The sequence below is a fragment of the Eleginops maclovinus genome, chromosome 16, assembly GCF_036324505.1.
Source record: "Eleginops maclovinus isolate JMC-PN-2008 ecotype Puerto Natales chromosome 16, JC_Emac_rtc_rv5, whole genome shotgun sequence".
Classification (NCBI taxonomy): Eukaryota; Metazoa; Chordata; class Actinopteri; order Perciformes; family Eleginopidae; genus Eleginops; species Eleginops maclovinus.
The window spans coordinates 9,090,108-9,227,339 of record NC_086364.1 but is presented as its reverse complement, the minus strand read 5'-3'; the positions used below and the strand labels follow the sequence as shown (position 1 = coordinate 9,227,339).

Sequence of the window (137,232 nt, the reverse complement as noted above, 5' to 3'; positions counted from 1 at the left end):
GAAACGCGAGTGTTAGTGACGTAACTATGACACGGAAGTAAACAAAGGAGTCCAATCGAGGTGTTTCAGGAAGTGGGTGCGAAACTCTGTCTGGCTTTAACTTTGTGATTTTAGCCTTTGCAGACCATTTACATGAACAAAAACCTTTACAGCATACTACTGAAAACCCTAAAAAGGATAAAGGGCCCCTTCAAAAAGCTTGTTTTTAAGGGGAATTTATTAGGACAGACACTACATCTCATCCAGCTAAAATATACAGGCTAATTAAATAAATGATCTATTCTAACAAACGGAATACTTGTAACTTCAGTATTTACAGACTCAATATGGACAAGTAAACTATTTATCATGTCAAGGAATACTGTGGAAATATTAAAATATAGCAACAACAATATGCAGCAGCCATCCTGGAATGGAATGCTTATTCCACTTTCCAGGAACGCACAAAAGAGCAGAAATGGATTTATTAACGCAACCACTTTGTATTCTCCAACCTGAAACAGCCTGTTCGTGCATTCATTATAATTCATCCACACAAGAAGCAATATGGGAAAGTGTGTGTTCATCGACAGACTGAGAGAAAGCACTTACGATGTTGAGGTGAATGACAGAGAAAGGAAGGTTCTCAGAGAGCCATTAAAACTTCCCTCTTAACACTCCAGGGACAAACGTTCATTTTTACGGCTGTTCGAGTGTGTTTTGTGTAATTCTCCCAAGGTTTAGCTTTCGCTGAATTAAAAAAATAACATGTACTTGTAAGAGCCTGCGTGGGTTTGGAAGGATGCTACAGAAATATTAACTCTGCCAGGTATATCTATATCACTTGGAGAGCACCCTCCAGGAGGTCATGCAAGGTTTGGTCATTTCTGTGTGCAATGTCCTAGAAAACCCTGTCGTCCCGCGTGCCACTCCCGTCCTCCACCTCTTCTCCACTTCACTAACACTCCCCTGATCTTCCCTTTCAATTTCCTGCAGCTCCGCAAGACAATGGAGAGCTACATCAAAGGCCCGCATGAGGGGTTTGATAGCTAACATCAGCAACAAAAAAAAAAGACAAAGGAAAGAAAAATCATTCATACACAATTCTCGTTCCACAGTATTTGGACAACTCATCATCTTTCACTGCAGTTGCGACAGTTTATATTTTTCCGTTTGGGAAAGTCAAAGAAAAGCTTGAGACTGAAGAGCGGAAAGCTGTTCAAGAGTGCTTGATCCGTTTCTACAGTCGACAAAATATAAAGTATATGGTACAGACACCTGGAAAAAGACAAACTGCTCTCTACACATACCATATCTCAGGTGCCAAGGACACGCTATAGACTGAAAAACAACATTTCTCATAGTCTCTGATGTGCTCACATTGACAGGACATATTGATTTGTGCCAAAGACTAAACCCGAGTTTCACACTGAATGTGACTGCCAAAGTACACATATTCACACACGCATTGTGTGAAGAATAACAGGGAAATAATGCACTCAGAAAGATAATTGAATGGTCGAGATATAAAATGACTTCTGGCTCCATTCAGGCTAATTTACCTCCGTTTACTCTGTTGTTCGTCTCATAACAATGGATACAGTGAGTCAACGCTGTCAGTCTCGCACTGCACTCCCGCTGCGGCTGAAAATGACTTTCAACAGCTTGATCGAATTAATTGGCTTGACTGTTGGGCAAAGGGGGATAGATAGACCATTAGCTATTAAAAAAGAGAAAAGATTGACAAGTGCGTTGTTTCCCAGGAATAATTGAGAGGGAGGACTGCGGCTGGAGAAAGAGTGAGGGGTACACAAAAGAAAACAGGCCACAGAAGAGGACAAAATAATAGATTTTGCAAAAATGAGCCTGCTTTGTTTCCTCTCCTTGGAAGGAGTCGGATGTTTTGCTGTGCTCCATCTTGTGAAGCATATCCCTTTTCTCCTTAGACAGAAAACCTATCATTTGGACATTTTTTGGATAGACGAAAGAAAGGCAGCTTTACCAAAGACAGAAATAGACATTTGAGGGCTGTGGAAAAGGGGGAGGGGTGTGGTAGGAGCCTGAAAGTATCCAGTGGGGAACCATTACTTTTCTAGTAACGTACTTGTAGTCAGTGTATGAAGTTTAATGAGAACATTCAATACCAAGAATAACAGACACAAAAAACAAGAATATGGAATGTTGCTCAATGCTAATGCATCTACCTACAAAAGCAAAATAAAAGAGGCTAAAGAGACTGTGGAGGAGCCGGAGAATGGATGCCATACAGTTGCTTGTGTGAGGCTAGCTTGGAGGGCAGGGCAGTGGCAGAGGTATGGAGCTCATTCTAATTGGATCTGTCAGAACTTGCCACCAGTTAATATAGTACCTCTATTAAGGAAAGCTGCAGCCCATGACCTGCAGCTCTCAAAATGTGATTGATGGCTCCATTTGTTATTTTGCTGCTGGTTTTTTTGTTGGTGGTGATGATGCCGATGACCACATGGATAATAGAATTTTCTCGAAGCAATTGGTTCAAAATTGGTTCAGTCAGCAGTAGTCAAAAACAGGCTTCTGATTGGACTGAAGTTGAAAAATTGTAGCAAGCACATTTTGACATTTTGGCAAGTTGGTTGAAAAATAATTGTATATGGTCGTTTATCCAGTACTCTAAAGGGCTATTCTCGTTTGAAGAGATAAAAGGCACAGGTCTTCAAGCTCATATTATTTTTATTTTATGAATTATATATTATGCTTTGGCTGGGGGTGTTATCTTGACTTAATTATTTTGTATTGTACTTTGGAAAGACACAGAATAAACACACCACCTTTCAAATAATTTATATGCCAAGCATGTGAATAAAATGTACTGTTGCTATGCTATGATTAGACAACAGCTGTCCAAAAAAGGGGTTTTATACACAAATCGTTTTTAAAGGATATAATACACTCACTTCCAGGGATGTCTGTAAGAGTCCTGTAACAAATAATAGGTAAAAATGAACTAAATTCTAGGGCTGAGAACAAGAATATGTTTTGTTTTTTTCCCCATGTAAAAATAAAATAATAAGCACTTCAAAGGAAGGGTTGTGAAGCCTATTTTTCACGGGAAATACACTAAGGGATCAGGTACTAATTGGACTAAAAGATATTTGTGGGTAAAGGGTTTGTTCCGGTTCATGTTGGCAAGACCCGTGTTGCACTATGATATATAAACATTTGTTGACCCAAAGACAGAATAAAGATGAATGGAATATTGCGTATGTCTCTTGATTGAGTGAAAAACACACAGAAAAGAAGCAACAAATCTTACAAAGTCGAGATATTATTCAACATCATCGACAGAAACTGATGCTAACGCTTCAGAATCCATATTTTTGACTTCCCTATGCCCCGTAGAGTATCTCTGGTAATCTCATATTCTCAAGTCACTTGAGCACAACCTAAACCCAAAAAATAAAATGGAAACAAACCATAGTGAGGTTTGCAGTAGCCTCCACTTTCGTTTAACTGGCTTTGGATGGGGGAGAGGGATCAATACCTTGCTGTGCCAGAGCCTCATAAATCTGTTGAAATCTTTTTATGCTATATGAGCCCTCTACTTATCTCTGGCTCCAACTGGAACACGGAAGCACAGCTTTTTCTAGGCTGCTTGGGGTGCTTGTAACAGTTTAAATCAACCAGTCCATTCACATCCTTGTGTTGTTGTCTCTGTCTGTTTACATCAGCTTTCTGAGTCTGTCATGTGTCCTGGCAAGGTTACAGATGATGAACGGCTTGACTTTCGTATGTTTCCTCTTTAAGACATTTGCGGCTGTTCCTCCTCTCTAATCCAACCTCCCTCTTTATATCCTCAATGCATGTATTCATAGCTCTCCATACTATCCCTTCTATAATCAACATTTCTTTCCTTTTTGTGCCTCATCATGTTCTCTCTTATGTAGGCTGCTTTGCTCTTTTTTTCAATTGACCAGTTTTTTTTATTTCTAAAGTTGGTGTTGGAAATAACAGACTTTGCATGCCTATGCTTCGCCTGCTTCATGTTAGTGAGGTTTGCATGACATATGTGATACCCTCAGCACCTACCTCAGGGATAGCCAAGTGCTTTTGGGTTCCTCTTGTGTGTGCAATTGTTTCAGCCAATGAAAAGTGCTCGTGGCCTTGCCTTGAGAATAAGGACTCTCTCAGCTGTCTCACATACTGCAATGCTCACTTATAAACTGAAAACACAAATGTACAGTTCATACAGAGTTGTGTCTTCACCACTTGTTTCCAGTATTTATCAATCTGACATATACAGCCGCGGAAGAAATAGAGAGACCACTTCACTTATCATTTTCTTTTGTTTTATTATTTATAGACATGTCTTTGAGTTGAATGATTTTTTAAAATGTTTTTGTTATGTCTGGTCAAATCTGTTAGTTATGTTTATTTATTATGTCTGTCATTTCATGTTTAATCTACTATTTATGTCATACCAAGTGAGGTGTTCATGTATTCACGTAATATCATGTCTAGTCAAGCCCCTGTGTTTCATGTTGTGTCTCGTTTTCCATTTCCTGTTTTATTTTGTACTTGCCTTGTTTCTCATTGCAGGCCCTGTTACTTTCTGTCTTTGTGTGTTTTCCCGCCATTGTCAGTGTCTGCCTCGCCCCTGATTGTTGTCACCTGTTGCCCTCGTGTTTCTGCCTCCCCTCCCCAGCTGTGGCTTGTGTCTTGATTAGTGTCTTTGTATTTAGTCCTGCTTTCCCTTGTGTTCTGTCAGTTCGTTGTCGTCTTTCATGTATAAAGTCAAGCGTTTTTCATGTCTTGGATTTCCCTATCGTCTTCATGTGTTCAAGTCAAGTGTTTTTCATGTCCTGGATTTTTCCTAACTTTGTATTTTTGTAAAACAGCTTTTGGAATAAAGCTCGCCTTTTGTTTGTACCCATACCTGCCTCCCTTTGTTGCTGCACTTGGGTCCTATTTCCCCAAACCCTGACAGTATTATTGTATTCAATGAACTACTGACAATTGTTCTGTGTTGGAATTCAACAGACACTGGAATGGCTGCCTTACATGTAGAGATAAACATTTAAGAAAAATGTGCACTGGTGTCCACGGCTGGTAGAGAATAAGTATTTGGTTCCCTGCCCATTTAGTTAGTTTACCCACTTACAAAGACATGAACAGTCTATAATTTTTATAATAGGTTTATTTTAACAGTGGGAGACAGAATATCCCCAAAAAATAATCCAGAAATGTACATTTAAAAAACCGTATAAATTAATTTGCATTTAATTGGGGGAAATAAGTATTTGATCCCCTTGCAAAACAGGCCTTAGTTCTTGGTGGAGAAAGCCTTGTTGGACAGCACAGAGGTCAGATGTTTCTTGTAGTTAGTCATCAGGTTCGCTCACATCTCAGGAGGGATTTTAGTCCACTCTTCTCTGCAGAGTCTCTCAAAATCCTTAAGGTTTGGAGGCTGATGCTTGGCAGCTCGAAACTTCAGCTCCCTCCATAGATTTTCTATGGGATGGAGGTCCGGAGACTGGCTGAGCCCCTCCATCAACTTAATGGGTTTCTTCTGTAGCCACTCCTTAGTTGCTTGGTCGTATGTTTCGGGTCATTGTCGTGCTGGAAGACCTATCCATGTCCCATTTTCAGTTTCCTCACTGACGTAAGGAGGTTATCAGCCAAGATTGTACAATACATGGCCCCCTCCATCCTCCCCTCGATGCGGTGAATCGTCCTGTCTCCTTATCAGAGAAACACCCCCAAAGCATCATGTTTCCACCTCTGTGCTTGACGCTGGGGATGGTGTTCTTGGGGTAATAGTAAGCATTTCTCTTCCTTCACACATGACATGTCGAGTTGATGAAAATGTTAAAATAAATCTACCAAAAAGTAAACAGAAAATATTTACCCATCGTTTGGTCAAAATGTCACAAAAGTCAAATTTTCCATAAACAAAGGCATCACTTCATATTGGGAAGCTGTAAACTGATACTGACTAAAATACATATTTTTTGTACTGAGGCCAGTACACAGAATTTTTGGGATCATTTTAATTGATTGAGGTAACCCTTAAAATCTGTCACACATACCCACACATGCAAATAAGTCTGCACTCTAGTGATCCGCGTGAAGAAGAGTAAATCAAAAACTGTGATCCGTCATACAAGTCCACAATAATCCCCACCAGCCTGAATGACTCAACATGGATTAATAACAGGGATTAGAGTGACACAAACTGCAGTCAATGGCAGGGATAGAGGGAGGACAGACATTTATTTTAGTCCAAACCAAAAAAGCCTACACACAGCACATGGACACACTTCCAATAAATACCCAAAGCACTATGATTATTTCAGAACATGAATCTGTCAACGGTGTCTCTTTCTCCCAGACATTTCAACATGAGAGTTAATGGTTATACTGCTAATTTAGTATAATGAATTGTGGAATAAAACCACAGATAACTGCACTTGTTTTGGGTTTTTAGAGTGAATTATTTTCCAGTGAAACAGCTGTATCTGCAAGGGAGTTCAAGATCCTGATAGAGAGTTTATTGGGAGATCACCCTTGAGCTTCTAGACTCTAAAAATCAGCAGGCAGTTCTGCTGAGAGGAAGACAGAAAGGGGGACAAGACAGAGAGGAGCAGAATAAAGCCTAGCCACAAAGTGCCAGACAGCAAAGACAAGCGTCTCTTTTATCTGCTCTATAATAAAGCATGAAATAGGCTGGGGTAACTTTGACTCTGGCACCAACACCAGAGTACCAGTCCACTTCACAGAGCGACATCCTCAATCAAAGGAGATGTGCGACACCAAAGATGCCCTCTTTGCGTGCTATAATTGCTTTTACGCTGCTCTGATGATAAACACAAACTTGTTTTCAAGCAAGTAAAAATGTAGAAAGGAATGCTGTGTGTAACATTTAAAGAGCTCTGCCAAGACAAACCCAAATGGTTACATAGCATATAAAACAAAGATGCCAAAGATACCCACGCTCCATCCACTCCACACAGGGTTGGCGGCAGCTTGATAACCACTTTGAACTACAAATAAGGCACAGATGACATACATAACAACATACAGTAGGACACTGCAAATGTCAACACCTATGTTGTCACTGAAAGAAAACCTAATCCACTTCTATTGCCATGAGAATAGAGCGTGTGAAGTCCCATCTCCTCGACAAGAGGGCCGACAAGTAACACTGCAAGCTCTCAGACAGCACGAGCAGCTGGCTGACAAGCAGACCGGTCCCAAAGGAAATGCCCGTTCTAGTGACCGGCTCACTGGACTGTACGAGATATTTGTGTCTGTCATTGTCTTTGTCCTGGGGAGACTATGTGTGCTTCGACTACACAAGCAGAAAGCAACTGTGTGGTTTAAACCAGTTGACAGTGTGTTGCTGCTTCATATGCGACCCTGGCCCAACAGGTGTGACTTCTGTCCGCAGCCAGGAAATAAAGTGATGGGCTATGTAGTCCACTCCTATGAATGAAGCTTTCCACATTCATTGCACAGAGTATTTATTTATGTTCTTCCCTGATTTATATGAATGAATCTATCATTATTACAGTACTGTACAAGGCCTACGATACAATATAGATCAAGTAATGTGTCACAAGATATGTTATGGGTGGAAAGGTGGATTTGTTTGTCGGTCGACAACAAGCAGAGACATCCGAGTGCCTGGAGAATAAAGCCAATGCAAAAGTGCTACAAACTTGCAATCTCTCTAATATCAAGCTAGGGGAGCCTCCACAGGTTGCACTAAGAAGTCAAGTTGAAGTCCTAGAGAAAATTACCATACTTATTACTTGATTTACTACCTCAGTAAACCTTGTCCCTAGACAAAGCCATCTTTTGATTTTACATATTGTCTTACGTTTTTTATAATGGAAATATTAGACATTGTGTCAATACAGTAGATGGATCCTCAGCGTAACACTTGCTTCTCCTAACCAAATCAAGGAATTCATAAACAGACTTTTCATATGACATTTATGCAGTAGACCCATAGACGTTTATGTTCCAGATACCAATGACGAAATGCATTTCCTGCAGAAAATGTGTGACTGCTGAAAGCTAAAATAAATTGCAAAGCGTTGCTTAAAATGCAAAAATTGTGAAATGACTTAGTAACTGTTGAACCACATTTCACTGCACTGCTGAAAACCAAAACCTGGAAACTGAAATGAAAAACTGCAGAGTTGAAAGCTGTACTGCATAACCTACAAATGTTCAAAGCTTAAATAAATTGCTACAAAAGCTGTAAACAAAATTGTTGTACTGAGAGAAGCAGAAGTAGTTATAGTAGTAGCAGAAGTAAAGAATACAAAAAAGGACTCACCCTGTTAACAGATATATATGTATGGCCTAGATTCCAATAAATAAAAGCAATATAAATGTGAACACATCATGTTATAACCCTCTGCTCAAGTACTCCAAGCTGCTTTAATTTCAGAAGAGAGCTAATTGCAATTAAGATGCATGGGGTGTTGAGCTGAGAAGTAAAAGGAAGTAATCAGCGTTGATTACTGAGCCTGAGTCTGATCAGAGTAAATCATACACTGTACGGCTCTCCGCCCTCCTGAATCTGAATCAGTCATTGAACGGGAACAGAGCCTTTTCTTAGTGTGATTACGTCCATGGCGGCACTACTGAATCCAGCTCTCAGATTTGAAAGGCCTATGATACATGTGATACAGTGTGGTCGACCTAATCATACCCAGAGAATCACATGAAGAGGTGTTGTGGGTCAAAAGTAAAACTTTCTAAAACAGCTGTCAGCCTGAAATGAATGGTTTCCTCGACCAGTTGCTGTAATTTCATATTCTGGATTTTTTATTCTCCAAAACTGCTCAATTAAGGTATGTAAACACAGAAGAAAAATAAAGCTGTTAATAGGGACATTTTTCTGTGTTTAGCTGGCTAAATCTGTCTTTTGGAAGTGAAATTATTATCCAGTAACTGTATCTTGTCTCAATGAACTATTTGCATAGAATAGTGATAAAGCTGTTCCTCTTTTCCTCACTTTGTAATAATACGAAATGATCCAATAAGAACTACATGAAATACATAGACCTGTATTAATACATTGATGTAGTTCAAGCAGCACAGTGAGATTAAGTGGTTTAGTCTGTAAGGGCTTGGACTTGGGTCCAAAGGGTCGCAAATTCACGTCCCAGTTGGACCAAAAAGTGAGTGAGCTGGTAGCTGGAGAGGTGCCAGTGGACCTCCTGAGCCACTGCAGAGGAGCCCTTGAGCAAGGCACCAAACCCTGAAACTGCTCCCTGGCGCCAGGTACCTGGCAGCCTCCCTGCTCTGCCACCTCTCCTGCATGTGTGGTTGTGTTTGTGCATGTATATCATCTGTGTTTGGGCATGTATATCCTCCCTGTGTGGGTAAACACAACAGAGTGGGGCAAGACATTTCCCTGTAAGGGATAAATAAAGCTCTTCCTCTTCAAAAGCAACATTTAGTAACTACCTGATTTGCCTGACATGATTGGTTAACCAGCACTGACACCTAGTGGTTAATAAATGCAAACATAATTTCAAAAGATCTGTGGTCATTTCAAGAAGGTTTATTAAAATGTCATCGCTAATGTAATTTTACTTCACAAAAAATGATCATAATTTGTTGTTATTCAATAAATAGAATACAGAAACACAACCAAATCAACCAATATAAATGTTATCTTTCAAATCAGTAATTATTTGAGATAATCAGTACACCACAATATCTTTATACAACAAACTTACATATATATTCTACAGCAACAGCTGTGAACAAATAGCTGTCATTTAAAAAGGTTTTGAATTTCAAAAAGAGAATTCATAAGGAATCCTCTTTGACATGTCAAGTGCTCTGGATGGTTAACGTTTATGTTACAGCAGAGTTCATTGTGTGCTTTTTCTGTACTTGACTTGAGACAAAGCAGAGGAAATTCATGCAAAGGGGGTAAGGACCCTGGGCATAAACAAAGCTTTCATGCTAATTTCAAGCATGATCGATGCATAATGGGTTTTAGCACACTGCTGCCTCACTCGCCTGGCAGCATAAGTTAATGCAATGTGAGAAGCGAGTCTTAAGAAAAAGCCAGTGTCCATGTAAAGGCACCTCCAACAATACAATGATGCTCACTCTAACTGAGCACAGCCCATCTAACACCAAAAGATGGTAATTAAAAACTGATAAAAAAATAACATGTTTAGTAGAGCACTCTCCTGTTGTTGTCTCAATCATCTAACATGTCAGGGCAGTTCTCATTGCAGTATTCTACTAAGCTGAAGTCCTCCACAGTGAAAGGGATATCCTTCCACTTTTTCAAAGTGAGCCTGCCCTCCTCGGGGGTATCCAGGGCTAAATTCTTAATGCTTAGATTGGGCAGCAGGGCATCCCCCTTGTACTTCATCTCAAATCCCCAGTCCTGTGAATTCAAAGAATAAAACTCACACCACAAAACGATCCAAAACCACTGAGGAACTTCGTTGAGCAGGGTAATCTTCAAAAGTAATATTTGGTAGAGGGCCCACTTTACCTTGTCGCATTTTCTGCAACTGATCTTACGCCCAGGCTCCCAGTCCTCAAACGTCTTTTCTAGCACCACCTGCCCACCGACTTTGTAGTTTTTCCTGAGAACAAAGATTAGCCATTAAAAGCAGTAAAGACTAAGGAATATGGCCTTTAATGTTTTTCTCATTTACTCATAAATCTTCAGCATTCAACTCACTCAAAGTCTGGGTTGACGTTGACATAGTGCACACCCTCAAGGAGTCTGAGGTCACTGGCTGGGGCCACAGAGGTGAAACAGCTTCGACACACGAGGTTGACACTAGCAGCAGTGTAGCGACTCCTCTTCTCCATTTTGCGTTTCTCTGCAACTTTTCTGGAAGTAGCTGCCTCCTTTTGTAGTGCAGCTATCTGAAGACATAAAATATTTCAAAGGTGATGGCAGAATCACAAAGCAGCAAGATTAAATGATGGAGATGGACAGAGAGCCACACCCTCACCTTTTTGTAAAATTCTTGGGGGCTCATCTCTTGGACCTTAGCAATAGCTTTTGAAGTCAGCTCTTCCAGATATTCATTGGTGTGCTCTCGCCGCTCTTCCCGCCCCCCTTTCTTGGCGACCACTGAATACAGGCTGTCTTTTGCCCGGGCACGTCCCCTGGCCTGCTGCTGGGCAATCTCATTTGTTAGCAGTCCGTAGCGTACCACCAGGTTGCATTCAGGGATGTCGAGGCCTTCTTCAGCCACACTGGTGGAGATCAGGAGGTTGACAGCACCTAGGCGAAAATTGCGGATTGTTTCTGACTGCTCGTTCTGCAAGGAAAGCATGGAAGGAAGGCTTGGTCAGATACTACAGAAACACATCTATGGATAAGTTGTGAATTTAAATGACTTTAAGATCATAGATTGTATATAAACACACCAATGTCATGTAAGTGATACCATTGCCAGCACCAGTGAGGATGGCTGGCTTGATACCCGCTTCCTTAAAGTTTTTATCGTTGAGGATCCAGTCGTTCAGGCAGTGGGTGCTTTTACGGGTTTGGCTGAAAAGGATCCCCTTTGAATTTTCACTTGGACCAAACTGCTCTAGCAGAGTGCTCTTTAATTTGTCCATCTTTGGGTTCGCATAGCAAGAATCTTCAGCCAATATCTTCAGAGTCACCTTATTCTCTGTTTTAAAGGACAGTATTAATCAATGCTTGCATAGTAGAATATGATGAGCTTCCCATAGTAAAAAAAAAGTGCATTCAAATAGACACTGTTTGTGTTCCTACCTTGGAAAAGCCCCACCAGGAAGACATCTGTTCCATCAATCTCTCTGGTGAATTTGCTGTAGAACTCCTCCAGGGAGCGATAAGCATCTATCATCCGCAGCGTGTCGTTGATGAGAAGGGCATCGTTGTACCGTCGGAGGTGAAGTGCACATTGTGCTAGTAGTCTGTTCTCATTTTTGACTCCTGATCCAAATGTAAACAAATTATGTATGGGCGTCAACAGGCTTGCTTTAAATTTCATTTTCATCAAATGTGTTCTTCTTGCAATCACAAGTGATGACTACATTCAAGTAAAGAATCTGTCAAAAGAAACTCTTACCTATCTTCTCGAGTTCCACCACATCTGATTCATACTCTTGAGTGCCCAACTGTCTCAATCTGAAGTTCGGAGGAAGGATCATGTACTCATGGATCATCTGCATCATGGACTTCAGGTGATCACCGAATGGATCCTAAAGGAAAAAAAGTATTGTGTTGAGTATACATTGAACTTATATGGGATTTTAACGTCTTTTAACTAAGTGACAATTGAGATATAAATGAGTGGCCCCAGGTCAGGTCAGTTGGGGTGGTAATTATCGGGGTGCGTTACAGTCTACTACAGCATATGTTTTTGAATTAAAAAAAAGGGGGTTCTATGATTTAAAAGATGAGAGGACTAGCGCAATTTTTTAAAAAGCCCTATCCATCCACATGTCATGCAACGACACACAACAAACCCCACCATCACTTGACCTCCATGCCAAATTTCAGCCTCCTAGTTCACACTGATGCTGCCAAATGGTGGGGAACATTTCTTTCAGCAGAGCGGGCTATAGAGCTGCAGGTGGCAGCTAAAAAAATCAGGATTACCTCAGGTCTTTCGTCCACAATGGCAAACTTCTTGATGGGCTTTGGTACTTTCTCTTTCAGCTCGGAGAGATAGTTTTTAGTTGAAACTATGGCTGAGTCAAGGTTGGCACAAATCTGTAGGGGAGAGAAGGGAAAATCATGAAGAGACTAATGGGGAATCAGACAGCCCAGCTCATGTTGTCCGACATTCAGTACTCCAATGCAAATAGGCAAAAATCTGACCTGCAGTACGTGCTCCACAGCTTTTTCAAAGTCCTTTGCGCCCCCTGTCCCCGGTGATGCAGTGAGACCCAGGATCTGTGGCAAAGGTTTCTCTCCTTTTAGTTTTTTCTCCAAGTAGCATGTCATCACTTTGTTGTAGACTGCTTCCTTGTGGGTGTGATGACACTCATCGATTATCAGTAGAGTAATATCTGTAAGGAAACATTATTATCATCAGGGGTACAATCTCTATATGTGACTCGATTCTACATAACAGCACTATAGTCATGGATGTTTAAGGTCTCTTTTACTTACCTGAGAGCTCAACATGTTTGCCCTCCTCCTTGTTTATTAGAGCATTATACAAAATCTGTGCTGTGCAGATGACCACGTCCTTTTCTTGCACCACTATCCCAAAGAAGTCCTTCTCCGCTGTCTCTCCACTGACCGGCAACACGGTGTAATCGTGGCCAAGGTGAGGTTTGAACTCGTTTTTATAATGTTGATCTACAAGGGGAACCTACAGCATAAAGTACATTACATTTAGCCACACTGAATGATAAACATCATGTCTGTCATTCTTTTTTAAGCTGTGATAATGTCCTATTGGTTGAGTGTACCGTGTTCACCAGGACCACCACCTTTGCCTTTGGCGTGGTCTCCAGGTGTCTTTTAGCAACATAGACAGCAGCTCGTGTCTTTCCACCTCCTGTCGGCAACCAAATGATGATGTTTTCCTTGTGAAAAGCCCTCTCAGCCACTTCCTTCTGGTATGCATGCAGTTCAAGAGCTGCCATGTTACAGTTTCTACCTATTAGATCACACGTCAAAAATAAACAGAAATAAAATGTAATGGTAGAAAAGAAAGGCATTAGTTCGTAGCAATACATCAAAGCTGTGATCACTAGCACCATAAAGTCTGGCTATATCACAGTGAGGTTGCTAAAAAAAAACATTGTGAGAGACATTTTGAATCATTGCGTCATTTTTTAAAACCTTTAATAGAGTCTGGTCATTAACTCACCAGTCAGCTGTGTGGTGCTTCCTGCTTCTCCTTGTCCACTAAGATAAACACAGTGTGGGTGTAGGGTTTTAAACTGCGTTCAGATCAGCTGTGTGACGCGGAGATGCGAAAACGAAAGTAAAAACCCTTTGAACTCAGACTAATGGCCCTGTTGAGGGAGGCTCTGGAGGAACGACAAGGGAAGCCTGACGAAAACGGACTTAAAACAGATCAATTACAACCCTGTTTTAAATGCAGCCGTGCCTACGTGAATATATTGGTTGAGTCAATATTTTACTTATCATTGCACATTATGTATTTACTGTATTAGTGGCTCAGAGCGGAGGGTTTTTTGCAGCACGGAAAACGTCCTGAGCGTTTGCATACCCCCTGGACTGGGCCCCATCCGTTTCTTCATTCCATCAGGAAAACAAAACTTACTTGAGATGAGGGAAATCCCCACAGCTGTTTCACAGTAACTCGTGTAACTGAGTCTTCTCTGTCCATCGATTGGTCAGCAACTTTTTGATTTCAGTTTCAAGTCATTGTTTGGAAAGACTTAGTTAAGACAATCATAAATCAAGCACACATTTGAGTAAAGCTGTTAATGTACAAATATGCTGCATTGTATGTTTAACTGTCCATGTTGCAATACGGCCTTTTACAGAGCAAAACAGTCATAAAGAATAACATCTTGTAAACAGCTTCTAAATCAACCACATGCATGCAACTCAACAATAATATTCAAAACCTGACTATTTCAGAAGTTCTGTACACATACACAGAACATATTGGATGATTATCTCCACGAAGATTCACATGATAATTATGAAAAAGTACAAGGTTATATAAATGTCAGGTTCTGGGATTTCTACTACCCAGGCTGAAGAGGAATCATAGGACCTATTGAAACATACACATATAGTACAGTAGATACACATTAACCAGAAGAAGTAATTTACTGACATGTAGACAGCATTCAATGTTCACCTGCTCCTTTTGATCAGTTGTTGAGACAGTAACAGAAAGAAGGTGTGGTCTTTTTGTTACCGGAAAATGAAACTTACACCCTATAGCTACAGCTTCAAACAAGTAAAGGAGAAGTACTTTTTGGAACTTATACAAATATTATACACAGGTTAACCATAATAGGCAAACTATTTTGCCACAATATGCACAAACAAAGGACACATTTGTGCCAATTAGGTAAATGAATTCAATTAAAGCAGTACTGGAAGGACACTAATGAAAATAATAAAAAGGTAACCCATTTGTGAACAGCTGATACAATAGAGCTGGATGAATTGTATATAATGTGATTGTGATAACATTGTGATGCTGATACTGAAGTAGCAAAATGACTCAGGCAATTGGAGGGAATTATCACTTTTAGCATTATTAGTCTCATGTTATGTCTGTAGCACCACAATCCTTAATTCAGAATATTCTGTCATCTTTTTGCATCTATTGCTTCTTCTAGGATTTGCAATATTGCACTGGTCCATATTACTATTGCAATACAATTCTACTAAGCACTTTGGCATACAACACAGTTGTACTATTATTAGACCTTGACATAGAAGTTGTCTGTATCGAAATACCAATTGTTATTTTGTGTAATGTGTGACATCTATTGGATATGGTGGCAGTATCATCTGTAGTCACGAGTCAAAAGCTATATTGCAGGATTTTTATTTTTGCCATGTCTAAAATCGTGTTACATTCTCATTGCAGTACAGGTCAAGTGACTCAAGTCCACACACTGTTTATTAAAAAAACAAACCTTTATTGTCATGAACAGTATTACAGATACAGTAAATGGCATTCATCATAACTAGACACGATAGCCATCCTCAAACAGGTGGAAAGTTAACTCAGACCTACCTGTGTAAGGAAATCTGAAATGCAGCATAGGTAGATCGTGGGAGAAGTACGCAATAGACAACCCTGAATAATGCAACAGACATCACTTCAGAAACTCAAAGCTAGTCATGATTCAAGTACAAAATAAACACACACACAAATCAATGTCACATGAAACATTCAACAAGCAGGCTCAACCAGCATAAAAGAAGTGGATGCATCTCAGGAAACACTCCGTTTGAAACTGACCGCCATAACATATCACTGTTTGTAACTGTCAAAGAAAATAAAAAGAGTTCGATGTTTTTCTATGAATTCAAATGTGTAAACTGTCAACCATGCATCAACACCAACTGCAGCTTGTGTGAGGTGTGATAAATAAGCCCAAAGTCCATGAGGAGTGCTGGTTAGCCTCCCAGCACTGTGTAAAGATCGTATGAACTATCCAGTCAACACGTGGCTGTACACTAAATCCTTAGCGTGTGTGTGCAGAAGTAAATGAACTAGAGTCTAGCAACGCAACAAATAAATGACAACTACAGAATCACCTGCAAGCATGGTAAAGCTATACTAACGTGTGACCACATCCTGCCAGTGGAAAACGGATGTATAAACAGTATGTCTCATAATTTCACTATAAATAAGAATGTCTATGTTGGTGTCAACATATGTTGAAGGCAACAATTGGGGAAATTATTATGTTCAGCACTAAAGTGCTAGAAATAATTCACACCCAGTCCATCGTTAGCAGTGTCTCACACTACTCCAGTAGGGCTGAAACAAACCCTTTATTATCCGTTAATCTGCAAGGTTTTCCATTTTTAGTTTAGAGTAAATAACATTGTTGAAATGAATGTAGTTATAGCCTAAATGATAAATAATTTGCCTGTTTTTTTTAACCAACCTTCCATAGATATCCAGATATTTAAGTATTAACTTTAGTATTTGCACTCCATTACCAATTGTATTTCATTCATTTTGCATTTGAAGTTTTCACTGATCAACTTATCAAGTTGTTTTAACAATACTTAAGGGTCAAATGTTTCAGGGACTTTACTCTTCATCGAACGTTTATCTTTTTACCCATGAAGATGGCTGGGAGGTTCAAGTGTCTGTCAGTAGCGGAAGGCATCGCGGCTTTAGGTCCCGAGGTCCAGTTTTCTGTGAAAGACTTCTACATTACACGTTTCTGCTAGAGTGAAGTTTTAAGCAAATTGGAATGATCCAACGTCAATAAATGTGACAAAAACGGCTCAATCATACTATAAATAACGGTAAAAAGTGTGGCATTGTTATAACTTGGACCTATAACTTTGGTACACTTAATGAACATGTATATGCAGAGTATTGACTGAGGAGATGACAACTTAAAGGGGAAAGGAAATGCCATTTTGACACTTTGTAATGCTTTACTTGATCTGGTGTTTCCAAAAAAACCCTCCTTTATGTTTGTCTATCTATTCTCTTGCAAAACGTCAGTCATATAGATACCCTTTTAATAATTCATATATGACAACAGCTAGCGTTGTTTTTTCGTCATCTTGGTGTGTGAATATAGTCCCCGTCTGTTGAGAGTTTGGAGAGTAACTCCAGAGGCCGAGTTCATTTCTCGATCAAGCCACCATCTTTTAATTTGAAGTAGAAGAACTTCTCCAGGGTGTTGGCACTCTTGCAGTACTCGCTGTCCGGAGGGTTGTACTCACGACAGTTGGTGATGATTCGCTGCAGGTCGGCAATGAAAAGCTTCTTGGTCACATAGTATCTGTTCTTCAGTCTCTCCGTCATGGTTTTCAGGTCTGTGGGGCAAAGCCATCATCCATGTGAATAATAAGCATTGAATGAGGGACGTATGATATGAACAGGACCTAAACAACAGAATCATGAAGAATTTAAAGGACTTCTGTATAATTTAACCAGATTCTCGCTCACCGATGGGAAAACGGATGATCTCGTAGTAATCCGGAGCCTCCGATTTTTTCACTGGTTCCATGAAGGGCCAGGCATCAGGATGAGTCTGATCAGGAAATAAAGAGCTGCTTATTCCATAGCCGTGCTGTCATAAATATATATATTAATGCGCATTTATGATTTATGAACAGAAAAGCTGTATGAAAAAAAAGGCACAGTTTGATAAAACCTGATAAATTTAGCAAAAAAACTAAACATTTTCGGGTAAAAGATTCTGACGGAAGTACGATTTGCTCCTAGCCAGGAGACGGGAACTCAAAATGTGCATTTCTTTTTTGCATACTTTCCAAAGTTGGCCTTAAATTTGGATGACACAACTTCAGTTCTTGTCAATTGTGCATGTGTTTTCCTCTTACCTTTATCTGGGCCAGGAGGTTCTTCAACATGTTGTACAACATGTCCGGGTCCTTCACCTCTTTCCTGTTAAGTGTGCAATGATAAGTGCAATATTGACCCAACCAAAATAAGACGGTGGAGAAGGAGGAAAAACACTCTGGTTTCTAAATGAGTGGTTTGTATTTGGGGCAAAACGTGGATTTTAGTGTTAAACGATTTAGTGTTAAGTTAACTGCGACACAGGAACATAAAAGTAATGCGTTCATGAATTTGTGATTCTTTGGCGCTCGCCAGTGGCAATAATAAAACGGTGAAGTCCACATAACCATAATCAAACAACAGCATTTATAGAATTATTGCTGAAGGTTTACCCTTTGTCCTTGTTGCTGGGTTTCCAGCCGGTCTCTCCTGGAAGAAAGAAACTTGTAAGAAATATGAAAATCATTTTTTAAAATATTTTTTATTGTGAAAAAAAACCAAGACTCACTTATGCCTGGAATGCTCTCCACCGGGATCTGTCGCACGCCTTCTTTGAAGCAGGTGAGACCCGGGTAAACCTTCCTGATCTGGCTCTGTTTCCTCTCAATCAGCTTCTTAATGATCTGTTTGACAAATTAAGATGTGTGTGGTTATTAAAAGCACATCGATTCAGAGCAGAAACATGATCCAGCTTTAATATAGTCTCACATACCTCCTTCTGTCTTTTAATGATATGAGAGAGCTCAGTGTAAGGGATCCTGGGGTTCAGCTCACACTCCATGAGGGTGGCTCCCTCGTAGTCTTTGATGTATCCCAGATAACGAGTCTTCGGCACTTTGATGTCTTTGGAAAAGCCCTGCGAGGAAAGAGCCAATTACTAAAAAAAGGAGGAGGAGGAGCAGGAAGATGGGATCAGAGCTGATGCACAGGTCCTTCCTGCAGTACCTGCTTCTTGAAGTAGCCGATGGCGTACTCGTCGGCGTAAGTGAGGAAATAGAGGATGTTGTGTTTGATGTGGTACTCTTTCAGGTGGTTCATCAGGTGGGTACCGTAGCCCTTACATTAAAGAAAGGACAAGCGATTTTAAACATTAAAGCATCTCCGTACCATTTTAAACTTTCCTTACGCAACTGTTTAGCATTTAGGGGTACGGTGGATGAAAATAAATAACGGGCGAACGATTGGTCGTTATATACCTTGACTTGCTCATTGGATGTGACGGCACAGAAGACGATCTCTGTGAAGCCCTGAGTGGGAAACATCCTAAAACAGATGCCTCCGATGACGCGGCCATCTTTGATAAGGGCGAGGGTCTTGTGCTTCCTGTGGACATTGGGAGGACATCAGAACGGAGCGCAGCGATCCGATGGGGGCATGTGGAGTGAGAGCATCTACTTACGGGTCGAACACCAGCCGTGTGATGTACTCTTTGGGCATGCGAGGTAACTGATGGGAGAACACATTCTGCAGGCCGACAAGCCACATCAGGATCTTTTTGTTGGACTTCTGGGAAAGTGAGTTTCCGATGACGTGGAACTCGATGATCCCCCGTCTCTCTTCCAGCCTGGCCGTCTCATCACGGGCAGCATTTGGGGTCAGCAGATTAGTCTGGAGATATAAACAAACACTGAGTAATACAGTCAAACATTTATAGATGTGACGCTTTAATAAACTAAACGTCTCACCTCTGGTCCGAGCATTGCAGCAGGGTCAGTGATGGTCATCATGACTTCGTTGACCAGCTCCATAGGAATGTCTCCCATCACACGGATCCGCTTAGCATCCTCCAGGGTCAACGCCTCCGGAAGTTTCCGTTTCTCTCCTGAACAGATGTGACAAAACCACAACTTTAAAAGGTCTCCTATTATGCTATATTTTAACAACATATCGTAGGGCAACATCTATACAAAACATGTCTGTGAAGTGTTTTGCTCAAAATACCAAACAGATTGTACCTGAAGTTCTGATTCTGTGACCGTCGCTTTAAATTTGAAGCTAACCCTAACAACTCTAAGACCCCCCGCAGGCATCCTGCTGAATACACAGACACACAGAGGTGCTGCGGAGGGGATTCAGCTTGCGACTGTAGATTGGGGACGATAGGTTGGGATGTGTCACGTGGGCGGGACGTTGCCAGGACTTCAATTTAAAGCCAGCCCACATTTCGGTTATGACGTCATCGAACCGAACCGAAGCAGTTCGTTTGTACCCCCGTTTTTAGAGATGTGGGTAAGGAGGAAAAGAGAGGGTTGTATTTTCTGACACTTTGTGAGTCTCCTTATACACCGGGGACACATATTTATGTATCAAAGACAGTAAAAAGTGATAGGGGACCTTTAAGCAATGGGAGGAGTCAGCTACCAATGAATTTAGAATACTTAACTTAATAATTAATTTCACTGTTTAACAAAACATGAAATACATTCATCTTCTTTGAGTTGTATCCACTACTGGCCCTCCTTACTTCTTACTGAATAACATCCACTTGATAGTAATTGACGTTTTTTTTTTAGTCCTGTGCTCGATCATCTTCGGGTATCTTTAGAGCAGGGGTGCCCAACCAGTCGATCGCGGTCTACCAGTCGATCGCGGGCTGAGTTCCAGTCGATCACGAGAAAATGTTGTGTGTAGGCCAGGGGTGGCCAACCTGCGGCTCTCGAGCCACATGCGGCTCTTTGCCCAGTCTCATGCGGCTCCTCAGTACATATGGAATTTTAATTGTGTGGGGTTTTTTGTGCATATGTATCCAGGTTCAAAAAGGGTTAACGACACACAAGTTCCAGGCCAATCGTTACACAGAGTTTTCGACACAGAAGTGCTTTAGCCAATCAGAATGCAGATCCTGCAGTACAGGAGGCGGGTTCTACTGCACTCGCGATGTGACAGGGAAGGGAGAGATCTGCTTCTGAACGGCGAAAAATAAAACTCAGATAAAATACAATACAAAGTTGTCAAATCAAAACGGTAACACTTTGCAGTTGTAGTTGTGTGAGAGGGCCTGTTCACGGAAAGCTGGCCACCGACACAGAAGGACTCCTGAGTTGCTGAATCGCCTTAACGAAATAAATAAGAGAGAAAGTGCATCTCTGTCAGCAGAGCTTCTGCCAGTCTTAGGGTTAGGTAAAAGTTGAGATAGTTATCATGAGAGGATAATTAACTAAAATACACTTAATTTATTTTTAAATAACTGTCATGAAGCAGTATTTGAACCAACCTTAGTCATGGGTTTGTTTTAAATACAAACATTTAAATATTGTAAGCCAGATTTGTAAAGGAGTGTTCAACGCAATGAATGCCAACTTAGTTCAAAAAACCAACATGCATAGTAATACAAAAATAGTTTTCACATGATTAAGTGAGAGTGTGTGTGAGGCAGTGCACACAATCTTAATGGCTGAAAATAACTGGCCTCTAGTCTTAATACTGATTTCTGTCAATATCAAGGTGTGTGACATTTAAAGGAAGTCTGGCTGAGCAGAGGTATGTGTGTCTGTCTGTGTGACAGAGTGTCTATCTATTGGAGTGTGTGTCTTTGAGTGTGTGTGTCTGTGTCAATTATTGTACATTTTTAGATTTTCATTTTCTATGTGTGAGAGATAGAGGGGCACAGAGGAATAGAGTGAGGGAGCACACCAGTGGCGTAGCTATACCTATTTTAGGTGAACTTCAGCCCACCTAAAAAAAATAAATCCCACCCAAATGAACATTTTGAAATTGAAGAGAAAAATGTATATATATATATATATATATATATATATATATATATATATATTTTATGTCTCACATTAGTGTTGAGAGTTGTGCCCCCTCCCCTTACCAAGACCACACAGTTCTATTGTGTAGCCTCTTAATTTTGCTCTCAAAGTGCACCAGAAGCATGCAATTCACTTTAAAATGTTTTTAAAAATCTGCCCGGGGAAGCATGCCCCCGGACCCCCCTAGAGGATGTGAAGTCCACCCCACTCAAACTTCAAAACTAGCTATGCCCCTGGAGCACACAGAAAGGGTGAGAGCAAAAGAGAAAGGGCAAGAGAGAAGTGGGCTGACATACATCCACGATGTGTGTACGATGTGGCTCTTTGCAGTAACACAGTCAAATAATTGTCTCTTCGTCTCTGACTGGTTGGCCACCCCTGGTGTACGATATCCTCCTACTGTTGTGTAAAATAGGCCTACATTAAAACTTCCAACCTAAAACATCTTAAATAGGCACAATGAACTGCTGATTGCAGCTATAGTAAAGTAGATCAGGCATAATCAAAGAATCTCACGCGCTTCTTTCTATCTGCGTGTGCATGGTATGGTTGCTAGGTTCTAACTAAGGACTCGGAAGGGCGTGAGAATCTTGACTAGAGGTAGTGGATACTACCATGGCGGCAGAAGCTAAAAAATCTAAAACTTATCATTTTCATTCAGAGGGAGGAGGATTAGTTTTTCGTGTATTCGAATGCCAAGTCCATCTGTCTTATCTGCAATGCAAATGTGGCTTTACCAAAGAAAGGAAATTTGGAGCGGCATTTCAAGACGGTCCACAAGAGCTACGATACAAACTTCCCAGCTAAATCACCACTGCGCGCCCGAAAAGTCAAGGAATTGAAAAGTCAGCTAGCAGCACAACAGTCCATTTTTACCAGGCCCAATACCACGAGGAAGGCTGCAACCATAGCTTCTTATCGTGTCTGTCGTGTTCTTGCAAAAGGAAAGAAATCTTTCAAGGAGGGTGAGATTGTGAAAGAAGCGATTTTAAAAATCGAAAGGAGATGTCTGCTATTCAGGATGTGCAGCTATCAAGAAATTCTGCTACACAGAGATGCGAGAGAATGGCGGAGGATGTTGAACAGCAATTGAGGAATGATATTGACACGCGAGTGTTTTTCTCTGCAATTCGATGAATCCACTGATGCTGTGGATGTGGCTCAGCTATGTGTGCTCATTAGAATGGTTTTCGACAATATGAGTGTAAAAGAAGAGCTGCTGACCATTTTACCTTTGAAAGGGCACACAAGAGGCACAGATATGTTTCAGGTTTTTATGGAATTTGTTAGTAAGAGCAAGTTGCCCCTCTTCAAACTCATCTCCATTACAACCGATGGGGCTCCAGCAATGATTGGACGTACTGCTGGGTTTACTGGATTGTGCAAACAGTCTGAATCTTTCCCGGATTTCCTGAATTACCATTGTATAATTCACCAGCAAGGGTTGTGCGGGAAGATTTTAAATATGAAAGACGTGATGGATGTGGCTAACAAGTTTGCGTGTTCTGTTCCGACCAGGAGTCTGCAGAGGTGATTATTCCGTGCGCAACTGGAGGAGACCCGTGCAGAACACACAGATCTGCTGCTGCACACAGACATAAGGTGGCTCAGCAGAGGTACATTTCTTAAATTTAAGAAATTAAGAATTTCTGAAACGTTCAAACCATGCTGAATATGCACAGCTAGAAGACAGTCAGTGGCTCCTGGATTTAGCCTTTCTTACTGATCTGACTGACAAGCTCAATAACTTGAATCTAGAGCTGCAGGGTAAGAGCAAACACATCATCAACATGATCAGCCCCGTGAACACCTTTAAAAGCAAGTTACAGCTGCTATCAAGCAGGTTGCAACAGTGTGATCTGCGGAACTTTCCACACATGGACACAGAACTTAAGCGTCAGGGCAAAGACTGTGCGGAGCCTGAGAGTGCACGTTATGATGATCAAGTGCAAAGCATCTTTAGCAGCAGTTTACTGACTTTGCATCCATTGAGCCTGTTGTCAGTTTTCTCAGTTTTCCATTTGGGGAAAATATAGATGTGGATTGTATAACGTCCAAAGTGGCATCACTCTTCAACCTGGATAGCGGTGCTATTGAGAATGAGATCCTCACACTAAATAATGACATTGAGCTCAAATCAAGAGCTACACCTGACACAAATGTCCAATTCTGGAATCTAATGCAGAAAGAGAAGTACCCCAACCTCAGACAAACAGCAAAGAATTTGACTGCACTTTTTGGATCAACATATTTGTGTGAGTCTGCCTTTTCACATATGAAAATCATTAAGTCAAAATACAGATCCACCATGACTGATGACCACCTTGCGGCCTGCTTACGGATGGCACTCAGCTCCTACTGTCCGGACTTTGAGAGACTAGCTTCCTCCTCTCAGTGCCAGAAGTCCCACTAAGGTAGAGAACCACTTTTCCAACTTGAATTAGGCATTGTATTAATTCGGTTGTATGTTGTTGTGTTGTTACGGGCCAGTCCTAGGCCTACTTGTGCTTATTCTTTGCACAACGTACATTTACTTCAATACATGTATTATCATTTTAAAAACTTGATCTGTGTCAGAAAATTGTGTTATTATATAGGTGCACAATTAATTGTGGCTACGCTATGGCTTTCGATATGGCTTGGTAGATCTCGACACACTATCAACTTTAAAAGTAGATCTTGGTTCAAAGAAGGTTGGGCACCCCTGCTTTAGAGTATTCTTGACCTAATTCTTTTTCTACGCAAGAACAACCTCTACGCACACTCAAGAGAACATTTGAGAGCTGCCCATTTTTTTGCACAGTAACGACAGTTTTGAGCTTTGAGAACGAGCCATGAATCTGCGCTGCACTCCCAGGGTTAGTGAGGGTTTAATGAATCATCATCCATTAAGGTGGGTTAGCTGCCTTACAGGATATTAATGTTGCACAATACTCCTACAGTCTTCTAACTTTTCTCTAAGGGTTCTGCTGTAGCTACTGAGGGACTGGCAGGAGGGTGATGGAGGATCAGAGAAGCCAAGCTGCCCACCTGTGATTGCCTCTGCTCCTCCGGGGTCTGAGCTGCCCAGAGAGGAGATGCTGCTCAGACCTTTGGACAGAGCGGGGGAGCCGGAGACTGCAGCCGGACTGATCACTGCAACGGAGACAAACCAAGGTACAGGTAAATAATTACAAAACAGGAGCTGTTTCACGAGTGCAGCTCTTATTTTCATTCATAACATGATTACGGTTTTAACTATGCTTTCTTTATAGGTACATTTATACTGTGTCCATTAAATAAACTATAGTTACCTAGCTAACGATTTGTGCTCTTAGCAAGTTTTAATACCTCCATGTTTCGACTTTTGCAGTTGCACTACTCGGGCAAATTGCTTCTGTGCACATGCATGTTTGCTCAATGCACAAATAATGTATATTACCGATGGTATTATAATGTATATAGCTTATTGAATTTCATTTGTCTGATTTAGTATTTGTGTTATTTGTTCTTAATCTGTTTTATAACCATTTACCGTGCTGCTTTGCATGCTGTAAAGTGTGAATTCCTCTAGAGTTTTAAACCCTAGAAGAGTGAATATTTAAATTGAGAACAGAACTTTTATGAACAATCCAAAGGCTGAATCATAAGCCGTTGGTTTTATAAACTGTGACCTACTTGTCTCATCCAAATAAATAAGATTGTAGTTAAAGAGCTATCATGGTATGAAGTCTCCCCCCCACCTGTCTGATGTCCCAGCTGTGTGCCGTCAGAGGCGGGCATAGTGAAGTCAGCCTCCCAGATGGGGGAATTATCGCCATAGATTTCCTCCTCCAGCATGGACAGGAACCTGAAGACATTCAGTATAAAATGTTATAGCAGAAAGGTAAATAAGGCAGCTGGGGAGGCTGAACAAAGCTGTGGACCCCGGCTGTGAGCTACACAACTAAACCCTACATATGGTTTCAGAAAGAAATCAGAACCACTCTGTCCCTTCTGTTTACAGTTCAAGGCGAGACACTACAGGTGAACTTTTTTAACTTAAAGATATCAGCTTGAAATGTATCCAGTTAATTACTTACATTAAGACAGTTGTTTTTTTATTACAGGTTTTCTGAAATAGCATGTTTAAATATGCAAATGAGCCCTTAACTATTGGAAATTACCATATTTTGGATATTGGATAAGTCAGGTTCAAAATTCTTGTTTCATTTTGTAGTCATATTAGAATCTAAAGTTTTTACAGAAGGGATTTTGGATATCTCTTTTTATCACTACATAAGTACAAGCCCCCTTTGTACTTTCATGATTGGTTGCTGATACAATGGAAATGACCATATTTGGAGCCGTGACATTGTGCAGGAGAGACGGAGCTTTACAACGATAGCTGTGACTACAAGGTGCAAACAACGGTCGCAGTACTATATGTTGCGTTAGAATGCTAACTTTTGGTAAATTTAGGAGAAACCTACAGACGCAAATAGACAAATTATAGTAAAATAAACACCTAAATGTGTGTTTAGTACATTTTCCTTCCAAAAGATTGAAAGAAAACATGTTATGGAATGAAAATAGCACAAAATCTCAAAATGTACCAGTGCATTAAAAACGTTGTCTCGCCTTAAAGTTAGAAATAAAGTCCTGTGCCTTGACCCTGATTATAGCAGGCATCATGGTGACCTTTTATATTAATGAGATTTATACTGCTTGATTATTGCTCCTTATGCTCATGTGTTACCTAGTATAGCAGTGCACTGTTTAGTTTGCATCAGCATCTCTACAAATTTCAGATGCAAGACAAGTAAATGACTATTATATTTAGATATCCCCCCCCCCCCAATATACTGAGGAATACATTAAAATATAAAAAAAGGGAAGCTTTTTGGATCAAGCCATCATTGAAGCTCTCACTTGATTTCAAGGATCTGCTTACTTGGGAAAGTGTGTAAGGATGAGTGTGCGTTTCTCTGGGAGCAGTTTATCCTTCTCCACTCGGAACTTCTCCAGGAGCTGCCGCCGGGTCACAGTGAAGATGGACTTGAGCAAGCTGCGGCCAAACACGTGGGTGGTCTCATAGCGCGGCAGGCTGTCGTTACTCTGGGGGACGTGGCAGTAGCACAGCCACCTAGGAGTCATAAAGAAAGAACACTGCTAATGTACAGACTGATAAACATCCGAAACACAGATCTAAAAGGTGAACATATGTACCTGCTTTCTAAAACAACAACACACCCACACACCTGGTGTAGTCCACTTTATATGCCGTCCCATCGTCTTTCTGGGTGCGCTGGCGGTACTGCGTAGGTGTCTCCAGCTTCCAGTAATTGAGGCACAAGAGGAACATCTTTGACAGCTCAAACATGGTCTGCCTTTCCTTTGGTGCCAGGTGGCTGAACTTGTACTGAACAAAGTTCAAAACCCCCTTTATGAGAAAAAAAGGATAGATCAGGAAAAAGAGGCAGAAGAGGAAAAAGAGAGTAAGATATTTGTGACATTAAACAACCTGTAGTTTCTTAAAGTGTAACAGTATGTCACCTGCTCAATGTTGGGCTTTTCAAAGGGAGGACTTCCGAGGGATCCCTCTACGACTGGCTGGCTCATCTGCAGGATGCATTTCCTCAGCAGCTAAGGGACAGTTGTGCATGTTGTTAAACTGGGTAAGATATTTAATAAACATGGGAATCAGTTATAGGTTGGTCTGGTTTACCTGTCACACTGCTTACCTTGAATAGGTAGAAGTAGACCTGTTTGGTGTCAGTGTCCTCCTCTTTGTGTACAGACATAAAAAGGTTCTCTACATCCACCACCATCCCCAACAGCCTGTTTATCTCCTCCTCAGACACATTCTCCAAGTGGGACACATGGTCAGCTGTAAGCAAGGCATTACATAAAATATAAGTCCAAACAGTAAGATTTCAAACAATACTGTGAAACAAGAAGTTGCTGTAATATAGCTGCATTTGCTGTTTGTGGATAAGCCGATGTGTATGTGGAGGATGGTTTGTACCCAGAGCATGTCCACAACTGCGGCAGGGCTCGCTCAGGCTGGCGGCTTGCTGCTGCAGGTCCATCCGTGTGGCTGATGGTGGATTTGGGTTTTTCCATCCATTGCACTTGCATGTGTCATTGGCCTGACAACAATCGCAAAAAATGGTCAACACCAAATAAAGGGACTTAAACAGCCTATGAATGACAGTGAGGTTAGGCTAGCTGACAATGCATTCATTTCCAAGACTTAACGTTAATGTGAATGGTAAAGGTGTACGGGAAACTCGCTACATAGCTTGCTAGTTAGCTTCAAAAGTTAACAATCACCTCAAATCATTACGCTATTCGTTTATACTTTTGCTTGCAGTGTCTTGACTGTGCTACCATTTGCTATCCCACATACACTGATGCTAATACTACCCGGGGAGTGCTTTGTTGTGGTGAACTTTGGCTAGCCAAGCTAGCTACCTTGCATGCGGAGAATACGCCAAGTTTCTCAAGCTTTTTCGCCCGTGGGAAAGCTCGGACTTGGGCTTTCTTCTGGCTTGCACGTTGTTGCTGACTAAGTCCCGGTCTGGCCGGGTCACTACTCGCTGACCCAGAGCCTGTCGCGGCAGTACTGGACCCAGCTGAGCCAACAGACTGGGCTTGGAGAAGCCGGGGTTGCAAGGCCTGCGCCGCCGGGTCCGACATGTCCACGCGCTGCTATTCCTCTGCTCCCGTTTACCTCATATGCTGCCTTCAAGTGCTGTCGGCAACATGCGTGTTAAGAGGACCGACGCAATGTTGAGATGTGTGAATTGTTTTTTCCCCCCATGAAAACTGACGTGTTGACGACATACATTAACGATGCAATTAATATCACTGACTTCACGCTTTAAGAAGACTTTTAATCTTTCAAAGTAAAATTGTGTAGGTTTGTCACTTCAACATTCCCAACATATGTGACCACAGAGAAAGAGGCCTCATTACATCTAGTTCAAACTTATATAATCATATACATGTATCTATATTACGACCCTTACCGACACCTCTTCGCAATTGTAATGTTTTATTTTGAATGTCTTCACCGGAAGTTTTGTTAGGCCAACTCTTGAAATAGGCTTTCTTCATTGAGCTCGGAGCCCTCTAGTGGTTACAGTGCGAATCTACACCTTGGGCCATAAAAACCGAACTGAAGTATCAATCAAATCAGACCACAGTCCGATTTGATTGATTTACATATTTCAGTTACTTACTGTTTACCTCTCTAATATATGTTTATGTTAGCATGACGAGAGAGTATCACGTCTCCAAGTTGAAGTCATTTAATTTCCTGTATATTTATTTTGTATTGTCTATGTATTGCTTAATTTTAACATTTGCAAATAGTCTTCCAATAAGTCTTGTGGGTGTTCTGCCTTAAGTTTTTCAAATTACCTTTAATTATGTAGTCAACTTTTTAATCTTTTTTTCTAAGAAAGATCTTTTATGCTTAAACACACATTTTTAGGATCAAAACTTTCTTTTCTAATTTAATTTAACAATTTCTGTTCATTATAAAATGATTGCGTTAGTATTATTTTGGCAGTTAGTTTTTTTTTCAAACTAAAATGATATAATTGCAAGTAGAAATTATATTGATATTAAGGCAGATTATAATATCGCTCTTCAATCATTTTTTGTATGTAAATCAGTCAGTACACCTGCCTTGGTTGATAATGACATATTCCTCGTGGTTGGATACGCAGGTCAAGTGCACCTGAAAGCAACACATTCGCTCGCATCCCTAACCCTTTTCAAATGTCATTCAGTGTTTTCAGTCTGAAAGTCTAAACACAAGTACAAATGATCATATTCATTAAATCTGAAGTCAGAACCAAGACCAACGTTTAAAAATGAACATAAATAATGTCCCACTGGACGTTGGCATTGATTGGTCATGTGGAAATGATTAAACAGGCATACAGAAATGATACCTCCCCCTTGTTTATTGGTAAAATTACATCTTTTTTTCTTGTTTCACTACCCATTATCCCCCCCCAACCTAACAGCAGTGCTGCTGTGCAGGTACTGTTGTGCTAGTTGTTGGTGCCATAACAGGATGACACTACAGTTGAAAGCAACCCCTCCCTTGATATGGAGAGTAAAAACAAAGAGAGAAAAGAAAAGAAAAAGGAAATAAAGCTGACCATAACATCTCAATACACAAAGATGATGAGACAGAACCAGTGCATTTAATACCATAGATTTCAGAAGAAAAAAAAATGAACACATAAAAAAATCCATCACTAAATAATTAAGGTTGACAAAACATCATGTAGAGATTGGGAAAATATTGTTTTTGACAATAACTACTGATTGATTATAAACTTGAAAATTCTGATACAAATACAGCAATGTTGTCAACACACAGTTTTGATTTTGGTCAAGAAAACAAATCTTGCTTTATGTATTTGTCATTGTACACTCATGATTCAAATACATTACATTAATGCTAACATTACTTATGGGTGACAATGTTAATAACCTACTATTTACTGTATATGGTTTGAGAACATAGATGGATGTAAAACCTTAAAGGCTTTAAAATCAAACTGAACAGCCTGTGTCAAAAGAAGTGGACGTAATAATAATAATAGTGATAACAATACAATGTCATTATTCAATCTACACAGCTTTATCAAGAAGGAATTATCCGTCCATTCCTGTTCTCCACCTTCTCTCTTCGTCTTTTCCAGGAAGCTGACCCGGAACAAGACAGAAAAGTGAAGGGCTGCTGCATGCAACTGGAGGTTTGAGCAGTGTCATAAGACCATGATGGAAACACTTAAGAACTTTATGGAGCATGGGGAAGCAGGGGGGCAGAAGAGAAAGGACGGGGCCATTGAGCCTCTTTATATTCATTCCTGTTGCTTTCTTTTTTTTCTCTTCTACACAAATACAGAAACAAAAAGGTGAGCAAGATGGCCCTATTACGTGTCATCTGTGTCAATGACAATTTTTTTTTCCTTCTTCCATGAATGGGATGTTTTGTTTTTTTCCCCTTAAAGGTGACGTCAAGTGTCCATCATCAATAGAGAGGTCATGGATTGGCAAGTCCTGGGGTTAAAACATGATTCTGTAAATAGGTTGATTTCTCGCTTCAACCGTCAGATGGGTCTGGCAGTTTACTGGCCAGTGGACTCGTTTGCCAAACAGTTAATTGGTGCCGTGTTGCTCATTGGGTGGTTGGTCCGACTGTGGAGTGGTTTGACCATGGGGACATTGTTTGACAGCTGGCTAATCTCTGGTCTGGTTGATCGAAGCTGTTGATTGGTTGTGTTTGTTAGTTCCCGCCCCCACAGCACTGGCCACTCCTGCCCTGCGGTGCAGCTTCCTGCAGGTCCACGCCGCCTCTGGCTCGGCCGCCGGCCGCCGCTCCGCCCTGAGGCTCGTTCTTAGGAAGCTTCTTGGCTGTTTTGGAGTACAATAAATTAGGTTTTGCCTTAAGGCAAGATGGCGGAAGGGGAACAAATGTTAACAAATTGTTAGTTCTGAGGAGCACTTACCGATAGCCATAAAAATCTCATTGACATTCATAGCAGTCTTGGCTGAAGTTTCCATGAACAGCAAACTGTTGTCATCTGCATATGCTTGTGCTTCCTAAAATATAAATGCAACACATACAAATTGAAAGCATTTATTCATTTATTTAAGTATTAAATAAATGAATTGTAAACTTTATTATCAGACTGTAAAATCCTTCTTTACCTGGAAATCTATGGCTCTCTTATTGGCCAGGTCTGCTTTGTTTCCTGCCAGTGCAATCACTATGTTCGGGCTGGCTTGTCGCTGGAGCTCCTTCACCCAGTTCTTTGCACGTGTGAATGTGTCCTTTAAAAAACAACAAGCATAAACATTTGACATTGTTCCTTTAAAATGGATATCCCTGATGTTTTCAAAAGTCACATTTGAGTGTAAGAGTTAAAAAACAAAAAAGGTCTGTGGCCATCTTTACTCGAGCAATCATCAACCCGCACTGGAAGACGAGGGTCTGCAAACAAAAGACATGAGACGATCGAGGCTGGTGTCACTTACTGTGTTGGTGATATCGTAGACCACGATGGCGGCCTGGGCTCCCCTGTAGTACATGGGCGCCAAGCTATGATATCGCTCCTGTCCTGCAGTGTCCCAGATCTCAAACTTGACTGTTGTGTCATCCAAACATACTGTCTGTGTGAGGAAGGCAGCTGGAAACAGAGTAATAATACAGAATATAAAGAGCAAAAAATCACAAGTTCAAATGTTTGTCTTTTCGATGCAGGGATTGAGACCATGATGAAGGATCAGTTCTCACTGGACTTAAAGACAGTAAAAATATAAAAGTTAAAAAAGGAAACATAACTCTTCTCTCCCTTCTGCTTTCAAGTGTTATTACTGTTGGTCTTTTTCTGTTTCCTCTGAGCTTCCAACAACATAACATAACATTTCATTTGGCTTACGCTTTTTATCCAAAGCGACTTACAATAAGTGCAAAAAACCTAGAGAATAAAACTCCTAAGTGCAGAAATATTCACTTAAAGCAAGTCATACCATTGTTAGAGCTGGTGAATGGCCTAAGCTAACTCTTAAAAGTGCTTTTGAGACACTTGACAAACTGCATTTTTTCCAAAAGCCTGCGCAACAGAGAGGATGACCTGATCTCAGTGCTATGATAAAAGCGCAGTAAAACACCTATATTATTAGCAGGCAGGTTTTGCAACTTATTGATCCAGCTTAGTAGAAAGAATATTTGTTATGGCTCTCCCCCTGCACCTTCTCCGCCTCCATTAAGGAGGGTTTTTAGCATGGTAGAGTTTCCACAATTTATTTTACTCTAGTAAACTCTTACTCTAGGCCAGTTACCTTGGGATAGCTACTGTAAGCTATTTTGTTTGTTGAAAGCTTTTTGTTGAGTTGTCTTTCAGCGAAATGGTCTCTGGTAGGCAGTGATGCATTGTTGTCTAGGAATTTTATAATTTTATAAAACACAAATAATTTGGGTAGTTATTGTACTAGAGTACATCTACCATATACAAATGGGCTTTAAAGACCTACTTTAAAGAGAAGTAACTAAGTAGACTTACTCAATTACCTTCAACCCCCCTAAATGAGACTTTAGTTACACCTGGAGTAAATTCAAAAGCTAAAGTAAAGTGAACACATACTGTGTCACAACAGGCTGGCACGACTGCATACACCTCGCTGAGTCAGGCGACTGTCACATGACGGAGGAAACCTGAGCACTGACTTGTACATACTTTAAAGCTTTGTAAATCTTTGACCATGCATTCAGCTGACCACAAGATTCAGTACAAAACATGCTGACTCGCTGTAAGTCTTTGGTGTGTGTAAGCACTGAGCATCCTGTCCCCACATCCTACTGCCATATTACTCATAGCCATAGGATGTAGGAAACATGGGAAAGAAAGGCTGTTTGAACGTAAAATAAAACAAGAGATGTCACTAAACGAAGTTCCAGATGACATAACAGACCTTACAGCCTTACAGATAGTGAACGTCACATGTTCCCAGATAAAGTTTAATCGATTTATACACAGAAAATAAGTCAATTTCTCTCCTTTTTTAAGAACAAATAAGTTCCTGCTCGTCCACTTGCTGCTTTTCTGTTTTACATCAATATAAAGCTTAAGACTGTTGTTCCTTCTAAACAAGCACACTGAAGACGTCATATTGGGCTCTGTAATCAGCCGTTTGATTGATAATGAAAATGTGTTTTTTGCAACCTTACAAATGCAATATCTAAGCAATTTCTTTATGTGACAGTTATGATCAATAAATGTATCATGTTTATCAGTGTGGGTAAAGGTTGTTTTCAGACCTGTTAGAGTGTTAAGGCCTGTGGGAAATAATCAAAGATGAGAGTAAAGATAAAGCTGGCTTTATTGTTCCATAATAACCTTTCAGTTTATCGTAATTGCAGATATTTGTTTGGTTTTCAGTCTTAAGAAAGTCTAGCCTGTGACAGGAGGCCAATCACAGGCCGTTTCGGGAAGAACACGCAAAAGCAGCTGCACCAGCACAACGTTCTAATGGGGAAAGCCTGAATCACTGCAGAGAAGCTACTATTCATGCATGAGCAACCACTGCCCACACAGAAAGCAACTCAAAAAAAGGGGGAAGCTTTAAGAAATAAAGTCGGAAAATATCGGCAAAGCATTTCAGAGAGGGAGAGAAAATGTTTTTGCCCAATGACGGCAAAATTAAAGCACCTTCCCTGGCTTTAAAAAAATAATGAACAGCAAGCCCAATTTCAGAAGTCAGCCGCTCCAGTGGAAACCTGTCCCTGTGGTTTTTCCAGCTGGAGGATTTGGGCTTAACATCAGAGTGAAGAGTTTCCCTCTGTAGCCCTCAGGCTGTTCCTGTAATTTAACTCCCTAACTTTGCAAAATGTCAACAATACGGATATATAATTTTTTTAGTTTGAAACTTTAACACAAGTGTTTCACCAGCTCTTCCCCTGCCCTACAGGAGGTCCAGGAAATCCCCATTGTTCTCTCAAATCCTTCCTGTTTAAAGTAGCCTCACTCCTCTGCTACCTAAGAACAGGGGTTTCCAGGAGACTATCTAAGGACTTTTTTCTGTTCAATTCATGCTTCTATAATCAAGAAATGTAATACGTCTCTGCTCAATCAATATGAATGTCTGCCATGTGTGAGGAGCAGTGCGGCTCATGGGGAAAGTCAGGTGATCTGTTCCACATAACTGGTTCGGCCACTCCTGCAGTGCTCTGACAACAGAACACAGAGCAGCGGCTCTGAGCTGGCAGCGACATGTTTTCACTGCTTCAGCATTCATTATGGATAAAAATGTCTTAACATAAGAAAAATAGAGCTTCTGTTCAGCCACATGATCATTTATGACAATGGTAGTTTAAATAAACTCATTGATTTGGTGTCAAAATGCACATGCAGCTCCTGCAACATAATTGATTTAATTGATGGATATATTTACTCCCTCTGATACATGCAAGGTCCAGTTGCGTTGTCATTAAAGCCTTAGACGGCAGAGATTATTATGGGAACCAAAAGCCTCACCTCCGATGGTGCTCTCCTGGTACTCGTGGAACTGGCCCTTGACAAAGCGCAGCACCAAGCTGGACTTCCCCACCGCTGACTCCCCCAGCAGCACCAGCTTAAACTGGCAGATCTTGTTGCTCGCTGCCGTGCCGTTGGTCCGTGCTGGTCCACCTCGCCCTGCCATAGCGCAGTTATTTTAAATCAGGAGAAAAGGAGGAGAAGTCGGGAGAAGAGGGAGGAGGTCTGGCTGACTTGAGGCCTGGGTTGGTGCAGGGGGTAGATGAGGCTGAGACAGACGGGGTGGGGGGGGGGCAAATTCGGTCAGGCAGGTAGATGAGCCAGAGGAAGAGGAGACCTCACCAGTGGGAGCTGGAAAACATATTCAGTATGTTAAGGTTTACTCTAAACAGAACAAAGGCTTTCCATGGAAACAAATACAGGATGTTTATTATCATCAGTGATTCATAAAACAATTCAACAGAGGAATTCCTTCGGAGACAATTCATATACAATTGGATTTACCTTTTTTATTTTTTATAAATACTTTGTTTAGCCAAGATCACAATCTGACAATTATTGAGTTTAAGTTGTTGACACAGAAACACAGTGGGCGGGGCCTCCGGATAAAGAGTTTGTCATTGAACCGTGTTTAGGGTAAACAAGAGCTGGAGGAGAAAACATATTTTCTCTTTGGATTTGTCCCCTCATGCTCCCTCCCACATGTATATGGCACACTTTACAACATAGTATTACAATAATTATATGCTTTACTTTAGAAATTACTGCTTGAAAGAAATACAGAAATGATTTGAGAAATAAATGTATACACTTAAAATATTGATATTTGATTAAGTAAGTATTTTTTTAATTCAAATAACAGAAGGTGCCGTTTTCAGCCTCTCAAATACGGATATTTCTCATTTATTTCGGTTACATTTCATACATCTTTCATTTTTTGGATTATCACAAGACATTTAATGACATCACCTTTGTCAGAGTGACACCAACGAGTTATAGGAGAGAATAATCTGCCCAGCATACTGATAAAAAAACTTCCAGTGAGTCATCTCTTAAAGCTATGTCTTTATAGTGTGAACATCTTTGTGGCTGTTTCCATGTAACGATACCAAAACTAGATATATTGACTGGTAGGTCAAAAATAGAATACTTTTAACGCTGCATACTTCGCTGACCACATTTACTTTCGCATGGATCAAGCTGTACTTATAGATGGTAACTTATTTTGACTGTCTGGTAGAGTTTACCAACAGTAAAATACAGACCTATAGCCTAACACAGAGGTTAACTTTAAAGTATTTCATCATTTAGCCCAACCTATTCACACACAGTACGTGATAACAGCATTCAGAGACGGTAGAAATGAGTCAATGATTTCTCCCTTTGCTTGAGCCTACTTTGCATTTATGAAACCTTGCCTAATCTTTTTTTTCAGTGGAGTGACACACATGAGGTCAGCCAGCTTCTGCTTGGTCAAAGGACAGGAAACACAACTCAGCTCAAAGCAGGAAGTGAAGATTGCAGAAGACATTTTACTGCTGAGCATGTTAAAACTTGGGATAGCCTGAGCTTTGTCACTGACCCAACTCCTCGCAGACCAGCATACTGAAGAAAAGTGGGTTGGACTCTTGCTGAATGGAAAGGGAAATGTGGAGATCTAAAGTAAGGCGTCAGTGCTGACAGTGTTTAGAGTGTGGTTGTGCTAGGCCTTTTCTCAGCTCGCAGACTTAAGCTTCAACATGTGACAGATCATGACTGTCAAATGAAGCATGCCACTTCTGAATATTTTAGGGACAGTGTACCAACCGTGCTACGATCTTTATTATAGGAAGACATTTCTGTCATTGTTTGCAGCATTAGTTTCATTTTAGAAACCACTGTCACAGATCAGTTATTTTACCCCTTTTAATCAGATGGAAACAATTGGCTTTAAACGTTAAATATATAGTCTGTAATGTCATCACCAAATCTGTTTACTTTTGATGTCGATTTTAAAGCGGCTGCATGGAAGTAAACCTGCAAACACATCAGACATCAGCAGTGCACTTGAGGTCACACTGGACGCTAACCGACAGACTGACACCACCACACAAGGCCTGAAAGAGCAGAGGGAATCCTTCAGCGGCAGCAGAATAAAGACGCTCTGTTCACCGGCTCAAACCGACCGTCTGAAATAATTTGATTGCAAGCAGCAGAGATGAGCCGTCACCTGTTCACATTCCTGACTGGAGAAAGAAAAGATGTACTGATGGGCGGACTGAGTTTGAGAAAAAGGACTGACAAGCTAAAGTGTAACATGTAGCCTAATCAATTTTCCTCGGATTATCTTGAACAGAGTATGTGCGGAAAAACTTGAGGAAATTAGCTGGAATTCAGCTTTAGATCAACTCTAATGTGTTCCAGGCATGCATGTTTCTTCAGCAAAAATAGAATGCCTTCATTACACTGAATAATGTATTAAATTACTCATTTTGAAGACTGAGAAAACTACTTACTTTTGGATAAGACAGGTGGGTCAAATAGTCTATAACAGGCAACAGACTGCCCTCCCTAACCCTAAACCAGTAACAGTAAATACGATTAGAAGTGGCCGTGTAGCTCGCCATCAAAAGGCTCTTTGTTGCTCCGAGACAGACCTGCACACATCTTAAGCAGTCTGCGATGACGGATGCCTTGATGGCATCCCTATTGGGCTCTGAAGTCCTCGGCTGCAAAGTGGGTCACAGAAAGACTGTGGCACATGGGTCAGCGTAAGGGGGAAGAGGACGGAGCGAACAAGAAGGAGAATCTGAAATATTCATTGTGACCTCCTGTACGCTCTGCCGCCAACATGATATGCAAGCGTTTAGCAGGCATGGCAGTGCTTTCACCACCTAAATATATGAACATGTGTGCACCAATTAAATACCTGAATCAATCCACACAAAATATGTATCATTTAAATGCAAACCCGGTACAAAACAAAGACTACCAATAAAATTCCTATGAATAATGGCTGTTCACTGCTCAGTCAAAACAACTGAAAAATGCTGGAATGACTCATTAACGCCAGTAATAAAGCAAATAAATCATTCTCAGAAGCAGATAAAAGTCTATAAAACAATATAATTCTGTGTACAGTTTCTTTCAATTGTCTTATGATTCCCTGTTTGTAAGAAAAGAGGAATGTTTGTATTGTATTTTCTGTAGTTTTAGATATTTATACACAGATTGGATTCTTCTCTTTACCCTTAGCATTTTTGTTTTGAAATAAACAAACATACCCTGTTTTTTTTCCGAATGCGAGCCATGTAATTAAAACAATAACATATATATTACATTTGAAGTAACATCACAGCATGCTGACATGTATTGTCAAAAACTTCACTCAGTGACACGTCTATTTAAATAGTAGTTAAACAACCTCTGCGGCTATGGCCACTATACCAGTTTTAAGAATTCAAGTAGGGACTTGTGCTGTGCTTCTCACCTAACTTGGAGGGTGGGGTCCTGGAAGAACTGTTGGTGTCTGATATAAGGGGCAGCATCACCATCCCCTTGTCTATTATGCCTAATAGTCAGACTAGAAGCAGCCACTTTCTATGTACATTGAAACTGTATATTCAAGACCTACATGTTATTGGCAAAAAGCCTTCCTATAAACTTTGCTTAAAGACAACGAAGACACAAAAGCAGAACTGTCTCTAATGAAACAGGAAATGCTCTTGATCCAAGGTAAGCCATTCAACCGTTCAGGTTTCTAATAAAGAACGGCTTTGGAAACAGTCACTGGGAACTGGGGATGTAACACAGGAAAAGAAAAGCACTAGCATTTAGCAAGGCCAGTATGAAATCACAGCAAACACTTCCTTTTCTTATGACTTTTTTGGAAAACCACTGTACCAAAAAAAACAAAAACATGTCCAAAGCCACTTAAAGGGCAAGCAAAAACCTGCACCTCCTTGTGAAATCACTATAAAATATTCAAAAGTGACTAACTAATGAGTGACAGAATGAGCAAGAGTAGTTTGCAAAGTACCAAGTAACATAAATGTAAAATACATGAGGTTTATATATATTTATTCACGAGTATAGTCAGAGAGAAATTACCTCACATCAAGTTACCCAAGAAGCCCTTGTCCCCATCATGTTGTAGGTAATCATACAAAATGGTGCATCCAAATTTGTTCTGCAAATATTAAGAAAATGTAAGTTGGGTTTCTAGTAGGTTATCACCACTCGCTTCAAACACATACTGAGGCCATAAGGTCAAGGTAAATGAAAACACATAACTAGGTTTAAAGTGCTGACCTACAACAAACAACAGTGATCAACCATTGCGTAGCTGTCCTTAATAAACTATAGCCCAAACATTATACAGATGGTGGACAAATTATCTGCCTTTCTTTTAGTCAAGATGTGTCTCTACTTTAAGAGAACAAGGTCCATACGCAATAAACGAAACAAGAGCTCAAGCAAATACCTGTAAATCCCCTCTGTCTCAAAGGTCTAAACGTTGTTTCCCTTATTCGGCCATCGGAGCTTCAGATATAGGCATTTTTACATGCATTTGCTGTTAAATGCTAGGAGGCACAACTGCACACACATCATAATCTCAACAATGTGAACGGGCAGAATAACAAAACAAATGGTGTCAGCAGTAATGAAGTGTGAAAGTAAACGTTTTGAGGTATTGACTGACCTGAGTGTGAGGAACTGTGAACCCTATTTACCTCCCAAGACAAGTCCCTGAGTTAAAACTGCAAAGCTTATTTTGCATGCTATAAACCCATCAGACATTTCAACCATAACAACATTTCAAATTACGGTTAAAGGCAGTTTAATAATGTTTTTAGTAGATCTACTTGAATAAAAAAAGTACTTTGACAGTTAATTGTGACGATCTTAGAGTAATCATAGCATTATTGCATGCTAAAAAAGATGTCATTCATAGTTAAAATTCAATAACATGTCAAATAAAATTAAAAAAGTAAGTGGGTTGAAAATGTTTACTGTTGGTGGCCAAAACTAGCTAGCAGAATGATAAGCTAATATAGCTCGTAGTTTGTATGCTGTTTTGTGTTATAAAAACATTTAACAAATGTGTTTGTCCAACTAGCTTATTGTTAGCTATGACAGCTGGTCAAAATAAAGTGTCCCTCAATAACTTGGATAGCATAAACCTGACTAGCATGTATAACGTCAGTTATGCTAAGCAGTTTGCCAACAAGTTACTGACTAACGTCGACGAGCTAACGTCAGTATTGACATTATCAGTTTCTTAGCATTAGCACTAGCTTACTAGCGTGAATTGTCGACAAAACAATTATGCTTAACTCCGTGAAACGAATACTGGCTCCTGATGGTGTTAGCTAGGTTAGCAGCGCAAACGTCATTAGACAACTTTCCTTTTTCTCGGCCCCACGTCGTCTGCTTTTTGACATTGGACAAACGGGAGGACTCACACTTGTAATTGTCTCTGCGTGTGGCAGAGACATAAGTCTTATGCTTCTCAGTAGTGTATGCCAATGATTATTTGACATATGAAGTGGTCTCACAGGGATGGACACTCGTAGTCTATCCTGTCTGATGGACATTTCGGGTGAACCCGGACTTGGCTGATCGGTTGACCAAAATGAGACAAAGCGTGTCCAAATGCGGTTAAGAGCTCTTCGACAAGAAAGTCCAACATGCGTTAAATGTCCCTCTTCACAGCCATAATATATATTTTGAAGTTGTTTGACTTACAGTACTTTTTCTTCTTTCGCTGGTCTCATCTGAGACTGCTGTGTTCTTCTTCTGAGGCTCTGGCCTTTCTTTCCGATTAGCGATTTTTCCGGGAACGTCCCACTTTTTGTCAGCGTCTGTTTGACCAATGAGAGCAGCGGCAACACGAAGCACAGCTCTCTGCCGCACAGAGAGGCGTTCAGGGCCCTCCTGACAGTGTCCTGATTTTAGAGACGTTTAAATATATAATACTCCAAATCATCATTATGTCGTAAAGTAACCCAATCTGGTTTATAGCTGTAGCAAATAACTGAACCTTTCTATGTGACTTGAATGCAGAAATTATGTAATAAAGTACATGTACTCATGTACTGTACTTAATTACTCATTTACGTACGTGTACGTGTATTTACAGTAACATATATTTTTGTTATGTTACTGCACATGCATTTCCTTTTTGGTGTTGTTAATTGTTTATCTGGATTATACAAATTAAAACGTATTTGTCTGTAAATCCCCCATTAAACAGGGAACTCCACTCAAGTTAAAGGAATTAATGTGCTAAATTGAGAGCTACTGTATATAGACATATTGTATAAATAAAACATTTAAATAAATATTTATAAACAATTTAAAAAAAACATATACTGTATGTCGGCTATATATTAATACTGTATATGATGACAGTAACAGAGTATTATCTAAGACAACATTTGAGTACTACATCCAAATGCTTTAATAAAAGAATGGTAGTTTTTTGTCTTTCAAAAGCCTTTTCTAGAACATGTTCATTCATCTACCAGTTTCATTAGTTAAGTACTATTCCTCACTCCTGGGTGCATGCACTCACGCACTCACCTTGTGTTCATTTGACATTTTTTGCTGCTGCTCGATTACAGACCTGATGAACATGCACAAACAAAGAAAAAAGATGAGTCTGAAGGTGGAATCTATGACTCCCTTTAATGAATCTATCACAGAAAAAGAGTGACAACTCCCATCATGTAGTCTGATAAACATTTACAATGGCAAGTTGACACAATGATGCATGCAGCCTTAAATTATGTAGATAATTAGTGATAATGTAATTAATCAGACTTCATGTTTATCAGCATGTTTCTATTGAACATTATGATCCAGGGGATGTTCTCGTCTGATGAGCTTATGCAACAGCTGATTTGAGGAAGAGAGCTAGTCAGACGTTGTGGAAGGTTAGATCTTATAAACTGTTATTTGTCTCCTGTACAAAAAGATGCATTCCCTTCTTCGACATTGGCCTGTCTGTTTTTATACCTAACACTACTGTTCATCAGAATTACAGCTAACACCTGTTATACACCAATGAAGTCAGGATTTCATGTAAAATGCTTCAGGGTTACATAAGGGCTTGTATGCAGTGCTTTACCCTATCAAGAACACATGCTCTTGTTGGTGAGGACTAGTAGTGTGAGGTTAACAAATGACACCTAGGGAGGGATTACAGTGTGTGTAAAATGTTCCTATTATCACCAAAAGTTGTAGTTGCCTAAATTGTTCATCAGGATAAAAATGTCACACCCTCAGGAATGGAATACTGGAGCACTAAAATCCAATATATATTTAGGTATATTGCCCCCTCCTTGATATGTAGGCTACTATAAAGGGAGTATTTCATTCCCTATAAAAAGTCCTGCTGAGTATGTTTTAATTTTGAAGAAGTGCTGTGAAACAACACTGGTATTGTTTAAGAAAATACATTACTGCATTACTTGTTTTTAAGATAAATAAATATAACTTTAAAATAAAAAATATTTTAAAGCACATACAGCAAAGCCCATAATCGAGCTCTGGTCTGATAAGTGCGCATGTATGTTTCTATAAAGGCAAAACAGAATGAAACAAAACATATTATCAAAATAACACACTGTACATATGTATAGTGCAAACTGTTGTGATTCTCTTCATTAAATGTACAGTTGTGCTCCTTTCTTCAGTTCATCAGTTTCAGAAAGAGTATCATGTTCATGTTATTTCCTCTGTGTTGTGTGATAAAAGATCCGCCTTTTGTTACACACTGTCTCCACTGTGTGGCGCCTCATCCCTGTGGATCATAACTTACAATTCAAACCTGAGCAACATATTATCCTATAATGAAAAATGTACAATAATTCTACCTCCTGCTAATCCTTATCTAGTGTACCTGATAACATAAATATCTAAATACTTTTGAACCCTGAAGAGAGTGTGTAGTACATGTCTTGGTGGAGGGAGCAGGGAGCATTTTATTTGATGGTAACTTTGCCCCAAAAGTTTTAAATGAACAATTAAGTCATCATTATAACACATATACAAGATACTAAAGCCACCAGTATGGGCTTTATATGTCTTCTACATCCAAGAGAGATGATTGAACTTCTACAGGTGGAGTACTGCAGCTCATATCCTGAGATTCAATACTGTTCGTCCTCTCATGATACAGTGAAGCTCTGCAGTCTCTGTCTGTTGCTGGCCCCGTTAGAGAACAAGGAGGGTCCTGTGGGAGGTGGGTAGGGCTGGATCCAACTAGGTCATTTTGCCTTGGGCCATTGACAGAGCCCTGGTGGTACTGGCTGTGCCCTGTGCATGTTGAAGGGTGGACTACTGACGGAGTGAGAGTGCTGAAGGTAGTGTGATACTGCAGCGGGCCAGTGTAAGACATGGAAGAATGTATGGGTGTCTGATTATATGTGGGGCCAGAGTTGGTTTGAACACCCAGAGATGGATGGGAGAAGCCAGAATTTACAGAGGAACATAGAGGGTGTGTGTAGCTCATTGTTGCCATAGAGGCATTGTATTGGACTTGTGGGGCCTGACAAACCACCGGGAAGCTACTGAAGGAAGGGCTGGGGCCTAGGAGGGATGGACCGCCCCGGGCATGTGGGTGGGTCATGTACGGAGAGTTTGGAGTTGTTCTCGACGTTTGAAAGGGTCCACACTGGCTTTGGAACCTATGGGCTGTGGCCCCTTTCCTGTCAGAGCAGCACAGGTGTAGACAGGATGACACAGGGCTGGAAGAGTGCAGCAAGGTTGGGCTAATACCCTGAGAGGGGATACCACTGCAGCCCCACACATTTCTGGCAGGGTAGGCTAATAGCTTCATGATGGAGGTGCAGACCGGTGGCAATATTTAAAGGGATGTGGGGCTGCCAGTTGCTGGAAGCACTCACACTAGGACTGGGAACCCTTTGCATGCCATAGGAGACAGGAGGGGCATGGTGCATGGACATTTGAGACTGTAGGAAATGCATTATGTCGTGGAGCTCCTTGGCCAGGTTGGTCACTTCCTGGTTCAGGGTGCTCACCTGAGAAAAAGAGAAAAAGTTTGCTGTTGGGCATATCTGTTTTGAATGATTTTATATATATAGCAACAATTGCAATATTCGCTATCATATGTTTGCTACCCTATAGCACTGTAAGCACATTTGGCAGAGGAATGTATTGATAATTCTGCATAGCCAGATAATTTATATTTCCTATATTTTAACCTTTTTAAAAAAATGATTTTCAATCAATAATTGGTACTTGTATTTTGCTTGAGTATTTCCATTCTTTATAGCTACACTTCAGTACATCTATGAGGCAAATAGTATACTTTTTACTCCACATTTATCTGAAAACTGTACCTCTTTGTTCAATTTGCTGATGTTCTGTCTCACTTCCTCTGTCTCCAGAAGCAGGTGAGCACTCACTTGGAACTGGTCTAAAAAAGGATGTAAACAAAGCTATATAGTACAGCTGAACTGAAAATTAGCTGATCATTGGTTCAGGGAAAGTGATTTGAATCAAATTGAGCTATTTCATATTTCTTCAAGACAGTTCACTTTACCTGGTACGTTAGTCTTTGTCTCCCTGTGCTCTACATTAAATTGAAATGCATGACCATTGTCCTCAATTCCATCCACGACCCTAACAGAGACACAAATAGGTGTTACAAAATCATAAATATAAATAAATGCAAAAGTGATTGCTTATTTATATTTGGGTTATCAACAGGTTACCTGGGGCTAAGGCTAGGTGGGCTAAGACAATTCAAGGATGGCATTAGTAGATTGGCGGGCCGCTGGTTCATGGTCTGGTCGCTGCTTAGACTGGGCACAGGAGAAGGAGAGAGCTCCTGATTGGTGAATGACAGATGAAAGGGGCTGTGGCTTCTACCGCCCTGAACAGGGGACCCACAGTTGCGGAGTGCACTGATGTGGTGGAGCTCCTCTCCTAACATGGTGCTGAGGCAGGGCTGATGCACAGGGCTGCCCACTCCATGTAACAGAGGCACTTTCCTCTGCTGATGGTGTCTCACGTCTTCACCACGTTCACCATCATCTGCCTCAACGATATAGGGCAGCTTATGGTCCATAGAAGTATGACCCTGAGGAGACAAAAGATGGAAAATTAGATGTAGACTTTTCTAGGCCCATCATTTTAAATGAACACTAAAAACTTAAACATACTGTAAAAGAAATCATGAGATTTAGGAAATTAGTTTTCCCTGACTAAATAATATTGTTCCTGTCTATACCTAGAAGAAATCTAGTATGAATGAATAGACACAAAAGAGGAGCTTCTCATTTAATGTGAGAAATCCTTCGATGAGTCCAATTAACATTTCTGTTGAAGAATATAGCAAAATGGTTAATCTACAAATCAAATCGAAGCTTCTCCTCTGTAACTGACCATAAACCAAAAAATGGAATAGAAACAGGTACAGTCTTTTTACATTTGTAAATGGTCACACTGTTTTATTGGCTTATTTTTGGCTCCTCTTTTTTCAGAATCCTTTAGTTAACTTGTACACTTATTTCAGCTTTAAGAGGAATCTATTCAACATCTAAATGGTCTCATCTGTGTCCACCATAAAGCAGCTGTTTTCCTCACTGTATTTTACAGCATCATATCCATCTTTATCTCAGCTTTGTGTTCAAGTTCATGCGGTTAATGTTCCATTCTCAACTTTAACCATTACCGGTTTTCAGGATAGCACAGTATAGACTTTTAATTGGGCTGTAACTGACTGTCAAATGATCCAGCAGATGAAGGCTGAAGTCATTGCTTGCGCACATACCTGAGAAAGCCTTGAAGACCATGCAAGCTTCGTTACTCCCTAGAGTTATGAAAGCCAAAATAAGCAAGGTATTAAACACGCATTCGTTATTTGGTGGCAAAACATAGGTATCTTGTTGTCAATGAGCAGGAGCAAAGAAATTAAACACTGGCACATCGAAATATCTGCCTGTCTCTGCAGTGTTGTGTTAGCAAATGTGTTCTTACGTCAGCTTCACTGCCCTCTCTCAGGTTGTAGGTGAGGTTGTGGTTGATGTCAGAGCTGAACCGGCTGCCGTACTCCGGATAGAGCCGGAGGACTTCCCACAAAGCCTTAACACTGATGTACTGGAGGTCGCAGTAGGTCAGCGCCTTCACGTCTGCATTGGTCTTGATCACCTGGTCAAGATCCGGCAGGTCAGCGCCAATGAGATCACCTTTTCCTGTAGATATTAAAACGGAGATGTAACTACTTTGTCTAAAAGGTGCAAAATGAGTAAGAGAGGAAATGTTTGACACTTGATGCATACTAACCCAGAATGGCCAGAACCATGCCATCTTTCAGAACCTCCAGGGAGCCAGAACAGACAAAATAATTAGCTTGCAGGGCATCTCCATGGCGTATAAGGTATTCCCCAGGTGCACAGAAAGAAGTCTTGACGTGCAGGGAGAGGGAGCGCAAGCACCCTCTGCTGGCTCGCTCAAACACAGGCAGCTGCAGGATGTCCTTGTTCAGATGCATGGCAATGTCAGCTCGCAGCTCATCTGGGAAGTCATGCAGCAGCTAAGAAAAAGGTCAGCAAAAAAAAAGTCTTCAGTCACCACTGAAATGCATTTGATGCTGAAGCGTATATGCTTCAGTGCTTCAGGACATACCGCCACCTCACTATTTCTTTTCAATGGTGTGCTTCCCTACACTGTCCCACTGACTGAATGCCTTTATGCAGCTATTGAACACAAATGTCCATGAAAAAGATAAAAAGGATCATTACAAAACTTTAAAGAGCACTGCATGCTGTCTATTTCAAGAAATTTGATTTGGTAATGTTTTGTACACTGTAAGGCTCTGTATTTTTTTCTTAGTTCTATTGGGAAGAACCTTAATTTAAACACTGAATCAAATGACTCCATGAAATGGGAAAGTGGCACTAGTTGATTCAAACACACTAACTTCTTGTCTACATTGGCTGCATAGCGAAAGCAGCACAACTGCAGCAGCAGCTGGTCGTCCGTCTGTCTAACACTGGATCTGTTTATGTATGTTCACAAAAATATGTTGCACTCTCTCTTCCTCTTTTGGTAAAAAACAAAACATTTGGTGTACCCAGAGAGAAGATTTCTATATGAATTAGAGATTTTCATCTGCTGCTTCTTATTAAGGATTTAAATACTTCTTTCACCTCGTGGAAATGCAAAAGGAAAAAAAAGGGGGCACAGATTGTGGTATTGAAGGTTGATGCACTCACATGATGTGCCAAGCTGCTCAGTAAAAACAGACACGAGGTGTTAACGCCAACAAGTTCTCAGAAATCGTTGGCTGTGTCTGTTACCTTCGACAGTGAATAAATTAACTACAGATGGTGGCGGCAAGGGTGTTAATAAGTATCGTCACTATATTTCAACTCCTACTCCTATCATTAAAGGAATCTTTCCCTGGATCAGCTCTGGTATTGGTACTGCAGTTCTTAATGTGTGCCATCTACTTAAGGAAATGGAATCAAAAAACATAGAATTTCAGGTGACCTATTTTAAAATTCTAAATCTACAATCAAGCGCAACCACCAAATGTATATTTTTTTTCATGAAAAGGACATTTTTACAGCCCACAGGTCACATATTTAACACTGAAATAAACTCACTTTAACAGGAAAACTTCTCACTTTAATAATAAATTAGTAATATTCAGATTCTACGCCCACCTCATTGGCATTGATGCCATTGTTGACGGACCAAGTTGCCTGAAAGTACTCCAGCATCCTCTGCTTCAGCAGTTGAGGCAGCCGATGCACACGGTTGAAGTCCTTGAGATCTTTCATTCGGGTGTGGTAGAGAGAGCGCCGTGAGTACATGCGCTGGATGATGGCTGTCACATTGCCGAAGACCACTGCATGCATCAGGGCTGGGGGTGGGAGAGGGGTGTGACATAAGGATATTGCTACATATGTATCATAACTCTTGGAATCTTGTTTTGGCTACTAGTTAAACTCACCACCCATGAGCATAATGCAGATGGAGAAGATCTTCTCAGCATCCGTATTGGCACACACGTTGCCAAATCCGACGCTGGTGAGGCTACTCAGGGTGAAGTAGAGAGAGGCGATGTAGGCGCTAGGGATAGAGGGACCACCCACGGTGCGGTTGATGTATGGTGTCTCCAAACGCTTTCCCAACTCCTGAAGCCAGCCTGGGACAAAAAGGCCAGAAGGTGGTTGTATAAGATTCATTTTAGGTGACTAATCAAACGACTCTGCTTCAAGGGATGACCCCTTCTTCTTTGATTGGTTTTATGATGGCTGATATAATGTAGAATGATATAATACATCACTGGTGATATAATGGCATTAGTCTGTGACCTAAAGTCCCTCCGCGCCTAGAGGAGGACACAACCTAGAGGTTGAAATGATGCAGAGGCATTCGAGCATGATGAGGATGTGCAGTCCTGGCCCTTTAGGATTGCCACGAGAGACAAAGAAATGTCTCCTTAAAGCTTAATGAGCGAGGGAGGACATTATACTTTCAATACAGGGGTTTTGAAGCTGTCAAACACATGGCCACACACACGCAATGTGCTCACCTATTTCCCAGGTCACAGGGTTACTGCTTTCTATCTCCTTACGTCCGATGATGTACCAGACACAAGCCATCCAGTGAGCCAGCAGAGCAAACACAGACATGAGCAGGGTCAGGACCACAGCGCTGTACTGGGAGTAGCGATCCAGCTTCTGTAACAGGCGCAGCAGACGCAGCAGACGAACCGTCTTCAACAAGTGCACCAGCGAGGTCTGGGAGAACAGATAGGAAAAAAAGAACATACAAGATTTATCCACCAAGTTAAACATTTATTTTAGAGATGTAATAATTTGGCTTAGTCAATTAATCGATTAGTGTATCAGTGGAAAAATAATTGGGCACATTTTTGGTAATCTGTTAATGATTGATGTTATTTTTTGAGTAAAAATGGCTGTTTTCCTCTTTCAAATGCAAGGATTCCCCACCTTCCTATGTTATATATTACATTTATATATTAGAATAAAAAATGTTGCGTTCTGAATAGACAAAACAACACATTTTTAACAATTTACTAATCATTAGTTGCAGCTTCGTTAGATAAATGTAAGCCATCATCTTTTGTCCTCTAACTTTAAGTTAATGTCTTTTCTTCTGTAGCACTTGCTCTAAATTTCAACAAAACCTAGGATATGGTTGAAGGCAAGGTAGGTTTTAATTTTTTTTAAGTAACACAAATGCATAATACATATATAAAAAGTAATTAAAAAAGATTCTAACAAGAATAAATAGAGCATTACAATTAGCTATGTACAATCAAGGTTAATCAAACAGTAGAATAAAACTACAGTGAAGAATCAGAGCAGTGTCACGTGCGAATAAAGACGATATAAATAAAGACAAAGTAAATAAAAGATTAACTTAACAAAATGTAGAAACCAAATTGAGTTTTAAACCCTGATAGAGAGATGTCCTTTTAAGTCATCTGAGGCCTGAGGCAAAGCAAAACTAATCCATGAGAAGTACTAGTGTTTAACTGGAGGATAAAACCGAAGCGAGCGAACAAACGACGATGCTCAGTGAAGTGTTTGAATGTAGAGGGATAATCATCTCCAGTCCAGTGCTCTGGGGGAACAGCACAACTAAAACATTAGTGGCTGTCTCAAAGTTGGTGCACTTAAAGAGACAGAAACGTGTAAAACCTGGGGGCACACTGTGCTCAGAGATATGTAACAATCTTACCACTGTGATGTTGAAAGCATAGAGAAGGTCAAAGGGCAACGCCGCGATCAGATCCACAAAGAACCAAGTGGTGCAGTAATGGAGGAAGATGGAGCGGGCGTCGTACACTACCTGACCTGACTGACTCACATAGGTTGTACGAAAATTTAGGATTATGTCTGAAAAGAAGAGAAGTAAAGGAAATGTATCAAGAAACACACATTTAAAGAAAAACATTTCATGATTGGATGATACATTTAGGTCTAAGAGTTTAGGAGAGGACTGTTTAAGCTATTTCATTTCAACTTGTCTTTGCTTTTAATAACTGTTTCTTAACCTATTTAAATGTAATTTGATCAGAATCTGAATACCTTTGTTCGTCCCAGAGGAAGGAAATGTACATTGTTTAAGGAAAAGTAAAGATAGAGACAAAAAATAAAGCACTATTAAAGCACTAAGTCATTTAAAATTAAACGTTATTACAAAGTACACATTTGTAATAAAAACTGTTCCGATTTATAATTTATAACGTGTTTCTGTTGCACAATATCTTAACGCTTTTAATATTTATTTTGTATTTCCTGCAAAGCACTTTTAATTGCCTTGTGTTCAAATGTATATAAATATATTAGCCTTGCCTTGCCTTTATCCGAGGTACATACAATAATTAGAAAGTAAATTAGTCAATAATAAATACTTCAGAATTATAAAATTGGCTATTCCTTTGAAGCTGGCAAGGCAAAAAAGTTAAATATATGTGTTCAACTTTTTATACATTTAAGATAATTAAATTGATGGTAAAATAATAGCTGCAGTAGAGTCATAGAGTTACGCAGTGTACACATGGTACCGTTGCGTTGACGCTTGCTGGTGGGCATGTCTGGCGCTTGGGGTTAACGCGACCAACAACCAATCACATTCATCTCCCGCCCGGACACACATACACGCAGTTTGATTGGCTAGCGCTTGTACCAGCATATTTGCATAGGCGGGATTTGATTGGCTGGCGCTTCCGTCAACGCTTGAAACGTCGAACTTTTCTAAACTTTCACCCAAGCAACGCAGCCAAAGCGAAGCAACGGAACCACAATGCAGTTCGGCAACGCTTGATGTCACCCCATTCAAAGTGAATGGGAAGGTGCGTCAAGCGTCAACGCAGCGGAACCGTTTGGACGGGCAGTTTAGTCTGAAAAATAAAACATTACAAGGCAAAATAGAGGAGCTGAAAGATGAAGTTATATGTTCAATATTTTAAAGAAATGCCGATTGTAAATTATTTGAAAGCAATTACTCAAAAAAAAAAGAAAAAGAAACAAGCTGGATCAGAAAACACATGAAATATCCGGTTGAAAATTAACAGTAGCCTATTTCAAACTAACCATCTTGTTATTGTTTTAAATCCCTGGCAATATATTTAACTTTTCACTTCACACAAGCTCTTCTTTTGTTTATTGGAGTTGGACTGAACAGAGAGTGCATGCAAGTTAAAAAGAAGTTCTTTCAGGGACAAGCTTTTGTTGCTATACTCCACTGTCAATGCTGAAACTTGCCATATAAGATTTACTTTCACAAAAAAGAAAAGACATAAAAACAGCAGTGTGAGCTTATTTTGTCCCCAGAAACACCTTGAGAGAGAGAGGAAGTCTGAGCTTTTTGACAGATGTGCTATAACACCTCGTTTGGAGGAAAAGTGGGACGAAGTGAGATAAATCTAATTATGATTCGTAACCTGGGGCAACAGAGACACCCTGAGTGGGAGGAAAGGTAGGAGGTGTAGTCCTGTCAACTATCGCCAGGGAAACCAATGTGACTGCACTGGGGAATATAGTTGTTTAAACTGAACATAGTTATCTTTTTACAACTCTGCCCAAGACGCCTCAACATAAAAGGTCAGCTGTGCAGCATGAAATCAGCGTCGGAGATGTTACTTTAAGATTAAAGTGGTGCAAACTACCAAGTATGTGACAGAAAGAAGTTAGAATACAAAAGAGTACTATGTGGAGAAAGACCTGGTTGACTGCAAACATACAAAGCAAACAGAAATGTTTGAATCAAATATGAACATACCAAGAATAAAGAGCATCTCCACTGCTATGTCACTGCCCATAGTGCTGCGGCTGACAAGCGAGTGGTAGTCGCTGCCCTCATCGTGGCTCACAAAGCAGATGTCGTAAGGCACAGCCACAGCCACGTAGAAGGTGGCCAGCAGAATGAGCCAGTCCCACAAGGCCTTGGACACGCTGTAGTGCAGCAGGATGAAACGGGACTTCTTCACAGCTGCCACCTTGTACTCGGGCAGAGACGGTTTCTGAAACACACTCTGAAAATAAGGACACAGATTGTTAAGTTTTACTTTGTGATGCGCCCTTACTCCATGTATTATGGTACGTAATATGTGACGTCACCACACGGCGCACGTAAATTCTGTCTGTTCAATCACCTGTGATGATCCGTGCGTGAGACACGAGGGATGTAGTTGAAACTAGTGTTGATATTCCTAAAATAAATATGCCTGGATGAAGGCTAAAGAGAGAAGGAATGACTCTTTGCTTAATCTCCACTAACGTGAGTGAAGGAAGACTGCGCCTCCATGCTCAACAAACACACTCTGAAAACAAGGACACAGATAAATCAAAAAGTCTAACCCCTGGGAGCTTTTTGCAGAAATTGAACTCTGTGAAAAATTGAGGTATGAGATTTTAATTTGCAGTGCTCTCATTGACATCCTCGTTGACAATGAGAGCGTTCAACAAAGTGGGACAGAAACCTATTATAAATGTACAAATATGAAGGGCTTGGATTATATGTTTACGGCCACCTTAAACCCATATGAGTTCTGTGGATAAATAAAACCAGACTTAAAGATGAAAAAAGACAAATAATGTACATTCTTTTATACTTTATAATAACTTTCATTTATAAGTTGTAAATTGTAAATTAACTACCTTTTAGTAAATAGTCAATTTAACAATGACAGTTATTAATGTCATGCATTATCAGTTATGCATTAACCTCATATTATCACACGTTTGTGTTTCTTACTTTGGTCAGTTTCCTATTGCCCCTCTTAGAGAACAGGTTGGTAAGGTGCTGCAGAATAGTCCTCCCCCTCTCTCGAGCTTGGGAAAAGTGCGATCGATTGCTTTTCCTACTCTGCTGAGCTTCCTCTGACATACCTGTGAAGAAAACCATTGGATTATTGTAGTACATCCTCCCATAAATTCAATATATGAATGTGATAAAATGACATTTTAAGAATATAATTAAAATGGCTTCTAGCAAGGCCTCACCGTCTCCTTGGCTGTAGTGATGTCTTTTCCCGTAGGATTCACTGACATCTTTGAAGGATAAGAGGAACAGCACCATCTCACCTTTCTCATTTTTAATTGGCACAATATCCAGGAGGCACCAAAATTGATTTCCTGAGGATATCACACAGAGTATTAAACTGAGGTAACCAGCAATACTGCCTGACAGTTCTTCCCCCTAAAATGGATTTATATTAATGCTTGAATAACAATATCTTTTCGTAAAAGAACACCAACATGATGATTATGATAGACGCATCACCACGCAACACACATCTACCTACTGAATAAACTAAAGACTTGATTTACAATATTGATTTAAATTAATTGTGTTAATTTAGAAGTTATCGTATTGCTTCTGCTAAAAAAAATGGTCCGTTCCAGTGTTTACGAACGACTGGAAGTGTAATGACAGCCACTTAACTTAAAATGACTTAAGCACTGATCAAGTTTTTTATGTAAGTCTGTCACAACCTCCTTTCTAATGGTCTTTAAACTATGCCAGAGGCCATATGATGTTCCCATTCCTGTCTGCTGTTGATTTATCTAACATCAAATGCTTGTTTTCTTTAACTTCTTTCATTCTCTTGCTCTCTTTTGCTTTTCTTTACTGGGGAAAGTTTAGCGCTCACAAATCTAAAGTGTCATGCTCTCCACAAATACAAAAAGGAATATTCAAAATGTATTCCATGGAGATTTCTGATAGAGAAAACTTATATTTGTTTTCCAGACTGCACCTAGCCCCTCCTGAGCTACGGTGTGATCTCCTCAGCAGCGGTCTAGTAGTAAGAATTAACAAACTCTGAAATGTCCAAATTTGGCTCATCTCCCTCCCTTCTAAGTGCTTTCTTTAAAAGGAATAACTGTAGTTGCAATGACAGAAATGGCAGGAAAATTCCTGATATTGAAGAAATTGGCATCAATTGTTACATTGTTAAATATTTGAGATGAGTTTTCAAAATCCCCTATTATACTCTTTTTCAACATTATCGTATAGGTCTCAGATATATACACAACATGTCTCTGAAGTGTTTGACTCGAAATACCAAACAGATCATGCCCTTCAAAAGTTCTGTGTCTTTAGCTTTAAATGTTAGTGAGCTGCTGCTGGCCACGCTCCAAGACGATTGGTTTAAAAAAACACAGTGGTGCTCCAGGAGGAGATTCAGATGATAAGGAGTGCAGGTTTTAGCTTGTTCATTGGTTAGTTGCACAACCCAAAAATACATTGGGACATTACAAAAAGGCCAACATCTGATCAGTTCATTTTCAGACAGGTTTTTATAGAGATCAGCACAAAAAGAGAGAATGTATTTTCCTGAAACAATCCGAATCTCTTAACACAGAGGGGACACATATTTATGTATAAAAGACAAGAAATAGTCGTTTTTGCATAATAGATGACCTTTAAATACAATATCAAAACAGTTGTGTTTCAGGGTGCATGACCAACTCAACATCTGGGTGATCATGTGATCCTCACCGTTTTTCCTATAGAAGCAGACCTCTCCCTGGTACTCCTGCTGGCCCTCCAGAGCTTTATCTACCTGTTGGATCACACTCTCATTGGTCTCTGCTCCATGAAGGAAGCGGCAGGTGCAAGTTTTCTGCATCACCTCAGTCCGAACAAAGCCGGTCAGCTCACAAAACCCGTCAGAGCAGTACACGATGGGGTGACCATGACGACCCTGAGCATTCCCCAGTAGGAAGTTACTGTCTGCAAGGGAAATAAAAGTTGGAGGAAAATCTACAGAGGTACCCTGATGAATAAAAAGGACTGATGAACACCAGGGGATATTTCATGATTTTTTCTTAATGCTTCAGATAGCTGCAGCTCTGAAAGGAAATGTTTTTCAGCAACATAGAAATATAGCAACCAGGTTCTCCTTTTGTTCTCCGCACTCTCTTGTGACATTGATTCAGATTTGGTTTGTTTGTTGCTGCACCAACAGCAAACTACTTTTTTCTGAGTCCTTCCGTGTGCTTTCAGCTCAGAGCCCTGAAATAGTCGAGTGTACATCAGAGAGAGCTTTGAAGTAAGCCAGTGATGTGCATGAAGTCTGAGGATATATGCAGGGCTCCAGCTGGCTCCATGCGGGACAAGGGCCTCACTGGTGCTTTTTGCTCTTAATTAGAATGGGTGGTGCGTTTTCATCCGGACACCGGGTGCGCAATGAATTTTAGTATTTAAACAATTACATATACAAACAAATACACAGACCCACGCAATAACCCACTATCTTTATAAATACATATCCATATATTTTTGGCTCTTTGGGATTGCATTAGGATAAACACGGTATTGAACGACCTCAACCTTTTCCAGCTCTACATTGGAGATCCTGATACCTTCCCAGCCATTTGAAATATATAAAAAGCATTGAACTCCCACATTGTTTTAGAGTTTAGATGATTATTTTGGAGGGTTTGCATTTTTTAATGCAATTTATTGTGGTATGCTGAGGTCTTTCAAATCTGTTGTCCATTTCGGCCCTGATATAACTCTCTGCATAATGCCACACAGTCCAACCGCACATCCTCAAAAATGGCCGTAATGTTGAAGCAGCCTTGTTGTATCAGACTGCAGTCGTTTCAGTTTACCTATTAAATCTGCAGTTGCCAAGCAACCAGCAGACACTCCAGGAAGTTACTGGTCCTGTGTGTCACATCACTCCCTTTAAAACACCAGTCTGTTTGTTTTAAAATATATAAGTGAGTAAGCCTTATACATTTACTTATATAGTCAGATTTGATGCCTTCATGCAGAGATGTTCCAGATTAGAATCCTTGTGCTCATTAAATGGCTACCATTGGACGAAGATGTGAACCAAGTACTAAGAAAATACTACACTAAGAAAATAGACAAATCTATTAGCATCAAATACCTGAAGTACCAAACATTGAAGCCATCATTCTGGTCTGTTTAAAATATATATACTGTTTGATTTGATTATAAATATAAATAAGTATGTTCAGCATTTTAAATTGCTGGTAAAGGAGGAACTTTTTTTGTGTCTACTGCCAGGGAGGTTGTGGATTTGACCAAGAAATCAATCATGTTTATCTTGTATTACATAATCATTTATTTTCTTGATTGAATATATTTTAATTTAAAAGGAATCTAAGCTTACAAGAAACTAAAGATGTCAAACAAACATTTGTTGAGTAAAACATAGGCTACAATGTTCTGCTGGTTGCTGCTAAATTAACAATTCTTTGTTTTAAAAATATTCTCCATAGATTAATTCCTTATTCTGGCAATGCCTGTTAAAAAACGAAACAAAAAAAGCATCACATAAACGCACCAGGTAACATTTTTTTTGTTACTCAGCTGAGAAGTATATTGAAAATTAATCTCATGGTTATCATATAACAGTATGTTTCCATAAGGCTAAAAAAAAAAACGCTTCTCTGTAAATGATGCTTTTAGCCATTAAACAAAATTGTGGAGATGAAGAACTTTGTCAATTCCAGACCAAAAAAAATATATTTTTTCTAACTGCTGGAACATTGAATAGTCATTTTAGGCAGTACGCGTGGGTGGTGAAGCCGAACAAAATGTAAATGCATCTGCAACTACACAAATGACTGAATGGAATCTGCAAGATGCTGTATGTCTCATTTTTAATAAAAATAAAGAATAGTAAATTACCAAAGTGCTTTTTTCACATTCATCCGGATAAGCTGTGACAAACTAGATATACGTTTTAATCAGATAGCATGATGTCATAGTTAATGTACTTTATTACCTATAAATCTACACAAACAACAGATTGATATACATGTTTTGTAGAAAACCACACAAATATAACTTTCTGGTGTGTGAGTAATCATCCTCTTCACTAGCTGCTAATAAAAAATAAGACATTTGGAAATAAAGTACCGTTTTCATTTGATCTACTTTATAAGCTTCATATTGATTTGTAAGAATAAACAAGGTTTGAAGCCCTTCAGGGTTTTTGTGTAAAGAAACAAAAGCAAAATCGTGTCCTCATTCTCTCTGACTAATGTGTGCCTGCTTTCATTTGTTTTCACATAACTCTAAATATCCTTTCAGCATTTCAGACGCATGGACCGAGTCCACTGAATGGTGTCGTCTTTTCACTTCAGTCCCTCTGGGTGCAAAATGATTCAATTTCAAACAGACGTCTTTGTTCAGCTGCTACAAAACTCTATAATGGCGATACAGCTGCAAACACAACACTGTTCTTCATCCTGTTTTAATGAGCGTGATGCTTTCTTTTCTCTTAAAGAAAGGGAGATAACCACAGGCTGATAATGCCACATGCAGCTGTAGATACACCTGATTCAGTTCATACTATTCCAATTTAAAAAAAATAATTACAGAGCTGGCAGCAGGGGGTGTTAACAAGTGTTCTAGAGAGAAACACATGTAATTAGTGATGTGTGGATATTCTCTACCTGATAAGTATACAGTTTATCTCCCAAGATTGTTCCATGCTCGTGTTGCCATAGTGATTTGTATCGAAAAAATACATAAATAACATATGCCAATGCTGAAATTTGCATTAAGGTTATTAGGACAATGTTCCAACAAGAGATCTTCAATATTGGCCTCGTTCTGTTTCTCATGCTACACAATTCCAATCGCATTTGAATAACTCAAACTGCTGAGGTGTGTGCAGCATAAATGAGTAAGGATTAACTGTTATTTTAACTAGCAAAGGTAAATATTGATTGGATCCTGTAACGCCAGATGACTCAAATCAAACTCTTTCCCTTTCCTCTGCCAGTCTTTCTTCATTCTGTTTCTATGGTTTCATGTTTTTCAGGCGTACAACAGTATGGCTCGCACTGACAGCCATCAGCGCCTGACCGGCCAAACAATTGTTCATCTGTGATTCTTACTCACAGTGATCCCTTGTCAATAACTACTCATACGCTTAGATAGAGGATCAGTGCATGTTGTGAATCATTATGTAACAAAACATTTTTAGGGATTTTTTATTCATTGTTACTTATCCAGTTCTAGTTGGCACTCACCTAAGTCCCTTGCTTATTTTCGTTTTAATTGCAGGCACTCAAACTCAATGATTTTCATTACTCATTTTCCATTTCAGCACTTATGAGGAGGGAGTATATGTATATCACACCTACCGAGGCAATTAGCTGAAGACAGTCGACAAGGAGGAATGAAAAACACTAACTGATTAGGTCCATATCTATGATACTCTGGAAACTGCAGTCCCTAAAGTAAAAAATAGATTCAATATTATAAATATTACTTTAAGCCATCACTTTATTTATGTTTGAAGCTGACAACAATTTTGACGCAGCAATTATATATTAATAATTCAGCCGCGGGAAAAAAAAAGAGACCACTTCAGCTTTATCATTTTCTCTTGTTTTATTATTTATAGACATGTCTTTGAGTTAAATTATTATTATTTATTTTTATTGTATTCTATAAACTACTGACAATTTTTTCTCTGTGTTGTAATTAAACTGACACTGGAATGGCTGCCATACATGTAGAGATAAAGATTTAAGAAACATTTGGAGTGGTCTCCAAGGTTTTTTCCAGAGCTGTATAAGTATTTTTTCTGCATTCAAATGACCAAGCAAGACCTTTCATGATATTTGAATTGCCTCTGCAAAATTGATTTCAATTAATTTCCTGTTAGTGCCTGTGAACAACACTTTCATTCCCCTGAGCCCATTCTCAAGTCACACTCACATTGTGGAAATGTACTTATTTTTCATCGAGATATTAATTCAAGTTTCCCTCTTGCCTTCAACGATACGTACTCAGACAGAAAGGCTTTCAATAGAAACCGAGACATGTTCAATGCGTGTCTTCAGATTGGAAAGTGCTCTGCTCTGAAGAAATCTCTTGTCAGCTTCCCCTTTCACCTCCCACTCAGATATTTGGTCAATCCGCCCACATACACATCTGATACAGAGGTATTATGGCAGCTTAGACTGAAATAATGTCTGCACTGCTGATATGTGTCTGTAAGTGTATGTTTATGTGTCATGCAGAAAGCAAGGGCGAGACAACGTGAAAAAGGCACGGAGGATTAGTGTGTGTGTGACATGAGATTGTGTCCTCGCACTGAATTTGTGAAATTGTGAATATGTAAAGGACACAGACCGTCTGACCCCTACACACTCACACCTTTCATCGTGTTCTAGAAAGAGCTGACAAGTGCCTCCTTATGACTTTCTACTCTTCTGAGGCATGGTTCAGGCTTACAAACATAAAATAACCAGGGTAAAAAATAATGAACAAAGGGTGAACATCATTACTGTTCAAGCGTGGAAATTAACAACCTCAGTCTGATCGTTAGTCTCTTTAAAGAAAATGCAAAAGCACAGTCTGTGATCCCTGCTATTTTATATATATTGATGAGTAACAAGGTTTTGTGGAGTAAAACACTGTTTAAAAGAGGGCTGTTCTTTAATACAGTCAACTACAGAACCCATTCGCAGAAATGTTTTTATAAAAGCTTAATTTACATTTGGTAAAATAGTCAAAGTCCCATCAAGATTTTTGAAGATCAACCTTGCAATATTGGTGGAATTTAAATTAGAAAAGCAGAAAATAAAATACAAATGTGTAATATTTATTAAGTAAAGTATTGTGGTGCAGAATATTTGCTTAAGGTAATATTTGCTTCACATTTCCATTGTTTTATGTCAAAATCACATAGATAATAAATGTGCTGATAAAGACATTTTTATTTTCAGCAACTTCAAAAAAACAATGTTCATTTCAATATTAACCTCAGAGTTGCTTCCTTTGCACAGCCCTCCGTTTTGTTTTGCCTCTCCTGCTAACCTCACACCAATACGCAGATATAAAGATCAATGAAATGCCAATATATCTTGCCCCAAAAAAGAGTCTTACATTTTTTTAATATAAAGGTTGAAGAAGAACATTAGCTGAACATATGCAGGCAAGTGTGTGGTTAGGGTTATTTGTGGGAAAGATGACAAACATAAGGATAAACCTTTAGTATTTCTTGGTTTTAAGGTAAGACCTTGAGTAAAAATGTCACAAATCTCAACAGTGAAACATCCTTAGGAGCAGCTCTGTGGCTCAACAAGCGGCACTTCAGTTCAGCTCAATTTGTATTTATGGTTTACTGTCACAACTTGCAGTCTAATAATTGGACTTCACTTCCGTTGGCCACATTTGTCGTCAGCAGTGTTTTTCGGTGCCCGTCACAGACCTAAAGTAGGTTACAAAAATGCCAAAGGCACAACTCCTAAAAGCTTAACTGTTACAGTTGAAGCCTCAACAACTGAGAAGGATCTATATTCAGGCGTCATAATTCAGATTTGATGATGTGTGGAGCAAAAAGTTTCAAGAAATAGCACAACTAGCCTTAAGATGTAGCCACACAATAAAAACATTTGAATGCCTTGTTTGTCCCACAAATTACATTTTAACTTCAAGCTTTGGATATTTTGAATAAGGGACACTTGTAGAGAATTATAGAATATACTTACGAGTGCCGTCGAAGTGGTTTGCGATGGTGTCCAAGAAGGTGTTTTGTGGAGCAAGGAGGCCCTTCATCACAGGCATGATGAACTAGAGGAGGGGAAGCCGGCAGACTCTCAGACAGAAGTTTCCAGTAGTTTCTCAGCCTTCCCCAAAGACAACCTGAAATAATAACAGGGTAGCTCTCCTTGGGCTCGCTTCAAACTCTTTAAAAATGTTCTGATGGAGTGAAGGTTGTTTTTCTATTCTATGTTGTTGGGAGGAAAGCCTTGACTTGCAGCATTGCTTGTTTTGTTCTTCAAGGTTTCAGTTGCGCACCACCCTGCCTCTCAGCGCTTTATCACTGTATCACAGCGGAGCCTCAGCTTCTACTCAGTCAGTCTGACTCCACTAACCATGGTTCCTGCCATCTCCGAGTCCCCTGCCTCTCTCCCTCCCTCCCTCTGTCTCTCACACTAATGCCTGAACCACCCCCCTTTACAACACACAGAGAATGTATCAGTTATGCCTCTCTTCTTCTCTCTTCCTTTCTCTCACAAAAACTACATACAATCCCCAGATAAGTTATTGGAAATCACTTCATCCCTGTCCATCTTTGTGATTTTTCTGAAACTAAAAGATGCTGTGCTGTTGCTCAGGCTGCTCATTTTGAAACGATGATCATTGGGAACTATAAGAGAACCTCGGCACGTGTTGGTTGCTATGGATATTCTTCACACAGAGAAAAAGATAATGGTTAGACTTCCTTTGTGTTTGTAGTGTCGGACCTTTCTTCTGCTTTTCCATGGACGCATGATGACCAGGATTCAGGTTAAATAAAGAGCATGCTGTCTGGCTCAATGACACTACATTACATCTGCTGCCAAGCGTAATGCCGGTGAGCAGCTTGAAGGATCAATCAGCCCGCTGTCTGTGTCACCATATCACATTTCTTTTTCTACCCATACTGTACATCAACAAACACCCCCCACACACACACACACACACACACACACACACACACACACACACACACACACACACACACACACACACACACACACACACACACACACACACACACACACACACACACACACACACACACACACACACACACACACACACACACACACACATAATTGCTGTATAAGCCTTCATGCACACACAAACACACACTCACTGATGGCATTTTTAAACTACTGCACACACTGGTTCTTTGTACAGTATCCCTACCAATTGTCACTTTCTTCTAGGTTTCATGCAGTGAAGCTGCCGTGCACACACACTCTGCACACACCACAATAAGACCTGACACATCATTAACGCACAGGTTATTAAAATCAACGCTTATGAATGAAAAGGTCAAAACCACAGTCCATGAATGTTAGTATTCTAATCAAAGGTATTTTAGTTTGCAAAAAGCTTTTGTTTTTCATCGACTCATACAGTTGTTTTCTCAGATTCTACAAACTTTTGAACCAGCAGCAATGGCTATGTTGGATGAACGACTTGTTGCTAAGCAGCAGACCTTCTGAAATAGGTCTGTCTATATGTAAGCATAGGTTATTATTAGCCAAAGACTATTATAGAGTAACTAGCAAACAATGACATCATCTCTGTCTGCACATTGAGCGCAGTTCAAGAATCCTCAACAATTAAATCCTAATTTCTACATCTATAGAAGAAGGAACCCTTAATCGTCCCACAGAGGGGAAATTTAAATTTACGCCCAGCGAGCAGTGTAGGCAACAGAGCCTTGCTCAGGGACACCTCGGTAGCACTTGGTCTTTCAGGGACTTAAACCACTGACCTTCTGGTTCCCAAGCCAAGTCCCTACGGACTTTGCCACTACTGCCACTATATATCTATACATTAATTAATTATTAAACCATCAACCCTGGTTGAGTGCTGCAAAATGATCAGAAAATAATTGACCTTATATTGTGAATATAAAACCCAAGTAACATTCTGCATCGTAGAGCATCTCAAAAAAAGCCTGAAGCACAAGTAGTCAGAACGAGTCTGAGGGGCAGGACTTCGAGTCTCAGTAAAAGCAGATACAGTATATGCAGATATTGAAAAAAGGTGCCACACCCTCCCCAATATAGACTCAAGAGAGTTATTGTCTCCATGAGTTAAAAAGCACCATTATGGTGTCCGATGGACATAAAAGATGTAACTGTTTGGACATAACGCTTCAGTCTTTTTTCAGTACATTTTGCAATTACTACATTTAAAGACTCTCCCTTGATCTACAGAAGGTATCAGAGTACTGTTGTCTTTCTGTTTTCATACACTCCCTAATGTTGTTAAGAATAATGAAGATAATGTAGGTAATATAAACTGTGTTTGTTGTTTTAAAAGATCTGTATAGCTTTGATTAGATTGCAGATTGCATTAAGTTTTGTATGACCAAAAGATTGTATATACAGTAGGAACAAATGACTAAATAAGTTGGTTAATACCTAATGTCTTTTTTCTGCATTAGAATTGAATAAATTCTGTCTTTTAATGATATCAGGCAGCCGGACGGATTTTGAGCACCTTCTTGGTAGAACAAGTAAGATATATTTAATTCTTACCCCATACAATCCACACAAGAATAATTAAAGATATGTTGCCACCTTTGTATTTTTTTATTGCACCCACCACAAGTCCATATTTATTCTATTTAAGTATTTTATATTTTCCATTATAAGCATTTATGTAAGTATTTAGCTCAGGGCAGGCAGGAGCGTTGTGATAGTTCCTGACTGAGCCATCCAATCCATGAACTGCTCTCCGGCCCTCTCCTCCGTCCTCTTCCCCATCGTTAGGATCCCTGCTGCCTGGTTTCTGGAGTCCTGAAGGAGCTGGTGGAGTCGGCTCTGCAAGCGATCTCCATCCTCTCTCCGTTTACCAAGAGTGAGGATACCAGCAGAAGCATCTCCTGTGAGAGGTCCCCCAAAGTTATTGGTGCCGGGGCGACACAGCAACATATGGAGGCGACAGGAGCGAGCCGGCTGTCTGCAGCACTCAGATATGCTGTGAGCTTCACAGGCCAGCTGAGACAGCAGCAACATCACCACCAGTACCAGGACCTTCTGCAGGGCAAACAAGATTCGTTACAGTAACACCCAATGAACTAATACAAGAATACAGTATGAGGGCAGGAAAAGATACACAAATATTTCTATATATGCAAGTCATTGAAATGTTACATATTTAAATGACTTACATAATGCTTAAAATGTTGCTGGTTAAATCTGAAGTGATGGATAGACTCTTGAATCACTGAATTTCAAATAAAAAGGTCCTGAAATGTATTCTTAATATAAAAATAAAACCGTTATCTTAATTGAAATATATACAGAGTATCACAAGGGGTGAGTGGTACCGTACCAAACACTTTTTGAATTCCTTTCCTTTAGGATATGTACCTCCAATATCTCACTGACCTTTATAGCACATACGCTAAAACCTTAATCTCTGGTCATACATATACATGATATCAAGCTGACAGATTTTTGTTTTGTAAAGTTAACATCATTCCCATGTGGGCCTAATCATGGCTTTGCCTAAAACATTAGAGACATAAGAATGTTTAGCCTATGCACATGTGTAACCCTTGTCATCATACATAAGGACGCTACCAATAGATTCTACACCGCGGTGATGTCTAGACTTATGACTACATGCCCGTTCAGCCTTGTGGTTTTTAAAATGATCCAGTTATGATCCATTCCTTTTATATAGAGAAATATATTTTTAAGATACGCGCCCTGCAAAAACCAGTCGATGCAACCCAAGCCCTGTGGTTTCAGCAAGTGACTTAACATAAAATGCTCAATTGTAAAGGTTGTAACACATCCAACTTAAGGACACACAACATATTTGATGAGGATATAAAAGGGAAGCATCAGAAAATGCATCGTAAAGACCCTAAACAAACTCATTAATGTAAGCAATGTAAGGCTGGTTAAAACATCAAACATACATTTGTGATATCAAACAAATCACCAACTTATTTTTTAATAAAAAAATCGAACTCTTACCCTGTTAGACGTCTGCATCCCAGCAGCTTTGTAGAAGTTGGAGGGGAACCAAGGCATCTTCTGGCTTGTGCAGAGGGGAGTCATCTAATCTTCTCTTCTCCTGGGCCTTTTTATGGTTCAGCAGTGTTGGAGCCAAAAGACGTCATCCAGGCCAACCAGAAACATGACATATGATCACTAATTGTGCGCTTTGCTCATTTGAAGGATAGATGTCCCGTTTGATGCCATAATTAGTCTTTTGCAGCCGACGGTCTCCAAGACATTTCTCTGGACCTTTAATGAACTACAGGTATTTCCTTCTGGCTGCATGCCAAAATTTTATGAAGACATACCTTTGTGATGGCTGGTGAGAGATGGGTCAATTAGCTAATGTGTACTTCAAGTTCTAAAAATACAAACATAAGAACAGCCCAGATGCCCTTTCTCAATGCTAATAACAAGCTCATTCAGAAGTCATGCTAATGAGCTTCCATTGGCTTTATTCCCACATACAAAAGGTGTCATACTGACACATCCAGTACTGCTTTGTCTTGTTCCTACACTCAAAAACTGTGGAAACGTTGACGTAAATAAGTATACTATGTATTTTTGAATCGTCCCTCATCCAATTCAAAAGTATAATGGAATGTGAACGAATTGTGTTTTCCTATATTGTACTTCTTAAATATATATGTAACAATTTATTACACAGTAGTATTCATGTGTTAATAAGCCCACTTTTCAAATACATTCAGTCAAAGTTGAAAAAAAAATTCTAACAAATCTTAGTTGAAAAAAACAACTTATTAGCAGTACAAGCTTGAAATATACCCTTCATATTTCCCCTTATTATAAGCAATCTGAGGCTTCTGTTTTAAGGGATGAGCTGCCAGCAAAACAAATGAAACCCTATGGAGAGCTGGGATGTAGGCTATTGGTTTTATTAAAGCATATTCAAGTATCAAGCATAATTTCCTTCATTTGATTGATTTTTGCCAACTTATAACTTAAGTTATGAGGCAATATACATCACCTCTAGTGAGTGGCCCAGGCTTTCGTATGTTTTTCTGGCCCACGGTGAAAAAAGTTTGGACACCCCTGATGTAAACACATAACACTACTGTATTAGGTTAGTGGAAAGCAATAATATTAAGTTTAAATAAAAAACCAATAGATTCAACTTAACACAATTGCTTTCAACTAACCTCATACAATTATGTGACTCCTGTTGAAATAATACATTTAATTAAAGTCACTGTTTCAATTTTTCAGTGTATAGAGATTTCACCAGTGAAGTGAATGCTGTTAATAAACCTACCAACAAATCAAAAAGACCCTAAAACTTCAAGTAGAAGTATTTGTTGTTAAAAAAGCCTTTAACTCTTTACTACACCACCCTACACACCGTAGACTACCTGCACTTATATGTAAATGTAACAGGATAACCAAAAACAACAAGAAAACCATAAATACAGTTTTGACTTTCAGATTGTTGTCTTTCATCAGATCCTCATTTTCTTATTATCTGTTGCCATCTTATGGACAACAGGAAGCATTGCTCTACATAGAGCACAGAAAGAACTCATTCATTACGAAAATTCTGACCATCCTTATTGTTTATCGATAATAAAATCCTTTTAGACAAAGAGAGTGAACAGTGTATCACAGTGCGTCAGAAGCAATCAATACTAGCTTTTGGAAAGCTTTATTGATTGCTTTAGATACGCTGTGAACGCTGCTTTGAAAGTGTTTTAAAGCACTGCTGACGTTTGTCTGAATGCAATCAAAAAGTGACTTACCTACCTGAAATTATTTTCAGAAAAATATAATTCCAGGCACTTATTAAAATATTGTTAAAATTCAAGTCAAATTCCCGGGAATGCATACACATGAAGAGGAATACATTAAAATTGGCAGTTAGTGCCAATAAAAAAAAAATGAACAACAGGAGACAGGATAAACAATGAAGCCAGTTTTAATGGGCCACTTTAAGGAGCTCTCACAGAATCCACACTCACTTTTCAGTGAAACACACATCAGGTTATTGTTGGACCCTGGAGCTGTGGCGCTGACCAGTTAACCCTCGCTCTGCCCCAGCATGCACTGGTTGTCCTTATCTGCACCACAGAACAACAGGAGTCAAATCACTGTATATGTGGAAGTAATGTTAAAAAAGAATAAGAATATCAATAGAACTAACAACAATTATTATAATATCAATCATTAATGTCTGTGTCTGCAAGAATTAATATAGCAATATATGTTCCCTTCGTACATTTTACATACATTTTACATCTAGATTCACTTTATTTTGTGTTTTTATTGACAGCAGTACCATGTTTTAGTTGACCTCCGACTTCTAACAGGCAGGGGTCAGATATTCCAGTTGAGATTGGCTGGTGAGCTGTGCCACTTGCGGACGTGGGCAAGCTCCACCCTGGGGACCAAAACACCGACTCACGTAACGTCACACACACAGCCCCTGGGGAGGAGACAAGGAGACCCTGTGGGGAGAGTTCAGGAATGCTGCAGAACTGAAATCCCATGGAATGACATCAGAGATGTGTGGGACTCGATGGAGATCAACAACAGCATTGGAGGCAAGAAGAGCATCAATGTGACTGAACACTTCAACAGCTGCAGTTTGTTTTCTATTTTGGCTCTACAGCTTCCTGGTTTGTGCTAAAATGGACATCTGTGACGCCTACAGAGCTTAGCTTACTGAAGCTGCTCTATGTTGTGCACTTAAAATGAACATGGTATCCCCTTTGTCAAAAGGAGGGTTTTCACTTAGCATGACGTCTACGATCGAGGAGAAGGAGTGTGAGCATTAAAAAAATAAAAGCTCAAAGACATGCCGAGGAGTCTCTGGAAATGAAAAGGCAAATTTGTGGCAGAAAATGCCAATGTGAGGTAAAGCCTGTACCAACAGAGCTAGAGTACATAATGAAGGGGCATGTCACTAGCAGTGCCCAGAGAGAGACAGGGATATCTAACTGATCATACTTCAAAACGCATTCCTTTGTATGAACACACGACAGGTTTGCCATCAGCTGTTACCCTTTAGTATAGAAGCCCTGAGAGGATAGGAGAAAATCTGGTAGTCCATTTTCTAATAATGATCTGAACAATTTATTCGCCTTTGTTTATGAGTTAAGAACAGGTTATTGTAAGAAGTGGGAACAAAGGGTTATCAGGAATACTTTCCTAAATTACATTTATTTATTTGTGAAGCAGGTGGGAAAAAAAGGTTTTGGCATGTCAAAACGTTTTTGGTCAGGATAATTTCTGCTGTGTTTTTGTTGTCATACTCATTTGACTACAGGAGTGTAGGACAAACACATGTTATAAATAATACCTAAAGCATTCATGTCTTCCAGGTGATTTTTTTTTTTTTTGTCCTGCGCTCTAAACAAAAAATGTCAATAGGATTGAATTACATTTCTAGCCAAAAGAAAGAAATGAGAGTTATGTTACACAACTTGTTAATTACTGTGTTAAAATTGCATGGATACAACTTCCCTGTAGAGAACATGAATGCTTTTAGTGCTATTTAAAATATAAGGTAGTGGAGCAGTTCAACCTCTTGTGGGTTAAATGAGTATTACAAGAGCAATGACATAAGAAATGGTCCTGATCAAAATAAAACAAAAAGTTTAAGTGTCATCTAAATGAAGTCTAAAAATGTTGATGAAGCATTTAGTTTTACCTGCATTTCAAAGATCTAAAATTAGTAACTTGGAAAACTATTTTGTATAATAATAATAATAATAATAATAATAATAATAATAATAATAATAATAATAATAATAATAATAATAATAATAATAATAATGTAAACTATTATCATTATGTATATTTATGACCAGAACTTATGTAGATTTTGCTTACAACATTTCACCAGATCATTAGAAATGTTTTTTGCCTCCCAGGGCTTCCGTACATTTGGCTTTTCACAAGAGAGAAAACAGAGGAGACCTCAACTTCCTGGCTCAGATAAAATATTATTTTCCACATCCATGACAGTGAGTAGTAAAAATGTCTTTCCAGTTTTCCATCCTGTTTAGAGATGTGTGATTGCAGTGCGAGGTCTTTCTTTCTTTTCTCTTTCAGCCCTATTGCCAACTGAAACCGGCTCAGACTTGTGTCTCGCTTCTAACACGCCGAGTCTTCCTCCCCAGCATCATCTCTTTAATTCTCTCAGCCAATTCCTCCATATCCTTTTCATTAATGCCCCCCTTCTTTTCTACTACACCCTTCTGCTTCACCATCTCTTTCTTGCCCTCCCTGTCTCTTTTTGGGTAAGATTCTCTGCTGGCACAGGCTGCGGGTCAGCAGGATCCCACGGGGTCGTCTCTGACCAGCTCTTTGTCAGAGACGGCGTCCGGAGTTGCTGCTGCCCTCTGTTGCTGGCTCTGAAACTGAAACTGGAGTGGGGTTAGGGGCGGTGGTTGGGTGTAGGCCGGTGGTTTTGAAAGAGTTTGAACCAAAGGGAGAGCTGGCAGCTGGGGGTGTTGCTGGGGATGTTCCTGGGGAACGGGATGGTGATAAGCCTGAGGTGCTGTCGGCGGTTGGGGCTGAGTTTGGGACGGGTGCGGTGGAGGAGGCTGCTGCTGTGTCTTGGCCTGTGGCTGTTGCTGTATCTGCACCTGCTGCTGCGGCTGGTGGAGAGGATGGTGCTGGAGCTGTGGGGAAGCTGCTCCATTCTTACTGAGACCACAGGACTGAGCAGCACAGTGAATCTGACGCAGGTTGTCCAGTGCCTCGCTCTTAGCGTGCTTCAGCAGGTCTGCCTGGCCCTGAGGTTGAGGCAGAGAGAGGGAAGGGAGACACAGAGAGACGCTGCTTGGTTATCAACACATATCAGATTTTAAGGTGACAAAAAAACGCAGGAAACATCTTTAGTATACAGTATCTCATGTGGCTTGCAGTATGCAAGTAAGATAGCTAGAGCTAGTTCTGTGCAACCATATTGGCCAGGTCTGTTTTAGAAAAAATACATTTTAATCCCTAAAGGACATTTACCCTGTTTATTAAAAAAAACATAAAGGAAAATATCAGTGATACATTTTTAAAGTTCCTGTCTACAAGTTCATTCTTTTCAGCTAAAGATTTATACAGACGATAATTGGGACAAACTCATTTTTTTGTTGGACATTCAATATCAACAAATATTAAAACTAAAAATACTTGTTTCTTATACTGCCTGTAGCTGCCTTTCACGTGGCGGTAGTAGATCAGCCTTAAGGAACTTGGCTTAGGAACCGGAGGGTTGCCAGTTCAAGTCCGGATCAGATAAAAAGATACTGAGTGTGGACTGGTAGCTGGAGAGGGGCCAGTTCACAAAACCCCCGTGGCTCCCTGGCACTGGTATGATACAATTGATGAAATCTTTGTCATAATTATGAATCAGCTTCTCTATAAAGTTCCAGGAATGACTATTGCAGGGAATTTGTTATTTTTCATTAATTTATTTGTATGTATTTATTTTTATCTAAAATGGACAACACTTGATATTCTATAACAACAAAATATCTAATATTCTTTAAAGTTTTTATGACTTTTTGAACTGCTGATACAATCCCAAATAAAGGTAAACATGGTTTATAAACATTTCTTCCTTAACTCATGTGATGCAGTAGGGGGCAGTATCGCACCACAGAATGAAGGCCTTTGGTTGTCTGCCAGCCCGTCCTACTTCTTCTCAGCTGGTGGATAGTGCTGTCATATGGTGATAATGTTATACTACATTTTTCTGGTCTTTATTTGGGAGCACCTCTAGATGAATCCCTGCCATATGTGGAGGAAGTGGTCAGGGCAGGCACCCTGCTTTACAGCACTGTCAAGTCAATCTGGGCCGCTGCCATGGCTGCCTGCCACCTTAAGCTAGCTGTCTCTGCCATGTGGAAATGTGGTCGAGGCTTCTCCACAGGCAGGATATTTATGTGTGTGAGATGTGCTTATATTATAAGAACTGGCCAAAACAAAAAAAGAAAGGAAATCTGACCACATTCCTCTTTCTGTTCCGACACTGTCCTTACCCCAACATCCCTTTAACATCTGTTCACAAGCAAGTTCTGTGAATCTGAATACTCCCTACCTCCCTCCCTCCCACTGAACCTTACTCTGGACTCTCTGGACTGGTTTGACCTGCTGTGACATCCACATGAAGAGGCAGAGGTTGACCGTTCTGCACCAGACTGTACTGAAAATGGTAAAAGAGATAACATCCTCTCATTGAGGCACAACAGTCTGACATATTGTAGAAAGAGTAAAGGTGCTGCCCTGCACTCAGCGCTTTATTCCCAGGTGATGCTAATATGCTGCAAGTGGCCTTTTACCTGAGCCACTCCGGCACGCAACACAAGAGCAAGAATAAGTCAAATGCTTTAAAAAAGGAAAAAACTTGAATTATGTAAGTCATGACTCACTAGGCATAAAATAAGACAGAGAAAAGCTGGTTCTGTGCTGCCAGAGCCAAATCACGATGGCACTTGTATTTGAGTACATTCACCCTTACAGCTGGCATCAAGCTCACCACGTGGGGCTAAGCATGAGCAAGGGCAAATCCCCCCAATATATCCTCTTTAAAATCTCTGCTTATCGCCTACTTGTTTTATCTAAATAAGTACATCCCCTTGATAGAAGCCTTTATTGTAGATTATTTTAGGTTTTTATATCTGGATAAAGTGGAATGGTAGCGAACATGAGAGTGACAGCCATGATTCACAATTTATGGACTCTATAAGTTCCCACTTGAACAGATATTTCAAAGTGAAACAGAATAAAGCGTTTCTTGTCAGAAATAAAGGCACCAGAGTCATGGTGGAAAAATCTCAGCTACTTTAGCAGATTAGTTATATAACAAAATGCCTCAAACTGTTAATTACAGTAGAAACTGACAATAGGGAGTGATGTGGGAGACAACAAGAGTCCATGTTTTTTGGAGCCTGTTATTCTTCCTAAAATCTAAGTCAGTAAGCTTCACAGCCTCTCTTTCTGTTGCTCTGTTGTTGCTTTTCTCTTTGCAGCAGGTAAGATGAGTGGCAGGTATGGCTAGTAGAAATGGGCAAATACCCTTATTCTCCATGACAGCTTTGATCTGACTGTAACTGTCAAATTCATGGTGTTAAGGTGGTTTGGGAAACAGACATAATACACAAATGATTCTCTCGCTCTATCTTCCTACCATCGAATGTTTCCAGGATCTGGAAAGGATGACAGGTGAAATAATTCTGCATGGCTGCCAGCCTTGGCATAACACGCACCAGGCTCTCACCAAATGTTTAGTATGAGACACAGCTTACAACTGAAGAAGGGGAGGAGGAGGAAGGGGGGGGGTAATGTGCTCGCCAAGATGCCTTCATGTTGAGAATGTGGATCATCGGAAGATGGACGAATGAGGGAAGTCTTTGTTTGGATTGTCAGTGCAGTGATGGGAGGAGACCTGAGCTTAGGGGTGATGGGTATACATGGGGGTGGGGGTAGTAAAGGGGATTATGATCGGGGGTCCACCTGTTATTCTACTTAAGCACATGGTTTCCCAATTCTAGAGTGTGCAATGAGGCTTAATTAAGATAAACCGTGCTGCTTCACAACGTTACTCACTGTATGGGTGAAGGAAAAGAGCTAAAAACCAAAGTAAAAACTGATTTATTAGAGCTATAGCTATTTCCTTCACTACTCTTCGATACTTTTAAGGTTTTTATCATCAAATACTTCATTTATCAACCTTTATTTTCGTAGGATTGGCAGCTTTTAATAATTCACTCTTTCATATTACTTTAATTAAATGTATTCAGATATGGACACACTTGGAATAAAACTAAAAGGGTTGCATTGCTTATATTTTGAAACACATTTCTGACATATAAATCAGTGGAGCAGTAACAATGAGTCGGCTAATCCATTCATTAATTGAAAGAAAAATAATCATTGTATAACTATTTTGATAAGCAACTTAAGTACTTGTATTTGATATATTGGGATGGACATTTATAATATCTTTTGACATTTTTAAACAAAACTATTCATCGAAAAAATATTCTGCAGATTATTTGATAAGGAAACCAATCATTAAATAGAGTCCTATTAATCAGGTCATCCATAAATGACTGATGGATTTATTCTCACTTAAACTTATTGTTACTTTCAGCCTTAATCTGTGTTACTGTCTGAAAGGGCAGACATGAAAAGGCAAAGAGGAATCAAGCAATCAAACATCTACCTAACCTGACACCGACGCAGAAAGCTCAGCCAAGGGAGCTTCTTCACTCAATACTAAATGATTTCATGGTGTTGAGATGAGATAAAAATATCCTGGCTGCTTTGTCCGTACTAAGAAAAACAGGCCTACTGTGCAGAGAGCAGTCTGAGCAGCATGTTCTGTTTTATCAGTGCTGCTATCACCACCAGTGTTCAACGGGGCAGTGAGATGAGGGCGTTGGGCAACCTTATCTCACCGGGTCGTGGGGGCAGAGTAAGTGTATGTCTACAAAAAAGTGTGAACAATCCTATCATGTGCTGTCAACATGGTTGGATGAGCAAATAAATAAGCCACTGTCTGAAATCGGCAGAATTTAATTAAGAGATAAAGGGATTAGAGGAGAGGCATATACAATTAGCCCAGAGAGCATTCTTAAGACATAGTTTAATCTCGGTGACAGGAACTGGGATTTCTGATCCGTCTGCTTACAGTCTCCAAAATAATCTCACATGTTGACATCAATTAAACATATAAGCCAGCACTGGAGGTGTATACAGTACAGTGAAAGGGCCTCTGTGGCTGAAGGTCACACTCAGTGTTTCTCACCTTGAGGACAGTGATGTTCCAGGCGTAGCTCTCCATTGCCTTCTGCAGTTTGCGGCCTTTCAGACCCTCCTTCACCCCGATGCGATGCAGGTCCTCATGGAAGTCCAGACCTGGGAACAGGCACACCATATCATCAGACATGTGTGTGAAATGGTCATTATCAGCATATGAATTCTTGAGTTACAGCCAAAACACATGTTCTGATTTGTGTTGAGTGGTCACTGTGACATTATTCTTTTACTGACACATCTAATCAGTGCTTTAAAGGCGGGAATTGGACAGGACCTTGTTGTTCTTTGGCATGTGCTGTAACCATTTGGATACCATGGTGCTCCTAGATTTGTTTTTTTGTAAGATATGATTCGCCCAGACATTTTCTCCAAGTTTAATTGAAAACAACTAACTAAAAATCAAATAAACAGAACTGAAAACAGGAAATCTTTAATGAAGGTATTAATAGGGAATGTGCATGCTCTTTAGGTCACCTTTTCACTTTTGCAGTGTGCAAAGTCTGCAGAACAAAAGACTGCTAGCCAGCTCCTCATGGGCACCTATAATGGCTTCAATTACAGTTTACCACACAGTGTGCTGCATTGCTAATGGGGGTACAATTGAGGTAGTGCAACGCAGGCTAACCTTTAATTAATATATCAGAGAGTCCAGCTTCAAACACAGGCCACAGCTAATCCTCTGGGCTTCAAGAGCAAACGCTTGCTTGTCAGTCTATCCCTGACAACTGACCTAGTCTAAGTCCAGCTTTGATTTACTTCTAAGACTTTGGAGACACATACTGCCCAATAGTTTGTAAAAAATATCATCACAAGTTAATATTTGACTTATTAATTAAGCTACATTCACAAAATACACTAGTTGTGCTGCAGCTTTGTCTCCCTCTACACACAAATATGACCTTTACAAGTTTATTCATGTACTGTAAATACATATACAAATAAAAATGCATCTGATTTAATGTTGAAAGGCAAAGTCAGTGTAGACAACAAAATTATAACTTTTAAACTTACCTGAATGCTTTGACTGTTGCCATGTGTTTATGTATAAATGATTAAAATAGGCTAGTATTACTTAAACATCCAAAATAGCCCATGATACATTATATGGAATTATTATTAGTTATTTTTAGAGAGACAGTGCTGTTTGATGTGTGTGTGTGTGTGTGTGTGTGTGTGTGTGTGTGTGTGTGTGTGTGTGTGTGTGTGTGTGTGTGTGTGTGTGTGTGTGTGTGTGTGTGTGTGTGTGTGTGTAGCTTCAAAGCCCCAAAAGAAATGGTATTTAAGGCGTTTTAAAAATTTTACAACAAACCCCTGTTCTTGAGGTTACAAATCTAGATGCGATAATAACACAGATTTCTTTGAACCACACCAAATATATGCAAATTGTAATTCCAGCAAAATTACTTTACTATATATTGTAATTGTAAATAACCTGTAGCACACTGTAAAAGAGATACATACAGGACATAGGATCTCTGGCCTTCAGTGCACATCAAACTCAACCTTACAAACAAAACCAGGACCCCTGTAGTTCTTTAATTTCCATATAATAGGTGATGTGGGGCCATAGCAGAATCCCTCTTCCAGAGCCTGAAAGTTGTGTTAACAGGGTTTAGGGCTGATTTGATCTTGTAATCTGGGGCAGTTAATGGGCTGCTGCTGGCCCAGATCAGGGCCCAGCAATCACAGGAGTTGGGGAGAAAGGCAGACAGAGAGCTGAACGAGAGATGAAATTAGCTGGAGGCGAATCGTCACACAACAGCCTCTTCAAGCATTTAATTTCCCAATTGTTAAGCATTTCCTTTCCCCAACAGTCACACAGTTGCCGTTCCTTACTGTCACTTAAAAAAATAAAAAATAAACACAATGTGGCCCCCATGGTATGCTCTGACGAGACAGGATCTTACGCTTTGCTCCTCTACTGGAAAGAGAAAACGACAGACAAGAGGACTGAAGGGACGAGTCGTTTCTGAGAAGACACACTCATGCAGACACAAAAGCTCACACACACACACACACACACAGCACAATAAAGATTTACAGTGTCTGCATAGAGCAAAACTCTTTTTTTTTCTTTGTAATGAATCCTGCAGCAGCCCCTATTATCATCCAAACACGCGGGCACAGAATAAAGAACAGCTTCAGGCAGAGAGAGACGAACGTAACTAAATAAAAAAAAAAAAAAAACAGAATATCCAAACAGGATCTGATGGAAAGAATGATAAAAACACAAATAGGGAAGGGGGAGAGAAGGAGATACAGTCGGATCAGGATTTCATTAATTTATCAAGTTTCACACTGCATAGGCTCTGACAGAATATCATCATTGCAAATGGAGAATGGGATTTCTAGCTGATGATGAGCCGGGGAAACAATGGCAGTACAAAGCCAAGGCAGATAAAGGAATGGAGATGTCTTTATCCCTTGGATTTTATGGTAATGGGGTCCACATGGAGTCAAACCGTACCAACACTGTCGGAGTGGTCAGCTAGAGGAGAGTCATTAATAAATAAACACAGTCAGGCCTGCAAGAAGGCAGCAGCTCACAAACGTATACAGTGAGTTTGCACCTGTTCAAGGCAGAATGCAAGGCTGCATTGAAATATTATTACCGATTAATATGCCTATTTTCTTAATAATTGAAAAATGCCCATCCCAGTTGGTCAAGGTCAGAGGTAATGTTTCTTATTGTTTTCTTATGTCAATCCAACACCCACATATATTCAGTTTAATATGATATAAAACAGAGAAGAGCATGAAATCTTCAGATATGCGCATGAAAACAGCTTTTTCTGCCATTTTTGCATAAAAAATACTTCAACAATTAATTTAATTATTAGTTGAACTCTACTAGCATCTATAACTAAGAAGGTTCTCAGTCTTAGAGAAAAGTATGTGCAAAATCTTAATAAAACTGCCAGTGGAGCCCAGGCTAGTTAGGATAGGGAGTGAAATTGTTGACTTCATGCATAAACAGGTTTGATATGCGTACGTCACACAGCCAAGACCGACTACACACAAAAACACACACAACACACCGTCGTAGCATCTGGAGGTGCCAGAGCTTGCATCCAAGCTGTCTATCTGGTTCCCCATTAGCGGTGTGTGTGTGATGGCGAGCCATCAATAGTGCCCAGGGGGGGATCATGCAGCACCTCTCTATCCTCATCAACACGTCAGCTTCACTGCCCAAATTAAACTGATTAGCTGCAATAATGACTGGGCAGGAACTGAATACAGGAAGGAAAGAGGAGAAGGAGAGGGGAATTAAGAGCCATAGCAACCCAAAACCGCCGTTTCTCATCCCCTACTGTATGTATGGAGAACTTGCCAACTTGCCACTCATTTCACGTTACTTAGATTTAAAATGAAAGGCAAATTAGGAGTTTATAGGGTAGTTCAGGCCAGTGTGACATTGCAATTACAGCTTTGTCACAACAGCGTCTTGCTGACGAGTGGGACACTTTTAATGGCTCTGGCAAACGTGTCACGTCCAATCAAAGACCTTAAATGAAGCTGCAGAGCATACACACACATCTTACCCCATCCCATATTCTGTCTCCGATGATGGCAGCCTGTTCTCTGATAGCACCTTTTTCAACTTCACACGCAGCCATTTCACCAAAATTATACCTTTAGCTTCCGCATTGATTATTGGGGCAAACCCTACAATTCCATGCAAATTCAACATTTCTCCCTTCCTCTCTCAATTCCACTCTCCGTTTCCCTCTGGGTTCAGGCTGTTGCTTTTGTCATCCTCAGTCTCTACATATTTTATTTCTGAAGGGCGCATTCAGTGCTTGTCAGTCTTTCAAGAGAGGTAAATTCATGCTTTGGCAGCCATCACAGAGATGTAACATTTTGTTGGGGAGTCATGAGTTCACTCCATGCTTTTTCTGCTCTCGAGAGTATAAAAGATGCCTATTATGAACGGAAAGACAGAGGCCTAACAACACAAAAACAACGGAAAGAGGGAGAATGGATTGTGTTGAAGCCTTTCCACAGTGGGAGAGGCGAGTCTGTGTGGAAATCCATTACATCACTGATTTTAAAATGAGATGAAGTAGCTCAACATTTCTATATGTCACTTATGAAGAATATGGAAGAGCAGTTTCACACTGAAAATGGTTCTCCAGTTATTCTGAAACTTTTCAGTTTATTTGCAAGCTAAATCAGCAGCAGACACAGAGACAGCAGGGACGTGATGAGGGAGTACAGTGAGCAGATGGAGGGGGAAAGGCCACGTTGAGTGGAAAAGCAGGACAGAAGAGCCTGCGCTAATATTGGAAGGTTATTACTTTATTAATGCAGGGGGAGAGAATAATATAGAAGATCTAAAAATGTTGACTGGAGGCATTATGAAGCATCATAGTTTACCCATCAAATCATTTTTCCTATCCTGAAATCCTCTTCATTGACATTCAAGCATCGCAAGCAGCGACATATATTGATTCATATTTGCTTCTGTGATTAGAAACGGACAATAATTTCAGACTCACTTTGTTTTGTATTCTTAGCTAATCTTCATTTATATTCACTAAGGCCAACTTTTCATATAAAGTTTAGAACTGTTATTTCTCAGTTTGTGTTGTGAGACGTTATTTTGCTATTTTACACATAACAAGGTCAGTAATTGGATTTTGGTAAACAGTGCTTGGACATCTGTTTTACTGGCATCCTGTACACTGCATTTTCCCCTCTTTTTGTCAGTGTCAAGTATCGTAATCAAAACCACAACAACAACGAATGTCTGGAAGCGTGAATGAACAGGCTTTACACATTTGCGAATGGCAGGGGTTTGGATTGAGGCATGTGTGTTAGTGCTGGGGGCAGGGGAGTGGGAGTGGGCGGGAGAGAAAGTGCTATGTTTGGCATGCAGCTGAGGCCCCTCAGGGCTATAGCTCCAACCCTCTGCCTCATTGTATCACTCTTACATAATGCTGAGAAAACCTAGGAACTCCAAATTTAGGAATATCCATGTTTTCACTTCAACTGGATTGCAAGGATTACATGCTTCTCAAGGAAAATGCTTCAACCCCTGGGCTTTCGAGGCCCTTTCAAACATAATTACTTTAAACATGCATACTTTCGATTTTCCTAATGTAGCTCCTGAATATCTGACATTTCTGAAGGTTTTCACCAGACAGCAGCAAGTAAGCCCAGTATCAGCCTCCGGTGTGGAACTACTGACACGGGTGTGAGGGTGGCTGTGGCTGTGTGTGGTTTAAGATCTGCTTAACTGTGCAGTCATCGCCTTTGAAGATGCTTCCAGCTCCGGGCTGGGGAACCTCGGAGCCATGGGACAGCTCTCTGATTGAAGCCCTAGCGTTCAACCTACATCCCTTGGTAATTGCACAGCACGAATATCAGCTTGGCTGGCTGTGGTGGGGGTGAGGGAACATATGCCTGCCTCTGTGTGACACCAGGGAGTGATGCTGGGCATAGCAGGCTTAAATTGGCTTATCGGCCTCAGGATATTGGGTTGGCATGTGTCAGTGAGCGAGCCTTCCATGTCTTCTCCATGTCCAGCAGTGGCTCAGTCAGTAGGGGCTTGGACTGGGAATCGTAGGGTCGCCGGTTCAAGTCCCCGAACAGACTTGAAATATGGAAGTGGACTGCTACTTGGAGAGGTCTCAGTTCACCTCCTAGGCCCTGCTGTGGTGCCCTTGAGCAAGGCACCGGACACCTCCAATCCCCCCTCCCCATTGCTCCCCGGGCGCTGCACGATAGCTGCCCACTGCTCCTAGTACTAGGATGGGTTAAATGCAGAGGACCAATTTCACTGTGTGTGCTCTGCTGTGTGCATGTGTGTGACAAATAAAGAGGGTTTCATCCTCCGATTCTATCTATCTATCTTCTTTGGGTTTATCATACACAACACACAAACAACATATGGCTTCCGTGTTTTAACCAGCTATTACACTCTCTCTATTGGGCCTGAGTCTGTAGGTTTCCCATTTTTCTCAATGGTTTATGTGGATGCAATGCCTACAGCTAAAATGTGTAGACTTAGGATGTCAGCATTCAAACTATGCTCCTGTTTCAAGCAGAGGCCCTGTGGCACAGTAGGTATGCAAAGCAAAAGAGAACAAATGATAGCTCTATGTAAAAGAGGCTGGAAGATAAGCCACGGGATTTCTTGATTTGAAGCCATATCTCTCAAAATGGTGTTATTATGGTTAATTTTATCCTTACCACTTGAAAAGCTGGACCTTTTACATTGACAACCCCTTATTTTAAAACTGATAAAACCTTTATTCCATTCTTTTCTCTCTGTTTGGCCATTCCTCCCCTTTCATCCCACACTGTTCTCCTATGTATACGCTGTCTGTCCTCTTTTCCTGTAGCCCTTTGTCTGTGTGGCTGGTTGATTGTTTTCACCTGCCCACTGACATAATAACCACCCAACGCTGACTCACTGATGATGGCCTGTTCTATTGACAGCAACTACTGCTGTTGATGCTAAAACGCTCATTCCATCAGACAAGATGACACGACACAGAGTATGTTTGAAGGCTGCTTATTCATGTGGACCGAAAAAGGCACAGCATCTCCTCAAACTAATTTATGTAGCTTTGTGATCATATTTTTCTTCATGAAATTAAATAAACAAGCGAGTAAGGTAATTTAATTTGTGTCTGACACACAGCCAAGAGATCTCCCCATGTTTCAAGGCACCGCTGCTTATTTTGTGAAATGTCATAAATTAAGAGAATTTTCACAACAGAATTAAATCATCAAAAATGTTTCCGATGCTTGGATCAAGCATCCAGTTGGGTTGCAGTGCAGATGATGTAGAGGATGAATGGGGACACTGCAGGCTCAGGACTCTGCTCATCCCATAAAGCAACGTACCTGCCCGCTGTGCTTGTGTGAGCTTGGAGTAGACGACGTCAGCCGACTCGATCAGGGTTCTACTGGTTTGGATCATCTGGAAGCAAAAGAAGTCGGGAAGTTAATTTGCAATACATCTCTGAATCATACTTGGGTCTGAACACAGTATACACACTGATTAAGAAGCAGAGAGAATACCAAGATGGAAACACCTCAAACACATTTGATCCTCTCAATGACCAGTATTTGGGCTTAGCTGTTCGCTGCATAACAATTCAGCCTTAACTCAATTTACCGGGTGTAGCTGTCATATAAATGTCTTTATTTGATAACTTTAATTGGTGCAAGATCATAATCAGAGGAAGAGCATACTTGCAAATGAATCTGTGATTTAAACACAGTCCAGATTTTTTTCCCCTTGTATGCCTAATGACTCAAGTGGCTTGCAATAAACCAAGTAGGGCGGTTTGCTTTCCGAACAATCTAAAGCAAGACTGGACCTGTCTAGTCAGCTATGTAAACTGTGCTCTCAGTTTATGAATATGAACTCCATCCAAACTCCTCAATAAACTCCAGTACATCCAGAGCTGTGCACCAACCTGTCCTCATTTAAATCACTTATCAAAACTCACCCATACAGAACTGTAATTATTTTTTTTGTATTTTAGAATCTAGGTATGATGTTTTCATAATTTATTGATCCATTTTAATACTTATCTGTAAAGTGTCTTTGAGTACATGAAAAAATGAAAATGCTCTATAAATAAAATGTATTATTATTTTTAATCTACCTCTGTGTGATGAGTAAATTAATATTCATAAAAGCTGCAATAATTAGTCAACTAATCGATTGTTGATTGAAAGACAAATAACCTGCAACTACACTGCCCGGCCAAAAAAAAGGTCACAAGCCTGTGGGGGGCAGTGCTATGATCTTGGGTTGCTGCAGTTAGTCTGGTCTAGGTTCAGCAACTTTATGTGCCCAAAGAATGAGGTCAGCTGACTACCTGAATACTGAATGACCAGGTTATTCCATTAATGGGTTTTTTCTTCCCTGATGGCACGGGCAAAGATGACAAAGCCAGGATCCATCGGGCTCAGATTGTGAAAGAGTGGTTCAGGGAGCATGAGACATCATTTTCACACATGGATTGGCCACCACAGAGTCCAGACCTGAACCCGATTGAGAATCTTTGGGATGTGCTGGAGAAGACTTTGCACAGTGGTCCGAATCTCCCATCATCAATACAAGATCTTGGCGAAAAATGTATGCAAGACAGAAATAAATGTTGTGACATTGCAGAAGTTCGTGGAAACGATGCCACAGCGAATGCGTGCCGTAATCAAAGCTAAAGGCGGTCCAACGAATATTATAGTGTGTGACCTTTTTTTTGGCCAGGCAGTGTATTTTGATAACTGTTCAAATGTTACCAAAAATGGTAGTTCAAGGTTTTCGTGTAAGAACTAAAATTGTGTGATTATAAGTTATGAACGGCTTAATGTTTAATGAGTGGTCTGAATCACATTCCTTGGTAAAATAAGTATTTGGTCACCTACAAACAAGCAAGATTTCTGGCTCTCACAGACCTGTAACTTCTTCTTTAAGAGGCTCCTCTGTCCTCCACCCGTTACCTGTATTAATGGCACCTTTTTGAACTCGTTATCAGTATAAAAGACACCTGTCCACAACCTCAAACAGTCATACTCCAAACTCCACTATGGCCAAGACCAAAGAGCTGTCAAAGGAGACCAGAGACAAAATTGTAGACCTGCACCAGGCTGGGAAAACTGAATCTGCAATAGGTAAGCAGCTTGGTGTGAAGAAATCAACTGTGGGAGCAATTATTAGAAAATGGAAGACATACAAGACCACTGCTAATCTCCCTCAATCTGGGGCTCCACGCAAGATCTCACCCCGTGGGGTCAAAATGATCACAAGAACGGTGAGCAAAAATCCCAGAACCACACGGGGGGACCTAGTGAATGACCTGCAGAGAGCTGGGACCAAAGTAACAGAGGCTACCATCAGTAACACACTACGCCGCCAGGGACTTAAATCCTGCAGTTCCACACGTGTCCCCCTGCTTAAGCCAGTACATGTCCAGGCCCGTCTGAAGTTTGCTAGAGGGCATTTGGATGATCCAGAAGAGGATTGGGAGAATGTCATATGGTCAGATGAAACCAAAATAGAACTTTTTGGTAAAAACTCAACTCATCGTGTTTGGAAGAGAAAGAATGCAGAGTTGCATCCAAAGAACACCATACCTACTGTGAAGCATGGGGGTGGAAACATCATGGTTTGGGGCTGTTTTTCTGCAAAGGGACCAGGACGACTGATCCGTGTAAAGGAAAGAATGAATGGGGCCATGTATCGTGAGATTTTGAGTGAAAACCTCCTTCCATCAGCAAGGGCACTGAAGATGAAGCGTGGCTGGGTCTTTCAGCATGACCATGATCCCAAACACACCGCCAGGGCAACGAAGGAGTGGCTTCGTAAGAAGCATTTCAAGGTCCTGGAGTGGCCTAGCCAGTCTCCAGATCTCAACCCCATAGAAAATCTTTGGAGGGAGTTGAAAGTCCGTGTTGCCCAGCGACAGCCCCATAACATCACTGCTTTAGAGGAGATCTGCATGGAGGATTGGGCCAAAATACCAGCAACAGTGTGTGGAAACCTTGTGAAGACTTACAGAAAACGTTTGACCTCTGTCATTGCCAACAAAGGGTATATAACAAAGTATTGAGATGAACTTTTGTTATTGACCAAATACTTATTTTCCACAATAATTTGAAAATAAATTCATTAAAAATCCTACAATGTGATTTTCTGGATTTATTTTCTCATTCTGTCTCTCATAGTTGAGGTATACCTATGATGAAAATTACAGGCCTCTCTCATCTTTTTAAATGGGAGAACTTGCACAATTGGTGGCTGACTAAATACTTTTTTGCCCCACTGTATATATATCAACTTTGCATATATAAATATTTGATTCTAACTGGATATCTGCATTGAAATCACATATGTATTGGTAACACAGGGAAAACATTTTCATCCCCTACTTTTTCTACAATGTTGTGTGGTTTGAGCCCCTAAGCACCACAGGCTGAGGAGGAGCAGCTGCAGCAGCCCTGCAGCATCGAGGAGGAAGATAATGAAGTTTCACACTCCTTGTTAGCAGAGAGACAGGAAGTGGACTCTCGTGTTGTGTGTGTGTACACACACCTGCCTTTTCCTGTTTATCTATCCTCACGAGAAATGGTTGGTGAAAGTGTGAAAAGGTTTTGTCAGGTGATCACGTTTTGGACAGTCCCTTCATAAGCGTGACGGTTTAAGATAAGAATCTTAAGGAAAAACATACTCAGAATTGTTGACGCCTTATACATTAAGTATTTAATGAACCTACACTTCCAATCATTTCTTTCTTTCCGAAAAAAAACCCAAGTACTGTTACTTGTGAGTGAGTAAACCTGAAAGCAATTTTTTCCTACAGCAGTAAGTAATAGTCTTGAACGCTACATGTCTTGAAGCTGCACTGCAAAATGAGGAGTCAAATAAGAAGCTCTGAATTTCACTTCAGTTCAGCAATATATGTTATGTATTAACAGACTTTAGGCTGCACTTTAAATATATCAACACAAAATGTTACATTGCCCACATTTACCCATATAAAAAAATGTAAACACATTAGCATAAAACACAATTAAAGTCTGTACACAATGGCGGTTTTGTGTTTAAGCATCTGGGTCAAATGTTTTCTTAATGGTTACGAAAGGAATGTTATCAATAGAAGAAATGTAATGTTTACATGTGTGTGAAAAGGAACTGGAATCATTGTTAAAGGTGTGTGTGTGTGTGTGTGTGTGTGTGTGTGTGTGTGTGTGTGTGTGTGTGTGTGTGTGTGTGTGTGTCTGTGTGTCTGTGTGTGTGTTGACCCTTTTATTAAGTTCAGGGTTACAGCGTTTGCTGGCTGCAGTCCACACAGGGGTCAATGAGGACACGCACTGCACACTGATGTGGTACAGTAAATAGCTGAGTGTTGGCAGCCATGAACTCACATGCATTCACACACATACTCCACAATAATAACACACTGGGCACTCTGTTATTGAGCGGTGAGTGTGCCAACAGGCTGATCTCTGGGAGTCAAACACAAAGACTCAGCTGACCAAGGCCCAAGCCTCAAGACAAGTCCATAGGTAAATATTCAACATCATCCAAAGTGCCAACCACTGATGTAGTTCAACATACAGAAATAGTTGGAGTACGTTTTTGTAAGTGCTAGGCAATTACCAGCTCAGTCAGAAATGATGGGACCTGTTATTATAGCTTGATGACAGAGACAGTTGACAACATTTTTAGGTGAAACCTGAGAATGCATGTTCTAATGTCTAAAATGCTAAAATAGAGATTACGGTTCTAGTTTTATGCTCTTCCTTAAAGTTTCATAAAAGGCCTCATAAAAGCCCAAGCAGGTTCTATTTGGAGACGCACTTTCTGCTCTCCTGATGTCACTTGCTACGTCACTACTGAAGGCATCAGCAATGAGAACGCCGACAACCTGAGCAGAGTGGAAGCAACAACCTTGTTTCTATCTCATGACCCACTTTACCAGCTCCCACCAAGCCTCACAGGATGGAAGAGGAAGCAGCGGGTGATAACTAATTACAGTCCTCCATCCCACTCTTGGGCCAATGTCAATGTCAAGTGGTGAAAAAAGCAATGTTCTTGTAATAGAGGTGACAGGATGGAGAAAGACACGTGAGATTATAAAAGGAGAAGCTGCATCATAACAATCTCTCTGGCTAGTGAGGGTTTTAGCCATGTTGAACATATCCGGGTTAGTGAACCCTCAAATGAAATAACACCCTTAAAATAGCTTTTCCTAGGTAGTGAAACAGCATGAGTAATGTTGGCTCTGGAAACTTGGAAAACAGCGTTGTTGAATGAGGTGGAAAAAAGGAAAAGAGTGACAAAGACAAATTTCATTTAGCTAAATCAGAAAACCTGCTTTACTAAAACCACCAGCTGTTTTACTGTGCCTACCTCTAGGCACATGCTAAAATCAATCAGACTTTCTGAGTTCTGTTGGATTATTACAGTTCTTCCTTGCTTTGACAGTTACGTTAGCCTGGTTTCTAACGGAAGCCATGTTGCTTACTATATATGAAAAAGTACATAGACCGAAACAATGGGTCCTGTGTCGTTGGTTGATTTGACAAAAACAGAATGAAACCAACAATGAACTGCCTTGGAAAGAATAAAGGAAGAAATGCTTTAACCTTAATGTAGGTAATATCAATGTAAAAGGGACTAACAACATCAGAGGTTCAGATTGACATAGGCAAAACAAAATACCTTTCCCACAATAGGGATAACCTCGGTAAAGATGGCATACCTAGCAATGCATAGCAAGTGTTGTGTGGTGTGTGTGTGTGTGTGTGTGTACTGAATTTGTATTTCAATAAGAACTTTTAAAAGAAAATACTTGTTTAAAGTAGTGCTTATGTGTGTAATTCCATTGTGAGTCTTTCCCAACAGTAGTATGAGCATTCCTGTTTGCCTGACAGCATCATATTCACTCTTTTGTGTTTGTGTGTGTTATTTACCATGTCATAGGCATTGAACACTTTGCGCAGTAGCTCAGGAACCGGACCCTGAGCTTCCATGGTGGGGTAAGTCTCGCTCAGGTCCACCGTTACCCTCAGCGTCCGCTCGCTGTTCATCAGCCAGGTAGACACGGTCAGGATACACTGCTTCATGTTTGCCGCTGGGGTCAGGCCGCAGAGCTCCTTGAAGGACACCATGGCATTCTGGGAAAGAAAACATCCACAACGAATGAAATAAATTGTGTAAAAGCAGTTAAAAAAAGCCATAAATAAAATGTTTTAACTTTGAACGCCACATTTCAGTCCTTTTGGTTTCATTTATTAAAACTTAACCTAAATTAAATTGCTTTTAGGAGCAGTATTAATTAAAAGTTAGTGTTAAATATACAAGTTTAAATAAATAATTACACATTAGCATCCTGTCTATCCTTGTGCTCTGAACCTGCTGTACTTTGCTGTAACCAAAGAAACTATGGCAAATTTTGGTAGGGTTGTTTTGCTTGACAAATGAGGTGATTTTAGCCTGATAGACACTTTTTGCATATAACCTTGAGTGAGTAGATTTAATTAGAGGTAACTTGATACTTCCCTCAGAGCTGAAACAGGATAAGACAGCAGCGAGTGTTTGTCTTGGTGACAGTAAAACTATCTGTCTCCCATAGCGTCAGTCTGTTCATTCAACAGCCCTCGGGCTCTGGAGCCAAACTTCTGACCACAGCCTGAAGGGCTTTATCACAAACGTTAAGTAATTACTAAAGCATTCTTCTCCTTACGTTCCGTTTCTACATGAACCACAGGCCTTTCAAGCTGTCTGCTGCTAGACAAACAAAGAAGTCCATCAACATGTCCTGTTTGTTGAATGTATCACTGATAGCAAATCTTATGTCTTCATCATGGGCAGCTGTAGGTCAGTTAGTGGAGCTGAACTGCCATCAATCTAGGGCTGCACTCCAATGGCCAAAATGAAAGTCATGATTAATTATGTCAAAGGTGAGGTCACTATTATTTATCTCAATGAATGATGGACTTAAGGGACAACATATTTATATTTCAATCAACAGACTACTGCTTTCAATGTCATGTCGTTCTACATTGCAACATATTGACATTGCAACAAAATGTTTGCATTCAAATAAAAATTACAATAAGGCAATTCTTCACCTGCATTTCATTGCTTTTGTATTTTAAGTTTGACCCTTATATTGCCCTGAATAGGTTCATAATTCCATGTTTTCTCCACAACTCTCACAACAGAGCAGATGCAATGTTTGTGAGCAGCCGCCCCTCTTTGCAGTCCTGCCAGAGTTTCTTCTGGAAGCATTCGGAAATACAAAGCAGGTACTAGAATTGGTACTTGTGAATCAATCCACACGCTCTGGAGTCTGCGGTGTGGGAACCAGCCGTCTCCCTGGGATAAACCTCCAGGCCTGCAGAAAAATCGCCCTCCTTCACCCCCCTATACCCCAGAGGATGTGCTGTCAGTGCGGCGCCAAACCTTCCTGGAGACGAAGAGGGTGGCCACGGGGGTGCATTCGGCATCTGTATGCTTAGCCTCTGCTACAGTTAACACCACTTAGAGCAGAGCCATGAGAAGGAAAACAATGCTAGAAACGGGACAGCTCTGAAACCCTGGTTGTGATTATGTATGCGTGTGTGAGAACCATGGGCCTCTATGACTGCATGTTATTAGCATTCATTTAGCTTTATATGATTCCCTGCACGTGTGTATGAAACCACATGTCTGAATGTTTTTCCATAACTGTTGTGAGATAAAAGCCATACTGTTTCCAAGCTATGGTGTTTAAATTCACCAATGAGAGGCTTGTGTTTTTAATAACTCCCTTCCCCCGCTTTAACATTCCCTAAATGAGAGCTCTGTGTCTTGTTACAACACTGCTTTTGTTTCTGTTTGCTCCTCTCGCTCTCTCTTTTTGCTTCAATCTGTCTCCTCTTCTCTCTGGCCCACAGTATCGAGGGGTGGTGAATGTGACCATGATGACACACACACACACACACACACACACACACACACACACACACACACACACACACACACACACACACACACACACACACACACACACACACACACACACACACACACACACACACACACACACACACACACACACACACACACACACACACACACACACACACACACACACACACACACACACACACACACACACACACACAAATAAAAAGAACTACAGGCTGCCACCTCCATCAACACTTAAAGTTCATGGGCTGCTGAACTCCGGACTTTATTCAAGGTTCCCACGGAAATAATTGATTTGCTGCCTAGATCCACATATAAAACATGGCAACCTATCATATCCGCCCACTGGTCAATGTTCGTAGATCTCCTTGGTCTTTTAAAGCGTCCTAGACACTGTATTATGTTATTAATAAAAGCAGAACCCCTGTAAGCTTTGCTGTTGAAGGATAAAGGAGTCTTAAAGAGCTTAGTGAGGTGAAATAAGGCTTTAAGCAGTGACATATAAAGATGTTTCTGTTAGCATTTCTTTCATGGCTAAGGTTGTATGATGTGATATTTGGGATTATTGTGAGTACACAAGGTAATTTTTTCTTATTTTAACATCTAATAAAGTAGGGATTGAAAAAGCCTCCAGACTTGGCCTTGTGGTTGCCTTGTGGCTATTTGGCCAGCGACCCTTCCTCTGCCCTCAAGCTCCTTTCAGATTAAAGGCTTCACACAGCTGGTCTCTACAAAGCTCTCACAACCGTCCATTTAAAAAGGCAAAGGCCTTATTCTTTATTGCATCTCCGTAACTTTTATCTCTACATTTCAAAAAGAAAAATTTACATTTCAAACCTGAGGACAATGTGGTTTGCGGTGGCAGTGTTGTTTGATCAGGTTAAAAGATGCCGACTCACGTCTAATTGTATAGTGCCATTTTGTTATTTTTATGTTTTAGATTAGTTTCCAAGGCCATTCATGAGTAGAGTTGCTTCAAAGGAACAGAACAGCTTTATGACTCAGCGGTGACAGGTGAATCCTGTAGTTATTTCACAAGTTGCATTCATATTTGATATAGTGGGTTTTACAAAAGTAAGGATGTGCCTGATAAGTTTGTGTGAGATTTACAGCGCTGACTTTACAGTGAGCCGTATTTCATGTATATTTATGAAAGGGTCCCATGCTGACTCACACCCAGACATAGATATGGACTTTATTGTACAACAAATTGAGGTACAATATTTCAGTAATTTTGATTATTCAAACAAGCAACACTTTGATTTGGCTAGTGAGGACGTTTTGTTCAGTGAATTTACTTAAATTGCTTTCCTCTTGTTCCATTCAGACTATACTTTGTTAATACTACCTCTAAAATTAAAGGATCAATTTCACCTCCCGGACACAATCTTATTTCTGTCCATCTTGGGTTGTTGAACATTGACTACTTCCACAACCCAAAAATGTCTGACAGCATGCTAGAGGATTTGTGATTGCATTGTCTTTTGTTTGCTGTGCCATTAGACTGAGGTTCTGCTTACTAAGACAGATGGATAGATTTAGGTATTTATGACCTGGATAAACAAAAAAGGACTGCGCTACATTAGGTTCGGATAAACATGAGGAGTTTGATGACATTATATGTTTTATTTTGTAAAGCTTGCATCGGTCGAGCATTGGCTACATGTGCACAAGAGACCAGGTTACTCCAGAGATCAGGTTAAGGAAGGAAATTACAGTAATCAGAATTGACGACCTACTACCATGTTTTGAAAGTGAGACAGGTACATAATCAAGAAGACAGCAGGGCATAACCTGGCAGATACATTCCATCCTATCGTTGGCCATATCGAGCTTCTGAGCTCTGGGAGGCACTTTAAAGTAACTCAGGCAACATCAATTATCCTACAAAATTCAAGCTACATACATTCACGTGATCTTTTAATGTGTATTATGACCTTGTCAATGCATTTGTGTTACTAATTGCGTGTGTCTGCTTTTAGTGTTGTGTTTGGTGAGCCATTAAGAAGCCAGAGTTTTTTGTCCGTTATTTTTGGGAAAACGTAATAATGTAAGTAGTCTTGTTTGGGTACTTTATTACCAAAGTACATAGATTGGATCTAGCTGTGTTGAAATTTGTAATTTTGTATACTGAACAAATGAAACTATCTTCATATCACACCCTTCAATCGTCACAAACCGAAGGAAGCATGCACTAAAAGGTTTCTGCTACAGGTCATCTGACAATTCAACAGTGCTGTTACTAGTTTTTTCTTAGAGGAGTTTTAATTGGTTCACTACGTGCCTAGCAACCTAGTCTTCTCCCCTTGGCAGTAATTGTCCATCATTAATGATTACACTATTCATAAACCTCCTAATTGTACTTTATTACCGTTCTCTTGTACAACATTAATAAAGAACAATTAGCGACAGGACTATATCCACAACAGCAATTAAAATGATCCCAACCAGAAACACTTACACCAGTTTTGACTTACTGAAGCAATTAAAGGTTATGTCTTTATAATTGGTGAAAATGGCTTTTATCTTTTCATATCTTAACTTTAAAACCAATAGAAAAATAAACATGAAGAATCAACTGTAACAAGACATGTATTGTTCACAATATTTCTATGGAGATTGCTAAGCATATTATGTGCCTGCAGGCAAAAACAGTATGTGCATACAGTGGATTTGAGCTGCGGTTGTCTCCAGCAAAGCCACAGCAGTATAAGATTTTATGCAGTTTAAAGAAAGGTTTGTTCATATGTTTCACAGGAACAGCTTGTTAGCCATTTACATACAGAACATCCAATCGAGCTAACATAAGGCAAGTGCAACCAATTTTTTTACAGCACTGGATCCAAAGTATTGCAATTTTAAGAATTTGAAATGTTAAAAATGTTAAATGCTTTAATTTAACTCTTGGACGACAACACATTTTGAGTATCAAAGAGTGATCTGTTACTTTATTTTACTTTAATGTACATCATTATTAAGATCGATAACCTTTTGCAAAAATGTAAATCTCCTGCTCTACACAACCCAATGTGTCATTTTGAATGATTTTATGATTATGTGTCGTAGATACTTTAAGTGTGTAGTTACTTACCTGCACATTTTCTCTGAGGTCTGTGGCCTCCCTGAGGGGCTGGGTGGAAGCTCTGAAGAGTTCATCCACTACTTTGATCCCTGTGGTCTTGGTGGTGGTGTACTCCCGAGCCTTCCTACCCTTCCTGACAGACAGACCCCTCTTATGAGCCTTTCCTCCACCCCGCCTGTTGGTGATGGCTACATGGACAAAAAGTGTGGTGTTGGGTAGAAACTCTCCTGTCAGAGATTGTAGAGGGACATGTCTGTAGCCCGGCTGTAGGCACTCAAATGGGATGGTGTACTGGCCGATGAATTCATCGCCAATGAAGTCGTCATCCAGCACGACAAAGCGCAGTACTGCAAGTTCTGGCAAATTGATCTGGAATTCAAAACTCTCATCAAAAATAGGGTTGTCACCATTCTGAGACACAGTCTTGGTTCTCTGTTCAGCACAGTCAGCTGGGATGCCGTGGATCTCCACATATATGTAGGGCTCCACAACATCACCCTTGGCTGCAGAGCCACGAGGCTTGGGCAGATTCTGCCCACTGATGACCTTGATGTGGAGTAGCTGTGCAGACACGCCTGGCAGCGAGTCACGAGCATTGGCACTGAAGTAGGACACCTCCTCCCTCATGATGGCTGGCCTCAAAACATAACCACAGTTACCATTCTGCCTGAACCAGCCAAGGTTGAGGTCCATCATTAGGCCTGGGGTTTGGTAGTTCATGGCTACAATCTGGCAGCCACACTTCCAGAAATCTTGGGGGTTCATGTTGCTGGCATCAATTCTCATCGGTGTGGGATATACCCTGGAGAGAAAGCGCTTGTTGTAACAGACAAATTCCTCTGGGAACTCATTGGCATATCTGTTTGCATCTACCTCATTGAAGGAGCAGATGTCCCAATATTTTTGGTCTCTCTTGGAGAACTCAAAGTCCCTAAACTGGATTGACTTGCAGAGAGTTACGAGGTCCGAGAGCTCCCTGCACAGCCTCAGTCTCTTGTAGCCTAATCCATTGAGCTGGTCCTTCTCATTACCTCCCACTCTTCGAGACATTTCCAGACCCTCCTCTTCATCTGTCACATCACCCTCAACTTCAGTGCAGTTGGGCGGCAACTTCTTACCCTTGATGAGGATTTTACATTTGAGTTTCTCAGGGGAGGGGAGGTAGATGTCCTCCTTGTTTGGGGGCTCAACATACAGCTTGTCCCCAAGAATCTTCTTCATATGCTGTGCCATGACTCTCTGTTGGGGGATGCAGCAATGGGTCACCAAGCAGAGAATCAGGGGATACTCAGAGCTCTCAAAAGCATATTGGTTTATGATGTCCAGGACTTTAGAGAAAGCTAAATGTGAGGCTACAGAACTACCCACATACACCACTGGTTCATTATCAGGGCCATCCCATACAATGACCTCAATGCTGCGACAGCCCATTCTTAGAGCTCGGATGTAGCTGCTGATATCTGCAGATCCCCAGAAATGGTCTTCCAGAAGTGAGGCATTATGTGACGAGTTGATGTAGTAGTGGGACAGAGGCTGGCTCATATCCTGGCACACACGTTTGTGTTGGGGGTCGAAGATGTGGCATTCAGAGGAGAGGAGGTAGTGGGTAAAGCCATCAATGGAGAGGTAGGCCCTCTCCCTACCTTCGGCGGATGGCTCAAATTTTTGAACAATTTCCCGGCACATGTCCTCTGTTACCCCTTCCACACCCTGCTCCACCTCCACAAAAAGCATCAGATCTTTACTGTCCAGATATTCCTTGTTGCTGGAGAACTGTACCATCAGAAAGAAGATCTCTGGTCGTGTACAGAGCTCACAGTAGGCCTCTACAAAGGTGTCCATGTTAATTGCCTCTCCATATTGGTCTTTAGCTTTCTGGAGTTCCTTGAACTTCAGCTCTATCCTAGACTCTTTCATACCAGGGTTGAGCCCCTTGATTATCTGGGTGGCCCTGAAAAGATCTATGTGTCCTTCCTTTTCCATATCTGCCAGATCAAAGACTGAGCCAATCCAAGACGTTCGAAGACTCGGTTGGCTTGGTTCCACCATATTCACCGTGTGCCGGCCATAAGACACCAGATACCTCAGGCCCATCACCCAGGTGCTGACAACATCAGCTGTACTGGCTACCAGATCTAAAGACTCATAGTTATCCCCATAGATGATTGAGAAGGCACATTCATCAGGGAACTGGTCTGAGAGACCATTACTGCGGAGAACTGGAGTTTTCTTTCCCAAACGGACCTCCTTAATGCCCTTGATCTCCAGTTTTGCCTTCTCTGAATCTTTCTTGGATGGCTCCCAACGGAGCCAGTGCATATCTGGATCCAACAGGAAATATCGGTTGTACATGCGTGAGTTGGAGCGCACCTTCTTCATCTCACAACCCTCCATCATGAAGGCCATGCAAGCAGCTGTGCTGTTGATCTTGCGGTCACTTGGCATTGAGCTGAAGGACACAGTTTTTTTCCTCACCTGCCTCTGTTTGGAACCATCCTGGAAAAAGAATAGGGATGAGGGGGGAGAAGAGAAGGATTTCATGGTTAAACTTTGTAGCTGAATGCAAAAAACAGCAGTGTAATGTACAGTGAAGTGGGTTCACTGAGTTACTCTTAAGGCTAGTCATTTCATCCCAGTGTAACTGGCTGCCATTAAACATCCAGTTGTAATATATCTTACAGAGTGACTGTTCCAATGACAAAAAAAAAAAAGATTTATTCTAATACAGAGCTACACAGCATCATAGATACTTATTTGCATGCTACAATGCATATCTCCTTGTCTTGTTGTTCTGCTCATCTTTTAAATTGCACAACTTTAGTTGAGGGCAGATTCACTTTTGGGGTTTTCCTCTGCACAAATTGGATTATGCAGTTTCATGAGGTGTGTTTTTTTTAAAACAGGACCTCTTGCTGTAATGATGGGTTACAAAACTGGATACAATTTTGCCTTGGTTGAATACTCATCCTGTGGGCAACGTATAATGAATACATGCCCATTCCAATCACATTGAAATGTGTAAGGTCAAGGTTTATATCAAAGGCAAAATACAAAGTACAATAAAAATGAGTAAAACATATGTGCCAAACATCACCTGTCACACACCACAATGCTGCACTTTTCAGCTTTTAGGTCATGAGCCTGGCTGGCACAAAGCAGACAGACCGCACTGCCCTATTTCCACACAAATTCGTGGTAAGCTAGATAGCCTGAATGCAAATGGCCTGGTTTGGGCTTGGAAAAAAGGCTTGTTGAATAATGCATACCAAATAGAATAGAACATCAAAATCAAAACTCTTCCCAAACCCAAATTACTGTAACATATTAAATATTCCATTCTTCAAGTCATTGTTTAAATTCAGAGGACAACTTCTTTTAAATACAAATTTGTCAGTGGTGTTGTTTGATTACTTGCAAAACCTCCAATATTCCTCCTCGTTTCATGTCTGTTTAGCATCTTTAGCTCAAAGAAAGAAAGCTTGAAATAGCTTGGGACCGCAGGGCTATGGAGGAGTGAGCATGTCTTTCCCCCAGGTCTGATGGATCTGCCCTGAGCGTGGTTCAACTATAGTCGCAGTGAAATCCCACTGGGACATCCATTTTCCCCCTGATGGTCAGAGGCAGATGACATGCGACACGTTACAGCGATTAATGAGCACCACTTGATGCAAAGCTGAAGACAAGACATGATCATCGCTCTCTGCTTTTGCCCTTGTTTTACGACCTCATCTCTTCCCTCAACTCAATATCATAATTTACAAATATGTAGTAAAGATACAAATCATTCTACAATGTGATGGAAATAGCTTTTGGAAAATCTAGTCAGTAGCTTCATTGTTTTACACCAGATGGTGTGCTGTGGCTTGATGATGCTAGGACCACCCAGGTCAAAACCATTGCTCACTATGTGTTATAACAGTTATTCAACCATTTATGTTCTCCCCCCAGAGATGTACTTGCATGCAAATGTTAGTGCCAAGACCCACAGGCACATGGTATTGCATGTACCCTTGCCAAGACTGTGAGGGTAAGGGGGGTGCTGTTGGTTCAGCTGGAGGACAATACAATTCCTAGACTTTCACAGAGGTAACCTACAGTAGGTCTTAAAATAACTTGTCAACTAATTCTCATTATACTGAAAACCTAGTCTTAAATCCATCTTTTATGCCCTTGATTCCGCCACCCACAACCTATCATGGTGCTTGTAGTTGAAGATAAATCTGGAGGATGTAATAAAGAGATCACATTACAATGGCAATGTCATGCTCTTTTGTTTCACTATCCAGCCTTGTAAGAGGAAAAACGTTTCTTGTCTATTTATAAAACAGTCCAAAAACACAGTTGGTCTCTCATCTGCTTTGCTTTTTTGCAGTTTGAAAAAATCAACATGGTATTAGGAATATGTGAAGAAATGTCTGTGAGATAGAAAACAGACTGAGCGAGTGGCAAGAGAAGGAGATCTGTTCAGGTCTGATAGATTCCAGGCCTTCGTTACGGAAGTGCTGTAGCCACACGGGGTCAACGAGTGCAAGGGTAATCTTGTGTCTCATTAACATGCTGTTACAATTAGCTAGAGAGCCAGGTAGGATGACATGCTGCTCAGCTCCAGCCTCAGGCAGAATGTGTCTTTAGGGGTTGCTTCACACACTACTAAATTCTTGTTATGGAATTTAAATTCAAACTCATAAAGGCTAGTGATCGACAGATAAAGAAATGATCACTTGTTTTTTGCGAAACATATGTGCGTTGTGGGTGTACGGTGCATTCACATACATATATCAAAAGATAATTATATTATTTAGTGTGTGTATATATATATATATATATATATATATATACACACACTAAATCCTTTGTATCCCCCTACACGCAGCTGCCTTTTCCATTGATCAACCAAATTGCACTCTCTCCATTTGTTCACAACCCCTGAGGACTTTCGTGGTAGAGATGTGTCCTTCTGGCTAGGCTGCCTGTTGCAGCTATGACGTGGGGGTATTTCGGTTATCTTCCACACCTCCCCCATCCCCTTTCCTGTGGTGCTGTGGCCACCCGGGGCTGGGTCAAACACTCCCTACTGTAAGAGTGAAGCTGCTGTGGACGGGGGCAGGCTGTGGGACGAGTCCACTGACTTCCTCTGAAGGCCAGTGGTATGTCACACTCGCTTTACCTCCCGTCATTGCTGTCACACCCTGATGCTGGGCGCCATGAGCAGCGCCACATGGGGAATCTAACTCCAGGGAGGCAATTAATGCTACATGAGCTCTCAGGTTGCCTGTTACACTGCAGTGCCCTGCTGAGTGGAATATGCCAAAACAATAACTCCTTAAAATGGTACTGCAGGGCACAATAGACAAGCTATTTTCATAGACTTCTTAACTATAATAATCATAATTCCGATGTTATGGTTATATCATCTCTAAACCAATATGCTGTACATCTTTTTCTGGCTTTTCTGTTCTGTCCTGTGTCTTGGAATGCAGTACTAGATACAAAAACTAATGCATGCCCGATGAAGCTGCAACACAAGCACCCCAATAAAAAACCGAAAGGGCTTCCTCTTCTCCCTGATGTTTGTTAATGTCAGAAAGCACAAATTAAAAACTCAATGCGCAACACTTGAAAGTTCAAAAGAGCATGTTGGTCAGCCATTGGACCGTAAAATGTTTGTTTGAGCAGTGCTGAGCCTTTCAACCTGCTTTTAAACACATGGAGTAAGAATCTCAGCCCTAAGGGTCTTCCTGTGGGACTCTGGACACACTGCCTCTTTCACTACCAACTGGCCCACTTCCTCCCCATCCCACCAAACCTCAAACAATCCCACCTCCTCGTCACGGCTGGGCTGGCTGCCTGCCACTCGCTACTCCTCGCCCCTATCATATCTCAACTCTATAAAAAGGGGTTGGTAGAAAGTAGTCAGGCACAGCTCAGTTCTTCTCGCCCACAGAGTTACTGTGTCGTTTGTGTGTGTGCAATGTGAATTGGAGAATAAGGCAACGGGAGCGTGGGTATTGCAGTCAGAACAGAGCAGAGCCCTCTTGATGACGTGCTCTCCAAGATGTGAGTCAGAGTATGTGTGTTTGCCTGCATGTGTGCTTTGGGATCATAGGATAAGTGTCTACACACATATAGGACACGCTAACAGACAACTTGTCACAGCTACGCCACACTACACAGCAAATGCCCATATTGACATGTCAAACACTGAGAAATCAAACACATACAGACACCACAAAGACATGCTTACTGCAATTTGATGCTAAAGTGATATGTCAAAATGCCCTGTGACGATTCTGAGTAGCTAACACTATCAACCTCTGACATTTGCTACAGTTAAACATATCTTCCCCTTTTATTTTTAGATAAATGATTTTAATCATAGTAGCTGTCGTTCATGTAAGTGCTTTCTGGATGAAAGATGAAGCAATACTTCAGCGTCTCCAAGTTTAATCATTTCAACTATTCAAATATTCTTTACCGGTATATATTTTTTATATAAACAGTATTTAATTGTATTTCACTGTACAATACTTAACCTAACATTCTGTTGTTGTATATTTTATTCTATTTACATGTACATAGAATCCTGAGTCACTTTGCACATTCTCTGCATCATTTACCTTATTGTATTTATTGATTTTTCGGACGTTAATATACTTAACTTCATCTGCACTACTTGTAGACTGGTCTTGCAACACAAGATCTATTTATTTATTCAAGAAGATTTTATCCTATTCATTTAATTTCGCATTATCTTTATTTTGTTATTTTGTCTTATGTCATATTTAGAACAGGTTGCATTGTTGGAGGAGCTCAGGATCTAAGATTCTCATTGCCATAACTATACTGTAGATACTGTGCATTTGATAATAAAAAACCCTGGATTCTTGAGTCTGGAATTTGGAAAAGTAAAGTTTGTGTATTGTTTACCATGAATATTCAAATAATATGTGGTTTCTAAATTAAACAGAAGCCAAAAATAATGACTCATAGCACAATCCAACTCGACATGTGAAGGTCATGTGATAATCATGTGTGTTGTATTTTTTTGGGAACCGAACATCCTTCCCTGCAGAAGCACTAAACGAGAAGAGCCAAAGAGCCTTGAAGGATTTCACAGCTCAGTAAGCCCCAGTGTGCTTGGATGAGGTAGGTGGGAGGTCATCTTCAGAACATCCCTTCCCCTCCTCAAGTCTTCGCTGCCCAGCACTACCCCCGGGCCCCACACATCTAACATCCAAGATGGTTACTCAAACTGACATCTGAATCATGCCACGCAGAGTCAAGGCAGACATTATTCAGCCTCTAACAGACTCTACTCCCGAAATCTGGGAAAGAATCTGAGAGCAAAGTGGATGTATGTTGAGATTGTGTATGAGCAAGCAAGGCTGATTGACAGTAATTGAAAAAGAGAGAAAGTTTAATGAGCTGAGATTATTTGTTTAGATGTTTTAGTGACGCTGTTAAACCTCAATGCCAATAAAGCAAATTAAACTGAATTGGAAGCAGAATTGTCATAGGGGGGAAAAGGAGGAGAGGGATGGAGAAACAAATACAATGTCAGTAACATTTTATCAGGGAAGACGGCATTGTACAAGCGTCTCCAAATTAACAACAGATTTTGGATATAAGAGATGCGAGGGAGGGATGGAGAGAAAAAAAGAAAAGGGAAAGAGAGTCGGGGGGAGAGAAGTCTGGCTGTCACTCTTTGTTACTGTAATCTCTCATGTGGACGACTGCTTTAATCTTACTTAGCCGCAAATCGTGAAACTCATCGCACCATCTTTGTGCGTATTTCGCCGAACGTAATATGTTTATAGGCAAGAAAATGTAAGGTCTGAGAGGGGGATAAGATGGAGGAATCAAGGGTGAGCATGAATGGATTTACCTTTTCAGCCCGGTGGTCCATTGTACTCTCTGTTACCTTGAATATAAAGCCCCTGTTCTGATGTCAACACTCTTTCCATCCTCCTTTATAAAGTGGAAATCCCCAAGACAACTCTGAACATCTGAAGAGCACCAAACAATCTTGCTAATTACTGGCCCACAGAGATTGGAGGTCAATAATATCGAGCCATGGAACCACAGGAAAAAAGCAACAATTCCGCTTAGATAATTCAGCCACAAAGCATTCATGTTTAAGAGTCCATTTTTTCCCCACTATCGTCATGAGACCACTCAATACATTCAGTATGCCATATCTTCAGGTCTGGTCATAAATCATATCGCACCTTTCTGAGTACATTTGAATGCACACATACACCAATGTCAGGCTCTCTGGTGGATTCTCCATCGCTACGCCCTCACTCTCCCCAGCTGCTTCCCATCTCCTCGCGTCACCGATGGGGCCAATTATTTCCTGCAGAACCCATTTCATAAACTCAGATTGGACTGCATGTGTGCTTGCGTGTTGCTAAGCATGACAGAGTGAGACAAAGGGGAGAATGAGCCTTTTGCAGGGTCAAGTCACATCCAGTTTGGAGATTTCCTCACAGTCAGCTGCCACCCTTTTCAGGTTGTGTTGGTCCTCGTCCGAAGGCATTGTGTCTGCTGTCGGTCTCCCACTCACTCTAAGTGATTGTGTGTCTGTCAGGTCATGTTGGTAATTCTGTAGAAGCTGTGTGAACTAATCACAGAGTAATCTTTGTAAATAGAAGGAGGGGGGGGGCACAGGATGGGTTTGTTTGTCCCTGTGTTCCCTCAAAATCTCCTGCCAAATGTTCTCTCTGTTTTCAATGGTTTAGCAGAGGAGGTTTGAAGGTTGTTTAATCATTTCATATTCACGCTTTTTATCTCACACGTCCTCCATTGACACTGTCAGGAACTTTGAATAAACCTATTCATAACATGGCACACTGTTGCTGTCAGAGCGAAATCTCCTAAAGCATCTAACGGTTTCCACTTTTTAAAGCTGCAGTCTGGACCTTTGCACCGTGGCGTTTTAATCTCAAAGTGTCTAACAAAAAACACTGTCATTTGAACGTTTTTGAATAACTTTTAAATACTTTAAATGACGCTGAGTGTATTTGTTTGGCTTTTGCGTACGAACAAGTGGATTATTTTGTCTTTAAGATTAGGTTATTTACCTTCTCTGCAATAAAAATGATATGATCTTATTATCTCTTAATCATCATAGATCACAGGTTGTTTTTTTTTGTTGCGGGTTTTTATCCGACAACAGCCTTATGCTTACCTTCTGATAGCTGTGTGCCAAGTCCCTGACAGTTATCACTACCGGCGGACTCGTCGTCTCCTATCAGATATAACTATGTTCAACACTCCCTCGTGGTCTGCATTGCTTTAATTAAACAGTGTTGTCTGATCTCAAAGCATTCCTCTCATTACATTCATTACCACTGTGTTTTCTCATTTCCCAAAATGGTTTTTCATCCACAGGCGCCGGATCTGTGGCTGTGTTTGCCAAAAACTGGGAAGGGTTTGTGGAGTGTGACATCAAAGTGTGTGTGCCCATCACTCTATGATGACCAATGAAAGGACATCGGTTGATTATGGTGCTTTAACATCTGGGTCTCTTCATCAGTCATCTCCTTTTACTTTCTATTGTTTGCTCTCCTATTTAATCGTTCTCCCTATCACTCAATCGTTGCATTTATAAGTTCCTGAATCAATTTAATTTTCTCACACTCTCTGGCCCTGTTCAGAACTGGTACTAACATGCGACATGGGAGGTCCAATCTCAAATTGACAACTGTAAAACTGGATTTCCCCTTGGGGATTAATAAAGGTTGCCTCTCACAATTGATTTAATTTGTTATCTTAATGGTTATTAGTAGATCAAAAAGTATTTAATTTGATTTCACTGTACAATATTCAATCTTTAATCTTACATTCTGTTATTGTATATTTAAATATATTTACATACAGAAGAATCCTGCATATACGTCATCACTTTCAAAATTCCATGCATAATTTAGCTTATTGTGTTTATTTTTCTGTCTGACATGTACATACTTCATCTGCACTACTTATAGACTGGTCTAGCAACATAACCTGCACTATTTTAATCTAATCTATCCTACTCTGTTTCATTTTGCTCTATTTTTCTAGTTTCATTTACTTATTTTGTCTTATGTCCTATTCATAATATGCTGCATTGTTGGAGGAGCTCGGTGCCTAAGATTTTCATTGCCATAACTACACTGTAGCTACTGTGCATATGTTAATAAAAACCATTGAACCTTGAACCTAAAAGGTTACTCTTCTTTTTGTTTTGTTGTAAGTACAGGTGTGAATGCACTCAAGATGCATTAAGGAGGTATGGTGATAAAAGATATTGTTACAGAAAGAGTGAATGTGTTTTTTTTTATCATCTGTGTTTTTATTTCGTTGCTCTGCACAGATATTACACCTGCCAAACTGTTCTATGAGCTCTGAGCTCCAGATGAAATATATATGAGCTCTCCTGACACTGCCCACATCGTAATGCCAGGTATGTACTGACGCACTTAGAGATATCCACTATTATCAGATTATCAGAAATGGATTGTAATGCCAGTTCTTTTTATATCCGTTCATGGAGCACCAATAAAGAGATGAGATTTATACTGGGAAACAATTAAGGTCAGACTGGTGGTGTGCTGATGATTCCATCCTGGGGAAAATGATCTATCCCTTCCTCTATAACATCTGACAGCAGCAGGCTGTTTTAAACCCTCGCACAATGAATCGTCTGCCTGAGCTCCGGGTGCAACAAAAGGGGAAGCCAGAGGAATTCATATGGGTACTAGCACGTACACACACACACACACAGGATGTGAACATTTTTCTTCGTGCCTATGTTGGACTACAGCTCAAGTTGAACAGGAAGTGAGAATTTTGCAGTGGGTCTTATGCGCACTGCTACCAGATGTACCCTTCCTCTAATCTATTTCCAATGAAACTTTGCACAGGACCTCTCTGACCATAAACAGTCCTCGGTGCTGCAGCAAGTCGAGACCGACATGTTTATCACAGTCAGACAACAGGAAGCTGAAGATGAGCAGGAGGCTGATTAATAACAAATGTCACCCTGCCAGTCTATGTGCGACACATCTCAGTGGCTCTTATGAGACTGACAGTCTAACAAAAGCATACAGGCAACTCTGCAAGACACAGGGAAATAAAAGACATGCTATCTGTGCAGTGTAAAAGAAGAAAAATGCAGTATTTTAAGACCCAAAAACATCAAGTGATATTGAAGAGTTCACATGGGATTCGCAAGTGGGAGCATGAAAGTTATATTGCTATAAATAAAACCATTACAGGACAACGAGGCCACGAGTTTCCCGAAGCCCAATCATTGTCTCTGGGACTGCATGCCCCGGCATCCTCAATACTTCAGCCCGTCAATGCGGCCGCGCAGGCATAACCTTGAATGCCGTCTGCAATGCAGCGAACGGCGAGGAGAGAGAAGTGCCCCCCCGCCTGCCACCAGAGAGCTGTGCTGCTGCAGTACAGGACACCTCTGCTACACTCCCCTCCTCCACCCTCATCTCACTTTTTTCTCTCCTCTACTCCCTGAACAGGACCAATGAGTGGTGGAGTTAAAGGAGGAGAAGCATCCTGCACTGTCCTCTGACAGATGTGGTCCACACAGACCAACACACAAACATATACACACATCACAGCCACCACATTCTGTCCTTGAAAGCCATTCTGAGTTTTTCTCCCATGTCTTTTGAAGATATATGCAAGAGAAACTCAGTGTAGAACTTTCCAGCAGAGGAAACTATTGCTTTATATATATATATATATATATATATTTATAAGTGATAGGAAGAGTTATGTTTATATTTATATTGTAATCAAACCATGTTACTGTAACTGATTGCTGTAATATCTTTCATGTTATATTAAGGTTTATTTTGTTATTATACTTGGTTTCCGACCTGTGTGTGTGTGTATATGCACGACTCGCCACAAGGTGCCTCCCCCTTTTGTTGTTTTCATTCAATTGATGGTCAGGACTGGTATGCCTTGTCGGTGAGTGACTATGAGCTAAGCTAGGTTAAACCAGGAATTAATGTTAATATGAACGAGTGTATAATTTCAATGGTTAATTCGGGTTTTGTTTTGTGTTTGCATTGCAGGTTTACAACTAAATGTCACTAAGTAACTACTGTTACCAACGGGCTAGTGTAGCTGAAACAGTTGGGCTAATCAGTGGGTGTGTATGTGTGCGCAATAAAACTTCGTAAAGTGACTCGAGTTGTATCCGCCATACTTGTCCGGATAACCCTTCCAGAGGGGAGTTTATTAAACTATAGCAGGTAGTTTAGTGAAAACCTGGACACACAGGGACAAACCACAAGATCTGTAAATTGATTCCAATTCTTGTGACATTGTTCTTATGTACACCTACACACACCTTCACGAACATTGATTCATTGGAGGTACACACACCTGCCTCCAGGTGCAGCACACTCACTCTCCAAACGCCCACCGTGTATGTATTTTAACATCCACAGCTCAGAAGCTATTTAGACGCCGGAGTAGAGAAAGAGGAGAGGGAGGCTAATATTGGCAGGTATTCAGTGCAGTCCAGTCACCTGTGTGGGAGCAGAGGACTGTGTGTGGGCAGGAGAGCCTGCACTATAGCTCAGCACACACGGAGCCTTCAGTAAAGGCTATTGTTTTCTTTCAAACCCCTGTCTCTATTCAGCGTTTGGCAAAAATAAAACTAGATCTCAGAGAAGGCTTTGATCAATGATGCATTTTCTCTTAGACACATTTCACGCCCGCGTCCGTGAAGCCCACTCAACTCTATAAATAATCCCTGTGAGCCTGATCCTTGGCTGGGCTCCTTCTGTCTCGTCAGGAGGCTGACAAACCAACGTATGGACTGTTCCAACAGAAAAAAGAACCCTGCTTCTCTTTGATCAGCAGGACCATGAGTTTTCTTACGCAACTCCTTCTCTTTCCTTCTCTAATAGATTAGTATTATTCATGCACTTCATTGGTTAAAAATAACTGGACCATGAATGTGGCCTCGAATGTTTCACATTACATCTATAATAATATCATACCAGTTAATGTAAGGCAACTGAGTATATTTACCTCTGCGGAGGAGTACAAATCTGAGTATTTTCATTGTCAATTACATCAAACTACTATTTCACTGCCTTTCATAGATAACGGCAATTTTTACTATATTGCATTTATTTATATAGCAATATCTACAACAACATGCTGAGTGAATAAAATATGCTACTCATAAATGTATAAGATATTTTAAAAGTAGCTCCATATCAACCCACTGCACCAAAACACTGCTAACACATTAACAGATCAGTTAAAATAATCCAATTATGCAATAACACAGTTAACATTGCCAAGGGCCATTCTGCAGCGTGAGTCATTTGAACGCAGGATTTTAATAATGTATTTTTGTGAAGTATAATTGCTACAGTTGCTTGGGTAAGGATACTTGTTTCCCCACAGGTTGAAGGACAGACCAGCGATAACTGGTAAAAAAAAACTGTGAGAGGATCTCGGCTTAATAGCCTCTGAGCTGACTAACAGTTCATTAGCTTTTACTCAGAGACAAATGTAGGACATGAGAGGAAGTGGGTGCGTTTGTGTGAATGCACAGTGAAGGGAGGGTGGAGGACAGAGTGGTACAATGTGCCCACTTTGCAGAAGAGCTCTGAGTGAAGGTGACCTTTGTGTTAGCCCGGAGCCAGACTGACAGGACTGCAGTGAGGAGCATCAGGACCAGCCCGCACTGACTGGGCTTGGTAGATTGAAACTAGTGTTAGATTGGCGGAGGACAGACATGGGTGAAAAACAGTGCTCTCTCTTCAGGAAGAAAGAAAGGGGTTGACATGAAAGGGAACAACAGGGAGAACCACGGCTCCTATTTTCAGGGCTAGCTTCACAAAGCAGGGGGGTGAGGATTCCCTGGGAGGGAAGTGAACAGAAGGAGACGTCAGAAAGTACTGCTGATATTTTTTGATACAAGCTGACCCAGTTTCATAAAAAAAAGTCCTGGCCTCCACGTTGGCCCTAAATCATCTATCCTGGAGAGGATGCGCTCTTGTTGCTTGAAGGTCACTTGAAGGTGATGGAGAGAAGCTCTGTAAAGCTGCGTCATTTCTCATGCTGTCCCTTTTTCTTAGGCAAGATTGTGACTCTCACAGAGCAGATGCAGTTGGCAAAAATCACACAACATAATGTATGTAAGCTTCAGCAACTTCATCCCCATGAGTGGTTTGATTTAAAAACTGCCAGTTGAGGGGATGTGGAACTCAATCTGCTGCATTATTGTAAAAAAGAGAAAATAGTGGAAAGATGAGTGCCTCTTCGAGACTACCATCTCAAACGCTTCTCAAAAAAAGTTCACTTTCCTTAATCACAAAGTCTCTTTAGGAAAACAACCATCGACTTTCAGCCTCTCTTTCAGCTGGCTCAAATAAAGTCAAATTCTCTTTCAGATTATTGTAAACACTTTGTGTTTGTATGAATTCTGAATTGAAATGCAGCCTTCAAACTATCATCTTAGCACTACCACACAAACCAATGTAGATCTGCTTAGACTCCACTGCACATAAACACACTGACTCAGAGCTTCAGGGAGAAAACTACAATCTGTATCAAATAGAGGACGCACCGAAATGAGTTGTATAAGTGAGTGAAGCACTGTTAGGCTATTTTGGTCCTCTGTTGTATTATCTCTTCATGTGGTTAACTTAACAGCTCCCTGTGGAGCACGGAAAACCTTGTAAGGATTCAACGTGCAGCCTACAGAAGCCATACTTCGTGCAGCAGAACCACATCAGTGTCTCAAGGAGGACCTGCAGGGCCGGGTCCCTCAGCTTCTGTCATTACCACTCTCTGCGGGGAGGCCTCATTCCTGCCTTTTGCCCGAACAAGCGTCTCTCCGGGAAGATTTCCCAGCTTGCCTGCACCCATTTCTCATTCTCTCACCAACATTTGTGCTAACAATCTTTAGCGATTGAAGTGAAAAATCCCAAACAACAGATTATAATCACTGATGTGGGCCTTATTTCAATGGTAACAACTGTGTCCGAAGGCACAGCATTAGTCACGTCAACAAAACAAAGGCTTTTGTTGGGCTTTTGCTTCATTATAGAGAGAATATAAGTGCTGAGTGGGGTACTTGATGTCCTTCAAAAAGGGAAAATAAAAATCCCACTGTGGGGTGCTTTGACATACCAGGCGGAGTGTGTGGGTGTAACAAGGGCTTTGAGGGGGGAGCCAGGGTCAGAACAGCGGTTGAGAGCTTCGTGGGGGTGGGGTTAGCAGAGAGAAAAACACAACACAAAGCTCCATTTATACAAATAAACAATTTCCCCCTGCAGTGACAGATCAAGCTCAGCCGTGGCTTAGAATAAATAGTCTGCATTTAACAATGGAAGACCTAGTTGTTTTTCTACCCTGATAACAAAAACACATATCTTGCTAGTATACTTACACATCTAGAGAATGGAATGTCCATGTGGGTTTGGAAAATCAACACTGTTAAAGTGCAAATGGTTTTGAGGTTGCTTCTCTGTGAAACGATAGATCTTCTCCGGCTTAGTGAACTCAGCAGCATTTGAGGCCGGTCCAGTGGACGGTCACATCCTACGGTGCTCTCCTGCTCCTCATCCATCTGCTGTCCCCCACCGACCCCTCCCTTCCTTTCCCTCGTATTGGCATCTCTTAGCCAGATATAAACCGACCCATTTGCGGGATGCTCTTTCCTCTCCAGAGCTTAAAAGGCTATCAGCTGTGTGGCGTCTTCCTTATTTCCCTCCACCTGTGCTTTTTAGAAAAGTTGTTGAATCACCGGGCCATGCAAGTGGTGGATCCTTTGTCACTTCCTGTACAAAGCGCTTATTGTGATTTAACATGCTGCATCTGCAAGCAACCTGGCTGATTTACTACAGTCATTAAGGACCATCGCTAGCTCTGCACTGCTCCACAGGCTCACTGTGCATGGGGGATTTAAAGTATTGTGACTGCAGCAAGATAATAATAAAGGCACTGAAAGTTTCCCTACATGGATGTAGGACGAAGTACGTAAGGCGTTCTTCTGTTGATTGTATCTCCATTTTACTCTATGTTCCAGGCATATATATTAACGTGGTTCCTTTGGATCTCTGTTTGCAATGGGAGGGCCCCTGAAGGACAAGAAGTGTCAAGCAAACACACTCTTTACACATATGTACACACACCATAATGCAAATGCTCAGCAGCTGATCTAATCAAACATAAAGGTGGATAATCCTTTGAGATGTCATCAGTGAGCAAACATTATGTTGTGTTCCTCGTCTTTTCTTCTGGTAAGAAGTTTTGCTCACTGCTATAAAAAACAGGAAGCAAAAAACCACGAACATGAATTCCTGTGAACATTTCATGTAGTTTTTCCACTAGAGTAGCAGGGTATGTACTCGCAGAACACTTAATGATAGCTCTGCATTGTATTGATTTCACAAATGCCTCCTGAGCAGTACCCACACCCTAACAGCTCCATCTGCATCGTGGTGTTCACACACACATTGTTGTCAATCAAAATGCAGTTGACTGTGTTTGAACCGAGATTACCATAGACTGCCAATTTCTGGTGTGTGAGTAACTGAAATTCATCAATGCTGACCTTTCTTCAGGAAAGCTCGGCAAAGCTGCATCCAGCATTTTTTATTTTATTCACAAACACGTCTGTGACAGATAACAGTGAAATTATGGGCAGGAAACAAGATCTACCGAAAGTTATCTTTCTGTTTGCATATTGTCAACACAATAATGAAATGGTAATTCATGGCTTCTGACATGATATGCCAGGGTGATGGAGTTCAGGTACAGCAGATGAATAAAAAGCTTTGTTACACATGATAAAGCGTGGTTGGCAGGCAGTGGTTTTGAATGATGACTTTTCATTTACATCTAATAGTTAAGTAAAATTTCAAGGCATTTAAAACCACAATTAACACAAAAGGAAATCTTAGTGCGCTCCACATAAAAAGGTCATATACAAAATTGATGTTTGCTGACCGTGAAATTAGAGACATTTCCAAGATTTAATAAAAAGTTATGAATCGAGCACTAAAGTGACCAGATCTGCTTTCCTTTGTCATGAGAAGTGAGAAGCCTTTAAACTGTTTTGCTGTTTCTCTCTAGAAGAAGCTTAGCCAATTGACATTCACACAACTATTCAATGTAACAGCTTAATGGCTTACATATTTTGTGCTGACTAAGAAGCATGGGAACCCACCCACATATTTTCCAAAAACTGTGAAGCTGGACTCAATACCCTAGTTTCTCACCAAAGGAGCATTTTATAATAGAGGCTTAAGATCATGCACAAAATAAACTCTTAAACTTCACAAGGTCACAACACATCTTTCTCACAGCAGATGTGTTTGGAGCGCTAGTCAATAGAAGCGCAAGTGTTACATAGTGATGTTACTATATGTTAGGGAAGTAAACAGAGAGTCCAATCGACAGCATTGTTGTGATTGGTCCACCTCTTAGAGATGTCCCGCCCTTCGTAAATTGTGTTGGAGTCAATAGAAGCGTGAGTGTTACATAGTGATGTCAATACACACATTTCACAATAAATGAAAGGGGAACCCCCAAAAAGCATAATAAAGCCCCTTTAATAACTGATAAAACTCTCTCCGGTTTTCCTTGCTTTAGTCAATAAATAAAAAGGAATGTGGAGTGAAACGCCAATTTGGTATATATTATATTCCTCTCAGCAAGTGCCAGTATTTGATTATCCCACAGAATTAATGAGACTACTTATCAAGATAAGTAACAACAGTGGAGGCATGATGCTGCTCTGCTGAAATAGAGGAAGACAGAATGTGCATTATGCTTTGCTGCTTCACAACCTGAGGTCATTTCGAGGCTTTTTTACTTTACTTATGTTTGGTGGTATTTTCATGTGAAATATGCTGCAACACTGTCCTGTTGCTAGCAGCAACCACTGACACATAGTAGGTGCTGCCAACGGACATTGTTTTGTCAGATCTGTGATCAAACAAATCTTGACAAACATCTTTAATCAACTCCATTGCCTGAGTATTTTTTTATAGCAACCCGATTGGACTCTCTGTCTACTTCCCTAACATACCGGCATCACTATGCAACACCTGCGCTTCTATTGGATGGCGCTCTAACACATTGTAATTGATAGGCTAAGCGGAGCGACAGCTTGGCCAATTGCAAAAGAGTCGGCCAGCCAACCAATCTGAGCAGACTGTGTTCTGGTTTCAGACAGAAGGTGAAGTGAGTTGCTGCACAGGCGGTTTGAGAAAATAAAGAGCTTTTCGAACATTAAAGCATGGAGACATGTCACAGTAGAGGCAGAAAATACAAAAAGGGACCGGAAAATTAGCACGATATGCCCTTTTTAAAGTTGCTTGCAGTGAAAACTTCTGTGTACCATGCCCGCAACCTTTAAATGGAAGTGGTGTTTAGCTCTCTGAATAGCCGTGCACCTACACGAGTGCAGCAGAGAGGCGATGATTCAACTTTAGAGTCACTTTGGAGTCTAGAGTTTCTGGTGCTATTGAATTCTATTGCATGTACAGTATAGATGTTTTTATCCAGCATTCCTTCTATAATTCATTCATTTTAAATGTAGAAAGACATGTATGAAGAGGTTAATAGTGGCCTGGTTGCCTAGCAACTCAGCAATGTTTTCATGTGTTAATTTACACTCAAAGAAGGTCAGCAACTCAACGGCCGGCAGAGGAAGGAGCGTCTACGGTCCGACACAAAGGACAGGGGAAGTCTCTGGAAACGAGGAAACATACTGTCTGTTAGCAACAAGCGCTCGCTGCCTCAACCTGGTATAAACTATTTATATTTCCCATCTATATTCATATATATATGAGGATTCAAAATTGTATAGATAGGTAACGTTTTGGCACATTCAGCATTTACTATTTTCTGCATCATCTAATTCTAGGGGTAAATATTATTGATTTTATAGGGAAATAAAGCTGTGAATGATGAGTATCAGCCAGGGAGAAAAAAGATGTGGGTGAGACAGAAGCTGAGGGCTGAAAGCTGCTGTGCAACGCTCACTGAGTACATGCAGTTCCTGAGCAGTGCAGAGGTGGTCTGAAGGACGCCAATCTCATACCGCCGGTGCAAGAGGAAAACAATTGACACGACAAAATGAGTCATCCTGTTTTTACCTTGTCCAAACAGTGTATAAAAGCAGAGGGGGACCAATACACAGGCTGATGGAGTGTGAGAGAAGGTGGGGAGCTGTGGGTGTTTGCTTCTGCGTTTTCCAGCACAGCGGATCATTCTGACAGTGTCAAAGGGCAGAACACTGAAAAAGTAAAGGGCATGTAGAACAGATACAGAACGATTCAAAGTAAAAATAAATGAAATCCTATTTCTATTGATGTTCTCATTAATCTGTCAGGGTTCATTTCAGTTTGCATACAAACACACAGTTCTATCACACGGTGTTACATCAGTGGGGATGCAGGGAGGACGCAGAGATGGAAAGCTGTCTTTAGAAGAGTTCAGCTGCAGCCATGACATTAGTGCGCACACAGACTCCGTCTCTCGTTGTTCTTCGAGTGCAGAGTCAGCAGGATGCAAGCATGCAAAGCATGAAGCAAGATTCACCCAAGCAAGCGTGCACAGTCTCACATCAGATAGTCAAAAGGATATTGACTACAGAGGGTGCACATTGTTCACGTTCTCTGCCTTTGGGTTGCATGTTTGTCATTTTCAACCCAGCTCCTGCTGTTTTGTTTGTGCCTTTCCCAGCAGGTATTTCCCCCTAAATCCCCACCCAATGTCCCCTTGTCCCTCCAAAACAAAGCCAGACGTGCAGAGAAAACCTTATGAAGCATTACCTCACTCTGTTTCTCTCTGGCTCTCTCTTTCACACACAAACATGAGCACATAAATACAGCCGAATCGCCACTTTTTCTTCTGCTTTTTAAACTGAAGAGAAAAAACCCTTACCAGCAGCATCCTCTTTCACTTTCTATCATGCTCTTACAGCCAGACAAAGCTGCAATTAGTCATACATTGTGCAGTCGGAACTATGCCTGAATTGAAAACAATAAAAGGGAGAAATCATGACTATATATCACGGTTATACAAGTGTTTTGGTTGTTCATTTAGGTTTTTTAGTACCACCAATTCAACTGATTCAAAAAATGTTTGTAGTGATTAAAAACTGCAGGTGATAATCCATTATATATTAAAAAGTTATACAATGATAATTATAAAGCCTTGAACCACTGTGCAATGTCAATGGAACGGCCGGGTCTGTCATAAAGAGCGTGTAGGAGTTGTTCTGTTTGTAGGACTGAGGCTGGACGAGGCTATAGCGTGTCGTTACAGGATGGGTTTTCACCACATCATTAATGATAGAACAGCCCACACCAAAGCCTGCTTGATACGGAGGAGCTTTAATCAATGGCAGAATGAAGTTTGATGGATGACTAAAGTGGAAACATAACGGGTTGAACCAATCAGGTGGCACTGCCAGTCTTCAATCAAGGAATACATCTTTTTTTTAGGGGAACGTTGAACCGCAATGGATGATGACTGGAGGTGTGAAATTATGCCTCTCCTCCATCACATCTCACCAACCAGAGGGAATTTAAGAGATATTTCTCATTGATATGCAAGCTAGCACACTGAGATAGCAGACGAGGCTGACTTGACTAGTTTGGGAAACTCACCTGTATTTGGTATTCAGACCTGCACACACGCAATATGTTTTCACACCACTACTATACATGGCCCCTCTGACAAGATTCTCATTTCCGGATGAGACTACCTTTATCTAACTCATGTAGCAATACTTGCAGCCTGGAAAATCAACTACTTTTGTCTGGCTCAGCTGTGTAGAGATATTTTCTTTTCATTTTGTTTTGTTTGAATGGTTTATTTTCTAATATTTACATCCAATCTGCCAAACCATTTCAAAGCACATCTTTTCAAATGCTGCTTACTCAGCAGCCCATTCTTTGACCCCCATCAAAAAAAGAATCGGTGTGCTCATCATAACACTAGATTGGACTCATATTGTCATGTTGCTTCCTATTAACACCGATCCCCCACCTGGAAACAATAATCCAGAACTGAATTGAATCTGGAAGCTCATATAGATGAACATATATCCGGGCTTTGTCACAGCACCATGAAACATGAATACGGTGACCTTCCTTAGGCAAATCTCTTCACCTAAGATATCTAACTTATCTCATGCATAATCTTACATTTAATGAGGCAAGCTTTGCATCCCTTGACATTTTTTAAGTTCTTACAAATCCTTTCCCACTCCTCATCATCGAATACCAGGCTCAGATCCCTTTGCTATGTCTTAAGAGATAAGGCCCCATTTCCCCGGTTCATCATCATTGAGTAATTCTCAGACGTCTCATGACCTTTGCTGACCGCCTATAAAGCTTAACGTAACCTGCTTTCTCTGGTTGGCTGCAATTTTCGTAGTTAACATGACATAATGTTACAAACTCGGAAGGTTTTTGAGGGAGGTTCGGCGGTACAGTTTCTTGTTCATTGAGACATTTTTGTGCACCACTATATTTTTCATGTTGGTTGCCTCTATACTGTCATCTTTTGCCAACACACAATACTTGACACACCTGATATGTCACCAAAGGACATTTATACATAAAGTGCAACAGATTTATGTGAACTATATAACCTTTTCCCATAATTGTGCCTCTTAAATACATTAAATATAAAGTGTACCCTCTTTAACCTTAATATAATTCATCAAATGTGTGGCGCTCTTACTTTTCATTAGGGAAGCCTTGTAGGCGTGGGGGGCCTCTCCAGCTCGCAGAGGCTGCAAGGAAACACTTTGCTTTACAGCTTGGGCTATGTCAATATCACATTTCCACAGTGCAGGCCTCTATTTCAATTTATTTCCAGTCAAGAGCTCCATCAATAAGGGACATAGCAATTGACCTGATACGACACGCCGACTAATGGCCCTACATACATGACAGCCATAACATACAGGCAGGGGCATGCAAACAAACTGCCACAACTCTGCTGGCGATCACCACTCCTGTCAGTCTGAAATCAATACTTGAAGTGGGGGAGTGGATGGGGGAGGTGCTTGCCGCGCTCCGGGCTGGGTAGATACTTATGACTGATAGCTGGCTGCCAGGTTCCGATATCACCTATGCAGCTTTGACTCTGGGAAATGTGATCCTCATTCCTCCTCCTCTCCTCTATCTCTCTCTGGCAGTGAGTCAGGAATGGTGGAGGGAGGAGCCGACGGGGGCGAGAGGAGGGACGAACGGTACATCCTCTTACAAGGACAAACTCCTACAGGAAAGCATTTAACAACATTAGCAAACAGTGCACGTCCCTGTTTGTGTGAGTGTGTGTGTTTGGCTGCATGCTACAGTCTGGAGGCGCCCTGGGATGTGCAGTTTGGCATTCACCTGTGTTGCACTCCGCTGCTCTTTGCATCACTGTTTGATAAACTAGCCTCTAATCGGATTGCTGCACAGTTATCTGCTAATCTAATGGCACCTGGCCAACCCCAAGATATAGCCGACAGCCAACCCTCCCACTCCACCCCAAAGTTCTTCTCTGCCTCCTTCACATTTTTCCTCAGCTGCCATCCAACTGTACAGCTGCCTCGTCAACACCCCCTACTCCCTGCAGCTTTCACCTTGACCTCTCCAGACTTGCACAAACTCGCTCTCTATCTTTCGGCGTGATCTGCATTTTTATTTCCTAAATGTGTTTGTTTTCCATTGCCTCATTTCTAGAGCATGAACATACACCCCACTTTAAACGATGCTGTTTATCTTTCTTCATGCCTACCTTTCATCTCCTCTTTTTCCCACCACTCTCAGCCTTTCAGCTCCAATGTATGGGTCGGCTGTGGTGTTTCGAAGAGACTTTAAAACACACACACACACACACACACACACACACACACACACACACACACACACACACACACACACACACACACACACACACACACACACACACACACACACACACACACACACACACACACACACACACACACACACACACACACACACACACACACACACACACACACACACACACACACACACACACACACAATATGGGTCTATGGGTCTATGGGTCTCTGGAGTCTGCAGTAAGTGGCAGGTATGAGAGTGGCTGCACCACAGGGGCTGACGTTGCTGTGAGAACTATGGTTGCTTCTTCTACGGTATAAACAACCACACACACACACACACACACACACACACAACATTCTCACAGCCACAAGCAATGTAAGCAAATGAGGAAATGCACACCTGTTTCCTACACCCGGGCACATATGCAAGCCCTCAGGGAGTTTTATCAATCTCAGCGTGAGGCGTCTGTGAATACACTGTGAATACTAATTACCTGAAGGTGATGGAGATGACTGACATCAATTAGATGTGTCTGCTTTTTTTTTCCTGTTCTCTCGATTCTTTCACACCGTTGACCTGATTCAAGTTGCATATTCGCTATGTGCTCTGTTCGCTTGCCTTCAGGGCGGACAGCTTCTAGGGCTCAGTTGGTCGATATGGTTTTGTCCGACTAAATTGTCATTGGCTGGAAAATCGTGTTACTTTCATAGCGAGAAAAGTGCTTTTTAATCCATTATTTCTTCTGGGGTCGGGAGGGGCTTGTGTGTGAGAGAGGGAAGGCATGCAGAGCTCCCTCGGACAGTGGGCACACACAAACACACACATCAAGGTCCTGACATTTGTGTAACCAATGCATTAAGTTGTCAGTTTTCTGGTCTGGATGAGTTTGGCAAAAAGGAAAGCCATTCATGAAAAGAAATCTGAATTGTCATTTTTCAATAATCTAATAAGTAACGTAATTGTTTAATATTAAATTATTAACTGCAGGCTCATCCCCCTTGCCTTTAAATAGCTTGTTCTATATGAAGAAATCACAAGATCGGCAGGTGCTTTAATAGCTTTTATCTTTTTTTTATCATTCATTGAGGCTACAAAATAGAGAGAACCTTGGGTCAACGCCAGCACTACTTGACATATTATAGTGCTGTCATTCCATTACGGTCACTCCCTCCCTCTCAACCTTTCACCTGACCTCCCTGTCAATCCCACTTCTCCTTTTCCCATTCATCCTCAGCCAGATTTGTCATGTTTGCTTCTGGCTTCTCCGCCTGCCTGATCTTTTTGGACTCCTGCCCCATGCCTGATTCCTAACTGGATAAGTTTGCCTATCTCTCCTCTCCTGTCTGTCTGCTATTGACTCTTTGCCACACTTAAAGATGAACTTTAAATTTCACCTTTTGGTCTCTGGGTTCTACGTTAGGGTGCGCTACTGAACCGTTACACAATCAGTATCTTCCTTGAATACTTCCTCAGAAATCAAACTTCAGTTGGTAACAAGAGTTGTGATCTTAGCTCTTCTGCACACTCAGGAAATAAGAAATATAAATGTTATCAAATTAACATTATGTAGAGCATCTGTTCTCCCAATAAGCTCTTTATAATGGCTGATTTAGGAAGAGGTGTTGTATTTGCCCTCAGTAGGCAGACATGGCCAAGCGACTTTGTCCAGTTATCTGCCTATAATGTCCCAGAATGAGTCACGCAAGATTCAAAGCTAATATTACATTCTTAACGTCCTCTTTCATTGCCTTGCACAAAGATTACATTTATTAAAAAAACGTCAAACTGTACAACAACAGTAACCTATAAACTTTAGCAGTTAATACGTCTGCGTGTGTATTCATACTCCGTGTCAGCTGAGAGAAAGGAGCTTGATTTGGATTCTAATTGGATGTGGAGGACATTCACTCTGCATGTTCGGTAAAGCCACCCACTATATTCATTAGCTGGTGTTTACATTTCTAAAGCCGATTGACGGGTAACTAATCCGCAATTACCATGTTCATCTTAAGTTATTTTTTAAAGCAGAAATGTCAAATATTGCCTGCTTACAGTTTTAGAAGTGGTAAGATGTTTTGTCTAAACTTGCCTTATTGTTTTCTCAACAAATGTGGTGAGAAAACAATAAAAAGATTAATTAAAAAGACTTAAACTCTCACTGTGCATTTTACATTTATATTCTATTTAATATTCCATTCCTTACACCCTTAATGTCTATATAATATTGTGCTTTATATTTTGTTTACTGTACATTTTTATCCCAACATGTATATGTTCTACTTTTTGAATGCTATTTTATTTATATTGAGATGTTTACGTTTAGAATTGTTTATTTCTATTCTTTAATCTGACTGTGTACAATGCCTTGTCTTTCTATGCTGAAATACCCAAACTGGGATAGATAAAATACTTATCTTATATTAGAAATATGAATTTCACTAAACCACTTGTGTGACTAACATATTGTGATGGTTTTATAACTCAAGCAAGAAAATAAATGGACAACTATTGTCCTCTGTCTAAACATAGGAATTATACATTTAGGAAAACATAATTAATGCATTTTCTAGCTTTTGTTTTATCTGTTCAATTGAAATCAGGACACAGAGTCTTCCAAGGGCAAACGGGGTCCGCTCAGTCCTCACACAAGCAGCATTTGTCTGTTTGAAACAACTTTGGAGAAAGCTGCCTTTGTCTTTTCAGACATATAGTGGGATGAGGCCTACACTACCCACTTTTCGGTCAATCAGCTCAGGTTAAATGAGGACAGGAAGACAGGAGGAGCTCCCTTGTGGCTGCACTGAATCTTGAACATGCAAAATGTATGGCATGATCGCACCATCACCCCCTTCCTTCATACTAGCATCACTTTGCTGTCTCTCTGCAACGCCCCCCTTCGTGACTGGGCTGCTGGGACAAGTGCTCGCTGTTCACGATTACTGCCAACTGAAGGTGCTAATGGCCTATAGCTGCAGAACAGACCGTGCCATCTCACGTCTTCTATTTCTCCATCTCAATCCCTCTGCCTTTTAATATGTCTAACCATCTCCCCCTTTCCTCCTCTCCTCCTGCTTCTACCTTTCTCCCCTTTGGTGAGCAGCGTTCAACAAAGCAGTCTTGGCATTGATCGCTCGTTGCTGATCAGCATGAGGCAGGTTTTTTGATGTGCAGGAACACTGACTCCAGTTAAAAACTGATACAAATCTTCTTGTAAAATATCTGATTACTAAATCTTTGAAGCATGAAGTATTGTAATTGTTATGCACATATTTGAACACTATCCAACTATAACGGCTATAATTGAATTGGATTTGATGCTTTAAGAATAGCTGTATCCTTAGAAAGGATCAATGGTAAGCTCTAAATGAATTAGATGGAGATTCTTGTGTTTATTTTCGGCCTATGCTGTGTACACGTCTCAGCACCTGCGGACAATCGGAGATACACACTGACCTTAATTCTCCATTACCAAACAGTCTTCCCTGTTGCATGAGTGTGTGACCTTTTCAAACTCTCATACAGTTCCTGATGTGCACATATCTATTCCTCAGACACGTGTCGCACACATGTACGTAGACTAATAAAACTGGATTCCCGACAAAGACCGGTGATCCGTCTCTTTGACTCTTTCCCCCTGCTTCCATCTAAAAAAGGCCCATGACAACAAGTGCACCTCTCACACAAATTGTCAAGGCTGTTGACAAATAGGTCACCCTGTGCTCAGAATTTGTTGCCACTTACTCCGACTGACCTCGCTCTGTTCAGGCAAATTGGAATGTGACATTACGCAGAGGCATTGATAAGGTGCCCACAGAAAACAGGACACCTTGCCACTAGGAACCTATAAAAAGGGCCATGCTGGTAATTTGGCATGTTTTGGCCCATTAACTACAAAGTGCATGTTCTTTTTGGAAGTCATTTGTTTCCAGGAAACCAAACTTTTTCTTTTATGCACCACGGAATGAATATATCTAGTGTGAATTAGTGGTGTTTTTCTACAGAAGCCACACTATTATGGTATTTTACTGCAGTTATAAGACTTAAGATGTTCAGTCTTTATACCCCCCTGATGAAAAATGCGCAGTTTGTGATATAACGCTTTACAAATTAAAGGATGATTTGCCGACAACATAGCTCATGAATGATTTTCTTTTTCATGAATGTCAAAAGGTCAGAGTTTCCTTGAATGGACCCCACACAGGAGTGTTTTCAAAGAGTCTCGGATCACAACAACGTTACCTCGCGATGACAAACAAACTTTGATAAAAACACGGTGTCGACATGTTCCGTGTTAGGAATACAGAATGCAAGTAGTCTGTAAGTTAGGAAATGAGGATGCTATCAAAAACTGGTTGGCAGTAAAGTTTAATTGGGGCTCGAATAGGGAATTCTTGCTAGTTTTTTTGGGAAGAATCTGAAGGAAATGCAGGTTGCAATACAGAACTGTTCTGAAAGCATGTGGGCTTTTCACCACTTGTTTTGCCATTGTTCTTTGACTTTTATCGACCCTTTCCTGACTAATTTTTTCCTCTTGCTGCAAAAGAAAAAGGTGTTTGCTCCTCACTGAGAGACTCAGCAGGAGCTACAGCAACCACAGAGGAAGGAATAATCATTCCAGTTTAGCATTAAGACAGCATCAATTGTCACACTGCGGTGTGCAAAGATAACGGTTGCAGCGGCATTAGCGCTGTTGCTGATTTCACCTTTGATTGCATGCACAAAACATGATTAATATCGCACTTCCTCTTGTTTTCATATTTCTCTTTTCTCCCACTTTCTTTTTTTTTGTGATCAAATTTTTATTGAGATTAATTCAAACCATTTTAGAAATATTAACATAAAAAAGGGGTTGAGATTCCATGAACCACATAACAGACTTCTTATACACTGCCAAGTCTTTCCATACCTATACTTCTTTCAGATAGCAATATGAAAAATACTATTTAAAAAGATGTTTCAGTTATTCAATTATTAACAATTATTTATCCCAATAGTATTTTTTCTTTCTTTTTTAAATAATATAACTAAAAGCACATAAACAGGAAAAAAGAGATAACAGTGATTACTTACAAAATATACAAAATACAGAATACATATGTAAGCTAAAAAATAATAACGGACAGACAAAAATAAAATAAAACCCAACCTTCCCTCCCAGACATATAAACACACACAGTCACACACACACAGGTTGTTCGCTGCTGGGTGCCAGCGTCTACACTTTCTAGTATATGCTTCTTGTTTAGTTCTACAAAACATGTAGGGCTATACTTGTTTAACTGTGCTTCTACACTTTCGTTAAGAAAATGACTTCAATGAATTCCCTCTCTGTCACTGTGGTCTTTTATTTCCCCTCTCTCTTATTTTCCCAGCTCCGGGGGAAAGCTCGCTGCACAGTATCACATTTCAGACTGCAGAGACCGGAACTATCTCTCTCAAGACCTCAACACATAGCAAAGAACACACATAAAACCCAGATCCAAAGTCACAGCAAAGCCCGGCTTGCTTCCCATTCACACACAAACTGTATCAGAAAAAACATAAATATAAAAACGAATACGCAGAACATTGTCAGACCGAACCCCAGAGCAAATAGAAGCTGAGATTGCATGAGACCCCGGCACCTACTGTAAGCATTCAATCCCCAAACCCATAATTTATTTATTCTCAAGCATGACCCAGGGCTTTCAGTACTACCCACATAGCATACAGTATTGCAAACATACATAAACTATCTAGACACGTGTACTGTACAGAAGAGAAAAACACCCACCCAGACGTAAAGCTTTGCCTCGCTGACCTCAAAACACACTTGTAGAATGTGAAGGAGTGATTTAGTGGAGCCCTGAAGAAGACTATTGTAAATAATGTATTCTGCGTAAGCCACATAGAAACAAGCTGACGTTACAGATGAAATACTAGCACTGTGAGTGTGGGTGTGTGTGTGTGTGTGTGTGTGTGTGTGTGTGTGGGTGAAGAGTACCCAGTGGAATGTTTGAGTGACATGCCTGTGCCTGCACTGTAACCTGCAGAAAGACACCCCGGGGCGAAACACACACAGGGTCACAGGCTGCAAGAATGACGACAGGAAAGGCACAAGAAATATCCAGTTTAACATCTGGCATGCACAAGATTCAGGATAAACAGAAACAACTGGTGGATATGCAAAACCCATGAAAGGTTTTAGGTAGAGCAGCTTGTGTAGGTGTCGCACTTTCATAGTGGCTCAACAATAAAGGCACATGAAATGTATTTTATTTTTAGTGGGCAGATGCCACAACCATCGAAAACATGAAAAGAAAATCGATTGAAGGAAATAGCTTAACCTCAATGATATTTTCCAGTTTTATTTTTATTTTCTAGGCATATATCCCTGGCAAGGTTTGTTTACCTATCATGACCACAAAGGTAAAAGGATATCAGAATACAACAAGTGTCTCCATACACACTGACGCACATTGTTCAACAACATCACCCTTAAGCCAAAAAGCTCAAATAAGTTATTGAATTCTGAGCTTCTAGCAAGCAGCAGATTTCTTAGAGTTGTTTTCAGTAAGATGCGTGTTGGATTTTTCACTTCCTGTTCTCATGAGAGGACCCAGATTGAATTATATATAGATATGTACCTACATTTTGAACTCAAAATAATGAATACAATATAAAAAGGAATGAATAAAGTATTAAATGGAATAATAACTTTGCAATTACAAAAGAAAAACCAGAAAGGGTGATTCAATGCCAGCTTTTAGTTAACAGTTTCTGATTTGCTGCATACACATTTTCATCCATACCAAAAGAGTATTGTGGTTTACACCCGGCAGCTATTACGAGACTGCATACTGATGATTCAAAAATGATAACTATTAGCATCACCTTGCAAACATGCAGGCTGCTCTGCTTCGTAAACCTCAAAAAGCCTGCACTTTGAGCTGTTCTGCTTTCACAATGGGTGAAAGAGAAAATCAAGCGTGTGAAAATAACATCTATAAATAAAGTTGGAGTTCTTGTTCTTGACATGGTGTTCTGAGGTTGGACAGAACACAAGAGGGGAAGAACGCAATAAAAACAAACTAAAGCAAAGTGGAGCAGACAGAACCCAGGGACAACAATGGCATCCGCCCTGACAAGAGGAAAATATAGAAACCAAACAGCATAAGAGAGACGGAGGCTTTCTTTTTAGTAGCTCCACAAGAGAAGCTCCAATACGTGGAATTTCAAACCTCCATAAACACCCTTACCCTCTTGCACTGTTTAAGCTTTCAGAATAACTTTAAAGATGAGATAATTGAGGCGATCAATGTTTGTGATTTATTTTCCTGCAGAAGAACCTTTCTTGCCCATGATAAGGTCTGACATACACTGAGGATGAAGTATAGCTTGACTAGACATTCCTTAACCCTGTAATGCCTAAAAATAGAAAAATATTAGCAATTTTAGTTTTTACATTTTTAGAGAAATTTTGTAATATTGCAATGTAAAATAAAATAAATCAAAATAAAATGTGATAGATGTATTCCACAATAACTAAATTTGTACATTTTCTAGACAATATGACAAAAACAAATATTTTAGGCATTTTAATTACTTGAATCTGACACATCCAAATCCAATAAAACAAAGAAATGTTGCTTGGTTTTGAGATTGGGAAGTTGCTTGAGTTTATGGCCAGACGGCAGGACCTATAAACACATTTACTACCAAATAGAATTGTGAGGCTGAACAAAAGGACCTTTTGACTATGTAAATGTAGTCTTTTAAAAACTTTTTTAGGTTAACTTAAAGGGATGTTGTTAAATTACAACCGGGGGCCTTACAGGGTTAATCCAGATCCACCCAAAAGGTCAGATGGTCAAGTTGCATCACCTCCTCCCTCCTGCAGTTCTCTGCTCTTATTTTCCATTAGAGGTTTCCCTCATCATTCTGTACCCTCTCAGTGAGCAGGTCTGAAGGACTGAGTCTTCTGTTGTGGTTAGGAAAAGCCGGTTTGAAAGAATGTTGCGACATTCACCGCTCAATATCATGAAATGAAAATGACCACACACGTGCACAAAGACAAACATTACACACACACACACACACTAACTCATCCATCACACCGCTCCCTGTTTCTACTAATTGTTCTCCGTCTGTTATGATCTCAGGCACAGAGATGGCTGACCACCCTGGGCAGGAGGAAGAGGAGGAGGAGGAGGAGGAGGAGCAGAATGAAATGGTGCGGACGTGAAGACAGCGCGCTCCCTCTGGCAGGCCAAACCTAACAGATTGACTGTCTGAGTAAATAAAGCGATGCCGATGAAGAATTGCCGCTGGTTTTACCTGTAACCATGCCATTGTGCTCTTTTTAATTAAGTTTTGTAATGAAAGAAACCCAAAAAAACTAAGCCTGCTCCAGCTCCTGCATGTCCTTCCTTACCTGGGGGGAAACCTAGGATTCACACTTACAGTAAGTAATATCATAGAATTTGAAACCTGAGGCACGAGCGCAACGCATCGTGACAGAAAAAAATAAACACACTAGAATGACAGACCTTCGCCAAAGCTAATGCAGCATGCACAGGCTCCCCCGAGCAGTCCTATTTCCTGAATTAGCAAATCATTCTTCGAACTTGGGTGTCCATGTTGTAATTTAAGGTTCAGGGCATTAAACACCATGTTGTTCCAATACATTTTCCCCAGTAGGGAACTAATTTTTACGCTTATTCTGACACCACATGCTTTGAACAAAAACGCCCCATCTTGCATTGTTAATGATAATGAAACATTTCCACCCGGTTGTTGAAGGATCCTCCTATGTCCTCGGCTGATGTTCCGCCCTTCCACCACATTTAATGAAAATCCGGCCAGTCTTTTTTTTTTTTTTGTGTAATCCTGAGCAAAAAAAGCCTTGAATGTAGAATTTTTTCCCCCAAATCTTATCTTAGATTATTGGGCTATTAAACATTTTGAAATTGCTGTCAGAAAGTAAAAATTGTTCTTAATAAACACGTCACTCTTTTATTTTGTTAAACTGTTTTTTTACGATTGCAAGCGGTTTCATCATCCTTAGTCACACAGCCCTCCTCTGAGTGCACTGTTACATTCCCTTCCTGTCATACTGCACATTAACCAGAGGAAGAAAATACAATTGAGAAGATGTGCCGCATGTTTTATAGGCAGTAAAAAACATGGCAGAGTAGAACCAGGTGCAGGGTCTATCGCAGACATATTGTCCTATTCATCCATCAGACACCAGTTACTCCAGTCTGACAAACCGGAGTGTTCTTGTCCTTGAAATGACAACCCGGGAGACCCTTCTTGGTATCGTCTCCTGGTCAAACCCATGTCCTGCACAGGTTATTCTCCGTCATGAGGACTACACAGTGTAACGCCGACACCCTTCCCCCAGTGTCATCAACATAAGGCATCACCCTATAACCTAGACCAGGTGTTGTCCAATCAAAGCATTTGTTCTTGTTTGAAAGAGCTGCTTTGTCCTCGGTCCCAATTTGACTCATGGGTATTTGAGGTTGCAGCTTAAGCTATTATCCTTGACGGTACTAAAGAAGGAAGAAGGATTAAAAAGGCAAATTTGGAAAACCCCGCCCCCATGAAACAAGACACGGACGGCTACAAGACAAGAGGAACTTCTTCTCAACAAGGGGAAGCTTGAGAGGAAGGGAAAGTCAAATACACGCAGTCCTTGTCAGAGCTGTTAGTTCAGTCTACTGTTTGCTAATTAGCAGCAGGGCTTTGAAATTTTTGCTACCGGTAAATAAAGGGTGACTTTTCAGGTCTCATCACAAATACCAAAGTGGTTTCTCTATGATGGGGGGGGTTTTCAAAGTCTGACGGAAAGGAGAAATCACAAGCTTCAAAACATTTCTATCCTCTATAGCAAGGGTGTCCACACTTTTTTCCCTGAGGGATTGCCTCATAAGTTAAGTGAGCCAAATCAATTAAATGTAGGTAAATTATTCTGGATACTTGAATATGCTTTTAGACACACCACAGCTCTCCATAGGGTTCATTTATTTTGTTGGCAGCTCATCCCTTAAAACAGAAGCTTCAGATTGCTTACAATGAGGGGAAATATGAAGGGTATATTTCAAGCTTGTTAAGTAAATAAGTTATTGGGATTTTTTTTATTATATGATTTGTTTGAAACATTTTTCAACTTTAATTAACTGAATTTATTTGAAATTGGTGTTATTAACACGTGAATACTACTATGTAATATATTATTTTTACATATTCAAGAAGTACAATATAAGAAAAGCACAAGTTTAAGCTGTGGGCCATATTCGATTTTACTTTTACATTTGAGGGCCAATTAAAAGTGGTTTGCAGGCCACATTTGGCCCCCAGGCCGTAGAGTGGACACCCCTGCTCTATAGCCTCCATATCATGTCACAAATTGAAACTCAGACAGTGACTGATCGTTTAGATTCCCTCCTTTTCTCTGCTCTTATCTGATATTAAATTCAGTGAGGTGTCTTCCAGTGATAACACCATGTTGGAGAGACAAAAGAAACTTAAGTCTCTCGAATACCTTACAGTAACAAGTCAAATACAAATGTCAGACGTAGATAAATCCACCTCGTCTTTGTTTGAACTCTCTCCGCAGAGATGTTAATCACTCTTGTTCTAGGAATGCATGTGTGGCCCCTGCGCTTAGTGTCTCTCTGTCGGTGAGTGACCTTTATAAAACTGTTGATGATTTTGCTCCCTGTTTGACGCTAAGCTGTGGATCCAGATGCAAAAAGGCCTGTTTGAGATGTTTGTAATTTGCAGATTGCTTGCTTTGCGAGTAGCAGCCAAGAGAGCGAGCGATGATTCAGCTGCACCCCAGACGTCTGTAATAACCACTTTGCATCTTCTGCCTCCTCCTTTTCCACGCACTGCAGATCTCTGTTTTCCAAAAATATCTAAAACCGTTCAGTTCGTGGAGCGGCTTTAGGGAGCACGGGATGACTTCAAGATCCTTTGAAGAGACATGCATGATATTCCAGCGACATTGTTGGAGGGAGCTCTAAATCTACCTAAAGCCTGTGATATGAGCAGTGAGGCGTAGATATGCATTTATTCCAATTCTAATCATCATCATCATCATCATCATCATCATCTCACATGATCCCACTAAATGTAATCAGTGTTATAAGTTCAGGCGCGTACTGAGCGGCCCTACATCCTCCAGAGGATCAGCCAAATCTCACATTAGCCAAACAATAGCCAGGAGCGGAGCAGCCTGGCAGGAGGATCCATCAGCTGGAGAAATTTCACTCAGCGGTCTGACATATCGCCTACAGCTACAGGTTTTAAATAAACTTTGGAATGTCAGAGAAAAAAAACCACAGTAAATTACATGATTTTTTTTCCACCAGTACATTTTTTGAAAGATCTCACTGTAGCATTTTTTATTTATTTGTTGGTCAGCTGGCACTATTGACACTAATTCACTTAAAATATACTAGTTGCTGCTGACTTTAAACGTCCCCTATTATGCAAAATGCACTTTTTTGCTGTCTTTTATACATAAATATGTGTCCCCGGTGTGTAAGTACAGTCACAAAGGGTCAGAAAATACAACCCTCTCTCTTTCCCTCCTTACCCAAATCTCTAAAAACGGGGGTACAAACGAGCTGATCCAGATTTTCTTCGGTTGACGTCATAACCGAAATGGGGGCTGGCTTTACATTGAACTCCTGGCAACGTTCCGCCCGCGTGACACGTCCCAACCAATCGCCGCAATATACAGTCGCAAGCTGAATCCCCTCCACAGCACCTCTGTGTGTCTTTGTATTCAGCAGGATGTCTGCAGGAGGGACTTGGAGTTGTTGTATATATAATACATTTAATGTCACTGTTGTAGTGGTAAACACTGAGAACTGTTTCAGAAATAATGCTTGATGTGGTTTGGAACATAACATGGCGTTAAGTCATGGCAGTGTTTAGCTGACTTTCTCCAGGAAGAAAACGTTCACAGAGAGAGAGCTGCATGACACTGCAAAGGGGCGTGGCCAGCTTCAGCTCAGCTCAAAAGTGACAGTCACAGAATCAGCACTTCAGGAACAGGGCTGAAATAGAGGGGTATTAGGCATGCTACAAGGGGGAATTTGTTTGGTATTTTGAGCAAAACACTTCACAGACATGTTTTGTATAGATATTGCCCTACGATATATTGTTCAAATATAGTAGGAGGCCTTTAAATATATGTGTGGAATCCACCAATTAATAAAACAATTGCCATACAGTCACACCTGCCTTAAACATGTAAAACAACATTATCCAGCATTTATAGGCTGCAGAGAAGGAATATTCCAGGACAATTTATCAAGTTAATCTTCCTGCTCAGACATCATTAAACCTAATGTTCCTCATTGACAAAATGATTTCACACAAAAGTGGGTTTAAACACTTTGGATATTGAGGAAATAACATCATCATTTGGGTACAAATGTCAGTTTATGAGAAGTCTGGGCAAATCTAAGGTGGTATTGTTAATAAAGGGAGTTGGAAACTACATAATACCATTCTAAATGATTTGGATAAGCGTCCAAAACATGTATGCAATTGCAGCTCCATTTTCACATTTGTTTTGGATGTGAAGCAATAACTAGCTATTAGCTGTTTAAAATAACAGCAAAGGCTATATTTGTGGTGCCTCGACGAATTTCCGTCACAGTTAATGTCACACTACAAATTTGGAACCCAGTGACTTATTCTTTTCACAGGGTCGATCAATTCCTTCAGAATCAATGCTTTGGTGCCAGAGAACACCTTCACATTATAACAAGTTCCTCTATTACTATTCCACCCACAAGATATTTTGTAATACTATAATGTGCTCGGCGGTCATTGCGAAGAACTCCTCCAGATTCTAGGAACATTCAGATGAAATGACCTTGTGACTGTCGCTGATATCAATCTCACTGAAACCCCGGTGGGATGATTTCAAAAGCACTATAATAAAAGAGTGTTCGCCCATCAAGCTTGGGCACTCCTGTCTGCACGGACAGCTCTAACACTGCGACACACTCCTCTGTGGAGTCTGGCGTGATGTGTGGGAGCTGTTATCAGGGCCAGCGGTGGTCAACAGTACTGAACTGCTTTTTTTCTATTTATATGGTCCGTGAATGGAGGTGGATGAGTTTGAGATTGGAAAGAGCATATCACAGCCTGTGCTTGTTTGACATCACTTTTTATGCCCTGTTTCCACGTCTCATTTCACCAGAGGCACATGCAAGTGTACTGAAATGAAACCTCCGGATTGTTCTGTCCTTTAAGAAACAAGAACATGTTTTTTTCAATCTCCCCTCTACCAAATTTAGTTGACCTGATTAAAAATTAGATGAATCGCTCACCTTTGAAACTGATTGAAAAGCAAAGTATCACCTCCTCCTCTAGGACGTTCTCTTTTTCAGAAGCTTCACTCTCAGTCGACAGGACTGACCCCTCCATAAGCCAATCATGCATGTCTCCTATTGGATACCCAGTACACTAATAAGGCGACACACTGGGTCATGTTGGCTCCTAAACTATTATATGAGGTCAAGGATTGGAAGATGGATTGATATCCTGCCACACATGGAGGCAGAGTGCAGGGGTGGATGTGAGAGAGGACCTTACAGCCGATTACCGTGTGATCCTTATTGATTTCCATCCCTGATGGACACTTAAACATCATTGTTGTGTTTCCTTCTCTTCGGATTACGTTCGAGCTTGAACTGTTCTTGTTCATCTCTGAAAATATAGTTTTGATCTTTAATGTTGCTAAGGTGAAGGATTTTTAAAAGAGGAATAATAAAGAAAAAATGATATGGAAATGCATGGCAGAGATGCAATAAAACAATAGCATCGTTCCTAAACTCATCAAATAATACTCCGTCCCTGGTTGTGTTGGCTGTCAGTTCCCTCCGCCTAGCAGCCAGGCTGGAGCCAGGCTTGCAGCTGTCCACAGTCCAGATTGCATAACAAGGCTGCATCACACACACACACACACACACACACACACACACACACACACACACACACACACACACACACACACACACACACACACACACACACACACACACACACACACACACACACACACACACACACACACACACACACACACACACACACACACACACACACACACACACACACACACACACACACACACACACACACACACACACACACACACACACACACACACACCCTCCCTCTAGCCACTTTGCAGCCTCTCCACCATGACACTGTCAACCCGCTGAGGAAAATGGCAAGAGGACAAAGTTGCACGCCCGCTTAAGGGACAGACACACAAACTCCACTCGTCTAAGATGTGCCAGTTGAGGGCCAAGCTAATGAGGTAATGCAGTGCGGTGATGCTCATTTGCTTCCCACGGAACTGTGGCCCCTTCACCTTTGAAACCTTCACTCAAAACACACACAGAAAACATGGCTCAAGTGTACAAGTGTGGCTGTGCTTAATATATACGTGGAGCAACTCTACAGAAGGGCTGACTTGGTTTCCCAACATGCTCTGCTCTAACAGTAACATTTTGTGGCCCTTACGCGCAATGTAGGGAAATCAAACTGTACCCAGACATGTGCTGAACGTCAGACAATATTGAAGTCAAATCTCAGGCTCACCTTGAGTCTGTTAAATGCCCAAACCTGCTCTACAAGGTGATCAACATAAAACAGACTAACAGTTAAAGAGATTTAGCTGAAGGACTTTTCCTTTCAAACTGCCCCCGTAAAGGAGACTGAATTAAAGTCATTTCAAAAAGAGTTGTCTGAAGTGCAGCTGAAACATAAAATAAGGGAATTCCAGCTTCCCTGCATCGGTTTAGTTATCAGCCAAAGAGCAGTCATCCGCATAAGAAGAAGAGATGTGGAATTGTCGGTTTACTTTGAACACAATAGGCTATATCACAACTGGGGTCATTAAACACAAACTGTACAAGGTCACACTCGAGTGAGAAGAGTCTACAGACTCATCATGCCGTTCAATACGCTCAAATGACTGTAGTATGCGGATTCTTCTGCATTCACAATACATCGAGCAGATTGTTGCCCCTTCCAGTGTGGTGAGATCACTGCTTTGATTTTGGAAACTACACATCTACACAGCCTCAGGTACAGTAAATGTGTTCGTGCACTCATTTTTAGAGCGGTCCCTGGTTATTTTAGGCGGCAATATAAGAGAATTTGCCGCGCTTCATCACACTGCGCCAGCCAAAGCTCAGCAGGATCACTTTCCAACGTTATATGAAGACGATACTCAAAGAATTAGTCTTTGAAGAATTGTTATCAATCACGTTCAGAAAGCACAATCCCACTCCCCCCCCCCCCCCAGCTCTCCTGTCATGTTTTGGCTCGTGAGCTTACCAGAGGTGGAGTGATGGTTGTGAAGGGAGAGGAGGGATATAGTGCTTCCAAGACATGTGATATTTCATGATTTTGTGTCTGCGTCCATTCACGTTGTTTGTCGGAGGATGCGCTGTTTGCCAAAAGCCAAAGGGAATCCAATAAAGGGAGAAGAAAGAATTAGCCGGTGTTTTGTGTCAGTTGCTAAGCAAACTAGGTCTGATATGACAGAAACTCTCCAGTGTGTCCTACCTACGCAATACTTGCATCTCCTCGCCAAGGACCACATGATGCAGTCTGTCATGCTGACGGATAGCACACAGAGTTGTAAAACCAATGCATATGTGTGCACTTAAAAGCATATCACAGGGTAACATTTCATAAATCTATGAGGAAACTTGCCTATGTCAGTGTGTGGAAGACCAGTTAATTAACCTCCAGTAATGGGAGCACTAATAAAAGCTGGGCGAGCATTAAAAATATGAACACCACACGATTCATTACTCGAAGAGCTATATTGAGAGAGATGGCCCACAAATCAGGTTTATAATAGGCAAAAGTTTCAAAGCACACTGAATGCTGTGCACCATCTGTTTCGACCAAACCTACTATTACTTCTTCATTTCAAGTGTTAAAGGAATTAACCCTGCATGTACAGGCAACTATACACAACATTTTATTATTATTTACACATCTTCACAGCAGAGGAATGTTAAAGTAATACCTGAGCAAAAACTATTACAAATACACTGTTTTGGCTGCAGCTTTAGCAACTGAATCTAAATAAAGCAAATGATCAGGCTCATTTAGCTTCAGTTCAGGATGAGATATTACTTAGTAAAGATGCTCGGCTGATCTAATGTCAAAGTGTCAGTTATTTTAAGTGAGTTTGACATGTATCATACCTCACACGTGAAGGACCCAAACTATAGCAGAGCCAAAGTAAAGCTTACCATGAGTACTTCTTGATGAGTGTATTATATTGCTGTTGTTGCTATAAGTGGGGACATTAAGTCTCATTTGGGATAATCCCCTCATTCATTATCTCTCTGTTCTTAACTTTGGGCAAAATCCTTTTTGTGGGACCCAGCAGAACCCCTGGAAGTGTCTGGACTAGAGTTTAAGTAACTGTGCAGCATGTTCGTGCTTTGCTGCGCTTGTGTGGCACAGTCACTTAGCAAATTCCCCTTGTGTCACCTTGACAATCGTTAACGAGGAGAATTAAGTGTTTGAACCAACCAACCTTCATGATGCCGCAAGGTACGTTTCCAGCTCCCTGACTCCTTTCGGAGGAATTATCACGGCTGCCACTCCCGATCCTTGGACTGCCATGATCCCTGTACCGTCCATTGGTGTAAACTCCTTCGGCCCCGTACCCCTGGGCAGCGGCCGACACCTCCAAGTACGCCCGGGTACCGGTGAGAGCCAGACCGGCGGCTTCTCCGGGGGTTCCCGGTGTATCAGTCGCGCCCTGGGCTGGCGGGGAGCCGAGGGTAGGATCCATAAAATGTCCCGACACAACATCTGAAGCGTGTACCCCTGCCATGTTCCGCTGGTGTTACAGCAATGCCCTCCCCTCCTCAATGTAAAAACGGCCCATTTTCTCAAACACTGTGGACTTGTTGACGTCCAGGGCGGCTGGTCTTCTCAGGATCACCAAAGCTGGTCCATCATGGGGAGCACCGCAGCGTCTGAAGCCGGGCAGCTAATGAGCAGACTGTGGACCTCGCACGCGTCCTCCCCCGATTAGCTTTCTGGAGGCGTGTGCTCAAAACTGGAAAACAGACTTGTGCTGAGGGTCTGCTGCTGTCGTTTGTGTTTTCAGCCTGCACTCTCGTCTCCTGGTCCTGAAAAATCTGTTCTGCTCACCACGTCCGCTTGTGTGCGCAGCGCCTCGCGTCCTGCTCACTTTGCTCTGCTTGCTTCCCCTCTCATGCATCCGCGGGACAAATTCAAGACAGCGAGAGCGCAACCGCAATAAACCCCAAAACGCATGTTCTCACGGGCGCGTGCATGTATACTTACACCCATAATCTCAATTGACGTGCGCGCATCCTTCCAATATAGCAAACAGACTCTATTGAATAAGTGTGAGTTCATGGCCACACATTAGAATATTTATTGTACACTCTAAGCTCTCTTTGTATCAGAGTTATCTTAGATGTAATACCCCCAAAGAGCTTGTAACTCAACCACAAACTAACTGCCCTCCGTAAGAGGGCGCTAGAAAGCCCAGCCATAGATACTCACTTTCTTCTAGTGCAGGGGTGGCCAAACTACGGCCCGGGGGCCAAATGCGGCCCGCAGGCCATTTTGAGTCTGCCATCAGCAAATTGTAATAGAATATGGCCCACAAATTAAACTTTTGCTTGTCTTATATTGTACTTCTCAAATATATATGTTAAAATATATTAATGAGCCCAATTTTCAAATAAATTCAGTCATTTAGAATTTAAGACATTTTCTAACAAATCTTAGTTGATAAAAAAAAACCTCAATAAATTATTTCTATAACAAGCTTGAAATTTAACCTTCATATTTACAAAATTTAATAAATGAAACCCTAAAGAGAGACGGGATGTAGGCAGTTTTTCCCTAAACCATTTGAAAGTATTGCACATTATTCACCTACATTTGATTTGTTTTGCTAACTTATAACTTAACTTATGAGGCAATATTCACCTCTATAAGTGGCCCAGCTCTCTGTATATTTTTCTGTATGTGGCCCTCGGTGAAAAAAGTTTGGACACCCCTGTGTGGAAGCTTGTTATGGGCTGATTTACTAGAATGTTACTTTATCCTCTTAAAAAAGGATCTGAATAAATATGGCTTCTCAGGAGAAAGTGATGGACAGTTCACCGCAGTGTGATATACAAACATATTTAATTGTAAAGGTTTGGATTGTAAAATGTACAACCCTGAGCAACAACTACCCCATGATTGTTTAATATGTTGACAATGTTCATGACTATTCTGTACATACTACATGTAATTCATGTCCATTCCTCCTGAAAGAGTGATGACTCCTCCGCAGCTCCTCCTGAGGTTGTCAGTGTTGTATTATAAAGCCTTGTATGCTAAATTCGGATATGTAATCTATAATCATAAAATTAACTTGACTTTTAATTAGCCTGGCTACTTCTGGTGCTATATGAATGACACAGTATGCCCTTGTTTCAAATGTAATGCAGCAGTACAGTTCCTTAGTAAAGACAAAAGACAGATATTTTTCCTCTTGAACGTGCTATTGTATTGCTTTAATGATTTAGATCCAGCTCACATCTGCTACACTACAAACTGTCTTCGCATGTCAAACGTGCTAAGGAAAATAGTAACACACTCTGTAATTTCACAGTATCACTCTTCATCAAAAATGCAAGACTGCTCTCCTCCCCTCTCCTTAGGTATTGATTTGAAGACAATCAGCAGAAGGAAACAACATGGAGACAGTAAATATTAGTCCGAGTCATTTACTGTTGCATTCAGAGAAAATTAGAAAGCTACCACATGTTTTGCATACCACAAACTGAACATCGTCTGAGGGCAAGCCAAAATGAGCTACAAAAACTGAGCAACAACTAATGTCAGGGCAAACCTATCATCAGATGAGACATGGCCAGTAAGATGGAAAAATTCAACCCCATTTATAACCCACTGAGGAAGCAAATCAAATCACAGTCAATTTGTATGACAGGAGTCATGTGCAGCAGAGAGCGTGAGCTCGGCGTCTGTTTATAATTGTCAAATATGTCCAGCCTAATGAGAGCCAAAGTGATGTCTTTACATCATAGACAGACTTGAGTAAATGCTGCAAACAATAGGGAAATTGTTTTCTGTTAAATAGCAACGCCCACATGACACACAGGGGATTACTGTAAACTGTATGTAGTCATCGGATGTGTTTTGTCAGAGGGGTCAAGACCTTCTGAAGAAGTCATGGGTTTTGTTCAAGGGTGTTTCTACATGGATATATTCCTTGGTCGTGATAATTGGCTTAATCTGCAGCCAAAACACAGCCTCTCTAATCACATTGAGTCCTGTGAATGAGAATGACATCCAGAAGTACTGCTGGAGCCCAGATACTTCTCAAGGATGGGTAGGACAGTGAAAGGGAGAAGTTATTAACATCTGTGAATGTATGACGTGACAGAGCGGAGGAGAGGAGAAAATGAAGGAATGTAATGCTTGCTGGTATTGGTTGGAATCTCATGCCCTCCCCCTCCCCTCCTTCCTTCGTGATCTCCAGGATCATGTATTATGCATTCTCAGAAATAATTCAGCAAAGGTTCTACATTAAAAGCCTCCCCGCCTGGTCCAGCTGTCTCACTGAAATATGTAAAGTCTGACGGCCAGTCTCCAAACATTGGCTCCATGTGGATTTAAACTCGGGAGCAGGGGGGGAGTCTAGTTCACATGAGTCCACAAAATGTGACCACAGTCAGTCTTCTTGTGGGCCTCTCCATCCACCCACTCAGACTGTGTATTCAGTAAAGCATTACATTACTAAAGCTTAGAAAAGCTAAAATAAGACAGGAAGTGAGAGAGAACGCGTAACACATGGCTGTATCAGCACTCTTCAACACTGACATGGCAGTGTCACCCTAAAACAACACCCCTGTTGTTTTTCATCGAGGTTTGCTCTAGTTTCCTGTGGCAGGATGTGAGCCATGCCTACAGTTAGGCACCGCTCCCTCCTGACTCCCTTGGCTGCAGTAGCTGTCAGCATCAGACCAATGGATCTCCATCCTCATACCTTCAGGCCTCTAACGGCCCCCTCCTCCCACCAGGCCCATCAACAGGAGCCAGGCCGTCTTATTGATGACAGCCGGCTATTGATCAATCTCCTAATCCCGGGTTGCTACAGGGGAATAGAAGTCAGGGTCACCTGGTCCAACCTTCAGGATTTATTACCTCACAAGATCTTTGTAGAAAGCCAAGTGTTTTTCAATGTGTTCCCTCAAACCTTTATTTCTACTTATTCTTCAGTGTAAGTTATAGTTCACTTTTTCCGAAATACCCCATTTTTCAGCTTTTGTTTTCCCTTATGTTATAGTATAGCTGGAGTAAGAGCTGCCTGTACTGGGGTGTCTTGAACATCCAAAAGGAAGATGGTATTCCTAGTTAGGTAAACAAAAGAAAAAGTGCTAACAGCAGATTCGCTGTTGGACCTGATCATTTTGGAAAAGGGACAACTCATACCCATCACCGACCAAAGGTGTAATTTTAGCTCTCAAATGCTCACTCATTCACTCATGGACATACTTCAATTTGCTGCGGTCCAGTTAGAAAACAGTCATTGTGGTGCTGGTACTCTGTTCTGACAGTCTCTTGGAGAGCAAAATAAACCCACTTGAAATCAAAGAAAGAGAAAATAGGCTTTCAGGAATGGTTTTCAGTCATACTGAAGGATTTTGAAGACATTAAAAGAGAATATAAAAAAAAAACAACTTTAAAAGGTTGACTTTAAACCAATTCTGCCGTATTCTCTGCTAGATTTTTGTGGTCCTGGCACTCTGTGCTGACACTTGTTGTTCCTTGTCCCAGCCTCTAGCAAGCGTTCAAGCCTGGCTTGCAACCCATCAACCAAACACAGGAGATGTTGTGGTCCTGTTGCTTCCTGGGCCTAGATGGGATCAGTGTGGGTTTGCCCCTACCCACACTTTACCACAGTGGGGATGTTTGCTGGGGTATTGCATGGGGGAAATTAAAACCACACAAATCTACTTGTCACAGATATGTGTGTGAATTTTACATTTGAATGCTAATGTCTAGAGGAAGTTCCTGCTGCTCACAGCCGGAGAGCGGAGGGTGGGTCTTCCTGAGCTCTGCCACCGCACTTCCTGCTCCTCCCCATGTGATCATCAGACCAACAAGAACCTTGCATGAAATCCTTTAGATAAACAGGAACCACAACCAAACATGAAAACATTAGACAGGAATCTATTATTTAAATGTACTGTCCATTATTCAATACAGGGACTAACACTTTTTCATGATAATATATAAGATTTATTCACATTACTTTTGTTGGAAAGCAGGTCTTTATTTTGAATCATGTGTGTTTTAATGATACAAATGATGTCATTAAAACATGTTCATTTTATATGTGACTAGATCCAAATTGCTAGTATGTGTTCAAACTGAATTATATTGTGTCTTTGCTTCCCTGGATGCTCTTTCATTTCTTGTTGATTTAATGGTATATTAACATACATCAACACAGCTTAATAAAAATAAGAAACCATTCAAAATGTAAGACTGAATGGCAGGTCAATGCCAAGTGTGTGATTTCCATTGGAGAAGATACACATAAGACAGGATTTGGAGAGGCATTTCCTTTAAATAAGTACTGATGCTAAAAACTTGTTATTCCTGCCAATTGTCTATTTATTCGAAATATCACGAAAGCCATGGTTTACATGGGTCGCATGATCAGACTACAACTTTAAGTGAATTATTAGAGCAGAAAGCAGGACAAATATATGTTGTTGTTTTTTTTAATGAATGTAATTGTGTAGTCTGTATTAGCAGCACCTGTGAAGTCATACATACAGCTGGATACCCTAAAAGGGAGGATGCCAGTCAGCTCCATCTTTGCTGTTGTCTGACAATTGCATTTTATTCATACCCTACAATCGTTACACCTTATTTATTCTAGCTGTGTATTTGATCCAAACTACGTTTGTTGCTGTTATTCAAGTACTCGTTGTTTTTTGTGTAAATCCTGCTTCTATTTCACCCCATATTATTTCTAGTCAGTCCATGGCTGTGTGTCTGATCCACTGAACTTTCCTGACACCTGGTGGTGACATGATCGAATGAGCTACAATAAATAAAAAATACAAATATCCAAAGAAGTGATTCTTTTGAATCTTCTTTTTATTTTTATTTGTGGATTTTCATACTAAAATGAGAAATGGAGGACACTTTTGTACTGTGTTATCAATATCTCTGTTATATTTATGCTACTACTCAGTGTTAACTGTCCATGTTTTCAAGACAAAATGTCTAAAGCTACATTCAACTACAAAATAGTTTTTAAAGACACACCAGTATTGTTTGTGAAATAATGCCCACCATTATGTTGATGATAAAAGTAAGGCTGGCACCAAGACTTAAACTATTAAATACAGTCAGATACAATTCAGACCCTAAAATAAGGAGAGTCAATGAGCCTGGCAGGACATTCCCTCTATTTCTGGAGTAAAGGGATTGTGAAATTGTGAAATTCCCCAAACATGCTTTCAATGTGTGAGATGTTTTCAAACCAAGGCTAGGAACAATAGGATAATAACCAGCTGAAACTGTGCATACTGATAAAAACGTCCTTGAGTCAGCAGAAAATAAAATACAACAATTTCTAATTATAAATACTGAATAGATACGCATTAAGAGTAGTCCTTCCATCCAGCTGGTTATGAGCTTCTTGCCCTCAAACACATAGAGCCCCAAGACGGCCGCAAAAAAGAAAATATATGTGTCCATTACAAAACTTGTCGCAGTGATGAGGAACAACACACTTTATTTCTCTCACAATTACCATAACCTAACATTGTTCAATTATAATTTGTTTTATAGATTCTACTGTCTACTTTGGTATTACACCAAGCATTTCTAGATGCTTATTTATTATAGTATAATTTATATTTTTTGACAAACTACAATTCATCCTTTCTTAAATCTTAATTATTATATTGTTATCATTGTACAATCTGCTTTGCTATTCAGAATATTATTAAACAAATTAACCACATTTTAGTTTGAAATAAGGTCATTTTGATCCAAAGGGATACCGGATAATTTGTTCTATTAAGAATATTGTTATAGTAAAAAATATGGTAAATTGTTTTAGGACCTACTTCTTCTATGAGACACAGTTCAGGTGCTAACCATGCTCGCTCTCATCTTATTTTAAAAGCCTTTGTAATGGATGCAGGTTTTGTATTCATGTAACCACCTGACTGACCTGTAGGAGCCCCTTGCACTGCCGTAAACTCTCTGACCCGAGCACACTTTCAGCTAAGGCCATGGTTTCTAACAGATTATGTATGAATAAAGACTGGCATGCTGTAAATAATCAACCATAGGCTAGGCTAATTTGTTTTAGTCTCTAAAAAGCCGAAGTATAACCTTTTAATACAAATAATTGAAGCAGTAACTGGTAACATTATATTGAAATTATTATAATGCAAAGTAATTTTTCTTAACTCCTTTCCCAGGTATGACACCGGGCAGGTAATTAACATTTGACTTCAAATCCACACAGAACATGTGATGTTTGTAATATCCACCAGGTGGCAGAAGTGAGCTTCTTAAGAGCATACTGTGTGACCATCAGCTTGGTCTGTATTTGAATAAATAATAATAATGATTATCTTTCCGGTTTGCATCATGCTTACCTCTCTCATGTTTTTTCACAAAGTGTATTCCTTATTTGGTACACATTTTAGCACCCTCATTGTATCCTCA

At 40.7% G+C, this 137,232-nt stretch overlaps 6 protein-coding genes across 9 annotated transcripts; all 6 read right to left on the bottom strand.

Moving 5' to 3' along the window:
- Positions 1-9,523: 9,523 nt before the first annotated feature.
- dhx58 (DEXH (Asp-Glu-X-His) box polypeptide 58) lies at positions 9,524-14,784 on the bottom strand. Of its 2 annotated transcripts, XM_063904769.1 has the most exons (13): positions 14,766-14,784; positions 13,821-13,858; positions 13,417-13,607; positions 13,112-13,316; positions 12,818-13,008; positions 12,596-12,709; positions 12,063-12,195; positions 11,744-11,926; positions 11,389-11,639; positions 10,968-11,279; positions 10,688-10,878; positions 10,496-10,589; positions 9,524-10,384 (listed from the first exon to the last, which is right to left on the bottom strand). In XM_063904769.1, exons 3-13 carry the CDS (start codon positions 13,591-13,593, stop codon positions 10,193-10,195), a joined length of 2,043 nt encoding a protein of 680 aa, XP_063760839.1. In that variant the 5' UTR covers positions 13,594-13,607; positions 13,821-13,858; positions 14,766-14,784; the 3' UTR covers positions 9,524-10,192. The 2 variants fall into 2 exon arrangements, with proteins under 2 accessions (XP_063760839.1, XP_063760838.1); XM_063904768.1 differs by lacking the exons at positions 13,821-13,858; positions 14,766-14,784 and having other exon boundaries at positions 13,417-13,788.
- A 780-nt stretch (positions 14,785-15,564) lies between these two features.
- kat2a (K(lysine) acetyltransferase 2A) lies at positions 15,565-29,578 on the bottom strand. The gene is made up of 18 exons (XM_063903265.1): positions 28,136-29,578; positions 27,687-27,810; positions 27,403-27,548; positions 27,215-27,304; positions 26,920-27,101; positions 26,613-26,804; positions 25,423-25,529; positions 24,731-24,835; positions 19,631-19,767; positions 19,345-19,553; positions 19,142-19,268; positions 18,891-19,001; positions 18,658-18,801; positions 18,454-18,568; positions 18,338-18,374; positions 17,987-18,050; positions 17,592-17,676; positions 15,565-17,458 (listed from the first exon to the last, which is right to left on the bottom strand). Exons 1-18 carry the CDS (start codon positions 28,358-28,360, stop codon positions 17,265-17,267), a joined length of 2,394 nt encoding a protein of 797 aa, XP_063759335.1. The 5' UTR covers positions 28,361-29,578; the 3' UTR covers positions 15,565-17,264.
- A 41-nt stretch (positions 29,579-29,619) lies between these two features.
- Positions 29,620-40,573, bottom strand: rab5c (RAB5C, member RAS oncogene family). The gene is made up of 6 exons (XM_063903266.1): positions 40,453-40,573; positions 34,726-35,076; positions 31,727-31,878; positions 31,400-31,522; positions 31,198-31,291; positions 29,620-31,102 (listed from the first exon to the last, which is right to left on the bottom strand). Exons 2-6 carry the CDS (start codon positions 34,889-34,891, stop codon positions 30,975-30,977), a joined length of 663 nt encoding a protein of 220 aa, XP_063759336.1. The 5' UTR covers positions 34,892-35,076; positions 40,453-40,573; the 3' UTR covers positions 29,620-30,974.
- An 868-nt stretch (positions 40,574-41,441) lies between these two features.
- kcnh4a (potassium voltage-gated channel, subfamily H (eag-related), member 4a) lies at positions 41,442-60,294 on the bottom strand. Its single transcript, XM_063903025.1, is given in 17 exon segments — positions 41,442-43,534; positions 43,536-43,751; positions 44,073-44,149; positions 44,276-44,355; positions 44,448-44,815; positions 45,509-45,547; positions 45,715-45,929; positions 46,021-46,270; positions 47,406-47,605; positions 47,696-47,890; positions 48,281-48,488; positions 49,456-49,613; positions 51,502-51,754; positions 52,477-52,615; positions 52,718-52,856; positions 54,226-54,459; positions 60,219-60,294. Coding segments are annotated over 17 exon segments (3,594 nt in total). The 3' UTR covers positions 41,442-42,787.
- A 2,598-nt stretch (positions 60,295-62,892) lies between these two features.
- hcrt (hypocretin (orexin) neuropeptide precursor) lies at positions 62,893-64,376 on the bottom strand. Its single transcript, XM_063904608.1, has 2 exons — positions 64,227-64,376; positions 62,893-63,275 (listed from the first exon to the last, which is right to left on the bottom strand). The coding sequence occupies exons 1-2, from the start codon at positions 64,308-64,310 to the stop codon at positions 62,907-62,909; spliced, it is 453 nt and encodes a 150-aa protein (XP_063760678.1). The 5' UTR covers positions 64,311-64,376; the 3' UTR covers positions 62,893-62,906.
- A 1,786-nt stretch (positions 64,377-66,162) lies between these two features.
- Positions 66,163-130,691, bottom strand: plcl5 (phospholipase C like 5). Of its 3 annotated transcripts, none has more exons than XR_010167618.1 (7): positions 130,007-130,691; positions 90,563-93,049; positions 85,470-85,673; positions 79,884-79,959; positions 73,018-73,127; positions 66,541-69,004; positions 66,163-66,322 (listed from the first exon to the last, which is right to left on the bottom strand). XR_010167618.1 is itself a non-coding variant. In XM_063903411.1 (7 exons), exons 3-7 carry the CDS (start codon positions 92,996-92,998, stop codon positions 68,537-68,539), a joined length of 3,294 nt encoding a protein of 1,097 aa, XP_063759481.1. In that variant the 5' UTR covers positions 92,999-93,049; positions 128,785-128,896; positions 130,007-130,126; the 3' UTR covers positions 66,163-68,536. The 3 variants fall into 3 exon arrangements, 2 of the variants coding, with proteins under 2 accessions (XP_063759481.1, XP_063759480.1); XM_063903411.1 differs by adding an exon at positions 128,785-128,896 and having other exon boundaries at positions 66,163-69,004; positions 130,007-130,126; XM_063903410.1 differs by having other exon boundaries at positions 66,163-69,004.
- Between the last annotated feature and the right edge of the window lie 6,541 nt (positions 130,692-137,232).

What these genes read in the sequence shown, in the direction of transcription:
- dhx58 (XM_063904768.1), bottom strand. Translation starts at nt 13,710, where the DNA reads ATGGTGCTAGTGATCACAGCTTTGATGTATTGCTACGAACTAATGCCT. An exon ending in GGTGGAACTCGAGAAGATAG is followed by an intron (nt 11,927 to 12,062) that starts GTAAGAGTTTCT and finishes CATTTGGATCAG; the next exon opens with GAGTCAAAAATGAGAACAGA. An exon ending in GTTGCAGAAAATGCGACAAG is followed by an intron (nt 10,385 to 10,495) that starts GTAAAGTGGGCC and finishes TTGAATTCACAG; the next exon opens with GACTGGGGATTTGAGATGAA.
- kat2a (XM_063903265.1), bottom strand. Translation starts at nt 28,360, where the DNA reads ATGTCGGACCCGGCGGCGCAGGCCTTGCAACCCCGGCTTCTCCAAGCC. An exon ending in TATAAAGTGGACTACACCAG is followed by an intron (nt 26,805 to 26,919) that starts GTGTGTGGGTGT and finishes TATGACTCCTAG; the next exon opens with GTGGCTGTGCTACTGCCACG. An exon ending in AGGAGCAGAGGCAATCACAG is followed by an intron (nt 19,768 to 24,730) that starts GTGGGCAGCTTG and finishes ACATCTGTTCAG; the next exon opens with GAGAGAAACGGAAACTTCCG.
- rab5c (XM_063903266.1), bottom strand. Translation starts at nt 34,891, where the DNA reads ATGGCAGGGCGAGGTGGACCAGCACGGACCAACGGCACGGCAGCGAGC. An exon ending in CCAGGAGAGCACCATCGGAG is followed by an intron (nt 31,879 to 34,725) that starts GTGAGGCTTTTG and finishes CTCTGTTTCCAG; the next exon opens with CTGCCTTCCTCACACAGACA. An exon ending in TGAGATTTTTATGGCTATCG is followed by an intron (nt 31,103 to 31,197) that starts GTAAGTGCTCCT and finishes ACTCCAAAACAG; the next exon opens with CCAAGAAGCTTCCTAAGAAC.
- hcrt (XM_063904608.1), bottom strand. Translation starts at nt 64,310, where the DNA reads ATGACTCCCCTCTGCACAAGCCAGAAGATGCCTTGGTTCCCCTCCAAC. An exon ending in GGATGCAGACGTCTAACAGG is followed by an intron (nt 63,276 to 64,226) that starts GTAAGAGTTCGA and finishes TTTGCCCTGCAG; the next exon opens with AAGGTCCTGGTACTGGTGGT.
- plcl5 (XM_063903410.1), bottom strand. Translation starts at nt 130,309, where the DNA reads ATGGCAGGGGTACACGCTTCAGATGTTGTGTCGGGACATTTTATGGAT. An exon ending in TGTTCAATGCCTATGACATG is followed by an intron (nt 79,960 to 85,469) that starts GTAAATAACACA and finishes TTTTGCTTCCAG; the next exon opens with ATGATCCAAACCAGTAGAAC. An exon ending in CACACAAGCACAGCGGGCAG is followed by an intron (nt 73,128 to 79,883) that starts GTACGTTGCTTT and finishes GCCTGTTCCCAG; the next exon opens with GTCTGGACTTCCATGAGGAC.